Source organism: Eumetopias jubatus, unplaced genomic scaffold (genome assembly GCF_037043125.1).
Source record: "Eumetopias jubatus isolate StellerSeaLion01/CBP00866 unplaced genomic scaffold, mEumJub1_p1.0 scaffold_4, whole genome shotgun sequence".
In the NCBI taxonomy this organism is placed as follows: domain Eukaryota; kingdom Metazoa; phylum Chordata; class Mammalia; order Carnivora; family Otariidae; genus Eumetopias; species Eumetopias jubatus.
In genome coordinates, this window is record NW_028274810.1 from 31,748,416 (window position 1) to 31,890,767 (window position 142,352).

At 40.0% G+C, this 142,352-nt stretch overlaps 1 protein-coding gene and 2 pseudogenes across 5 annotated transcripts; 2 read left to right on the plus strand and 1 right to left on the minus strand.

The window, feature by feature from the left end:
* Positions 1 to 61,176: 61,176 nt before the first annotated feature.
* On the minus strand, positions 61,177 to 96,230 carry ZNF326 (zinc finger protein 326). 5 transcript variants are annotated; one of them, XM_028087671.1, is made up of 12 exons: positions 96,090 to 96,230; positions 93,674 to 93,718; positions 85,346 to 85,381; positions 85,139 to 85,250; positions 82,591 to 82,732; positions 80,006 to 80,204; positions 77,789 to 77,900; positions 72,526 to 72,673; positions 70,718 to 70,817; positions 68,678 to 68,808; positions 66,946 to 67,041; positions 61,177 to 62,050 (listed from the first exon to the last, which is right to left on the minus strand). In XM_028087671.1, the coding sequence occupies exons 1-12, from the start codon at positions 96,103 to 96,105 to the stop codon at positions 61,712 to 61,714; spliced, it is 1,476 nt and encodes a 491-aa protein (XP_027943472.1). In that variant the 5' UTR covers positions 96,106 to 96,230; the 3' UTR covers positions 61,177 to 61,711. The 5 variants fall into 5 exon arrangements, with proteins under 5 accessions (XP_027943472.1, XP_027943471.1, XP_087878488.1 ...); XM_028087670.1 differs by having other exon boundaries at positions 82,591 to 82,996; XM_088022362.1 differs by lacking the exons at positions 93,674 to 93,718; positions 96,090 to 96,230 and adding an exon at positions 89,207 to 89,217 and having other exon boundaries at positions 82,591 to 82,996.
* On the plus strand, positions 96,104 to 121,599 carry LOC114196867 (small ribosomal subunit protein uS5-like; annotated as a pseudogene).
* A 9,123-nt stretch (positions 121,600 to 130,722) lies between these two features.
* On the plus strand, positions 130,723 to 130,951 carry LOC114196882 (small nucleolar RNA U3; annotated as a pseudogene).
* The last annotated feature ends 11,401 nt before the right edge of the window (positions 130,952 to 142,352 follow it).

The following is a 142,352-nucleotide window of genomic DNA, read 5'->3' on the forward strand; positions in this document are numbered from 1 at the left end:
CAGCGCTTTGCCAGATCGCACTCCACTAGTGGACTTTCTAAGACAGACTTAAGGTCTGTATTTACTTTTTGAGTAACAAACATAATGAAGATGGGAGCATTAGGTAAAAGTTGATAATGTATTCAAGCATTAAAGCTACCTATTGCGGTATTCACTGCATTCTGTGATAATTTTAATTGGCTTAATTGAGATGCGCAAGCCTGATTAATGTTTAATTCCTTTATATTAAAAAAAAGAGTCAAGTAGTTCGACATTTCTTCAATTATGTTAGATCTTTCTAGACTTCAAAGGAATGTTACATTAGACAGCCAGATACGGGGCGAACTGATTAAAGAATAAAGACTGCTCATTATAATCTAAGAGTACAAAATTGGTTTGTGTAGCCTTTGAAAGTCAAAATTATGAGCTAAAACTTGAGCTACAGTAATTAACCCAATTTATAGTCATTCTTGCTTATCTATTTGCTTATGATTAGTAATTTAAAATGATCCATGGGATTGATTTACAGATCTAAAACCCATTCAGGGACCCAAAACGTGTTGTTCATGAATCTTAAAAATGTTAGAAGAATAGATTTAGTAGCATTAGTAAACATCTATCAGTGAGTGAAAAACACCAGCATGAAAAGACTTGATGGTCAACTTCATTATTACAAATGCAAAAAATACTAACATATTTGTATGATGTAATCTACTTGCCAAAACAAATTAGCTTAACTGCACTTTTTGTGGCTCTCTGGAAAAACAAAGACAATGTAATGATTGTGGATTTCTTAAGGTGATCAACTCAGTTTCTCTGATAAATGTGTTTTTTTAAAAGGAATATAGATGAAATTCAAAAATGCAGTGGCATTGGTTTAATGATGTGTGCCACGACTACTTCTATGGAAGTCACCCCTCTCTCTCATGTGCATTTTCCAAAATGTTCTAAATTCACCTCAGGACATGGGATCACAGCAGGCTTTGGGAGAAGTTGGGGCAGGAACCCTTAAGGAATCAGGAGATAACAGGTATGTATCTACCAGAAATAAACATTTGCTAAATTCTAACCATCTCTACCACCTCACTGATATAGGGATATGAAAACCCAAGGCCTTCCACTTGATCAGGAACACATAGCAATTTGGGGCAGAGAGGAAATGGAACTCACACATTTTTGGGGGGCTTCTTTTATCTACAGAAAATACAACCACTTCACTATGACTGAGTCCAGGGACTCCGAGCAAATCACACTTTCTGGGACTTTTATGATATTATGACTCTATGTGTAAGTGAATGAGTGTGTAACAGCATTCCCCGAAGTAGATTTCAATGGGACAGAAATTTACCAAGATGCTCCATGAAAAGGATATTCTGCAGACAAATTAGTTTGGGAAATCTTGCACTATATCCTTTTCTTGTAATCACAATGCCTGTTAGCATATTAAATGCTCTACGTATTTCATTAAAGAACATTTTTAATTGAATATCAATTAATATTAACCAACATTCTCAGCCCACAGTGGTGTAATAATATGTATCTAAATGGAATACTGATGCTTGCTTTTCCCAGAGTAGTGTTGATCACATATGTCCAAATAAACTTTTCCCATCCCACATGCCTCACTGAGGGAACAAGACCACACGCCACATTAAAAAGCAGGAAGGTTTTATTCTCCCATTGTTTCTGGCCACTTACTTTGATTTATATTTGGTATTCTATGTAGCACATGTGCTAGACCTCACAAATTTAAGATAGATGTGTGAAATGTGTCGCAGGAATTTGGGAGGAAAGGGGGACTCGTTTTTAAACTTGGTGAAAATATGACTCCTAGACATTTTTTTAAGGGCTAACCACGCACACAATAGTAATTCCATTCCCATTGCCCTGTGAACTGAATAAGCAAAAGCTAAGGCCCTACAGATAGAAAGAGAAATGATATAGGGGTATATGTGCATACGTGCCCTAGCTATATCTGCTGACAGAGCTTAGAAGAAATGGCATCTCAATGTTAATGAACACCCCTAGCACCCAGATCTTGGTTTCTAAGTGCCATTCCTCACCAAAGGAAATTAGGGCTCCATGAAGAAACAATCAGTTCCAGGGCTGGGATAGGATATGTACAAGGTGAGCCTAGAACATCTTGCTATACCAAGGAGTGAGGAGCATTCAAAGACTAGTAAGGACAGGTTGGAAGGACACAGAAGTCAGCTTCCAAGTACTCCCTTTTAGCTAAATCTAGGTTGATTTAAACATCAAAATAAATAGAGTAACAAATTATAACCCATAGAATGTAAGAGGACGTGAAACCATACAAATATCAATCAGAAGGGAAAGCTTTTCTTTCTTATTTTGGGGGGGGCGGGGAAGGGGGAAAGCTTTTCTTTCAAGTAAAATGCCAACTAATGAACATAAAAGGAATAATGAAATCAAAGTCACCATTTGACAACTACCATGGCAATACTTGTTTCAGGAAAGAATCATTAATGAATACTAATTAGTGGGCTCTACTTAGATGAGAAAAAAGATATCTGCATAGTCTCAAAGTATTTCCCTATAAGATACTTACTTATTAACAAAGGAGAAATAGTAACTTTATGGTGGAGAAATCTGACCAAGTGATCAAAATGGACATTAATTAATGAGACATTACCGTCACTGTATCTGACATCAAGTGCCTCCCAATATGATGTACTGAGAGGGGGACAACATTATTTTGGTCATTTTCCTGTCCAAAATGTATAATCAGAATCCACATGAGGAAATTCCAAACAAACTCAAAATGAGGAACGTTCCAAAACAAAACAAAAAGACTAGCTTGTACTCTTCAAAAATATCAAAGTCATGGGGCACCTGGGTGGCTCAGATGGTTAAGCATCTGCCTTCAGCTCAGGTAACAATCCCAGCGTCCTGGGATTGAGCCCCACATCAGGATCCCTGCTTGGTGGGGAGCCTGCTTCTCCCTCTCCCTCTAACATTCCCCCTGCCTGTGCTCTCTCGCTCTGTCAAATAAATAAAATATTAAAAAAAAATAAAAAACAAAACAAAAAATTTCAAGCTCATGACAAAGAAAAACTATTCCAGGTTAAAGAAAACTAAAAAGTCATGACAACTAAATGCAGGTAGTAATCTTGGATCGGATCTTGAACCAGATTTTTTTTTTCTTTCTGCCATAAAGGACGTTAATAGGATAACTGACAAAATTTGAATAGGGTTTCTTGATTTATGTAATAATATTCTATTGATGTTAATTTCCTGATTTTGAATTACAGGATAGTTAAGATAGTAGCATTGTTTTTAGGAAATACATGCTGAAATACATAGGAGTAAAGCTGCATGCCTGTGACTTTCTTTCCATGATTCAGAAAAATGTGTGTGTGTGTGTGTGTGCGCGTGTGTGCATGGAAAGATAATGAAGAAATATACAGTAAAAATGTTAACATTTGAAGAATCTGGATAAAGGATGTGTAAAAATGTACTGTTTAACAATTTTTCTATAAATCTGAAATTATTTCAAAACTCAAAATGAAATGAAGGGGGAAAAAGTTATGGCCCTGACAAGGGAATGCTGGGAAAGAAGCCCTGAGATTTGTATGCTCAGCCAGCTACATGCAAGGCTGTTCAGTTAGATTCTCCAGGGATGTGTCCCCTGCTACTTGAAGGTTGTCCTAGCTGCTGACCTCTAAAGCCATCTTCCCATCCGCCCTCCCAACCTCACCGCTACCCAAGCCCAGGTCCAAGTGACTGCTAAGGACCTCAACCAACCCCAAAAATAACTCTGCACTTTGTTCAAAAAATACTTATTTATAGGTATGTACACCCAGGGCCACATAGCAATCCCAATTGCTACTTGTGAAACAAGGAAAACGAGGGCAGTATAAAACTGCGGGTGAGCAAAGAACAAAGGTCTTAGACTAATGGCTAGAAGAAAAAGGAAGTCTTTGAGACTACCCCAAAACCAAAAAATTACTCTCTCCCTTTCAAAAGGTCACTGTGTTTTATAATGTGTCTTATTACAGCAACAGCAGGCTGGGAAAACATGTAAACAAAAAGAACCTGCATGAAGGATACAAGATGGTGGTTGCATGGAGAAGCTAAGAAAATGGACACACACAAAAAATAGGCACCAAAAAAATTGGAAATAGCAAAGTTTTGCCATTGTGATCCTAGAGTGCTCAGCGCAACAAGCTAACAATATCAGGGAATTAATGATGGAGACCTCTGCTCAAAGCACAGATAACACAGACCTCTGGGATTGAATAATCTCCAGCTCCCTCCCCTTCCCACGTGTGTCTTCACAGACTGAGTTACACACACACACACACACACACACACACACCACTGAGAATACAGATTTTTTTGAGGTATTAAGCCTTTATAAGTACTCTGCAATTTTAAAGTTTATTATATATTTTCCTGGCAGTGAAATCTCTTTCTCTGACTACAAATGGTTACTGGGTAAGGGCAGAATGTTGCTTATTAAGCAGATATCCCCAGAATCGCAAGGAAGGAGTAACGGTATGATTCCTAAGACTTGTGCCAAGACCTAAGGAAAAGTACAGCTGGAATGAGAATAACATCGTTATGTTAAGAAATCAGAATCAAATTGAATTTAACCAGGGAAATTTTGGGGCTATAGAGCAGCTAGAAGAAGAAAATTTTCCCTTAAAAGTGGTTTCTCGTTCTGGTTTTGCTACTAAACCTTTGTAAGGTCTTGAATGGGTCATCAAAACACTCTGAACTTCAACTCCTCTGGCCACTTAATGAAGAACTGTATACGGAAGGACAGGAGAGGGAGGGGGCCGGTTAGGAGTCTGTTGTTCTCATCCAGGCGAGGACTAACAGCAGCTTGGGCCAGAGTGGTGACGGCGCAGGTGTCAGGTGAGGGAGCTGAACCAAAGTCTGTTCCCTCCGGAGAGTCTATGCATGTATTTGTAGCACCTTCTTCAACTAAAGGCAAGAGGAAAATGAAGCCTATGCCTTAGGCTCTCTAAGCTGTTAATATCAACTGATTCATTCACTCAGCATCCGGCAATAGGATTTATTATACTAGGGGCCAAGACCTGTGGTAGCTGGTAGGACCTATACGTGGTGAATAAGAGAGAGGTCATCTCTGCACCCAAGGAGTTCACAGCCCAGCTGTGCACAGAGACAAGCAAATGAGCAACTACAGCGTAGTGAGAAAAAGCTGTGGCGGGGGAGTTCAGGACTTGGGATCACAAATGAGGTCCAAGCAATTTGATCTTGGGAGAATCAGAGAAGATGTGCTGGAAGAGGTGACATGTAGGCTGAGATCTAAAGAATGGAAATGAGTTGCCCAGTAAAGAGAAGTGGGCAGGAGAGGGGAAGGGAAGATTTGTGGGTGGACAGAAGAGCAGGTGTAAAGGCTCCAAGAAGAGACAGAGATGGCAAAGTGCAGGAGCTGAAGATAGTCTGGGGTGGAGAGGAGCGTGGAAAGGAGGGATTGGGAGGCAGGGGTCTTATAACTCAAGTTCAGGAGTTGGGTCTGTATCCTGAAGGCAAGAAGGAAGGCCTGAAAAGTTTTAGCAGGAAAGGAACAGTTACTTGTTCATCTAACAAATAACTGAGCATCTACCATGGGCCAAAGAGTGTTCTAAATGCTGGGGAATTCGCAGCTACACATGATCAGATTAATGTAGAGAATAATTACTCTGACTACCAAACGGAGAACTGGGTATAGAAGGGCAAGAAGAGAGGAAGGGGTGGCATTTAAGAGCTTATTTCTGTTTATTAGATGAGGACCAACACAGGCATCCCTCATTTCATTGTGCTTTGCATTATTGTGCTTTACAGATACTTTTTAACAAATGGGAGGTTTGTGGCAATTCTGTTTCAAGCAAGTCTAGCCTCCCTATTTTCCCAACAGCATTTGCTCACTTCATGTCTCTATGTCACATTTTAGTATTTCCTGCAATATTTCAAACTTTTTATCATTATCATATTTGCTGTGGTGATCTGTGATCAGTGATTATAACTTGCTGATAGCTCAGATGATGGTTAGCATTTTCTAAACAAGAGAGGATGTTTTGATTAAGGTATGTACTTTTTTTTTAGACATAAAGCTACTGCACACTTAATGGAGAGTAATGTAGTGTAAACATAACTTATATGCACTGGGAAACCAAAAAAAAAAAAAAAAAAAAGCATTTGACTCACTTGACTGCAATATCGGCTTTATTGCAGTGGTCTGGGCCCAAACCAGCAAGATCTCCGAGGCGTGCCTGTAGTAACTTGGGCCAGGGTGGCAACAGTGTAGGTGACCATGTGGAAAACTTGAACTTCAAGAGGGAGAGGCTCCCCTAGCCAGGAGTTTTGACTGCTGTGCCTAACAACAGGATAAGAAAGTTTGGTGATAAATAGCATTTAGCATGCTACACACTTCATCTTTGAGGAGCACAGATGCTTCAAGCCTCCTCGGGAAGCATTAAATTATTGCTTTGACATGGAGCACTTCATCAGGTACTTTACTAGATTCATCCACCCTTACCCAGACAAACCATTATTAAAAGTACATGAAATCAGAAAGAAAATCAGTCTGCCAGCATAACCAGTCTCCCCCACCATGTACAAAAGTAAATACAACTCAGAAAAATATCCGCTAAACATAACCTTTTTCTAAGTCACCAGAAATATCGTTGGCAGCTGCTGGTGACAACTTACTTCATTACATTCTAATGATGTAAACTGCTCCCTCAGGATGATTTAGCTTGCTGCAGACCAAATGCTTATTGCCTCTTTACTCGTGTAGAACACAAATGATTGCTGAGGAACTCGAGCCCAGTAGTCAGGATTTCAAGCCAACCTCACAGACATTCTAGGGAGAACAGAGGCGGTTTAACAGGAACGCCTTTCAAAGTCCAGATCACTGCCGAATTGCATTCTACACGTGCAGGCTATTAATCCGGGTCTCCTTCTGAAGCCTGGGACTTGGGAAGCCCGGGGAATTTCCTGGCATGGTTCCAACCCTTCCCCAGCAAGAACTGGGTAATCAATACATTCATTAGCTAGGGCTGCTGTAGGTAGCTTGTGGGAGTAAATGCCCGCATAAAGCCCGCATACTGCCTCCAGCTGGTGGGTAGCTTCAAGGTAGTGATTTCTAAAGATCTGCCAGGGGACCAGGCGCTTCAGAATTTTCTGAGATGATTGTTAAAAACATGGATTTGTTGGACCTACCTGAGACCAACAGAGTACCTCTGGGAGTATGACCCGGGCATCTGTACATTTAACAAGATCCCGGGGGGATGCGAGGTGCAGCCAGGTTTGTCAGCATCTTTAAGGGACCACCTGAGTGAGACCAGGTACATCGAGCTAGTCCGTGTAGCCTACAGAAACAAAAGCATCCTGCTCAGGGGTGTTCACCAGACACCCTGTTTAAGCACCTCTTAGGACTCTGGTTCCAGCTTGGGCCCTGCGCTCCAGACCTGCTCTCCTCTTGGTTCCATCTGTGAGACACCAGGCAACTTACTTAACCTTTCTCGGCCTCCATTTTCTTAACTACAAAAGAGGGATAATATCACAACTGACTGGATCGTTATAGGAATTTTATTTATTTTTTTAAAGATTTTATTTATTTGAGAGCGAGCGAGAGAGGGAACACAAGCAGGGGGAGCAGGAAAGGGAGAAGCAGGCTTCCCGCTGAGCAGGGAACCTGATGCGGGGCTCGATCCCAGGACCCCAGGATCATGACCTGAGCTGAAGGCAGACGCTTAATAACTGAGCCACCCAGGTGCCCCATGGATTGTTACAGGAATTTTAAAAGTTAATACACATAAGTACCTGACACATACTAAGCAATAAATATCTATTAGCTATTTTTTGTTTTTTTCTGGCTTTCTTCGGATCTCACCTCTCCTTTCCTACTGGACACCTGATCTTTGGTTTCTCCTCTAAACCCCATACATCTTCCTCCATCCCACCCTCAAATTTGCAAACCTCCAGATTCTGAATGGGAGCTTGCCTGCAGGCTCCAGTCCTACCCAGTCTGCCCTCCTTAGAGCCACAAAACACTATCTGACACCTGTGAGGCAGGATTCTTCCCCTGAGTGTCACCTTGCAGCAGGGAGCCAGAATGGTCTGGCACTGCAGACAAGTGGAAATGCAAGGTGACACTCTTTACCTGCCCTGGTACATGGGAACCTGGGAGTCTGTCCTGTTGCCAGCCCAGAAGTGAACTGACTGCTAACATGAGGGGGAACGCCATGGGATTAATAAGTACCACTGATGAATAACCCCATCTGGGCCAGGCTCTATGCTAAGGGCTTCACACGAAAGCACCTGTGAGATAGGTGCTACATTACTACTCTTCCCATTTTATTTTTTGAAAAAAAATGAGGCTTGGGGCACCTGGGTGACTCAGTCAAATATCTGCCTTCTTTCTGCTCAGTGGGGAGCCTCCTTCTCCCTCTCCCTCTCCCCCTCCCCCTGCTTGTGCGCTCACTCGCTCGCTCTCTCTCTCGCTGTCAAATAAATAAAATCTTTAAAAATAAATAAACAAAAAGAAAAAAACTGAGGCTTGGAGAGGTTATGAAATTTGCCCAAGTTCATAGAGGTAGCAGCCAGGATCCTAATATATGTGGCCAGATTCCAGCGTTTTTGTTTTTGTTTTTTAACCATTACACTAGGAATCTCCCAGAAAGCTTGGAATATATATATATTTTTTTAATCAGAAAGTATTTGGCATTCCACATGGAAACCTTGCTGCCTCAGACCAGCATTAGCCCAAGTCATATCTCCTTACCCGTGAGAGAAAATGCGCTATAAGATAAATACCAGGAAGGTGAGATATAGGTGGGTGATTTGGGGTAAAGTTACTTAAACTCTCTGAACCCCATTTTTCTTCATTAATAAAACAGGGAAAATAATACCTACCTCTCATGGTTGTAGATGAAGATTAAATTAGATAATAAATGTAGAAATGCTTTAATGTGATATATTACAACTGTTAGCAGCTACAATGATTCATTCCACTAATATTTATTTATTCAACTATGTTCAACTATTATTCAAATAAATATTTATTTATATAGATAATAAATATTTATTCAATTATTATTCAACTATGTTCTAACCTATAGAGATGAAACTGTGAAGTAGACACAGCTGTGCCTATCAATGTGGCATTTAGTCTAATAAAAAGACAATCAGAAAATAAAGTAGTGGGGCACCTGGGTGGCTCAGTCGGTTAAGCATCTGCCTCTTGATTTCCACCCAGGTCATGGTGTCAGGGTCATGAGATTGAGCCCCTTGTCGGGATCTGCGCTGGGTATGGAGTCTGCTTGAGTCTGTCCATCTGTCTCTCTCTCTCTCTCTCTATTGCTTTTCCCCTCCCCCCACCCCCATTCTCTCTGTCTCTGTACTCTAAAAGAAAAGAAAAGAAAGTAGGAAGTGCCAAAACAGAGGATATATATGCCGCAACAAGGACATGCATGTAGAATGCCTACTCCTGACCTATAGGGGTGAGGAGGGCTTCTTGGAAAAGGGGAAACCTATATCAGGACCTGGAATGCACTAGGGAAAGAAAGTGGGAAGAGATGATGGGAAGGTAAAAGACAGAGATGTCTACTAGCATTTTGGTTGGATGTTGGTGCCTTTTCCTGGTGTAGGAAACGTTGAAAGAAATCATATTTGGAAGAAATGATAGTAAGTTGTTTTAGCTATTAAGGACCTGAGGTCCCTGTGGCTAGAGAGAGCTGCCCACTAGGCAGCTGGATAAAAGGATCTGGAGCTCAAGAGACTGATTTTGCAGGAAGCTATAGATTTGGAAGTCATTAGCATGTACATAATACTTGAAAGCATAAAGGTAATACAGAGTAAGAAGAAACAAGATGGTCTAGTTCAGGTAGAAAAAGAAGCTATGAAAGGCTTTGGATTCTCCTTTCTCCTGCTTTCACATGGACCTTACTCCATCAAGTGTCTTATCCTCTTTCACTTGTTTTCTTAACCTCTCCCTTGCCAATTATTCCTCCCAAGGGCAATTAAATATACTAAGTCTCTATTACCAAAAACACAAATAGCGTCTTTTCTGCCCCCTAATTCTCTCTAGTTTTGGTCCCGTTTACCCCCTCTCCTTCAGAGCTGAACTTCTCTCAAGGGAAATCTACAATGGGGACTCTCCTGTTCCCCCCTTGCCATTCACTTCTCAACCCACTCCAGCCTGTCTGCTGCCCCTGTCTCTCTAGTGAAGCACTCTTACCCAGGCCCCTGAGAGCCTCTTTGTGGCCAAATCCAAAAGACACATCTTTACCTTTATCTTACTTGACTTCTCCATTGTTGTAGAGGTTGGAAACGTCCATTCACCCTCTTGTTTGGAATGCACTTGTGCCCTGGCTCCCTTAACATGACCCTTCCTTGCTTGTCCTCTCCCCTCCTCTGACTGTTCACCACCCCCTGCATCCCTGTGATGGCCTCTTCCTCCTCCATGCCTCTCAGACCTTGCCATTCCTCAGGATGCTTTCCTGGGCCCTTTTCTTATTGCCCAAACACATTCCCTCCCTTTCCCCAAACCTGATATTTATAATCCACGCCCATGTTACTAGCTAGGATAGACAGAAGCTCAACTTTTTTAACAGACAAGAAAGAAAGGATAACAGAAGCCATGAGTAATTTTTTACATTGGGTTGCAAAAAGTTACACCTATGCGATGGTTTATATTTTCTCTGAAAAGTAACAGGCACAGGCATCTGCTGAACATGTGGGAGAAAGTGGTAGGGTCCGAGAATATTAGGAAAGAAGTCTTGGAATAGTTGTTGTGAAGGACTGGAAAGAAGATTAAGTAGAGAAACATAAATGGATAACTGAGAAATGCTGAGGTTCTAGTTACAGCTGGAAAGGATGGTTTTTTAAAGGTCTCCAATCTGCTTACGACTTCCTCTAGCAATCTAAATACAAGCATGGAGAGAGCCACAAGTGGTTTGATCCAAGGCGGAATTTTCCAGGTGGGCTCTATAGAACCTACAAAAGGATAATAAAGGAGTTAAAGATAACAAGAAAGCGGCCAAGTGTTGATCTATGGAGGTCTAAGCTGAGAAAAGAGAAAAGTTTAAATAGGAGGGATCAGAGAATGAAAATCTTGGTAAGTTTTGGGGTGCCTGGCTGGCTCAGTCAGAAGATCATGCAACTCTTGATCTTGGGGTCATGAGTTTGAACCCCACATTGGGTATAGAGAGTACTTAAATAAATAAAACTTAAAGAAAAAAAAGAAAATCTTAAGCTTGAAGGAACAGCTGTAACTGACCATAACTGAACAAGCAAACTGGGAAGACTGGTGAGTCTGGTCGGAGAGTTGGATCATGAATCTTATTGTATCAGAGTTGGGACAGTTCTAGATGATGACAAAGCCCAGAATATGGCCATGGTAGTGGCTGAAGATGAGTACAGAGGATGGTCATTGGAGATGAAAGGTAAGTTCATACCTGTGTTAGGTGCCCAATTAAAATGATGCTTCTGCAAATTCATCATTGCCCAACTCAGAAGTATTGCAGGTTTCTTCTGTGCTCTTTCCTGAAGCATTTCTATTATTGCCCTTATTCCACTGTGTCTACTTAGTATGGTCTCTGTTTATCCTCTACTTGTCTGTGAGCTCTTCAAGGAAAGGTGTCAGATTGTCTTCTTCCCACGCACCACAGTACACAAGGTCAATTAGTAAACAATACTGAATGCATAATTAGTTAAAATTGTTTCGCTGTGACTTCAAGCATGGGCCTCTTTCTCTAATTCCTGGCATATTTCACTGTTTTTATCCATAAATAAAGATAACTGTGCATTTCTTGTGTATTCATTGCTCTTTTTTACTGATAAAATATTTTTTTCTCAATAACTTATTTTCTAAAGCTTTAGAGATGGAACCATGATCTTTATTTTTCCCTCAATATTCCTTTATCACTTTTCCTCACATCAGAACCATGCCAAGCGTTTGGCTACTGTGGAAATGCAATCTTCAGATAGATCCTTCATAATACAGAATCATCATTTCATTCTATGAATGATTTATTAGTTGCCTACCATATGTCAGGCAGGCCAGTAACAAGGCTCCGGGGATGGAATAGTGAACAAGATGAGTATTTCCCTCAGTAAGATGTAGAGACAGGTGAGGAGGCAGGATGATGGCCCAGCAATGGCTGTATCAGTCAACTTACATTGCAGTAACCAACAGGCCCCAAAAATCTTAGTAGCTAAAAGGCTACAAAGGTTTATCTCTCCATCATGTGTCCCCATGGCAGATGTCATCCACATCGTGCTTCACCACTATACCTCCGTTATCAACACGTGCTTTCAGAATTGCCACGGCCGAGGGAAAGAGAGAAGGATGTGAGCACAGGATAACTGTCAGTCTGCTCACAAATCAACCAAATCAAACCATATGGCCACACCTAACTTCAAGAAGGTGAGAAGGTGCGATTCTCTCAGATGCTCAGAAGTCAAGAAACAGTTACATTAAACAGTGGAAGCAGTATGGCCACAGTGGCAATGCGGAAAGACAGAGGCCATGGCAGGTACGAGGGTATTATCAGAGTCCTCGAAGATCTCGAGGAGTCATGGAAGACTTAATGGGGGACATAACATTTAAGCCGACATGCAGAAGATAAATAAGAATTTAATAAGTTGAACCGACAGCAAAGGGAGGCAGAAGGAACCATTTATATAAAGAAAGCATGGGAAATCTGTCCCCCTCGCCTGGTCCTGCTCATGCTACAAAAGTGGCAACCAATGACATGGATGTAAATGGTGAGGTAAGAAGAATCAGGGCTGGAGGAATCCGTAACGAACCCTAGACACATATACACATACAATCATATATAAAAAATGGAGAGGTGTAGAATGGCTAATATCAAAAATACAAGAATCAACTGTTGGTGAGGATGTGGAGAGAAAAAAAGGAACCCTCGTGCACTTTTAGTGAGAATGCACACTGGTACAGCTACTGTGGAAAACAGTATGAAGTTTCCTCAGAAAGTCAAAAATAGAACTACCCTGGGGCACCTGACTGGCTTAATCAGTAGAGCATGCGACCCTTGATCTTGGGGTTGTGAGTTCAAACCCCACACTGGGTGTAAAGTTTACTTAAAAAATAGAATTACCCTATGATCCAGTAATCACATTCCTGGGTATTTACCCAAAGAATACAAAAACACTAATTCAAAGGGAGGCATGATATGGAAGTAACCCAAGGGTCCAGAGATTGATGAATGGATAGAGAAGATGTGGTATGTGTACACACACACACCCCCTATTCAGCCATACAAAAGAATGAAATCTCGCCACTTGCAATGACATGCATGGATCTAGAGAGTGTAATGCTAAGCGAAATGTCAGAGAAAGACAAATACCATGCGATTCTACTCACATGTAGAATTTAAGAAACAAAACAAATGAACAAATAAAAGAGACACACCAAAAAAACAGACTCTTAGCTATAGAGAACAAACTCATGGTTACCAGAGGGGAGGTGGGTGGTGGGATGGATGAAAAAGGCGAAGGGGGTTAAGAGCACACTTATGATGCGCACTGAGTCAAGTATAGAACAGCTGAATCCCTTTATTGCACATCTGAAACTAATACAACATGTATTAGTATGATTATTGGAATTAAAATTTTTTTAAAAATTTAATAGGTGCCCCTGAAGTTTTGATGATAATGCCTTCCCTCACTACCCTCTAGGGACAAAAACACCATAATGTACAAAGGAATTCCAAAGTTTCAAAACAAAGCTCCATGGAGTCCACTGACAGGGACAAAACTACTGCCCTAGCAACTGGGTCCAAGATAGAGAAGTAACGAACTGATGATATATCCCAACCTATGTCCCCCACCCTCAGAGCATCTGCTCTCCTGACCTCTGGGGCCAACCTCAAATGGTTACTCTGAGGATCCAATAGCTCGAAGCTCACAGTTGCTTAGCACATAGTAAGACCTCAATTAAGTGAGCCCTTACTCTGTGGCCCACACTGAATTAGGCACTCTTCGTAAGCTATATACTTTTCAAACCTCCCCAGTTGGTAAGAACTACCATCTCCATTTTACAGATGAGAAAACTGTGAATGATGGTATAATATCCCCAAGGGTAATAGTGACAGGAGCCAAGAATTAAAGCTAGGATGGGCTTAATTTAAATGCTGCTTAAATGGTGTTTAAATTACTACCAACAGAAGTAGAACTGCAGAGTTCATTTAAAATGAGGATACTATATTTGACTGAAATTTTCTTTATACAGGTATATACGCATAAAGCAGTAAGCAAGTATAAACCATGAGCCAATCATAAAGCCCAATCAACACTGTGTGTAGTGATGGTGACCCTCTGGCATAGACATCAAAGAGACATGGTTCAAGTCTTCCAGTTTAATTTTTAAGTGTCCTTCTCATAATTCCATGACCCCTCCAAATTTGTATAGTTGGCTGGAAGCAACTCGGCTCTCAGAATCACATATCTCTTTCACTCATCTGAACACACTTGTTAGAGCAGATTAGAACTTGTTAAAGATTAATTCTTAAAGCATCCTCAAGCTTCTTTTCCAACAAAGGAAACATCAATTATAGGCTCACACATAAACTTTGCCCCTTTCTTGAATACTCGCTGCCCTTTATAAATCTTAGATTTCTTCCCCTTGAGTATTCGTTCAAAGGAGAGATTTTATTGCCTCCAGGGGTTGTTAAACTGATTGCAGTACTGCCTACTTAGAGCAGTTCAGTGGGAATTATGCTGGTTCGATGCTGTCAGACCTAGAATATAGCTGTCAAATAGCATTACAAGCAAAACACCCTTGATAAGAAATAATGACCAAATGTCAATCTGCTTTTCACTACCCTTACTACAGACTTGTGCCACACACACACACACACACACACACACAAAAGCAATGTTTTACACATTATAGTAATAGCACATTTCTGATATTTCAGTTAAAATTCTAGCAGTGTTTTCAAGGACAAAAAAAAAATAGTTCCAAACACAATCTGGGCTCAAAAATTGATGGAGGCCTTTTTTTTTTCCTTTTAATGAAGTATTCGGCCATCTGTTTCAAAACTAACAAACTTTATTAAATGCAAGTTAATGTGACCGTCTTAAACCATTTTTATATGTCAACTACATTTCAATTTAAAAAAAATTTAAGTTTCATCATTCATTCATTCATCCCACTGACATCTGTTGAATTTCTAGGAGTGTGGCATTGTGCTGGATGGTTATCAGGGTACACACATAACGTTCCTTAAAAACCACTTTAATGGGTCTAGATTTAATCCTGCCAGCAACTGGGAGTAAATGATCAGATCTCATCTTCAGAAAGACTAATTTGGTTATAGTATCATTCTCTCTCTTCTCTGTTCTTTTTCTTTATAGCACTGATCATAATTCATAATCACATACAGGTTTATACCCATCTTCCAACTAAATTATAAATCTATGATATCCAGGATCATGTCTATTTTATTCATTATTGTATATACAGAGCCCAGTACAGTTACTGGTATAGAAGCCACTTGGTAATTATTTGCAAGATAAAGTGAATAAACACATGTACTGCAAGGGTTTGACACCGTATTTTAAAAGATCAGTAAGACTGTTGTAGTTTATGGACAGTTCATGGGAACCTAAAATAAGGTAGTGATATTGTGGCAAAATAAGACTTGAATATATGTTTAATACTATATGAGGATGACATAGAAAAGTGTCTAGAATAACTCAGAAATGTCTAATTTGACCTAATGAATATTGCTATGTCCAAGTCAAAAAAGAAGTATGTAAGAGTAAATGACCATTTATCAGCTATGCCCTGATGAAATATTTCTAAATTTTAGGTATTGAACAAGATTCAGTAGATACAAATAAAACATAGTATGTGGCCCCATAAAAATGTGTTTATTATATCATTTTAAAATAATTTTGGGGGGGCACCTGGGTGGCTCAGTCGTTAAGCATCTGCCTTCAGCTCAGGTCATGATCCCACCGTCCTGGGATCGAGCTGTGCATCGGGCTCCCTGCTCAGCCAGGAGCCTGCTTCTCCCTCTCCCACTCCCCCTGCTTGTGTTCCCTTTCTCGCTGTATCTCTCCCTGTCAAATAAATAAAAATCTTTTTAAAATTAAATAAAATAAAATAATTTTGGGGGCACCTGGGTGGCTCAGTCGGTTAAGTGACTTTGGCTCAGATCATGATCTCAGGGTCCTGGGATCAAGCCCTGCATCGGGCTCCCCACTCAGTGGGGAGTCTACTTGTCCTCTCCCTCGGCCCCTCCCCCTGCTTGTGCCCTCTCTCTCAAATAAATAAAATCTTTTTAAAAAAATAAAATAAAATAATTTTTAAATTACAAATAATGATTTAATTAGTGATTTAATCCATTTAATCAATTAATGATTCAGTATCACATTGATAAACAATCCTTTCCCCTTTGACTGCACCTCCAGTTCCATCCTCACCATCAAGGAAAATTATTTTTAATCTGAAAGAATAGAGTACAAGTTCACTAGTAAATTTCCAAATCATTTCCTTTACTGAAAAAAGTTATTGTCAGTACAATATCATAAGGTCCTAGATCTCAGAAAGATACTTGATTTGGTTTCCCAAACATTATTCACTTCCCCTTCATTCCTTCTTTACTGTACATGTCATTCCACTGCTCAGAAACCTTTAACGGATTCCCCACTGAATTTAAAATTACATTCAAATTCAGTAGCTTTTCAATCCCAGCTTTGAATCCTACCTGCCTTTCTAATTTATTTCACATATGACCAGTTATCACCCTAGGAGCCAGTTTTGGTTTCTTCCCCATCACAAGAAAATTAGTCTCATCATACTGTGACCATGTTTTTTGGTCTTTGACCAAAGAATAGACTGGTTGCTGTTTCACCAGACCTATTTCTCAGAGGCCTTTGCTATTTCTAAAAGCCAAACTGACACCCCCACACTCCCGCCCAAGAGGAAAATTTTTCCATTACTGAAAAATGTCACTGTGATGGTTCATTTTATGTATCAACTTGAGTAATATAATTACCAACAACAAAAAGTGCAACAGGCTCCAGAGGAAATTCTAAAGGAGGTGTTCTATAAATAACGTTAAGGATAATCTCATTAGAACAGGGGTTACATTTCCAAGATGACCACTTTGAAGGGACTTACATGTACTGAAGTTTCCTTTACAGCGGCTACAACACTGGTTTCTTTTCTTCAGAGTTCCCACTGGATTCTTAAAGTCTTTATTTTCCTTTTTAACAAGGCTTTTTTTTTTTTTAAGGTTTTATTTATTCATTTGACAGAAACAGAGATGGCGAGGGCAGGAACACAAGCAGGAGCGGGAGAGAGAGAAGAAGGCTTCCCCCTGAGGAGGGAGCCCGATGTGGGACTCGATCCCAAGACCCTGGAATCACGACCTGAGCTGAAGGCAGACGCTTAATGACTGAGCCACCCAGGCGCCCTAACAAGGCTTTTATTAAACATAGATGGTTGGCTCCAGTTTGACACATTCTTCTTTTTCTCATTTCAATTAATATTTATATTATTTAAAGTACTTTTCAAATAGTTGAAATAGAAATAACAAAAATCAATATATTAAGCAAAAGATTTTAATGTGTTCAGTCTTCCCTATAAACAAACCAGAATGGAACAAAAAATTTAATGAGTTTTACAGAGTTTTTTCAACAGGACATTAAGAAATAAAATTTTTTTTTAAGATTTTATTTATTTACTTGTGAAAGAGATTGCACGCACAGAGGAAGAGGGAGAAGCAGACCCCCCACTGAGCAGGGAGCCCGACACACAGGACCCTGGGATCATGACCTGAGCTGAAGGCAGATGCTTAACTGACTGAGCCACCCAGGTGCCCCAAATTGTTTTTAACTCTGATGTCACTGCTGAATTTATTTTCCAAAGTTAAAACTCTAAAATAATTAAGTATTCCTACTTTTGTTTTATGACTTTTAATCTGAAGACAAAAATATTACCAAATAAGAAAAATATTTTTAACTGCAAAATAAGGCGTAAAATATAGAAGACTTTGCTGTATGTTAATGGAAATGCTATTCTCTTGAAGAAAAAATAATATACGTCAACCTTCCGTCATGTTTCCTAGCCTCTCTTGAACATTCTACATAACAGAATAAAAAGAATACAGAACTGAAATAAGGAGGGCATGAGACATAAAAATCTCAAAGGTTTTTAAAAATAAAAGGTTTTAAACATAATTTAGACAAAGAATGTTATTGTTGATTAAAGCAAACTACTTTCATCTTCACAGGAAATGAAATGCATAGCTTTAAAAAAAAAAAAAAAGTTCCAGATCAGGCTCTTCAACAGCACTCCTGAGTTCCACTCACAGTTGCTCTCAGCTGTATGTCTCTTATCTCACTCTGAGTGTGCTGGGTCCATTACAATTGAATGGTTTGGGGTTTTTAAAGTTTATTTAAGTCATCTCTACACCAAACATGGAGCTGGAACTCATGACCCAGAGATCAAGAGTCACCTGCTCTACTGACTGCGCCAGCCAGGTGCCCCACAACTAAATGGTTTCTGACCACCAGATCCCCAAGATCTGCTCTACAATCTTTTTCTAATCTCTGGTCAACAACCTTCCCAACCTCCACACCTTTATACTTTTAATCAGAAAGCCTGTAAATGACCCCTGCCCCAACATTCTTGGAAGATGGGGGAGTGGGGGTGAAAGGTAGGGAAGGAAACCACCAGATGTTGAAAACCCTTGTTTCCTCTCTCCCCTAGTTTATATAAATTTGAGCCCATCCTCCCCATCAACTCTGAGGTTGATTCCTCCATGTTCTCCCTTTCATTCCATCCTACCTTGTCTGGGACCTCATGGCATCAATTACCCTCCCTACTCTACCAACCTCTCCCCCAACCTTGCCCTTTCCACCAGATCCTTTGCCTTGGCTTATGCAGACATTCAGGTTTTCCTTCTTGATCCTATTACTCCCTTTACTGCCCGAGAAATAGTCTACTTAGCTGTTAGTCCTCAACTGGATTCACTTTTCAGTTCATCACAATTGAGCTTCTGCCTCCACCTTTTGTCCTAATACAGCACCTCTCCAACATCACTACTGTAAAGGAGCCAGATCTAGTGTCTCCTTTGCAGTCTCCATCTCGTCTGACCTCTCTTTAACATGTGACCCATAGAAGATTCCTTTTCTCTCAATTTCTGGACTTTATTTTTGTGCCCCTCTGACAGTCTGTTGAAGTCTATGGACTACTCAGAATATCGTCCCTAAAGATATAAAATGAAAGAGTTGGAATTACAAAGGAAACCAACTTATTGACATACAGCTATAAAAATGTTTTCATTTGTGACAGAGTAATATGTGTACTGCTTCATTAAAGCATTAAATGAGAAGTCAGTGGATCCAATAACCACCCAGATTTCAAAGTAGTGCTGAGACATCTGCAACAACTTAATATGGCACAAAGACACCTGTAATTCCTATTAATAAAATTCACAGGTACTATAAATACCTGTGATATAAATGGTTTGTTACCAATATTTATAATAAATTCTATTTGATTTATAGCTCTACATTTCATATTTAGGTCTGTAATCCATCTTGAGTTCAATTTGTATTTGATGTGAAATAGAGATTCAACTATACTGGAGATAACAGTTGGTGAGAAAGCGAGCCAGGGCTTCAATGTTGCTAAATACACTGTAGTAAACAATCTATCCTCTCCCATCCAATTTGTGATGCTATCATATATCTGTGGATCTACCTGCCCTGTTTTGTTGTTGTTGTTGTTGTTTTCCATTGGTCTGTTCTTACGTGTGAACCACAAGATTATAAAACAGCGTTGTACATGTCCCTTCTCTTTGTTATTCTTTTTCAAAAACTGGTAATTATTCATGACTTCCATGTAAATTTTAAATGTTTGAGTTCTTTAAAAAATCCTATTAGAATTCTTATCAGAATTACACACATTTATGAATAGAATTAATGAATTAATAGAGAGGGAATTTGGTAGCTTTATAATGTCATCCCAACCTTGAACATGGTTAATTACTCCATATGTTGATTTTTTTTATGTTCCTTAATAGAGTTTAAATCTTTTCTCTTTAAAGGGCCTATGTATTATTTAATTCCTAGATACTTTATAGTTCTAGTTGATATTGTGAATAATATCTTCAATCATATTTTCTAGTTAGTGATTATTGGCACAGAGGAGCACTTTTGTTTTTTAAATTGATCTTGTATCCAATAACACTGTTGAACTCTCTCATCAGTTCTTATGTTTGGCTACTAAAATGCTGCTAGATTTTCTCTGTTGACAATTATATAATAGGTCCTTTCAATTTCTTTACCTCACTTCTTTTCCTTATCTTAGTCTATTGGTTAAGAATCTCCAGTACAATGTTGAATAGTATAAGGGACATCTTGTATTTTCCTGAATTAAAAAATTCGTCTTTGTTAAGTATAATATTTGTTGAAGATTTCTGAAATATGGTCTTTATTGTATCACATCCATTCTGTTGACAGTTTTCTGGGACCTTTCTTAAAGTTTTATTTATTTATTTGAGAGAGAGAGTGCACGTGCACAAGCTGGGGGGGTGGGGCAGGGGGAGAACAGGCTCCCTGCCAAGCAGGGAGCCTGACCCGGGCTCAGTCCCAGGACCCTGAGATCATGACCTGAACCGAAGGCAGATGCTTAACCAACTGAGCAACCCAGGCACCCCACAGTTTTCTGGGACTTTTTTAAAGAATAGATGTTTAGGGGCACCTGGGTGGCTCAGTCTTGATTTCAGCTCAGATCATGATCTCAGGGTTATGAGATGGAGCCCCACGTCAGGTTCTACACTGGGCATAGGGTCTGCTTAAGGATCTCTCTCACCCTCTCCCTCTATTCCTCCCCCCGTCCCCACTCTAAAAAAAAGAGATGTTTAAATGGTATCAAAATTTTTCTGCATGGATTTAAATTACCATGTAATTTTTCTCCCTTAGTCTCTTAATGTAGTGAATTACTCCAATAGATTTTCAGATATTAAGCTATCTTTGCATTCCATAGATAAATCCTATTTGATCATGATGTATTATTTTGTAGTATAAGGTCAGATTTTGTCAGCTCATATTCATCTAGGATGTTCTTCATAGTTTTGAAACATGTCTGTAAGTCAAATGGAGTTACCCTTTTCTTCTTCTCTTGCACTATCTTTATCTAGTTTTCAAATCAATGTTAACCTCATAAAATAATTTGAGCACTTTAAAATGATTAATTTTGTATTTTGTGAAATTCACCTCAATTTGTAAAAAATTATTTGGGCAGTTGTCTTTTTTTATTTCCTTGCATAACTTGTATACCATAGAGAAGTTCTCTCCTTGAAAAACAGAACTCATTTATAAAACCTCCTGGGCCTGGGTCTTTTTTTCTGGGGGAAAGAGGGAAAGATCTTTTACTGTCATTTCCAATTCCTTAGTGGTCTCTGGCTTATTCAAATTTTCTATTTGTCATTCTATATTATTCTGGAAATTGTTTGGTTTTTTCCTTGGTTTTCAACTTTTTGGTGGATATGGGTCATAATATTCTTTAACAGTTTTTTAATATCTTTAGTTTCTGCAAGTTTCTCCTTTTACACCCTGTATTTTGCAAACTTTAGTTAACCTTTTCTGTTTTATTGCCTCATCTATAAAATGGAGATAATAGTACCTGCCTCATAGGGTTGTTGAGAGGATAAAATGCATTAATAGGCATGAAAGTTTAGAACAATATGCAAGCACTAACAAGTGTAACAATATAGTAAACACTGTTAGCATTAGCTGCTGTCTAGTTTACTGATATTTTCAAAGAATTTTGGATTTATTTTCTCTAGTTTGGTGAGAATCTATTATTTATTAATTTTATCCCCCAGTTTTGTGTTTTTTTTTTTTTTAAGTATCTTTTTTTCTTAAGATTGTGTTTAAATTCAAATTAGGTAACATACAATATATGATGTTTCAGGGGTAGAATTTAGTGATTCATCAATTGCATATATAACACCCAGGGCTCATTACATCACGTGCCCTCCTTAACACCCACCACCCAGTTACCCATCACCCCCCCTCCAGCAACCCTCCGTTTGTTCCCTGTAGTTAAGAGTGTCTTATGGTTTGCCTCCTCTGTTTGTATCCTATTTTATTTTTCCTTCCCTTCCCCTATGTTCATCGGCTTTGTTTCTTAAATTCTCCAATTGTGATTCTTAATTTATCCTTTTTTCTCCAGTTTGTCAACTCTTTTTTATATCCTTTGGATCTATTGTTCTTTTTTACCAGTATACAATGCCCCTCTCTGACTCTAATGACATTTTTCACCTTAAATTCTATTCTTTAAATAGTGCTTTCATCAAGGTCTTTTAAAAAAATTTCAACTTCGTGTGTCTTCTGTTTCCCATGAAGACCCTGATACACTAATATAGAGATTTGTATGTCAGTCCTCCACCTCTTAACATTTATACTTTCTTTTTATCTTTCTTTTTAAGATTTTATTTGAGAGAGAGAGACACAGCACAGGGTGGGGGGGTGGAGGGTCAGAGGGAGAGGGAGAAGCAGACTCCCTGCTGAGCAGGGAGCCCGATGCGGGGCTCGATCCCAGGACCCTGGGATCATGACCTGAGCCGAAGGCAGATGCTTAACCAACTGAGCCACCCAGGGACCCCACGTGCCTCTTTTTATCTTTCTTAATGTGTACCAAAAGAGTTCTTGGTCATAATCTACTAATTGACTAATTCATCCTTTGGCTATAACCATTATGCGAATCAGTTTATTGAATTCTTGTTTTTGACAATTATAATTTTACAACCAGTGTTTACACTTTCTTTTCCACTTCTTCTGACAGCTTTGTAGCTTGGATACATTCCCTATCTATTTGAGAGTATTTATTATGCTTATTTTAAACTCTTATCCTATTGGATAAGAGGTTTCTTATTAGGTTTAAGAATGATGAAGTATTAATTCTGCTTCATCAGACAGAGGCTATTTTTTTTTTATCATCATGGTTTTACTCCTTCAATACTTTCTTCCAGCAGTTCATGTTCCCGTAGGCAGCCAACTCACTGGTCAGCACCGTGCACCTTAAAGAGAGGAGATAAAGGCCAAGCCCCAACTCACTCTCCTTCTGTGAGAATTGGAATGCGAAAACGGTCTTCCACTGCACAGTGGCTGCCGTTAACATCTAGGTTTGGCCACTTCCCACTGGTGTTTGTTGTGTCAGATAACCATGTCTCACAGGAACCTCCACTCTGGTCTTTCTTATTACCTAGACTTTGTGGTTTGGATGGGTAGGGGGCAATATAGAGACTTCTGGCTTTTGTTACCTGCTCTCATGCCTTGAGTGGCCCAAGTACAACTATGATATTATTTCCCTACTCCTACCAATAGCTGATCGGTGATGCAATTTTCTTTCGATGACAGGGATGGTCATGACCCACTCAGGGCAATGGGAGGAGAAAACAAAACAAAACAAAACAAAACGGCACAACTGAAAAGTTTTCCTCTGCCTATTCCCGGTCTTTGGCATACAGCCCTCTTATGCGCTGGGCCACCACTGCTTTGCTATAAAGGGGCTCAACCACATTCTCTCTCTGCAGAGATTTCTCACAATTTTTATGTTGTTCTCTCAGATCCAACAACCCTCTTCCTGCTCTGTCAACAGCTTCCATATTGAGTTCAGGAGAGGGAGAAATAGTTCATGTTACCTTACCACTACTTTCTCTTAAAGTATAATCACCCCTAAAAAAATAAAAAGGAGGAAGAGAATACATAACCATAGGATCCACATACAACATTATTCAGAGCCACTGGCCTTGCAACTGAAGTCCATTCCACTTATATAGAAAGCTGGAAAGAGCATCAGTACCACCTAAGAAAAATCGAGATAAAGGACAAAATCCTAACTTTTCTTAAACCTACTAGAACTAAAATCACATGGCAACCAAGTAGCCTGAAATATAAGGAAAGACAGGCCTCAGGATAAAAACACAAATGCTGGCTCACTTGTGGCAAAGCACAGGAGAAAATCAAGGCACCATATAAGAATATAAGTAGAATTCAACTAAAATTTTTAACAAATTGTTAGGCTGAGCATACACTAGTATGAGTGCATAGAATTACTGACCTCTGAGACACAGAGTTCACACTGCTCTTCTCCTCTGATATCTATTATGTGCATACAACAGGTTAAGGGCAGGGCAGAAGGCCAGGAAAAGCTTCATTAAGTGATGCAGGCTAGGAACACACACACATACACACTCATACATACAAACACAGGTACACAATTCTAAGCACATCATATTCCAACTGCTAAAATGCAAAGAAAAAGAAAACAGAAGGCAAGAGAAAGCTGCAGAAAAAAAGATAAAAATCATACTAAGGAGAAAAGATATGAATTATAGCAGACTGTTTGTCATAAACTATATAATTCAGAAGACAATACAGTGATATCTTTAAAATACTGAAAAAGAAAAAAACAAAACACCCTATACCCAGTGGAAAGATCTTTCTAACAACAGCTGAGAGATTTCATTGGCAGCAGACTTGCTCTATAAGAAATGCTTAAAAAAGTTCCTCAGTAATAAATAGGACATCAGAAACTTGAATCTACACAATGGAACTACATCTCCAGAAATGATTAAGATAAATGTAAAAGATTTTTCTCATTTTAATAGTGCTAAAAATTGACTAAATTTAAAATAGTAATAATGAATTGAGGGTTTATACTACAGTATGCATAAAAGTAAAACATAAGACAATGATTGCACAGAAGATTGGAAGGAAAGAGGGACAGATCAGGAGTATATTATTGTAAGGTTCTCATGCAATAGGTGAAGCAGGATGAAATTATTTGAAGGTAGACTGATAAAACATATACATTGTAAACACTTGGACTCCAACAAAGAAATCTTTAAAAGAAGTATAAATAGTAAGTCCAACAATGGAGTCAAAGTGGATTTTTTAAAAATACTCAATGCAAAGGCAGACAGTAAAAAAAAGAGGAGCAAAGATAATGGGATCAAAAAAAATCCACCAGCAAAATGGTATGTATAATTTTAACCACATAAATTATTACATTAAATGTAAATTACATAAGTACATCATTTTAAAAACAGATTACCTAACAGTATAAAAAAAGAAAACCCAACTACATACTGTCTACAAGAAACTCACTTTAAACCTAAAAATTCAAACAGGTTAGGGGTACCTGGGTGGCTCAGTCGGTTCAGTATCCAGCTCTTGATTTCAGCTCAGGTCATGATCTCGGGATCCTAGGATTGAGCCCCATGTTGGGCTCCAAGCTTGGTGGGAAGTCTGCTTGAAGATTTTCTCTCTACCCGCCCATCCCCCTGCCTTGCCCCTCCTCCTGCTCATGCACACGCACACAGGCGTGCTCTACCTACCTCTCTCTAAAATAAATATTTTTTAAAAAATGCAAACAGATTAAAAGTATAGAATGAAACTACATATATCTTGCAAAATAATGATTAAAAGAAGGCTGGAGTGGCTATACTAAGACCAGACAGAATGCAAGACAAGAAATATTACAAGGAATAAACAAGGACATCACACGATAAAAGAGTCAATTTATTAAGAAAAAAATAATTCTAAATGTTTTCATACCTAACAGCTGAGTTTTAAAACACATAAGCAAAAACTTATAGAGGTGAAAGGACAGACAGATACATCCACAATTATAGATGATGATTTCAATGCTATGGACTTGAATAATAATTAAAAAAACAAAGAACAGAAACTCAGTAAGTATACAGGAGAGCTGAAAAACACTATTAACCAACTTTACATAATTGACACCCAACACCAGCAGAATACACGTTCTTTTAAGTGCACATGGATCATTCATCAAGAAATATTCCAGGCCATGAATCACACTCCCTAAATTTAAAATAATTGGAATGACATGAAGAATGTTTATTGGCAGAGACAGAATTAAATTAGAACTCTAAACCAGAAATATATTTTTAAAATTTCCCTAGGGGCGCCTGGGTGGCTCAGTCGCTTAAGCGTCTGCCTTTTGCTCAGGTCATGGTCTCAGGGTCCTGGGATCGAGCCCCACATCGGGTTCCCTGCTTGGCAGGAAGCCTGCTTCTCCCTCTCCCACTCCCGCTGCTTGTGTTCCCTCTCTCGCTGTCTCTCTCTCTGTCAAATAAATTAAAAAATCTTAAAAAAAAAATTTCCCTAAATATTTGGAAATTAAATAATGCACTTCCAAATAACCCAGTGGTCAAAGAGAAAGTCAAAAGGGTAATTAGAAAATATTCTTAACAGAATGAAAATAAAAACACAACATAAGCAAAATTTGTAAGATGTAGCTAATACAATGCATAAAGAGAAAAGTATGGCATTAAATGCCTTTATTAAGAAAACAATGGGTCTCAAGTCAATTATCTAAGTTTCCATCTTAAGAAACAAGGAAAAGAAGTGCAAACTAAACCCAAAGCAAACAGGAGAAAAGAAATAAGGATAAGAGCAGAAACCAATAAATTTGAAAACAGAAAAAAAGAAAAAAAACAATGAGGCAAAAAGCTAATTCTTTGAAAGGATCAATAAAATTGGTAACACTACAGCCATACTGATTCAGAAAAAAATTAGGTAAGATGCAAATTACCAATATCAGAAATAGAAGAGGGGATATCACTACAGATCATACAGTCATAGGGTAATAAGTAAATATTACAAACAACCTTATGGCCATTTATTTGACAAAAAAGATGAAATGGATGGAGTCCTTAAAAGACACAAACCAGCAAAACTTAAGAAGAAATAAATAATTTGAACTTTCCTAACATCTACCAAAGGAAATAAGTTTGTAGTTTAAAACTTCCTACAAAGAAAACCACAGGCCCAGATGGTTTTACTGGCAAAAAAATTTCAAACTTTTAAGAAAGAAACAATATCAAAAATGTCAATTCTACACAAACTCTTCCCAAAAATAGAAGAGAAACGAGCACTTCCTGTCTCATTTTAAAAGCTACCCATTATCCTGATACCCAAACCAGGCAAAGACATTACAACAAACCATTATCCTTCCTGAACATAGCCACAAAGATCTTCACTAAATATTAGCTAACTAAATCCAGCAGTACATTTTTAAAATTACTATACCCTGACCAAATAGAGTTTATCCCGGGAATGGAAGGCTAAATATTTGAAAAATCAAATAATGTAATTCATCCTATCAAAAGACAAAAGAAGAAACTTGTGATCATCTCAGTAGCAGCAGGGGTAAAAAAAATCGATAAAAGTCAACGTCGTTGGCGGGGTGGGGGGATGGGTTAGCCTGGTGATGGATATTAAAGAGGGCACATACTGAACGGAGCACTGGGTGTTATACGCAAACAATGAATCATGGAACACTACATCAAAAACTAATGATGATTAACATAACAATAAAAAAGTCAATGTCCATTCACCATAAAGCCCTTCAGCAAACCAGAAACAGAAGAGAAATTCCTCACTCTACTAAAGGGCATCTACAAAACACCTGTAGCCTACGTCATCCATTAAGGTCAAAGACCAAACGTTTTCACCAGCGCACCGGGCGGCCCCGTGGGGCCCCGTGGGGCCCCGTGGATCTGTGTCTTGCTTCAACAGTGCTTGGACAGGAGAGTCCCAGGACCCCGTCTTCCAGCCTCCCACCACCCTGCAACCTCTTTTCCAGTCCCAACCTTGGGAACCATCTTCTCGGCCACCCTCTGCCCCCGGGACCAGCCAACACGGTGTTTTGCGCTTCGCTCCTGGTAGTGGATCGACCACGAGCCCCCAGACTGGTCAGAGTGACTCCCCCCCAACCCCTGGGGTGGAGGCCACCCAGCCGTCCACCGCCGGGTCAACACGCTCCCGGGGCTCCCGCACCCACTTCTCTCCGGGCTTCTCTCTCCACCGCCAGGACGAGGCTCCGCAGGGCGGCCCGCTTCTCCAGGGCTGGCCGACGCGAAGCCAGTCGACTTCTCTCGAAGATGCGAAACCAGCGCGGCGGCCGTCCTCTTTCCGGCCGTGCAGCAGAAGCCGTCTCAAGTCGAGGGGCGCAGAGCCCCGGACGCCACGCAAGCCACCAGCGGCCTGGAGCGGCCCCTGAAGCCGGCCCTTTATCTGCCCGCCTGGGTTCGGCCCGCGCAGGCGCCCATCTCTCAGGCTGCCCGCAGAACCGCCGCCTGGGGCCGCAGGTGAAGCTCATCCAGAAGGTGGCGACCACCTGACTCACCTGGCAGGCTGGTGGCCCCAGGCTGGACCCGGGCGGGCGTCTCTTCCAAACGCCCATCCTCCAGCACGGTTAGGAGCCTCCAAAGCCCAGCAGGCTTTGAGGGACCTTCTGACACCGCCCCCCCCCCCCCCCCGCCCCCGGTGTCAGGGCCTGTGGCTGAGGGTCTCCCTGCAGTGGCTAGGCAGCTTTTTGACCACCCCAAGCCCTCTCCCAAGCCTGGACCGAGCAGAAACAATAAAGCTTTTTGACAGCAAAAAATATATATATATTTTTTAAAGAATGAAACTAAACCACTATCATACACCATATACAAAAATTAATTCAAAATGGATTAAAGACTTGAACATAAAAACTGAACCCATAAAACTCCTAGAAGAAAAATGGGCGGTAAGCTCTTTGACATCAGTCTTGGCTATGATTTTTTGGATTTGACACCAAAAGCAAAATTAACAAAAGCAAAAATAAACAAGTGGGACTACATCAAACTAAAAAGCCTCTGCACAGCAAAGGAAACTATCAACAAAATGAAAAGGCAACCTACTGAAAGGGAGAAAACAATTTGCTAATCATATACCTGACAAAAGGTTAATATCCAAAATATATTTCAAAATGCATACATTTCAATAGCAATTTCCCTAAGATTACTAAACTACAATTTTCCTAAGTCCTTTCCAACTGTATGATTCCAGTTGTAAAATAGAAAAAAAAAAAACCCAAACAATCCGATTTTTTTAAATGGTCAGAATATTTTAATAGATAAGAAGATATACAGGGCACCTGGGTGGCTCATTCGTTAAGTGTCTGCCTCCAGCTCAGATCATGATCCCAGGGTCCTGGGATCAAGCCTGGCATCGGGCTCCCCACTCAGCAGGAAGCCTGCTTCTCCCTCTCCCACTCCCCCTGCTTGTGTTCCCTCTCTCGCTGTGTCTCACTCTGTCAAATAAATAAGTAAAATCTTTAAAAAACAAACAAACAGGGGTGCCTGGGTGGCTCAGTTGGTTAAGCATCTGCCTTCGGCTCAGGTTGTGATCCCAGGATCCTGGGATCGAGCCCCACATCGGGCTCCCTGCTCAGTGGGAAGCCTGCTTCTCCCTCTCCCGCTCCCCCTGCTTGTGTTCCCTCTCTTGCTGTCTCTCTCTCTCTGTCAAATAAATAAAATATTTAAAGAAAAATAAAAAATAGAAAACAAACAAACAAAAAACCTTCTCTTTTGAGGCACCTGGGTGGCTCAGTTGTTAAGCATCTGCCTTCAGCTCAGGTCATGATCCCAGGGTCCTGGGATCGAGCCCCTCATTGGGCTCCCTGCTCAGTAGGAAGCCTGCTTCTCCCTCTCCCACTCGCCCTGCTTGTGTTCTGTCTCTCACTGTGCCTTTCTCTGTCAAATAAATAAAATCTTTAAAAAAAAAGATATACAGATGGCCTACAGGTACACAAAAAGGTACTCAACATCATTAATCACCAGGGAAATGCAAATCAGAATGACAATATCAGCTCACACCTGTTAGAATGGCTATTATTAAAAAGACAAGAAATAACAAATGTTGGCAAGGATGTGGAGAAAGGGAAACTTTGTGTGCTGCTGGTGGGAATGTAAATTGGTGCAGCCACTATAGAAAATGGTATGGAGGCTCCTCAAAAAATTAAAAGTAGAACTACTATGATCCAGCAATTTCACTTCTGTATATATCCAAAGGAAATGAAATCACTAACTTGAAAGATATCTGCATCTGCATGTTCACTGCAGCATTATTTACAATAGCCAAGACATGGAAACCACCTAAATGTCCACAGATGGATAAATGAAAAAAGAAAATCTGAAATATATATACAATGGAATATTACTCAGCCACAATAAAGATGGTAATCCTTCTATTTGCAACGACATGGATGGACCTCGAGGGCATTATGCTAAGTGAAATAAATCAGATGAAGAAAGACAAATACTGTATGTTTTCACTTATTGTGGAATCTATAACCAAAAAAAGGAACAAAAACTAAAAAACAAAATGAGAAAAAACAAGCTCACAGAGCAGATTGGTGGTTGTCAGAGAGGGGGGAGGTTAGGCAAAACAGGTGAAGGGGGTGACAAATTACAAGCTTCCAGTTATAAAGTAAAACCATCAGGGGAATGTGGTATACAGCATGGCAGCTATAGTTAATACTCTGTTGCATATTTGAAAGTTACTAAAAGAGTAAAACTTAGAATTTACCATCACAAAAAAAGTGTGTAACTGTGTGGCGATGGATGTTAACTATATTTCCTGTGGTGATCATTTCACAATATATGCATATATTGAATCATTATATTGCATACCTGAAAGTAATGTAATGTTATATATCAATTATACCTCAATTTAAAAAAAGAAGCACCTGTCTATCCATACGCCTTCTGCCAAAGTTCTTAGTTTTTAGATCTGATTCTACCATTTGACCTTACGTTACCCTCTCTATGCCTCTGTTTCTTCATTTTTAAAATAGGATAATAATAGTGTCTACTTCATAGGGTTGCTGAGGGAATGAAATGAGTCAAGAAATGTAAAGAGCTATCAATTACACCTGGACTATCATAAGCAGTCAATAAATGTTGTATATTATTGGCACATTAGCAAATGAAATAGCTAGAACAGCAAAAGAGCACCAGGTTGGAGTCAGAAGACCTGGGTTCTAAACCCAGCTCCAGCATTAACTCACTGTGTGACCTTAGGCAAGTCACTTCATTTCTCTTCATCTTGATTTCCTCATGTATAAAATGAGATTGTTAAACTACAATTTCCCTAAGTCCTTTCCAACTGTATGATTCCAGCTGTATCATGTTCTGAATTCTGCATTAAAAGGAAGTTAAAATAGACATATATTAAGTGGGAATCAAGTTTTTTGTTCCATGAGCATTTACCAAAGCAGTGTGCAAAGATAAATAAAGACACATTTCACCGCAGAGGAATTCACAAGATGGTGCACAGACTAAGTGTTGTGAGTAGTGCCGGACCTGGGGTTTACCTCAGAAGAATAAAATCTGGGAGCTTATTCTGTGGGCATTTGTTTCCAATATAATGCATACTGTACCACTCTTGGTGAAATAAGATAAGTGCCAGTTAGACAATTAGCCTATATTTACTCCGTCCAGAGGCATGAGAATGTAGATACCATGCGCACTTATAACAGAAAGAGCACCCTTCTTCCAAGTATGTAGAGTAGGGATAAAGGAAGAGTTATGACATATTTTTGGACAGGATGAAATAGTCACCCTGCCCTTAGTACTCAACTTCCATATTGAGAGCTTTCTTCCTTTAGCTAGAGCATTGAACACCTATTAAAATGCAATGGACCCTGAGAGGGGCTGCAGTCATTTATTTCTTAATATGAATGGGTTTAGTCAGGGGGTGCCTGGGTGGTGCGGCTGATTAAACCTCAGACTCCTGGTTTTGGCTTGGGTCATGATCTCAGCGTCCTGAGATCGGGCTCCACACTCAGCATGGAGTGTGCTAAAGACTCTCTTTCCCTCTCCCTCTGCTCCCCCAATGCCCTCTCTCTCTTTGTCTCTAAAATAAATAAATAATAAATCTTTAGAAAAATATATAAATGAGTTTTGTCAGTTCCTTCTCCTAAAAAAAGGAAGAGAAGAAAGCATGAAGACAGAGTTTCTCCCTCCAAGTGGAGGGGAAAGGAAAGGTGGGGAGATAACTGGAAGAGTGCTCTAATCTTTCCCATTCATAGTTCATTTAAATATTTAATTAAATTATGTAATTATAATTACAAATAAGCAGACTTAGGGACAAGAATAGGGACCCACTGGAATCACACACCTTACAAGAGAAGCAGGTGCCCGTGGGAACCCTGGAGAGCAGCCAGATGACAGGAGGGCTCAGCCAGCTGTGGGCATCAGACGGCAAGAGCTGGTTTGGTCAAGAGCTTCAGTCGTACTTCACAATTTGCTTAGGGCTGGGTCTGTCCACCATTATCAAACTCCACCTCTGCTAATTCGGAATTCATTGTAGCACCAAACCCAAATAAGTCAACATCATCATATTGTTGAGCCACATGCTATGGCAAGTATGTTCACTGTGTGCTAAATGCTAGGTATTGTTAGTTGCTCTTATATTTATTTTCTTCTTTGGTCCACAGTACAACACAATCTTATGATGGAGGCTTTATTATTCCATTCTACAAATGAGGGGCATAGACAGGTTAAGTAATTTTCCCGAAGACTGAACAGCTATGAAGAACCAGGATTCAAACCCATGTCCAATGGTTCCAAAGCCTAAGCTCCTAGTTACGATATTTTGCTGAACTTTGTATGCATTACTGTGAAATACCACCACCAACATCTATGCACCTTTCATTCGTTGGAACTTTTGTGGAGCACTAAAGGCCAGGCCCTGGGCTGTGTGTGGGGAATAAGGACAGGAGCACAGCCCTATTCCTGAGGAAACTGGAATCTAGTAAAAAACACGGTATGGTCAGATCACCTGGGTTCAAATGCCAACTCTACCTCTACCTGGTATGTAAACTTCAGGGAAGTTAATGTCTTTCAACTTCAGATCCCCTGCGTGTGGAAGACCATAAGAGCTTCTACCACCCAGGGTTGTTGGATGGAACCTTGAGACAAATACCTTAATAGCCCAGTGCCCAGAAAACACAGTGGACACACAAAAAACATCAGCTAGTATGATTACTGGTGCGACACTGAACAGGCAGTGCTCCTGGGAGGTCATCACAAAGCATGATCCCACCAGTCATTCACAACTTAAGCTGAAGGGGGAGTACTTCTGCTGACCCTGGACAAAATCGCGGACATCATCACAACATTCTGAAGATGCCTAGGTAATAAGAAGATTATTCAGGTCACTTGAAGGCATACAAACTATTAATCCAGCCATGAGAATGTCTAGTCCTATGAAAGAAATACAACTCGAAGCTGGTTTAATGTTCAGTATCTCTGGAGGGTTTTGCTGAGGGCTGACAGCGTTCCTAGTGAGACAGACAGACTCGCCCTCTCCGTCTTCCCCGAGGTGCCTCCCAGACCTCAGCATTTCCTCCCTCCCCCGGCTTGTCACTAGGTTTCTCACCCTGCCAGAGGCAAAGAAAGTGAGATGGAGGAGCAGAAAAGAGGGGCTGGAAAGTTCTAATTTGGAGGATTCTCTTTGGGGCCAGTTTCATGCATTTGGACACTTCTTTGCTGTAGGCGTTTAAAGATGACGCTTTCTAAGAATTTGACGGATTGAGCGGAGCAAGATGGCAGAGGAGTAGGAGACCTGGATTTCGTCTGGTCTCAGGAATTCAGCTGAATAGGGATCAAACCATTCTGAACACCTACGAACTCAACAGGAGATCGAAGAGGAGAGTAGCAACAACTCTCTGAACAGAGAAGCGACCACTTACTGGAAGGTAGGATGTGCGGAGAAGTGAATCCGAGGCGATATTCGGGAGGATAGACGGCGGGGGAGGGGGCCTCCGTCGGCCGCTTCTGGCAAGTGCTAGAGCCGCGGAGCACAAAATCGGAACTTTTAGAAGTCGGCTCCGCGGAGGGACGTCGCTCCAGTGGCTACGCGGGGTGTGGAACCCTCGCGGGACAGTGTGGTCTCAGGACCCTCGGGGTCACAAGAAAGACCGGGGGTGCCTGAGTGCGGCAGAGCTCCCAGGTATCGGAGCGGGGAAGCCGGCTGCAGAGACGGAGCCGAGGCGCGGGCTCTCAGCTCGGGGTTGCCATAAACTGTGATCCGCGGCCCAGTCGGGCCACTGCTCCTCCAGCAGGGACCCAACAAGCGGCAGATCCAGGGAGACTCCCCTTCCTCCCCCGGGAGGAGCGGCGCAGGAGTGCACCGCAGGGATCTGCTGGGTTTGGAGACTCCACACGGGGTCGGGTGCCAGAGATAGAAACACTCGGTCACAGCCCAGGTGAGCACGGAGTGCGGCCGGAGACCGGGGACACGGGAGTGACTGACTGCTTTTCTCTGGGGGCGCACTGAGGAGCGGGGTCCCGAGTTCTTGCCTCCTCTGGGGTGGAGATTGGGAGGCCGCCATTTTCACTGTCATCCTCCAAAGCCATACGGAAAGCTTGCAGAGAACAAAAGCTCCTGAGAGCAAACCCGAGCAGCTTGCTTAGCCCGGACTGGCAAGGGCGGGGCAATTCCGCCTCCGGCAAAGACATTCGGGAACCATGGCAACAGGCCCCTCCCCCAGAAGATCAGCACGAACAGCCAGCAAGCCAAGACCAAGTTTACCGATCAAGGAGAACGAGAGAACTCCAGCGCTAGGGGAATACTGCACATAGAATTCATGGCTTTTTTTTTTACCATGATTCATTACTTTTTCAAAGTTAATTTTTTTAACTGTTTTTTTAATTTCTCTTTTTCCCTTTTTCAACCAACATCTTATCAATCCCTTTTTTAAAAAAAACATTTTTTATCTTTCATTTTTAGAGTCATATTTTATCCCTTCATAGTAGTTACCCTTATTTTTGGCATATATATATATAAGTTGTTATCTCTTTAAAATTTTGAGATACAGTTTCTTCTAACAGATCAAAATATACCCTAAATCACTAGTGTATGGCTTTGTTCTAGTCTCCTGCCTGATTACATTCTCTCCCCTTTTTTTTTTCAATCTTCTTCTTTCTTTTTTCAAACAACTTCTTATTGTATCAATTCCTTTTATAAAATCTTTTATAATTTTCATCTTTACAGTCATCTTCCATCCCTTCATTGTATCAACCCTTATTTTGTACATATATAAGTCTTTCTTCCTTTAAAATTTTAGGAGGCACTTTTATCTAACAGACCAAAATACACCCAAAATCTCGTGTGCGGAACTGATCTATGCACTAGCCTGATCATATTTGATCATATTCGGGTTTTTTTGTATTGTTCTTTTTTTGTTTTTAATCCTTTTCTTTTTTTTTTTTCTTTCTTTCTTTTCTCTTTCTTTTTTCTTTCTTTCCCTTTCTTTTCCCCTGGTTTCAGGTCTTTTCTGATTTGTATAGAGTATATTTGTTGGGGACGTTGTTAACCTGTTAGCATTTTGTTCTCTCATTCATCTGTTCTCCTCTGGACAAAATGACAAGACGAAAAAAATCACCTCAGCAAAAAGAACAAGAGATAGTACCGTCAGCCAGGGACCTACTCAATATGGACATTAGTACGATGTCGGACCTAGAGTTCAGAATCATGACTTTAAAGATACTAGCTGGGCTTGAAAAAAGCATGGAAGTTATTAGAGAAAACCTTCCTGGAGAAATAAAAGAACTAAAATCTAACCAAGTCAAAATCAAAAAGGCTATTAATGAGGTGCAATCAAAAATGGGGGCACTAACTGCTAGGATAAATGAGGCAGAAGAGAGAATCAGCGACATAGAAGACCAAATGATGGAAAATAAAGAGGCTGAGAAAAAGAGAGAGAAACAACTACAGGATCACGAGGGCAGAATTCGAGAGATAAGCGATATGATAAGACGAAACAACATTAGAATAATTGGGATCCCAGAGGAAGAAGAAACAGAGAGAGGGGCAGAAGGTATATTGGAGCAAATAATAGCAGAGAACTTCCCTAATGTGAGGAAGGAAACAGGCATCAAAATCCAGGAGGCACAGAGAACCCCTCTCAAAATCAATAAAAATAGGTCAACACCCCAACATCTAATAGTAAAACTTACGAGTCTCAGAGACAAAGAGAAAATCCTGAAAGCAGCTTGGGAGAAGAGATATGTAACCTACAATGGTAGAAATATTAGATTGGCAACAGACCTATCCACAGAGACCTGGCAGGCCAGAAAGGACTGGCATGATATCTTCAGAGCACTAAACGAGAAAAATATGCAGCCAAGAATACTATATCCAGCTAGGCTCTTGTTGAAAATTGAAGGAGAGATAAAACGCTTCCAGGACAAACAAAAACTAAAGGAATTTGCAAACACGAAACCAGCCCTCCAAGAAATATTGAAAGGGGTCCTCTAAGCAAAGAGAGAGACAAAAAGCACAGATCAGAAAGGAACCGAGACAATATACAGTAACAGTCACCTTACAGGCAATACAATGGCACTAAATTCATACCTTTCAATAGTTACCCTGAATGTAAATGGGCTAAATGCCCCAATCAAAAGACACAGGCTATCAGATTGGATTAAAAAACAAGACCCATCCATATGCTGTCTGCAAGAGACTCATTTTAGACCCAAAGACACCCCCAGATTGAAAGTGAGGGGGTGGAAAAGCATTTACCATGCTAATGGACACCAAAAGAAAGCTGGGGTGGCAATCCTTATATCAGACAAATTAGATTTTAAACCAAAGACTGTAATAAGAGATGAGGAAGGACACTCTATCCTACTTAAGGGGTCTATCCAACAAGAATATCTAACAATTATAAATATCTATGCCCCGAACATGGGAGCAGCCAATTATATAAGGCAATTAATAACAAAAGCGAAGAAACACATTGACAGCAATACAATAATAGTGGGGGACTTTAACACCCCCCTGACTGAAATGGACAGATCATCTAAACAAAAGATCAACAAGGAAATAAAGACTTTAAATGACACACTGGACCAAATGGACCGCACAGACATATTCAGAACATTCCATCCCAAAGCAACGGAATACACATTCTTCTCTAGTGCCCATGGAACATTCTCCAGAATTGATCACATCCTGGGTCACAAATCAGGTCTCAACTGGTACCAAAAGATTGGGATCATTCCCTGCATATGTTCAGACCACAATGCTTTGAAACTAGAACTCAATCACAAGAGGAAAGTTGGAAAGAACTCAAATACATGGAGGCTAAAGAGCATCCTACTAATGGGTAGGGTCAACCAGGAAATTTGGGTCAACCAGGAAATTAAAGAAGAATTAAAAAAATTCATGGAAACCATCCTACTAATGGGTAGGGTCAACCAGGAATGAATGGGTCAACCAGGAAATTAAAGAAGAATTAAAAAAATTCATGGAAACCAATGAAAATGAAAACACAACTGTTCAAAATCTTTGGGATGCAGCAAAGGCAGTCCTGAGAGGAAAGTATATAGCAATACAAGCCTTTCTCAAGAAACAAGAAAGGTCTCAAATACACAACCTAACCCTACACCTAAAGGAGCTGGAGAAAGAACAGCAAATAAAGCCTAAACCCAGCAGGAGAAGAGAAATAATAAAGATCAGAGCAGAAATCAATGAAATAGAAACCAAAAGAACAGTAGAACAGATCAACGAAACTTGGAGCTTGTTCTTTGAAAGAATTAACAAGATTGATAAACCCCTGGCCAGTCTTATCAAAAAGAAAAGAGAAATGACCCAAATCAACAAAATCATGAATGAAAGAGGAGAGATCACAACCAACACCAAAGACATACAAACAATTATAAGAACATATTATGAGCAACTCTATGCCAGCAAATTAGATAACCTGGAAGAAATGGGTGCATTCCTAGAGATGTATCAACTACCAAAAGTGAACCAGGAAGAAATAGAAAACCTGAACAGACCTATAACCACTAAGGAAATTGAAGCAGTCATCAAAAATCTCCCAACAAACAAAAGCCCAGGGCCAGATGGCTTCCCAGGGGAATTCTATCAGACATTTAAAGAAGAATTAATACCTATTCTCCTGAAACTGTTCCAAAAAATAGAAATGGAAGGAAAACTTCCAAACTCATTTTATGAGGCCAGCATTACCTTGATCCCAAAACCAGACAAAGACCCCATCAAAAAGGAGAACTACAGACCAATATCCTTGATGAACATGGATGCAAAAATTCTCACCAAAATACTAGCCAATAGGGTCCAACAGTACATTAAAAGGATTATTCACCATGACCAAGTGGGATTTATCCCTGGGCTTCAAGGCTGGTTCAACATCCGCAGATCAATCAATGTGCTACAATACATTAACAAAAGAAAGAACAAGAATCATATGATCCTCTCAATAGATACAGAAAAAGCATTTGACAAAGTACTGCATCGTTTCTTGATCAAAACTCTTCAGAGTATAGGGATAGAGGGTACATACCTCAATATCATAAAAGCCATCTATGAAAAACCCACAGCGAATATCATTCTCAATGGGGAAAAGCTGAGAGCTTTTCCCCTAAGGTCAGGAATGTGGCATGGATGTCCACTCTCACCACTGCTATTCAACATAGTATCAGAAGTCCTAGCCACAGCAATCAGACCACAAAAAGAAATCAAAGGCATCCAAATCGACAAAGAGGAAGTCAACTCTCACTCTTCGCAGACGATATGATACTGTATGTGGAAAACCCAAAAGACTCCACCCCAAAACTGCTAGAACTCATACAGGAATTCAGTCAAGTAGCAGGCTATAAAATCAATGCACAGAAATCAGTGGCATTCCTATACACCAACAACGAGACAGAAGAGAGAGAAATTAAGGAGTCGATCCCATTTACAATTGCACCCAAAACCATAAGATACCTAGGAATAAATCTAACCAAAGAGGCAAAGGATCTGTACTCAGAAAACTATAAAATACTCATGAAAGAAATTGAGGAAGACACAAAGAAATGGAAAAACGTTCCATGCTCATGGATTGGAAGAACAAACATTGTAAAGATGTCAATGCTACCTAGAGCAATCTACACATTCAATGCAATCCCCATCAAAATACCATCCACTTTTTTCAAAGAAATGGAACAAATAATCCTAAAATTTGTATGGAACCAGAAGAGACCCCGAATAGCCAGAGGAATATTGAAAAAGAAAAGCAAAGCTGGCGGCATCACAATTCCAGACTTCCAGCTCTATTGCTGGAAGCTCTATTGGAAGCTATAAAGCTGTCATCATCAAGACAGTATAGTACTGGCACAAAAACAGACACATAGATCAATGGAACAGAATTGAGAGCCCAGAAATGGACCCTCAACTCTATGGTCAACTCATCTTTGACAAAGCGGGAAAGAACGTCCAATGGAAAAAAGACAGTCTCTTCAACAAATGGTGTTGGGAAAATTGGACAGCCACATGCAGAAGAATGAAACTGGACCATTTCCTTACACCACACACAAAAATAGACTCCAAATGGTTGAAAGACCTAAACGTGAGACAGGAGTCCATCAAAATCCTAAAGGAGAACACAGGCAGCAACCTCTTCAACCTCAGCCGCAGCAACTTCTTCCTAGAAACATCGCCAAAAGCAAGGGAAGCCAGGGCAAAAATGAACTATTGGGATTTCATCAAGATAAAAAGCTTTTGCACAGCAAAAGAAACAGTCCACAAAACCAAAAGACAACCGACAGAATGGGAGAAAATATTTGCAAATGACATATCAGATAAAGGGCTGGTATCCAAAATCTATAAAGAACTTATCAAACTCAACACCCAAAGAACACATAATCCAAACAAGAAATGGGCAGAAGACATGAACAGACATTTTTCCACAGAAGACATCCAAATGGCCAACAGACACATGAAAAAGTGCTCAACATCGCTCGGCATCAGAGAAATCCAAATCAAAACCTCCATGAGCTACCACCTCACACCAGTCAGAATGGCTAAAATTAACAAGTCAGGAAACGACACATGTTGGCAGGGATGCGGAGAAAGGGGAACCCTCCTACACTGTTGTTGGGAATGCAAGCTGGTGCAGCCACTCTGGAAAACAGTATGGAGGTTCCTCAAACAGTTGAAAATAGAGCTACCATATGATCCAGCCATTGCACTAGTGGGTATTTACCCCAAAAATACAAATGTAGGGATCCGAAGGGGTACGTGCACCCCCATGTTTATAGCAGCCATGTCCACAATAGCCAAACTGTGGAAAGAGCCAAGATGTCCATCAACAGATGAATGGATAAAGAAGAGGTGGTATATATACACAATGGAATATTATGCACCCATCAAAAGGAATGAGATCTTGCCATTTGCAACGACGTGGTTGGAACTGGAGGGTGTTATGCTGAGTGAAATAAGTCAATCAGAGAAAGACATGTATCATATGACCTCACTGATATGAGGAATTCTTAATCTCAGGAAACAAACTGAGTGTTGCTGAGTGGTGGGGGGTGGGAGGGATGGGGTGGCTGGGTGATAGACATTGGGTAGGGTATGTGCTATGGTGAGCGCTGTGAATTGTGCAAGACTGTTGAATCACAGATCTGTACTTCTGAAACAAATAATGCAAGATATGTTAAGAAAAAAGAAAAAGTAGAAGATAGCAGGAGGGGAAGAATGAAGGGGAGTAAGTCGGAGGGGGAGAGGAACCATGAGAGACGATGGACTCTGGAAAACAAACTGAGGGTTCTAGAGGGGAGGGGGGTGGGGGAATGGGTTAGCCTGGTGATGGGTATTAAGGAGGGCACGTTCTGCGTGGAGCACTGGGTGTTATGCACAAACAATGAATCATGGAACACTACATCAAGAACTAATGATGTAATGTATGGTGATAACATAACAATAAAAAATTTTTTTAAAAATGAAAAAAAAAGAATTTCACGGATTATTCAAAGCCTCCCCCGCAAAAGAATTTTTTGAGTCGTATCGGACTACTTTCCTTTGTCAGAGGTAATGCATTTTGCTGTGGCTGGCCCCCTTCTTTCTCCCCAGGTGTCCTGGAGGGGAACTTCCAGGCAGCAATCGTGGGGAAGATTGAAAATGACCCCGGACTGCTTCAAGTCTCTCACGTCTCACCCAAACTTGTTCCTGCCATCAGAGCAGCTCACTGACCCGTCTTTACCTTTTACCATTTCTAGGCGAGACTTGAAAGGAGTCATGTCTCCCTAACTGCCAGAGACCCACTATCTCCATATAGTCCTTGCGACGCCCTTCCTTGACTCGAGGTGAAGATGAAGCACCCTCCCTGCTCCTCCTGCTGAGCACAGAGGACTCACAGTGGAGCTCTTTCAAAAGAAATCCTCCTCACCAAAACTTTCTTCCTCTGCACTCTCTTGATCCTTCAATATCCTCAATGTGAGCAGGGTTTTTGTTTTTTGTTTTTTTCCCCGAGTCAAGAAACTCGTGGAAATTTCCATCTTTGGATGACACCTCAGTTTGAAATTTTGTATGTATTACATCTTGGTGCCTCAATCAAAACTTTCAACTTAAAATTCTGTTACATTATTTTTGTTATCTTTATCGAAATATAAAAAGCAGCTATCATACAGTGGGGTAAGTGCTATAATACAAATGTAAATACAAAATGCTACAGTAAAATGGAGGACGGATAAGTGAATTTTATCTAGGATTGGGAGACGTCAGACATGGAAAGCTTCGCGGAGGTGATGACATATAAGTCGAGCTTTCAAGGATCCGCTTGTTCATGTAACAAATATTTATTGAGTTGCTAATATGTTCTAAACAGTACTCTGGGTGCTTGGGATCTATCAGTGAGGCAAACAAAGATCCCTGCTCTCACAGAGCTTATATTCTAGCAGGATGGGGGGACAGACAACACACATAATAAATAAACTACAGAACTTGATAAAAAGAGATAACTTCTATGAAGGGCAAAAGAAAGAGTAAGGCAGGAAAAAGAAGTTCATGAAACAGCAAAGAGGAAGGATGTTCCGAGGGAGAAAACAGTATGAACAAAGGCCCGGAGGTTTAAAGGACATGGCGTAATCAGAGAACTGAGGACAGTGTGGCGTGACCGGGGTTTGGAGCAATATGACAGCACGCGTGCCAGTCCCTGCCGCAGGCTCATCGCCGCTCAGCCCCTGGCACTGAGCACCGGCTATCTGCACACCGTCGCCACCTGACTCCTGGAGCCCAGGAGAGCTTGTACTTTCGGACTTATTCCCATGGTCAATGCCTGACACCTAGAGAAAGAAGTATAAGTAAAAAGCCTGGGTGGGGGGGCTGTATTTTAAGAGAAATTTTATTAAAAATTCCATATGGCATCAAAGTGAAAAGACTTTGGTGCCTATTCAGTAGCAACAACAAAACGATCAAGCACCCGTTCCATCGCCGGCATAGCGCTGGTGCTACAGACACGGCGGTCTACGGTAGCCGCGTGTCCGTGTCACAAAGCGGACCACAGGGAAGCAAGCCCGGCCGCTCTGCACAGTGCCCGGCAGGACCCGCACACCGAAGGCCCGCAGTAGGACTCACTGCTCAGGGATCAGCGGGTCCACCTGCTGGAAGACAGCCCAGCCCAGCACTAGAAAGAGAAATGAGAGGCTTCTATGCCCCTGCTTCACGGTGGAGACAGTAGGTGGAGGCTGAGAGGTACAGTGACAGAGACTGGAAAGTGCTCGGCGGTACAGCAGTCGTGCGATAGGTCAGAAACCAAAGAAGGATGAGTTACGTTTGTGAATGTGCCTTCATTTCCCACCCTTATCCCGCAACCTGACTAGAGGAAGCCAGCCAACAGCAGCAACAAGGACTGGGGACTATACTTAGCAGGACTCTAACGGTAACAGTAAATGGATCTTAAAAGAATGCTATGGCTGTGGGCCTAATTTCTTTTCTTTCAATTCCCTGTTGCAAGTCCAACACCAAGCCTTCCACTGAGATCGCATCAGACCGTCACCAGTATAGAAGTTCTTAACTCCTTTCTTTTAAAAGAAGTTGATACAATCAGGAATGCTTGAGTGGCTCAGTCCTTAAGCGTCTGCCTGTGGCTCAGGTCATGGTCCCAGGGTCCTGGGCTCGAGCCCCGCATCGGGCTCCCTGCTTGGTGGGAAGCCTGCCTCTCCCTCTCCCAACCCCTCTGCTTGTGTTCCCTCTCCCGCTGTGTCTCTCTCCATGGAAAAAAAAAAAAGTTGATATAATCAGCTTGGAGGCACACTCCCCCGAAGTCAGGCTTCAGATCCGTATGTTGAACCCAAAGACAGCAATTTTGGAATCAAATTACATTCTCCAACTTTTATTTATTTTTTTAAGATTTTATTTATTTACTTGAGAGAGAGAGAATGAGAGAGCGAGCACATGAGAGAGGGTAGGGTCAGAGGGAGAAGCAGACTCCCTGCCGAGCAGGGAGCCGACGCGGGACTCGGTTCAGGGACTCCAGAATCATGACCTGAGCCGAAGGCAGTCGCCCAACCAACTGCGCCACCCAGGCGCCCACGTTCTCCAATTTTTAAAAAGGGGATATGGTTTCATCAACAAAAAAGGTACAAGTCGGGGAGGTGAAAACTATCTTTCTTCTGAAGTTATGGCCAGACTTTCCTTTGAAAAATGGGACTCTGCTGCCCCCTGCCTTCCACTGTAAAAATTGCTTAGGATAAAATTGGAAATAACTAAATCATTGAAGGACATATCTTTGTGTCTCACACACATACACGCGTGCACACGCACATGAACGCACACGTGCACAACACCCCAAAACTTAAGGGTTCCAAAAACATCCTCTGTCATCTCAGCCCCACTATTATCTAAACACTGGTCCCCTAGACACAGTGACACAGTGAGGCCCTGCATGAATCTGCCCTTCTGTGCTCGTCCTGGAATAATCTGACTCCAGCCATCACGTCCACGCTAAAGGAGAATCACCAACTCATACCACCCAAGCTTTACTCATACCTGGATATCCCACAATGCCTCTCAACTCAAAAATGACCGGAACCAAACAGCATTTTCCCTCATAAACCAGCCAATACGAGGATTTCCTTCAGTGAGCTTGATTTCTTTTAATGGCACCACTAATCTCCAGTCACCCAAGTCAAAAAATCTTATTCCATCGCTGATTCCCCCCCTCACAGGACTCCCCACATCAAATGAACTGCAGGTACTGTCCTTCCCTATTAACACCTTTCAAACCCACATCGTCCTCTTCGTTGTCACCCTGGGTTTGGCGCTAATTGGGCCGCGGCTATTTCTATCTGGAATGTTCCACTAACCTAACTGCAGGCTCCAACTCATACCAGCTTTTCTTCACTCCAATACAACTTAAAATTGCTGGCAGATTTATCTTCCTGAAGTCCAGGTCTGCTCATGTCACTCTACCATCTCCTGCTTGCCTCAGAATAAAATCCAAACCCTTTAGTCTGTCATGGTCTGTGCCATCTGCCACCAACGGCTTCTGCTGCCATGTTCAAGTGCCTTACACGGCAGCCACACGGACGCACAGCCCTAGAGACGGCTGTGGTTTCCTTCTGCCTTGCTCCTGATACTGCCTCCTTGACTGTCTTTCCTCCACCACCTCCACTATCCCTAGTTCTTTCCATCCAAGTCATTTGCACCTCTCAAGTCCTAGGTCAAATGCCACTTTTCCCACAAAATTTTCCCTAATTCCTTCAACTGGAGTAAATCTTTGTCTGAAGTCCAATCATCTTCCATCTGTTCCTATCTTCAGTTCATACGAGCAAACATTTATCCTCTTATGTACAGGAATATACTAGGTCTTGGTACATTGGGGCAAACAAAAACAGACATGACATGCCCCCTGTGTATCTTATATTCTAATATTTACCACTTTCCAACTTGTGTTCTTTCTGTGCATCTTACTTTCCCTCCTAGACTGAAAATCTTGTAAGTACAGCATCCATGTTTCCGTGTTCCATTTGCTTTCTTTTTTTTTAAAAGATCTTATTTATTCATTTGAGTGAGAAAGAGAACACAAAAGGGGGGTCAGAGGGAGAAGCAGATGCCCCACTGAGCAGGGAGCCCGATGTGGGACTCAATCCCAGGACTCCAGGAGCATGACCTGAGCCGAAGGCAGACGCTCAACCGACTGAGCCACCCAGGCACCCGTTCCATTCACTTCTTATGCCTCTTTCACACATAGTATCTAACAGACTGTCTTGTATGTGTTTATTATTCAATACGTATTTGAATAAGTTAATAAAAGTATTAAATGTTCCTAGATGGCTGAATTTCAGGGTCATTACTCACTTTCCAAGTTCAAGAAATGGATTAACTCAAACTCTGAGTCTAACAACTTCTATGGATTCCCTGATTTAAAAATTATTCATTTATACTGTACTCAGAACAGATTTAAGTTACAAGCTTTGGAATCAGAGAGAACTAGACATGAATTACAAGTCTGCTCTTTACCTGTTTAGCTGTGTGAACTGGGGTGTGATGGGTCCAGGGGCATTACTTAACTGCTCTGGGCCTCAGCAGACTTATCCGAGGTTGGGTGAGGATTAACTAATATAATAAAAGCAAGCCAACTAGCACAATCTCTGATATGTCAATATTGTCAATATGTCGACAAATTGAGGTTATTACTGCTATTTATCATGACTGCTTTCCTCTAAATCATAGCATATCAAAACTATTCCCCAGAGTTTGTTGGAAAACTGACTCAATAGTCTTTACCAACACTCTTCTTCCTTGCCATCTTCCACTACAGACAACTGTGGATGGCCAAGTAACCCAGTTCTGACCAGAGAGATAGAAGCAGAAGCCCGCTGGAGAATTTCCAGGAAAATACTTTCTTTCCCAATAACAGAGACAGATATGCCTGGGGACTGCCTGCCTCTCCATCCCTCTTGCTGCCTTAAATGTGGATACATTACTTGGAGCTGCAACAGCATCTTGAGATGACAAGGGAAAGACCAAAAGAACCAAGATGCTAACTCAGATGACACTGACAGCTGAGCCAATATCAGCAGTTATCTGACTCCAGAATCCTTGTTATATGAGAAAAGTAAACCTATTTTTTTAAGCCAACATAAATTGACTTTTGTTACTTGCAGCCAAACACATCTAAAACCTAGTCAGCCTCCTAAAACAGTTTAGGGTATATGTAAGAGAATATTATAAAAGGTAAATTAATAATAGTTACGTTCTTCAAAGAATCTTCAATGCCTAAAAGTCAAATAATTTATCAAACTTTGTATAGGAGGGATTCTACCTTGAAGTCTAAAAGGGATTCAAATTAAACTAAGCATCATCCTGAAACAAACTAATCCCGAGGGAAGAAGACACAAGAACTCATTAAGAAAATCTTGTCAAGGAAGATTTCTGTATGTTTATCACTCAGCTATGTCTCCTGCTCTAGTCTCTGTTGGTTCTACCTAAATCAAGAACTGTTGAGTGTAAATGGAAAGATCTGTATAATCATTTGGATTACCAGTCAGCAAATATTCAATCCCCTTCACCTCCGCCGTAGGTGGTAGATTTCCCTGCCCTTTGACTTTGGTCTTGGCCACGTGTCTTGCCTCAGTCAGTATGTTTGAGAACATAACAAAGCAGAAGTTTGAAATATGCTAGCATTATTGGGCTGGCCTTTTTGCACATCTGCTTTTCATGGTGAACATGAGTCAGGGAGCCACTGATCCAGAGAGAATGAGAAATTGAAACAGACCTGATCACATCTGCAATTTGACATCAAACCTAGCCGAGCCCAACCAAGACCAACACAATCCCAGCCAAACTGCAGGCACATGAGAAGAAACAAATGAATATATGTATATAGCTATGTGTCACTGAGTTTCAGAGTATGCAGCATTAGGATAAAAATAACAAAAAAAAAATGTATCTCTAATAAAACTGTAAGAAACAGGTGCACAAGTCTCCCTGTTTGGATCTCTTTAAAAAGTAGTTTTCAAGTGGAAGTGATTTTGCCCTTAAGCAAACATTTGGCAACATCTAGAGACATTTTGGGTTGTCTTAAATTGGGGAGGGGTGTCACTGGCATCTGGTGGGCAGAGGCCAGGGATGCTGTAAACATCCTACAATTCACAGGACAGCCCCCACAACAATGAATTATCCCATCCAAAATGCCAGTGGTGTCAAAGTTAAGAAACCTCGTCCTAATATAGTATGATACAAATAAGGATGAGGTATCTTCTCCCATTTTGCCACATACCTCTGCTCAGCCATTTATGGCATTATTGGATTAACTAACTAGGTTAGTAAGTATTTACTGAGTGCCCACCATCATTCTATGTGCCAAGGATCCAGTGCTGAATTAAAAGAAAATATTCCTGTTCTCATGGGGTTTACATTTTAATAAAGGAGTGATGAACAGATAAATACAATGATTTTCCATAGGGGTGGGTAGTCAAAGGGTAATGTATGTAAGAGAATGACTGCATGGAAAGTCATGTCTGAGAAAGTTGCAGTTTAACATAGCTGAATGATGGAAGAGCCAGTCATGCAGTGGTTTGGGAAAAGAACATTCTGGGCAGAGAAAGAAACAAACACCATGGCCATGAGACAGAAGCAAGTGTGCTGTATCAGAGAAGGCCAGTATCAAAAAGGCCAGTGTACCTGTGGCATAATGAGTAAGGCAGGAGATGAGGTCGAAAGATATTTGCAGGATCACGTATGGTATTGCTGGCGTGGTACCAACTGCAGATTCCAATGAAGTTTTTAGAGATGTCATGCAGAGGGGGACCTTGGTGTCTGGCAGGGACCGTATGCAGTGTGAGCAAATATTCATGAACATGTGGGACACTCCTTGGTGCATGTGGAAAGCTGGAGTGGGGAGGGTGGGAACTTTACAGGGAAACAAGAAGAGTAAGTTAGCGAGCAGACAGGGGTGAGAGCAGGAGAATCTGAACTATTTTTGTTACTATATCCCATCAGCATCCACAGAAAGCTGATGGACCCTAAATCAAACTCAGGGATACATCTGTAACTAGAGGAGAAAGCAAGCTATTCAACGTTTTTTTTCCCAAGCAAAATCTCGGGCTTTCTTGGAATGCTGCCTCTCTAGGTTCCTGCAGGCCCTGTGTTGTGAAGTGACCCTTAAAAGCAGCACTGCCTCCTCATTACTTCCTAATGATAATCCCACTACTGTTGACCCCAAATTTCCTCCTCTGGTGTTCTAGAGCATGGCAAAACCTGTAAGAAAGAATTTAGGCTCTCTGAAGCAGAAGGCAAAGCCTGGATGTCTACAGGCCATGATTCTACTGTGCCATGTATCTATAGGAGGTTTCTAGACCCTACATAATTTTGATTTACTTGGAAACCAGTGATGTCAGACATGAGTGCACAGGCCATCCCTGGATCATAACTGTCTTATTCATTTGCAAAATTCCTAAGGACAAGGATTATGTCTGTTTTGTTCGTAACTGTGTCCTCAGCTCCCAGTATTAGCGTCTGGCACGTAGTAAGCACCCAATAAATATTAGGTGAATGAATAATGATTTATGAGTAAAGTCTCACAGGCTTGTAACAATTAGAGATAACACAAAGCAAAATAAGAGCTGCACACATCTATTTTTTAAAAGGTCATTTTATAAACTTCCAAGAGAAAAGTAACTGTAATGTCCATTCATACATCCAGTTCAAAAGAGCCATCCACTGTGCCAGACACGGGACATAGAAAAAAGAGGAAGATACAGACCTTTCTGGGAAGCAGAGGCCTACCACATAGAGTGGAGAAAGAAACATCTCCAGCATGGCTTACTGGTGGAGAGGGAGAAAAGGTCGAGAAAGCCCAGGAGTACTTCCTAGAAGAGCTGAATCTAAGGTGACTTTTTTTTAATCCTAATATTATCAAGTAGATCATTTAGAGTTCAATTTCACACCCAACTGCCTTTAATGTATCTAGACCAGTGGTTCTCAACTGGGGGAGATTTTGCCTCCCAGGGACCTTGCTAATGTCTAGAAACATTCTGAGAGAATTAGGAAGTGCCCTGCAAATAAAAACATGAGTACAGCTGACCCGTGAACAACACAGGGGTTAGGACTGCCAATCCCTCATGCAGTCAAAAATCTATGTATAACTTTTGATTCCCCCAAATTTAACTACGATAGCCTATGGCTGACCAGAAGCCTTACTGGTAACATAGTCAATTAACACCTATTTTGTATGCTATATTATATACCCTATTCTTACAATAAAGTAAGGCAGAGAAAAGAAAATGTTAACAGTCATAGGGAAAAAATACATTTACAATATTGTACTATATTTATTTTAAAAATCTGTGTGTAGGGGTGCCTGGGTGGCTCAGTCATTAAGCGTCTGCCTTTGGCTCAGGTCATGATCCTGGGGTCCTGGGATCAAGCCCCGCGTCAGGCTCCCTGCTCCGCGGGAAGCCTGCTTCTCCCTCTCCCACTCCCCCTGCTTGTGTTCCCTCTCTCACTGTGTCTCTGCCAAATAAATAAAAAAAAAAATATTTAAAAAAAATAAAAATAAAAATCTGCGTGTAAGTGGACCTGCCAATATTGCTAAAGGGTCAATTGTGTATCATTTATTCAAGGTTTTTCCAATGCAATTAATATAATAGGAATCATTTAATAGCTGACTCAACTGTAAGTCAATACAGTACGAACAGTAAAACAGTGAATTAGGGGCACCTGGGTGGCTCAGTCAGTTGAGTGTCCAACTCTTGATTTTGGCTCAGGTCACGATCTCAGGGTCCCGGGACTGAGGCCCGTGTCAGCTCCTCGATCAGCGTGGAGTCTCCTTGAGGATCGTCCCCTCCCCACCTCCCCTCCCCCTGCTTGCTCTAATAAAAATCTTTAATAATAAAAATTAAATTTTTGTGATGACTATCAATAAAACACTTAAGTTTCATGTACAATTCAAATATTTATATTAATCAGTCATATTCTCAATATTACACATCAAATGCAGGGTCTCAGGAACACACTACCTCATTAGAATTCCAAATTGAAGAATGTCACACTTACGAAGAAATTTGGATTTTTTTATAGCTTTTAGTTCTAGGAATGAAAAGGCTTAGCCCATTCCTTTTGAGTTTAAAATTAGTCATATGATCGGCAGCCATCCTTTAGCTGGATACGTTTGTTCCCTGTAGGAAGTTTATAACTAGTAAAAGGAGTTTTATGCAGAATACAAATTGGGAGTATTACATGACAACCTCTTGAGGACACTGAGTTGTGCAAACAACATCACTTTATCTGACGTAGTAGCTTTGGATTGGTCTGTGTTCACCCTAGGGTTGTCTAGAATTATAGATCAGGGACATCACTGTCATACCCCAGCTGCTGCAGAAAGCTACTGGAAGAAAAGGAGATTTATTAGTATTTTGGTTGTACTGAACCAAGGATACAAGAGCTATACAACTGGGAGCCTGGTGGCTCTAAATTGTAGGCATTATGCAAAAAGAAAATGCAGAGTTGGGTGTCAAGGGAGTCCTCCAGGAGCAATAGGACATCTTTGTAAAATCTCTAAAGAATAAATTTAACAGTTATTAAAGAACACCACCCTGTTGTTGCAGGCACTGAACTTTATATTACAAGAAGAGATACAAGGGATTTTCAGGAAAACATCTGTCATTTAACAGTGATAGTGACCTCAGCACTTACAAGCAATCCAAATCCCAGTTGAGGAGAGTTATTTACCTCTTTGCGGTGGCTGAGTTTGGAGTTCTAACATTAGCAGGTTATTTAATATCCTGGTGAGGTGAGAACCTCTGATGCTGAAGGAAAAAGTTGTTTGGAATAATTACAATTAATTAGTTCTGTTATATGAGACATTCATGAATTATTTCCCTTTCATTACATTAAATTACCAGGTTGTGACTTTGTTAATTTTGACCAAAGGCCTGTGCAAACCTTATGGAGAAGAGTAGACGTAATGTAATCTTTAAAACACATCATGAAAGATCAAGACTTATGTTAAAATGAATGTGGAAAAAAAAACTAAATTTCTGTATTAATTTTACCAAGGACTTACCAAGTCAGTACTCCCATTTCTCTTTTATCTCTACTTAAAAAGAAACAAATACATGTGCACTGATATATTTAGGTAACAGTAAAAAAACTAATATTTAAATGTTGAGAGCAAAGCACTCCAGACAGTGCTACATATTTAATTTTGGCAACAATAGTGCAAGGCAGGTAACATTACCTTCATTTTGTAGATAGGAAAATTGAGGCTTTTTTTCATTTAAATGTTTTTCCCAAGATGGACAGATGGACGGGACTAGAAAATGATACACGAGGGTAGGGGGTAGGGAACAGCAGGGAAGGAAGAGTTGCTGAATTCCAGGGCTAATATGTCATGTTACACTATGCTGCCACAAGAAATGACATTTTTATTTGTGTCAGACACATGAATATTAAAATCCATCACCTGAAAGGGAAAGCATTAATACTCTAAGTTGATCATGAGCTCCCCCTATGCTCCGTGACCATATATCCAATTGCTTACTTGACATCACCATTTCAGTGCCCCACAGGCAATGCCAACTTAACATGCCCCCAATATGATTTCTCGTCTTCCTCACCTACACCTGCTCTTCCTGCTTCCTCCTACCTCAAAGAACAGTGTCAACATCTACCCAGTTGCAAAGAAAAATGGATTAGAAAGAAATACACAAAAACTGTTAATGGTGCTATTTATCTGGGTGATTGTACTCTGGGTGTTTATTTTATTCTTTATATTTCTCTGTATTTTCCAGATTCTTTTGAAACATTTACATTATAAACATGACACGACTATATCCTTATTATTTAAAAAAGAAAAAAACAGAAATAAGCAGTTAAGAAAAAAACATTTTCACAATGCAACTTTCCTCCTCACAAGTAAACACTATGTACCGTTTCCAATTTCTCCTCTATGTAAATACATTACTTTTATTTTTGTGCATTTCTATACAAGTACATAGTTTGGAGTTTATACATATATATCTCTTCCAAGTAAAACTCTAATACATATATTAGAACTCCTTTTTTCTTCTGAACAGTATGTCTCGGAGATTTTTCCACGTCAAAATATTTAGGTTCCCAGTTTCTCATTATTACAAATGATGCTGCAAAGACCATTCTTTTATACTCTTGTTTCAGCAGTTCTTAGACACACTCAGCCCCCCATTTTATTATCCATCAGGCTGGAATACATCTTAAAATTGATGGCATCTCACCATTGCTATCAGCCAGGTGGTATTTGTTGTGTTAAAAACCTTTTTTGACACCTTCTGGTAAAAGTAAAGGAGTATTAGGCTCAATACATTTTAGATGAGGTGAAATAAGTAATCTTTGTATTCATGCACATTTCAGGCATTTGTGATCTCAAGCAAATGAATAGCTATTTATAGGCGGGATGGCTGGATCAAATAGTCCGTACATTTAAAATTTTGTTAGTTACTTCCAAATTGCCCTCCAAATAAGGTGAAACGATTTATTCACCCATCAACTATGCAGAAGAGGGACTTTTTCACCAAAAGTGGCTATTATAAATCTTTGAATGTTTATTAACATAATGGTTGAAAAATGGAAGCTCTTTATTGACTTAATCTTTGGTCTCTTGTACTGCAAATATTCTTCCCTTTTACTACTCTCTTTCAACTTTGTTTAGAGTGTCTTACACCCCGCAGTCATTTCTTTTATGTACCATATTTGTCAGTATTTTTCCCTATGTCTGCTGGATCTTAGATCTTACTGAGAAAAACACAAAATTATAAATAAGCTTCTTACATTTTAATACTTGTGTAGGGGTTCGTACCTTTATCTCTTTAATCCACCTGAAATTTATTTTTGTGCAAAGTATGACATAGGTAGGTCTTTTCCCAGTGTGACTCCTCTGTCTCCAAACCATTTTTAGGGTACTTTATATTTTATCCATGATTCAAAATTATACCTTCATCATATACTATATATATATTTAAATAATATTGACTCTTTAATGTTTCACTTATCTATTTACCTACTTGTATTTGACATATTGTTTTACATTTCTAGTAAGAAACATAAACTAAATTTTCATGTTTTTTTTTTGTTTTTATTTGCATATGAACTTCTGAATCAGTTTAAATGGCATACACTGCTATGTATATCCATTTTCCCCTTTCCTAAAATAGAACCCCTGCTTTTTAGCTGGAAAGATGTCCTATCGAATAAATACAATTCCCCGCCTTCTTGGCAGGTGCATTCATGTGGCTGTTATAAGCAATGGAAATAATGTACAAACACAGGTGCAATTTCTGGGACCTGTTCCTACTGTGAAGGTGTGTTACTTTCTTCTCTTCTTCCTCTCCACTGACAGAAACAGAGACAGGATGACTAGAGATTAGGGTTTTGAAGATGGCAGAACAATACAGAGTGAGCCTCAGTTTACAACACCTGGAAAGGCACCACCACCCTGGCATTGCCTACCTGAACTTTCATATGAAAGACTGCAATCTTAAGCCACTATTATTTTTAACCTTGTCTTACAAACAACACAAATTCTAAGTAACAAAATTGTAACTAATTTATGAATTCATTTGAGGATAATTAACATTTGGACAATATTAAGTTTTTACAAACAGGAACAGAATGTTTACTAATCATTCAGGCATTTTATACCCTTTATTAAATTTGTAGTTTTGGGGGCACCTGGGTGGCTCAGTCAGTTAAGCGTCTGCCTTTGGCTCAGGTCATGATCTCCGGGTCCCGGGATCAAGCCTTGCATCAGGCTTCCTGCTCAGCAGGGAGTCTGCCTCTCTCTCTCTCTCTCTCTGCCCCTCCCCACTGCTTGTTCTCTCTCTCAAATAAATAAAATCTTCTAAAAAAATGTGTAGCTTTCCTCATATGGATCTTGCATTTTTCCCATAAAGTTTATAACTAAATAATAGTTTAGATTTTTATTGCAAGTAAGATTTTTTTAAGTTAATTTCTAATTGGCCATACTGGTCTACAGAAAGCTACAGATTTTCATATGTTGAACTATTAAACAAAAGTACCTTTTATTATTTCTAACAGTTTTTTTTTTCTTGAGAAAGAGTACACACAAGTGCATGCATGCCCCATGGGGGGTGGGGGGGATGGCAGGCAGAGGAAGAGGGAGAGAATCTTAAGCAGGTTCCATGTGCAGTGCAGACTTCCCTGAAGCAAGGTTCCATCTCACAACCCTAAGATCATGACCTGAGCCAAAATCGAGTCAGGTGCTTAACCCACTGAGCCACCCAGGCACCCCTATCTCCAATAGTTTGTCAATTAATTCTCTTAGATGTACTATCTTCACATCACACTGCCTGAAATAATGGCTGTTCTCTCTCCTAATATTTCTATTTCTCGTCATTAAGTGATTCTATAGACAACAGGCTTGTTCCTATCTCAAATGTGGTTGTTTGCTGAATGTTTCCGTTAAGACATCCTCAGCAAAGTTAAACAGCTTTCTTTCTATTCCAAGCCTGACAAGATTTAAATCTGGATTGAGTGTTAAATTTTAGGAAATGTTTTTCCAGCATCTGTTGAGATTATCATGTGATTTTTTTTAATTCATCTGCCTTTTTTTAATTACAGTAATAGATTTCCTAATGTATTGAGTTATAGTAGGATTATGCTCTATGCTCAGGATAAACCCCATTTTATCATGACATACTCTCAGATTTAATTTGCTAATGTTTTTTCAATAATTACATTTGTTCCTAAGTGAGATGGGCCTATAGTTGTCTTTGATGGGCAACATTACAGAATAAGGGTTCTGCTAGTCTCAGAGACCAAACTGAGAGGTATTTCAAATTTCTGTATAATCTGGAAGAGCTTAAATAAAATAGGAATTCTTCCTTAAATTTTCATAAGTTGTTGTTTCATTTTAAATGTAAGCATTACAAGGACCATGTTTTCTTTTATATCTGACTAGATTTTGTTAATTGATTGCTACCCACTTGTTAATTTCTAACTTATTGCATTGTGATAACAGGAAGGAGCCTGTATGTAATTTCTTTGTGGCCTGCTTTTGGTCATTTTTCATGGCATTTGAAAAGAAATACTCTATAATTCTTAAAGTTTTTGAATTACATGGTTCAAAACCAGTGTCCTCAATTTCTTCAGCCAATAATTTCTGATAAAGAGCTGTGTTCAAATACTTAGCTCTGATTGCAAATATGCCAGTTCCTCGTCAAGTTTTTCATTATAATTTGATTAACATGTTGTGCAGTTTTGTGACAGTTAATTTCTGAATCCATGTTCTTGAATTTCTAAAATGTCTCTATTGTGCCCTCTTTCTTAAAATGACAGTTTAGGGGCACCTGCGTGGCTCAGACGGTTAAGAGTCTGCCTTCGGCTCAGGTCATGATCACAGGGTCCTGGGATCGAGCCCCACATCGGAAGCCTGCTTCTCCCTCTCCTGCTCCCCGTTTGTACTCCTGCTCTTGCTATCTCTCTGTCAAAAATAAAATAAAATCTTTAAAAAAAAATAAAAACAACAGTTTAACTCTATAGAATTCTAAATTCAAAATAATTTTCCCACTTTATAAAAATAACAGTACCTTCTAGCATCCCAACGTACAGATGACAAATCTGAGACCAATGTGATTCTTTCCCCTTATAGGTAAATTGTTTTTCTTTAGAAATTTTGAGATTGTTTTCATTATCCTGGGATTACAGAAATTTTGTCAGGATATATTTTAAGTGCTTGTCTCCTTTTTCATTATTTTTACTCAGTACTTCAGACTTTTAGTATGTGGTCAGTCTTTCATCAGAAAAAAAAATTTTTCCTGTCTATTTCTTTTCTTCACTTTTTTCTGCTCTCAACTTCTGCACCTCCTATGCATACATACATATATTCACTGATTCAAAAATATTCACTGAGCATTTACAATGCACCCAGCACTGTGATAGATGTAGGACTTTCAATGCTAAATTCTCTATACATATGGCTCCTAACCTCAAGAAGTTTCATTTTAAATGGATGGTATTTACCTGGATCTTCTGTCTCAACTTTTCTCATAATTTCTACCTTCTGACCTTTTCTTACACGATTCTGGAAGTGCCCCTCAGCTTAAAATTCTAGCTCAATAATTTGATTTTCAGCCATGTTTATTCAACTCCTTGGCCTAAAATACATTTTTATTTTAGCAACTATTTTTTATTTCCGAGATATTTTTCTTATTACAGTTCGTGTTTTTTTTTAAATTAGTGCAAAAACCTCTAAAATTCTTCGGAGATTATAATATAATGATACATAATACTATATCTAAGGATTACATATAAAAATACTTTGTATAATTATTGCTAATTATTATTACATAAAATACTAAATTTACTTTAGTATTTACTAAAACACTTTAAAGTTTAAAGGGTTTTGTTTTTGTTTAACCTGCATTATATCCCCAGGATTATCTCTGCTTGTTAAGTTTACTATCTAGCCTTCGTGCTGCTCTTTTCCTTAAGTATCTGTTGCTACCGCACAGACTATCATGGCTAAATAAGAACTGAACCTAGGTGGTCAGCAAACTTTTTCAGTAAAGGGCCAGTTAATAAATATTTTAGGCTTTGGAAGACACATTAGGTATCTGTCACATTTTATTTTTGTTCTCTACAACCTTTAAAAATTTTTAAATCCATATGGAAACAGGCAGTGGGAGGCTTGCCGTTGGTGATTTGCAAAACTACTAGATTTTTTGGTGTTGTTACCTGGTGTTTATTTTCTCAATTTGAGTGAAACTCCCTGGCAGATTTTGATTACAAAGAACCTGGCATTTCAATTGTGTGAGGGAGGAGGGGGGTGGAATCAGTTGGAAAAATGGAAAATGGACAGTCACCAGGTTTTTCGGATTGCCTGTTTTCTAAATATGAGGAATCAAAACCCCTTGTGGTATCCACAAAACACCTAAGGCATTACCATACTTTGATGGCTGCTATATATATGTTCTGTGAGTCTACTACATCAGAAGTTTCACTCTAATTGGCAAACAGTAAGCTGTGTTATGGCTTTAAACTGGAGGAATATCATGGACCAAGATTCCCAAGCCAGGGACTAGCATAACTATTCAGTCTTTCAATAACATGGCTTACCATACTAAAGCCACCCACTCTGACAGTTGCCTCTAAAAATGGAGGTGTGGGCATCTGGGTGGCTCAGTCAGTTAAGCATCCAAGTCTTGATTTAGGCTCAGGTCATGATCTCGGCTCAGGTCATGATCTCAGGGGCTTTGAGATCCAGCCCCGCGTCAGGCTCCATGCCCAAGTTCCCTCTCTCCCTCTCCCTTTGCCCCTCCCCACCTCTACTCTCTCTCTCTCATAAATAAATAAATAAATAAATAAATAAATAAATAAATAAATAAATAAATAAGGAGGTGCTTCCTTAACTTCCATCTCTATGTGGACTGTGGCTCTCTGTTTCACCAAGATCTGGTTCCTTGTTTTGTATCTTCTAGAAATGCTTCACAGCAACCTTGGTATCTTTCTAGTGTAGTTATGAATTTATTTTTATTACTGTAATTATCATTGTATAGTTTCTGTAATTTTAATAGAACTTCAGAAGATAATGACTTGAACCCAGTATGTCATTTTGATCTGGATCTCCCCCCAAATTCATAATTTCTATTCATCTAATAACTAAGCTGCTTACAGTTGTTCCCTTCTACACTCTCGGTCACCAAGAAGGCCATCTCTTATCACCAGCAACTCTGCCTCACCCCCACCTCAAACACAGTCTTTAAGAAAATTTTTAAACACAAACTAGGAAAATCAGAAGGGGAAGGGAAATGCGGGAAGAGACCAGCATAACTGCTTCCGAAGGAGGCCCAAATTGGTGGCAACAGGGACTGAATTTCCCACACCCAAAGGTCTACCCCCAGGCTTGCAGGTTCCCTGATTTTGTCGGCATAACAAAGAGAGAACCAGCCATCTGGGTAGGAACTACCAAATAAAATCACACTGTTAATTTAAATATGAACTGTTACCGTCACATGGACTAAAACACTTCTGCCTGTATGACTACTCCATTTTCTGTCCATCAGCAGAACTACCACGGATTCCAAATTGTAATCAAGTTTGTCATTAACGCCTCTGAAATGTATGCTCAAAAATGGTGAAAGTGTTAAGTTTTATGCTATGTGTATTTTACATATACATAGTTTGTATTCAAAGCAAGGACAACTTGGTAGGCAAAGTAAATGTCAAATAATGTAAGTCTGGTTAATAAGATAATCTGATACCAACTACTTGTAAATAAGAACAATCTTGCCAATAAAAAGAGAATTCTCAAACACATTTTAACATGCATTACCAAGATTTGCCCTTATAGTTTTTTTTTTCTCTATGTCCATGATTTGGGTATACAAATTGCTAAGAATTTTCACCCCATTCTTAGGATCAATGGTTTTTTAGATGTGTTACATAATACTATACCATTATAAAATATTACATTATAAAATACAAGTATATTTTATAATATGCTATAGTATAGTAATATAAAATATAATAGCTAGATTTTGTAACACAGATTATAATTAAATCTTGGCAACTCTAGGAAACATTCTGCCTCCTGAAGCATATCATCAATTCAAATGTTTACAGGCACCGGCAGTTAATATAAATATGTTCAAGACTGAGATACAAGGCTGGAGAAGCAGGCAAGGAACAGAACATACAGAACCACAGAGGGCATATCAAAAGAATCTGGATGTTACACTGATAGGTATAAAAAGCCAATAAAGGATTTCAAGTAGGGGAATGATATGAAAGAGCTTGTTATATGGGAAAACTGTTAGTTCTGTTATTAGAACTTCAACTTGTAAGAATTACATAACCTAATGGGAGAAAAAGAACAAAAACAAGAACAAGGTCCAGTTTTCTGACTCCCAGAAATTTCTAACAGGTCATTCCAATGCTTTTGTAAAACATTATGAGAATTCCCCAAACCTGTGCCTGTCGACTAAAGGGCAGAAGCTCCTGCTTTGATACAGGAGTTGTGTGCACTAGAAATTAGAGGCCACTATTAAGTGTTCTTGAAATGCAATCACTGACCACTACCATCAGAATCACCTGGGTATCTATTAAAATACATCATCTCCCAAGAATATGGTCTAGTAAATCTGGGGTACAGGGGCCCCAAACCCTCACTTTTACAAAAATTTAAGAACTACTGCTCTTATGTTTCCTTAGGAAAGCCTCATCTTAACATTTAAGGTGACCTAAAGGATAAAGAGTCCAAAAAAAGCTGACAGGTATAGATTACAGAAAGTGCAAAGGTCTGGACATAGGGAAAAGATTCATTTAAAAGCTAACAGAAGGGCGCCTGGGTGGCTCAGTTGGTTAAGCGACTGCCTTCGGCTCAGGTCATGATCCTGGAGTCCCGGGATCGAGTCCCACATCGGGCTCCCTGCTCAGCAGGGAGTCTGCTTCTCCCTCTGACCCTCTTCCCTCTCGTGCTCTCTATCTCTCATTCTCTCTCTCTCAGATGAATAAATAAAATCTTAAAAAAAAAAAAAAAAGCTAACAGAAGGCCACCACGGCCAGTGAGAAGAACAGCGTGATATAAAGCAGGAATGCTAGGCCAGGCCTGATTACCATGAGTAAGTGTAAGATACAAAAAGCAGCAGGAGACTAGTGTTATCTTTATTATATTTTTAGAAGACTAGACTTCTGTGTGGAAAACTGAATCTAGCAGGGCAAAACTAGAAACAAGATTAGTTTATAAAGTATTTTAATAGTCCAGGAAAGAGATGATGGGGACTTGAACTGCGATTGGTAGCACAAGACGTGGAAGAGGGGGAAGATAAATTTTGGAAGTGGAAAACACGGACTTTCTGATAGACTGGAGGTGGGAGGTGATAAAAAGGGAATACAGGATGGTCCTTAGGCATCTAGCTTAAACAACTGTGTAAGTTGTAAATAAATTTCTTTGGTTATTAAAACTACATGTTTAGATGTTTAATAAACAAGTAATACTTGGATAACAGAAGCTGAAAGGTTATTAAGGATATCATATAAATTCTTAGCACAAAAGTATTGAAAATATAAACTCAAAGGATCACAAAAATTAATCTGCCTGCAAATTAAACTGCCTATCTACAAATTATCTAATAGGATATACATAAATTTGAATATCTGAAGTAAGTACAATAACAAAATGCCTTTATTAATAATAATACCTTGCAAATAAGCTAGTCTGAATAAAGGTTTTTACATGTTTCCCACCAAAATTACTACTTAGATGTCGTCTCTTATTCTAAAACATTTATGGAGCACCTGGCTGGCTCACTCAGTGAAGTGTCAGAATCTTGACCTTGGAATTTTGAGTTCGAGCCCCATGCTGGGTATAGAGATTACTTAAAATATTTTTAAAAATCAAATAAATAAATAAAATGCTTACTTAGAAGTTGTTCTACAGATTGTTACAGGATTCTTTCCAAAAGTTTCAAATCTCAAATTACTAGGGACATTCTTTTTAAAAAAAAAAACACCCTACTTAGTACCAAAAGAACCCACTAATTATAATCCAAAAGGATCTGTTCTCCTTTGACCTTACCCCTACATAAACATTTTCAAATAAAGGAGAAACTAAATAAATAAATAAATAAGTGAGAATCAAGACCGCTGATCAAGTCCTATTACCCTTAACTCCTAAGCACAAAGGCTTTCTGAAGCCTATTTAAGTAAATACAGACTCTTAGCTAGGATCCAAATTTCTCCAGTCTTCAACTAACCTTCTTATTTGGCTCTAAATTCCTATAAGTGGATACAAAGGACTTAAAGCTTAAAGATAAGCAAATCTAGCCCCAAACAATGAACCCATATTGGCCCCCAAAAATGTATTTTTAAAAGCTCTGTTGTATGCAAAAAGAGAAATTACCTGTGAAATGCTACAAATGCCTATACACTCATGTACTTAATGCTTTAAAATTACTTAATATTCCCGTATGTATACTCATCCATTCAATGCCTCAAAATTTTGGGAAGTTAGTTTATTTCACTAAGAGTCCCTCTCTCAAAAGAGGCCAGAGTGAAGATTCAAAGAAATAAGAGCACTACTTTTCAGTGACATAGATGGTCATTTGAAAATAGACTGTCAATCTCATCTTCTCTTTTTCAGTATGTAAGCCTATAAACTACAAAAAGTTAAAAAATATATATATATTCAAGAGAGAAATACTTCTTTTTTAGAAAAGTGATAGTTTGCTTCTTGGTTCTTCAGCTAAAAACAGACATGACAAAAGAACTAACACAACTATAAAAAATCATTTGTATCCAAATGTATTTTCAAGAAGATTTCAAGAACTGACATAGGCATAAAGAAAAGGAAGGAACTGAAACAAGTATAAACAAGTCAGTTATAGACTGACCTCAATGTGAAGTATGTTAAAAAATATTTTAGTAGTACTTTTAAAAAATGACTGAAGTTTTTTTCTTTAATTCAACTCTTCTCAATCATCTTGATATATCTGTGAGCTAAATTCCTACATTAAGGCAAAAAGCTCATTTTAAATATTCATTTAATTAATGAATTCTGTTTCATTTAAAATTGCTAATCCAGGGAAAGAGTTTTTGTAAAAATCGTTTTATTGCTACAAAGGGAAACATGGTCACAAAAAGCCTTTAAGCGTATCTTAACGCAAATTACTATTCAATGTCCAATGCCGTAAAAAAATACACAGTCAGAGCACAAAATACTTGCCCAATTTATCTCTTCCAGGGTAAGTATTCAAAACATTAACGCACACTTGAATATATACTCCCAACAGCAGCATTTAAGTTCAAATGATTAGAGTAGATATACTAACAATACATATCTGTTATCCTTAACACCAATAAAGTAATAAAAATTAAGCTTAAAAATTATACAAACAATTTATCTAATCTAAGTTTGGTAGCTATAAAAACTAAACTAAAATAGTCTTACCTTCATTTTATTAAACAAATGCCGAACATTTAGAAATTATATAAAACAAATCTGAATGTGTGGAATGCATGCAACATGGGTGTTAATTCTCATATTTTAAACTATTAAAATTCTTACCCTTTTCCATATTAGGAGAGAAATTTAAAGCTTCTTTTAAATCTGACTAATACCTTATATTTAATTTTCTTCAGGTTGGTCAACAGGGAAGTCGACAGGCTCTTCCTTTGCTTCTTCCCCCGCTGCCTCTCCTTCCCCCGCTGCCTCTCCTTCCCCCGCTGCCTCTATGTCCCCTGCTTCCTCTGGGTCTCCTACGCCCTCTACTCCTCCTCCTTCTCCCACTTCCTCTGCTTCCTCCACTTCTTCTACTTCCTCTACTTCCCCCACTTCCTCCTCTTCTTCCTCCTCCTCCTCCTCCTCCTCTTCTTCAATAGGTTCATCAATCTTTTCTTCCTCTTCCTCATCTCCTTCTATTTGTTGATCTTGAGAATGGTCTTGAATTTCAAAAGGATTCTCACCCTAAAAAGCATGAGGAAAAATAGCTTTTAAAATCAGTACATTCATTTTTGTTATCAGTGAAATTTTTATTTGCTATAACATTAAAAATACAATTTGAAGCTTTTTAACTCATGACAAATTCACTAATTGTTCAGTACCTATTTCCTACCAATTGTGGGTATATAGATTACTAAAGTCACTACTTAACATCCCATAAACTGGAATGCTTAAAGGCCACATTTTCCTAACTGAATTTCTAAAATCATATGTATATGACAAAAGCAATATGGGCTTGGTAGAAATAAAGTAGATAAAGCAAAGATTTATGTTCTACTAAATTACACCAGGATTCAATGTACTACTATGGTAGGATCTCTTTAGAACACTCAAATGAAAATCAAGTCTTTTTTAAAATTCAAATGAATGAAAATCAGGTACCTATTAGATATGCCTTACTTTTACTTTAAAAAAGTAGATAAATCTTTAATTCACTATGGGTGCCTGGGTGATTCAGTCAGTTAAGCGTCTGCCTTTGGCTCAGGTCATGATCTTGGGGTCCTGGGATGGAGCCCTGCGCATCAGGCTCCCTGATCAGCAGGGGGTCTGCTTCTCCCTCTCCCGCTGTCTCTGCCCCTGCTCATGCTGTCTCTCAAATAAATAAATCTTAAAAAAAAAAATCTGTAATTCACAGATACAACTTTATTATTTTAAGGTACATAAATACTTGATTATGTGTCTGGATTAAGTCTCATAAACTAGACCATATCAGAAGGCTATATTAATATAGTAAGAAATGAAGAGGCAATGAAGGTTATTAAACAGCAAAGTTAAGCCTGGTGCTATACTTCACGACCCATCAGGTAGGAATGCACAGGATGAACTGAAGTCATAAGAGAAGAAATACCAGTGAGGTGGTTACTCTACTAAGCCAGGAAAGGAGTGTAAAAGATGCAGCGGCACCATTAACAGAATATGTAAATTAGGATGGGGAAAGTGGAAGAAGCAGATGTATGCTACATAGTTAGAATTTAAGATGTCTAAATGTCTAAGAGGCAGCTTTAAATTCACAACTCAAAAGAGAAGAGAGTTCAAAGTAAGACATTGAGATTTGTCAATTGTTTGCACAGAGTGAATAGTGAGGCCAGGGAAGTAAGCAGGATAAAAGGGCTGATGATAAAAACCCACTGAAAGTGCCTATACTACAGGGACAGAAGTTAGGAAAAAAAGAAAAAAAAATACTCGGTGCAGGAGGAAACCGCAGATAGTAAAATATTATCTGACAAAACAAAGTTTCAAGAATAAGTGACATATTAACAGTATCAAATGATGCAAAGAGGTAATACTAGAAAAGAATTGAAAAAGGTCACTAGAGTTGATAATTATTAAAGTTGAATGAGGGTACTTGGGGGATTTATTACACTATCCCCTTAACTTTCATATGTTTAAAATAGTAAATAAAAAATGTTAAAAAAATTTATTTGAAAATTAAGTCACCAGTTATCTTAGAGCAGTTCCAAAAGTATGATGTAAGTGTAAGCCGGACAGCAACGACTGCCCAAGAATGAATCGTCGTAATTTCCTCTAAGCTCTCAAAACCCACAGGCCCAAGTCCCACACTCTGAGACTTTAATTTAGTCAAGTACTAGAGCTCTTGCTAAAAACACAAGTTCCTGAACCAATTTCAGACATCCTGAATGAAAATTTTCCAGGGGAGAGATGTGGTAACCTGCACACTTCAGAAGCATTTCACGAGATATTAATGAGAAGTTTGGAAAACTCTAACTCAGAAGCTCTTAAAGAGGGCCTAGGCAGCTTTTTGTTTGATTTCAGCTTCACAAGGAATTCTAATTACATGTCTCCAGTTGAGAACTACCAAGTTAAAGAGCGGAAGTAAAGAGCACAATGCAAGGTAAACTACCTTCCTAAGGATGGTGATAAAAGAGAAAAGGTAAGATGGGAAGGGGCAGAGTAGGAAAAGTGTGTCATTTTTAGTTTAGGGAACTTAGAAGCATGTCTGTTTGTAGAAGAATAAAATAATAAACAGGGAACAAGTAAGATACAAGCAAGGAGAGAGAAAACTGATGCAAACAAGAATACAGGTCAAGGGCAAAAAGGGGGTATCTTTCTTCACAGATAACAATAAAGGTGAGAGTAAGGTACATAAATCTAATGCAGGAAGGAGAAAACTTACAGTTCACATCTAACAGTCTCAATCTCCCTAAAGCAAGAGAAGTGATAACATGGGAAGTAAAGAGAGTAAGGATGACATCTAGATATGTTAAGAGTGGAAAAGCTTTGAAACAGTCACTGTAGGAAGCACATTACATTGAATGATAATAGGCAAAGTTAGTGTGAACTGCAGTGAAAATCTAGCAAACACAGTATTGGCACAATTCCATGACATCTACGGCAAGACAGTTAATAAAGCTGACCAGAAGGGCGCCTGGGTGGCACCTTTGCCACCCTTAACTTTGTTAAGTGTCTGCCTTCGGCTCAGGTCATGATCTCCAGGTCCTGGGATCAAGCCCCGGCATTGGGCTCCCTGCTCAGTGGGGAGCCTGCTTCTCCCTCACCCTCTCGCTCCCCTTGCTTGTGCTCTCAATCTCTCTCTCTCTCAAATAAATAAAATCTTTAAAAAATAAAAAAAAAAAACCTAACCATGGCATAGTGCTGGGAACTGCTAAGTGGCAGAACAAGTAAGTGAGGAATTTTAGAATGGCAGCACTGCATTGTTATAAGGACTGACCATGAGTATCCAGGCCAGAGCGTGAAGGTAAAACAAGGTGATACAGTTGGAGAATTAGGGGAAATTGACGAACTGATTATTTTCATGGGACAAAGATTAAAAAAGATATTTTGTCAGACGGAGAACACTTAAAGATTAAAGAGTTTTAAGTGATGAACAGAGCTGACCATGGGCAGAGGATGTTCTGGGGAGTAATAGCAGGGAACAGAGCAGATAGGAAAGCTGAACAAAGGGATATCACTGAGTAATGTGACACCAGTGCTTCTTGAAATTTAACATGTCTCAATGCTTGTTGAATTTTAACATGTCTATGAATCAACTGGGATCTTGTTCAAATGAAACTGCATTTCTAATGAACTCCCAGGAGATGCCAATATTGCTGGTCCATGGATCACATTCATAGTAAAAAAATTCTAGAAGAGTTCTCCTCAGTTCAGGTACTTTCTCCACAATATGCACATGAGAAAGACACTCCCACCAGTGATGTCTCTCATTCCATGAAGTGACTCTCAAGTGTAGCTTGAAAAGTCTACATAGAAACTCACATTTGTATTCTTCCCTCATTAACTATTACTTTCATACATCAATAGAAACCATTATTAACTTCTCAAAAGTTTGTGATATAGCAAGGATAAAAATCTCATTTTTCCTCATTTAGCAATGGTGCTCTTACCTTTTTGATGCCATATCTCCCAAAAAATTGAATTTCAATTAGGGCTGCAGTCACTATTTTTTTGTTGTTGTTGTTGGACTGCATTACTCTGTTACAATTTCTGCATTCACCTTTTAAAAATGGTGCCAAGAATGTAGTAAAAGTGACAAATATGACAAATCAGAAAATAGGACCCTCAGGAACAAGATGAAAGAACTGAGATTTATTCAGCTTGTAAGTCACTTGGTTGAGGTATAAGTTAATGGTCAATCAGGCTTCTTCACAAAGTACCTGTTAATCACTACAACAGCCAAAATAAACTTCTCTAATCCACAAAATCAAGATTTAGTTACAAATGTAAATAACAGACTTACAAATTTTCAACATAACAGCTCTCTTCAATGTAGAATGATTTTAAATGAGGTATTATTTTACAAAGACTCAAAAGCTAACCTCTAAAATGCATTTCTGTTAATTTCCTGAATAATAGTAAATTCTTATTTGTACACTAAGTATATATAATATGTAAAGAATTTTATGTAAAGAAGGATTACCACAAGAGCATATGGCTAAAAATCCCAAGAAGCAGTGTGCCAGGTCTACCTAACTGTTCACATCTGCGTTTACTAACATTCAGGGCAAACCTCCTCCTGGCCTCCTGATTCCATGAGGGAGCTTTTTCTGAAGCAGCATACCTGACTTCCCACTTTTGCTCCAACTTTTATCCAAGGAAGAACAACTTAACCAATTAATATGCTTGGAAGAAGAAACTGGGCATGTACAACTTAGTCCTTTCTGGGTCCCCTCTTTTGGGTCTTCCTAGCAACAGACAGGGTGCGTTCTAGTCTACTGTAGGCCAGGCCACGTGGTAAACCAGGGGAAGCCTACTGCTGTCTAGATGAACCAGTAACAGGGGCTGGGGAGAGGTAAGTTCATCTAACTTAGAAGTGAAATAAAAAAGGTCCACAGTAACCACACACGTAAGACATATCCCCAAGTTGTCCTTTCTTTAAAAATCAAGAATAGGGGTACCTGGGTAACTCAGTCAGTTAAGCATCTGCCTTCCGCTCAGGTCATGACCCTGGGGTCCTGAGATGGGGGCCCGTGTTGGGCTCCCTGCTCAGCATGGAGTCTGCTTCTCCCTCTCCATCTGCCCCCTGCTCATGCTCTCTCTCTCGCTATCTCAAATAATAAAATCTTTTAAAAAATAAAATAAAATAAAAAATAAATAAATAAAAATCAAGAATAAAGCTGACATTTTGATCTTCTATCAGACTCCTTCCCGCATATCTCTCAAATGATCCAGAGTGAGAAAGGGATAAGAGAGGAATGGCTTCTTGTTCCCTCACCCAAAAAAATCCCAACAATTAGGAAAAAGGATGTTTTACCTATATGCAAGATATTAAGTAAAAGTCCTCCTAATGTTGCACTATATTTAGACATCATAGTTACTATGTCACCATTCAATTATAAAGATACTACGATACAACCTAAAAAGGTTTTGCCGTAAAATCTTACCTTAACAAAACGTTCGTATCGTGCCTTCACTATTGGATTATTTAAAATGCTTGTTGCAGTCAAGACACTTTCTCTTTTTATTTGCTCCTTATACGCCTATGAAAAATAGAACACACTGAGGTACTTGAAAACCATACCATGAAAATATTTCTATAATTAAAACAACATTGTATGCTCAAATTCTTAGATTTAAATGATTTACGTTCTGGCAAATTAAGCTATAAAGCAACAACAGCTACTGTGATACAATCTAAATCATCCATGGATTAAAACAATGAAGATTCAATAAGCCAATCAGACTCATTAAAAAACACTGTCACCAAATATGATACATCTAGATCTACTAGATAGCTGCTTTCTCTCCTTCCTACTCCACATGCGCGTCCCCCTGCCCCAACTCTTCCAACTACTAATTTTCATGCTATCAAAAAAGAAAGAGAAATTTTCCATACTGCTAGAGTAATTAGTCTTCCTCTGGACTGTAGTTAGCGTAAGACTACATTATATAAAGGAGGAAAGGTAATAATATGGAATGTCTAGTTGCCAAAAAAGTGTCAAGGGAATATCAAAAGAGAAGAGAAAGTACAAAGATTTTTAAAAGATTATACGTGCTCAAAGTGTCTAACAAAGTCTGAGTTAAGTGAGGATCAGATCAATACAAAATATGAATTTAAGACTCGGGTATGTTCTATTTAAAACTTAAGTCTTTGGGGGCACCTGGGTGGCTCAGTCTGTTAAGTGGCCGACTCCTGATTTCAGCTGAGGTCATGATCTTGGGGTCCTGGGATTGAGCCCGGGGTTGGGCTCCACACTCAGCGTAGAGTCTGCTTCAGGATCCTCTTCCCCCCACCCCTCCCGCCCCTGCTCACTTGTGCGCAGGCGCGCACATGTGCATGCATTCTCTCGCTCTCTAAATAAATCTTAAAAACATAAATAAAACTTAAGTCCCTATTATTTGAATTTTTAAATTTGCTTCTCAAATGAGCTAGTTTCCCACAATATAAACACTTCTTATTTTAAATAAACTGGACTAAATAAAATCAACCAATACAAATGCAGAAATATGCCAATCAAAAAGAAAACAGTACATTTTTCCTAGAATTTCTGAGTAAATTCTATTCAGAAACGTAACAACAGACAATAACTGATAATACTAGTTTATTTTTCCCAGCCGTCAGAAAAACTTGTTATAATCAAATCTTTCTTTTTTGATCTAAAACACACATACACACACTGTCTCTCCTCATAAAACTATTTTGTACAAACTTAAAAAAGTGTTCATGAGAAGAACAATTCAACAGCTATGATTTCCTGAAGGCTTACACTATCTAAGCTTACACTACGTAAGGCTTATACTAGGCAGGCACCATTTTAAGTGTTGTTTATACTTCAACTAACTTTATCTTTAAACAGTTATGCAAGAGTAGAATGATTATCCATCTCCATTTTACAGATAAGGAAACTTAGACAAAGAAAAGTTAATTTCCTTGCTTACCACATGTTATATACTGAACCAGAATTCAAACCCAGGAATTCTTGCTCCACAGCCCAATCTCAACCACCATGCTTAACTACGATGCTACGCTGCCCCTCTAGGTAATCTTTATAGTTTTTTACACAGGAGATTAATAGGCTGTATGGAAGCAGGTTAGGTGTGAAACAATGGCCTTTAAAGGACAATAAAGGATTGATGAATAATTCAATGACTTAATTAAGATAGATCAAAACTTACCTGCTTCCCTTTGATATGATCAGGAGATTTTAGGTGCTGCTGCACAGAGCTATGTAAAGCAGGGATATACACACTGCATGCACTGCAGTGAACAGTCTCTACTTTCATCATGTGATCATCTGCAGTAACACCTACAAAAGAAAGCCAGTTATTAATAAAAGTAATGATTTACATATTCTTATTTCTGACAAAACGAGTTTTTATAATTTTGTTTCCATGGTTATTTATAACCCCTTCTTCCCAAAAAAGGATCGAAGTATGTAAGTTAAGTTTTTCTACCACATCTCATAAATCTACACATAAAGATTAAAAATATGGATAACAGATAAAATTAGAAAGTATAATGACATTATATTTCCTAATCATGTTATACAATCATGTTCTGAGGCCTAAAAGTCCATCCCCTAAAAATATAACATAAAAGAAGACAAATGTTGATTTTTTAGTAAGAAAAGAATTTCCATAATAAATGTGGGTGGGCAGGGATAGGAAAAAAGATGTCAAGATTGGATTGACAAGAAACAAAATACATGCTGGATCCTGAAAACTGTGATCAAGATTTATTATAGGTAAAGATATAAATATATGCAAGGGAAAGGTGTGAGAGAAAATGGCACTTTATGGGAATTGCAAGTAATTCAGTATGGCTGGGGCACTAAGAATAAAGAAAGGACAAAAGAGAAAAAAAGACCAGGGCCTATACCATGGAAATCTTTGCATGCCAGGCATAGGAATTTGAAATTTATCCTGTAGAGGATGGAGAACGAGCTAAAATTCTTGAAGTAATATAAATCATGCAGTAGAATTAGAGATAAGAAAGACCGGAAGTATGGAAACTAGTTAAGAAAATAATAACTGCCAAGAGAACAGATAGAGATTTGAACAAATGTAATATTTAAAGAGGTAAAGAAGCAGACCTGAAAGATATTTAAAAGACAGAAGTGATAAGATACAATGTTACAGATATAGTAAAATAAAATTACTTAGGGCTAACTTCATACTTCTAGAAGGCTTTGATCATGGGGCCACCTTCCAAGGTAGATAAAAGACAGGTCAACAGGGTTTTTGTTATTTTTCTGTATGGGGTGGAGGATGCTCAAAGAGTATACAAATTTTTTTGATACACGGATTTTGTGAGACTGCTAAAGAGAGAAGGCAGTGGGCAGTTGGATGTTCGACACTAGGGTTCAGAGGAGAGATCTGTGCTAGGGATATAAATGTATAAGTAATCAACATATAGGTGTCAGTTTGATCTCTGCAAATCGATGAATCATGAGGAAGGAATACAAAAAGAGAAGATAATGGAACTAAGGAAGAGCAATAGGAAATACCAACTTGTAAAACCCTCATGGAGAAAGAAAAGCACAAGTAAACAACAGCAAGGGAATAAAGAACATCAGGACAGTGATATACCACAGAATCCAAGGGAGGAAGCACATTCACGAAGAGGAGTAAAAAATGCTGCTGCAGAAGTAAGATCATGATTCAGAAGAACCTACTGAAGCTAGTGTCAGAAATCTCCATCAGAGCAGTTTCAGGAGACCACTGGTAGCAGAAAGTGTTCTACTGTGGAACAGTAGTGACGGGTAGTGAACAAACAGATCAGTGTGGACTATGCTTAAAGAAGCACGGTTGTTCAAGGAGAAAAGCAAGTTCAAGGAGTTAGGGAAACTAGTGTCTGTTTTTCTTTTCTTTTCCTTTGTTTCTTTGGAGAGTTTTTTTTCTTTATTAAAGATGAAAGCGTAGGCTTCAGAAACAGAATCAAAAAAGAAAGAAAGACTAAAAAACAGAAGAGTTCACTATTTGCGCAGAAGAGATGAGAAGGAATAAAACAGAAGACAGATGGAAGAATTCACTTCCATCTAGAGTAAAAGCTGGTTTTTCTTGTAACTGAAGTGAGAGACATAATGGTAGATAGTGATAAGCTTATAAGCATGAGAAGAGGAAGTCAAAGTTCATTTCTAATAACCTACTCACGGCTACCACATTTGACTATGAACTCAATCTAAATTATCTAAAATAATTTGTTTAAATACTTACCTTCCATAACATCTTTTTCAATTATTTTAACTACTTCTGTTTGATTATTTGTCTGTTGCTTACGAATAGACGTTTTCTTGAATTTATTCACCATACATTCCTATAAAACAAATAGGAAGAAAGCCAAAAAGTTTTCAGTGAGCACTTAGAATGTGCTTAGCAGCAAACTCAGCCTATGGAAGATAACATGTGTTATAGAAGAACTAATATCTGTTCTCAAGGAGCTTACAATTCAGTTGAAAAAGACGATCATAAAATACAAAGAAATTACTAAAACACTTATAAAAAGTATTTGCTTTCAAAATGTATTTTATATCAATAATAGCCAACTTATGGAAAGAGCCCAAATGTCCACTGACTGATGAATGGATAAAGATGTGGTGTATACACACACACACACACACACACACACACACACACACACACACAGTGGAATGTTACTCAGCCATCAAAAAGAATGAAACTGTGCCATTTGCCATGACATGGATGGAGCTAGAGTGTATTATGCTAAGCGAAATAAGCCAGTCAGAAAAGACAAATACCATGGGATTTCTTTCACTCATATGTGGAATTAAATTAAATTTGGAAACAAAACAGATGAACATAGAAAAAGGGGGGCGGGGAGAGAGGGAAACAAATCAAAAGAGACTCAACAATAGAGAACAACCTGAGGGTTGATGGAAGGAGGTGGGTGGGGGATGGGCTAGATGGGGGATGGGCATTAAGGAGGGCACTTGTCATGATGAGCACTGGGTGTTGTATGTAAGTGATGAATCACTGAATTCTACTCCTGAAACCAATATTGCACTATATGTTAACTAACTAGAATTTAAATAAAAATTTAAAAAGAAAAAAATGTACTTTAGGCATAAAGAACAAGAGAAATCAAGGAGAGTCAAGAGGTCTTCTCAAGGCAGTTGAGTACTTAAGTCCTAAATGACAACTAGGAACCGGTTAAGGAATGAAATTACAGAAAGAAATGTCTGTAAAGGTACACAATTCTGCAAGGATGTGGAGGAATGAATGATCATTGTATTTCTAATCCCATAAAAATTCCATGCTTTTGTCCAAATTAACTGTATGTACAATTAGCAGTCTAGCTCTAGTCCCCTCCTTAAGCATCCCTGGCCCCAACTATCCTCCCCTTCTTCAAACCCCCCTGCCTACATACTCACTCCTGGCCCTTCAACTTAACTGTGCCATCTGTGGATATACGAGAGTGTTCTCTTTCCAATTACTGTTAGTTCACAGAGGGTGGTATCTGTGTCTTCGGTCCCTGCACAGCACCTTTTGTTAAGTATTCAGGAAGAACTGTTGAACTGGTGACCACACACTGATAATATAAAGGACACCAAACAGGCACCAACTCTCTGGCTCTGAATTCAGACTGCCACTTAACTGAGTCACTACACTGCTCTGAGTATGATCTTTCATGATAAAAAGGAGTTGTGCTGAGGCTCAAATGAAACGATGAATGAAAGTACCCAGCACAGCACAAGGTACAGAGTAGACTCTCAGTGAATGATGGCTGATTCTGCATCAATAAACAGTTGTTAAAGGAATCCTTTTCCTGACACCTCTGCTAGAAACTAATGTGAAAAACATAAAATCATCCCTCAAATTACAAATCTAAAATCTATCACAGAGGAATTCACATCTAAGTCCGAGCTAATATTTTTTAAGAACTCTTTAAGTAAACAGTAAACTAAATTTTTAAAAAGTTAAAATGGGAGAGAGATGGGAAACTGAAAAAGTAAAACATTAAGATATCAGATAAAGTGCTTCTCATTTTAAAAACAGCTACTTACATGCAAAAACTCCATAACTACTTTATCAAATTTGGTTTGTTTCTGAATATGATCTAGTGTTTCCTGGTGTGAGGAACTTTCCAGATGTAGTTCAATATCTTTTTCTTCAAACGTTCGGAATTTACAAAATGAACATGTGAATGCCATTCTATAAGGAAAAAAAAAGTTTTTCTTTAAATATTACCTTATTTACCTAGAGTTCATAAGACCATACCAATAAAACTAATTTTACCAGCATAAATGATTTCCTTTATTCCATTTTATGGTTGATCTAAATTTAGCTGAAGTCTTAAAAACCAGTATTTCTTCAAATACCTATTTGGACAAAACTGTTATTATACCACTCTGCATTTCTGGCCCACCCTGGAGCTTCTGGGTACAAATGATGGAATCAGTGGATCTACTTAATCTAGTCCTAAGCTATCCACTTCAAGCCTAGACTAATGAGAAAGCCAAAGCAAACGTCAAAAAAATATCAAGTTCCAAAAGTTCCCCTACTTATTTTATTTTCTGTTCCATTCTTAAGCTTGCAATCCACCAAGGCAGTATCAACAAAGCCAGGTGGAACACCAGACAGCCATAATTCACTCCCCTGGAGCTCGTGGGTGAGCAAAAGCCTGCCCTCTAGGGACCACTTCAGGATGACTGATCAGCCTGGACTAGGAGCCACTCCAATATGAATTTCCCTCTTTCCTCCCATAAAGTGTTCCTGCCTTATATATTCTTGTTATTTCCTTTTCCTTGAATCATGACAACCGTTTCTTAGCTGGTTTGTCTCCAGTCTCCATTTCCCAGTGAATTCTTTATACCACTGTTCTATTTATTTTCCTGGTTCAGATTATAGGATAGGATTTAGAGCCTACTCCTGGGTTTATAACCCAGCCCTCTCGTGTGGTGTTGGGCAGACTACTTAACTTCTCTGGGCCTTAGTTTTCTGATCTTAATGAGGTGAGAACCCTTGCAGAAGCACTGTGAGGAATAAAAAAAACCTAACATATAGAAAGCCCTTCGGACAGTTCATGGCACATAGTAATAATTCAATTAATAACTGTCATTTCCTAAAGGAGGCAACAGCACTTCAAGGCTCAAAATGCCAGCTTCACGGACTTAAGCCTCAAAAAACAAAGTCGAAACCCTGTTAGTTGCCATTTAAGAAAGTTTTTAATCTCCCCTCTATCTTTTTAGCTTTAACCACTAAATACCTTCAGCGGTGTCTGGCACACGGTATGTCTTCCTTATTTCAGTTAGATGACACTTTTCAACCCCCACTAGATTCATTTTCAATCTACACAGCTTTCCATTTCCTGAATGTCAACGAAACATCCCTGTTTCTTTGCTTTGGCCTCGAGCCATGCCCTCTTCCTGGGCTGCCCAACAGCTCCTACTGCACTCCTACCCTCCCTGAGTCAGCTGAAATGCCACCTCCATCCAGTTCCCTGATCTTCCTGCACTCCTACTGAGCAGTCATCCCTGGAAGCCACGTTGTACTTCTCTTGGGGCCCTCTCCCCACACACTGCTGTTCGTCTGCACCCCTCACACCCCGTCCTCTTCGCCCCAGGCCCCCTTCCTATTACACTCAAAGCACTCAAATATCCCAAAAGAACACATCCTAAGAGTAGCTATTTACCGTCACTCTCGCATCTTCCTAACTCAAAATAAAACTGCTCTGATAAATTAAAATAATTTTAGATTATTTTAAATGGCTCTTATCCTAAAAATGACAATTTAATTGAACTGACATTCTTTGGCTTATGTCCTCAGATTTATATTTAGACTTATGGAGAAAACAGCTAAATAAAAGTTCAGTTCTTTCATTTTCTCCAAGTCAACGTACTTATTACATAACATAGATATATCCTATCCAAAGCTACAATTTTTAAAGGGGGAAGTATTCACAGGGTAAATAGAGAAATTAATCTTATAATGTAAAACATCTCCAGATTCCTACACACCTGAAACAGAGTTCATTTCAATTTGTTTCCATCCCTGTCAAAAGAAGGAATTCTAGCAACAGTGGCAGAGATACTCACAAGGACCAAAACTAGCTGCCTCTTAAATACCAGAACTTCTTTTCATGAGTTAATTCTTAAATTAGCTTAATCCTATTGTTCACAGGGGCGCCTGGGTGGCTCAGTCGTTAAGTGTCTGCCTTTGGCTCAGGTCATGATCCCAGGGTCCTGGGATCGAGCGGAGCCCCGCATTGGGCTCTCTGCTCGGCGGGAGGCCTGCTTCTCCCTCTGCCCCTCCCCCTGCTTGTGTTCCCTCTCTCGCTGTGTCTCTCTCTGTCAAATAAATAAATAAAATCTTTAAAACAAAAAAATCCTATTGTTTACAAATTATGAGTAACAAATCAGAAAGAACATAGGAAAAAGTTATTGAAGCTGGACACAAAGATTATACAAATACAGCTGACCCTTGAACAACAGTGTTTTGAAATGCAGAGGTTCCCTGTGTGCAGATTTTCTACAGCACAATTCTGTAAATGTATTTTCTCTTCCTTAGGATTTTCTTAATATTTTCTTTTCTCTAGCTTACTTTATTGTAATAGAGTATATAATACATGTAACATCCAAAATGTGTGTTAAATCAACTGTTTATGTTATCAGTAAGACTTCTAGTCAACAGGTGGCTATTAGCAGTTTTGCAGGAATCCAAAGTTACACATGGATTTGTGACTGTGTGGAGGGATGGCACCCCTAACCCCCATGCTGTTTAAGGGCCAAGTGTAATACCGAGCTCACTAAAATCAAAGAGTCTAAGCAAACAAAAAAATCTGGGAATTCAGATGCCAGTGAATTTTCTTTTACTACATTTTACATGAATAAAATCAACGTATATATTAAAACCAAGTAGTAACCAAGAATATCCTGTTTAATGTGGAAGAAAACACAATTTAAAAAATATCTCCATGGAAAGGTCTGCAGATGCTTGTCTTTTAAAAATGTTACATTCTGAACTAACATAAAGTTTTAGACATCTAGAAAATTCACTAATGTGTAATATTTCATTCCCCTCATGCTACCCAAAACAAATTAACTTTTAAAGAGCAAAACTAGGGGCAGCTGGGTGGCTGTCAGTTAAGCATCTGCCTTCAGCTCAGGTCATGATCCCAGGGTCCTGGGATCGAGTCCCGTATCAGGCTCCCTGCTCAAAGGTGAGCCTTCTTCTCCCTCTGCCCCTTGCCCCTCCCTCCTTGCACACGCGCGCGCACGCACACACACACACACACTCTCTCTCTCTCTCTCTCTCACTCGATCTCTATCTCAAATAAATAAAAATCTTAAAAAAAAAGAGCAAAACTATATTCTGAATAGAAAATACACTTAATTTACTTTTTAAATTTTATAATCTTTATTTTCCTAGGATAAGCAGTAATTTAAGAGAAAGATGATGGAAAAAATATTAATTACTGTCCTTAAAAAATTTTTTCTTTTAGACTTTCTCATGATTATTTTACATGTTGTATATATCACTTTTTCTACTTCGCCTGCATTTTCTCCATGTTACTACAGGCTTTATAACCTTCATTTTCAACAATGGCCTACGAGCTCATAAAGGGAAGTATCAAAACTTACATACACTTGACCACTTGCTATCACTGGTATTTATTTCATGTTTGGAGCTATTACAAACAATGCTGTAATGGGCATCTTTTTAGATTAAACTCTTTTATACTTTTATATTATTTTCTTGGAGAGATCACCAACTAGAAAAAAAATTCAAGACATTTTTAAAAACTGCTAAATTGGGGCCACCCATGTGGCTCAGTCAGTTAAGCTTCCGACTCTTGTTTCGGCTCACGTCAGATCTCAGGGTTGTGAGATGGAACCCCACATTGGGCTCGGCACTGGGCGTGGAGCCTGCTTAAGATTCTCTCTCCTTCTCCCTCTGCCCTTCCCCTCTCCCTCTCAAAATAAATAAATAAATAAATAACCTGCTTAATTGCTTCCCAATAATTGTAACCATATTATTTGGTTACCAACAAATTATAACAGTGTGCTTTGACTGTTTCATTGTTAGTAAATCAATGTTTCTTTTCTCCTCACTAATAAAATGCCATGCTATGATTTAAATTTCCAGTTTATCTTACAGTGAGTTTCAACATTTTCCCGAAAATTATTAACTAGCTGGTGTTCCTTCAGCCAATCATGTACTGAGCATCATGTTTTCTTCCTTTTCAAAAAACACTGGTCGGGGGTGCCTGGGTGATTCAGTTAGTTAAGTATCCAACTCTGATTTCAGCTCAGGTCATGATATCGAGCCCCACATCGGGCTCCTTGCTGAGCATGGAATCTGCTTAAGATTCTCTCTCTGCCTCTGCCCCGCCCCCCAACTCTCTCTCTCTCTCAAAAAAAAAAAAATAATAATAATAATACTGGTTGGGTGATATTTATCTTAAGACATTAATCATTGTGTTTATAGTATTTTCCAAGTCTGTTTGCTTTCAAGTTTTAAATTTTTATTTAAAATAATGTGGTCATTATTTCCTTTGTAATTTATTCTACAATTTTTAAGCCTGGGGGGGGAGAAAAAAACTTCTGCAGTGAGTATTATAAATATTCTATTTTAGTTTCCTGTTATTTTCCATTTTGTAAGTTCTTTAATCCACCTGGACTTCATCTTCACTGGTATAAGAGGATCTAAACTATTTCTTATTATTCAGTTGTTCAAGCAATCCTTCTCCCCCCTATTTTTAAGCAATTCCCCTTTTGTTTGCAACCTCTTCTTTATTATATATTACATTCTTACATATAGCACAATGTATTTACAAGTTAATAATTCTATTATACTAATAACCTTTTTCTGGTATCACATATTTTTAACTATTATAGCTTCGTAATGTTTCAATTATCTAGAAAAGCTAGTACCTACTCATTTACTCTTCTTTTACAGGATCTTCTTTGGAATCAAGATTGACAACACCTGTTACATTTCTAAATATTTAGTTTTCCTATCCAAGAATATCACTATGTCTCCATGTACTCAAATCTCGAGAAGACTTTGTGGTTTTATTCATGTTATGACATGTATTTCTTTTTAAGAATACTGTATTTCCAGGTATTTTTTATTTTTGGATTACCATTGTGAATGGAACTCTTTTTTATATTTTCTAAGTAGTGACTGCACATAAATACCAAAAATCTTTGATCAAACCTTTTCATTTGACCCTCATGAATTTTTTCACATTCCGGTTAATGTATTTGCATTTTCTAGGAAACCATTTTTAATAAGACCAATTTTCAGACTCTACTAAGCACAAACCTGTATCCATCTCCGTATTTCTCACTGTTTTTTTCTCTTCTGCGCCTCTGTTTCTCTCGCCGAGCCTCAATTCGTCGCTTTTCTTCTTCCTCATTTTTAGGATCAGTTTTTGCTAGGATATCAGCAAAAGTCAAAACTAAAAATCATTTTTCCATTCTCCTTTTTCAGTTTCCACTTCATAAAGTATAGACATGCAAGGTTTACTTGCTGACCACAATCTAAATTAAACTCACCAGAAAAATCTGAGTTTGAGATTAATCAGTATTTCTGAAACTCCACTCATTTGAATACCATCATCATGAATTCAGTGCTTTAGATAATTTTTTCATGTTCATATGACAAACTACATGGTATTACAATTGTAGAAGTAAAACCGGTGAATCACCTAGTATAGTACTAATCAGTCATGAACATCAAAATTACCCAAAGATACGTTTTAAAAATGCACACGCCCTGGGGCGCCTGGGTGGCTCAGTTGGTTAAGCCTCCAATTCTTGGTTTCGGCTTAGGTCAGTATCTCAGAGCCTGATGCAGGCTCCATGCTAAGCGAGGAGTCTGCCTGAGATTCTCCCCTGCCCCCGCTCTACTCCTCCCCCCAGTTTGCACTCTCTCTCTCAAATAAACAAACAGATCTTTAAAAATGCACATGCCCTGGTGTACCTCTCCTTATTTAGGATGGAATCAGAACATCTATATGTTTTAAAAGGCTTCTCACATGATTTTGAGTCAGAGTTTTGTCTTGGGTGTTATATTTATTGTTGCGAGCTATTGTTGAGGGTATAGTATTGTCCCAATACACAGAATCCCCTTTAGACGACAAAGGGAAGACATTTTTCATGGTTCCTGATACTAGGAAAACGTGTGTTTCTTCTGGAAAATTAATTTGCTTTTAATCTTGTGGACATGACAACTCTTAGAGATAGTCACATTTCCAACTTTACATTGTTAAAAAATTTTTTAAAAAACCAGCTGACCGGGGCGCCTGGGTGGCTCAGTTGGTTAAGCGACTGCCTTCGGCTCAGGTCATGATCCTGGAGTCCCGGGATCGAGTCCCGCATCGGGCTCCCTGCTCAGCGAGGAGCCTGCTTCTCCCTCTAACCCTCCCCCCTCTCATGTACTCTCTCTCTCTCTCTCTCATTCTCACTCTCTCAAAATAAATAAATAAATCTTTAAAAAAAAAAAAAAACCAGCTGACCATAGTTTTATGAATTTATTTCTGGACTCTCAGTTCTGTTCTGCTGATCTATATGTCTGTCCTTGTGCCCGTACCACAAGGTCTTGATTACCGTGGCTTTGTAGCAAATTTTGAAATCATGAATGTGAGTCTTTCTATTTTGTTTTTCTTTTTAGGATTGTTTCCACTATTTTAGATGCCTTGTAATTCCCTGTGAACTTTAGAATCAACTTGTCAGTTTTTGCAGAGAAGTCAGGTGGAATTCTGACAGGGATTGTACTAAATCTATAGATCAGTTTGGGAGTATAACCACCTTAACAATGTTAAGTCTTCAGATCCATGAACCACTTACTTAAGTTTTTCCATTTATTTAGATCTTCTTTAACTTCTTTCAACATTTTGCAGTTTTTGAGGTATAAGTTCTACACTTCTTTTGTTAAATTTATTCCTGAATATCTAGTCTTGTTGATGCTAGCATGAATGAAATGGTTTTCTTAATTTCATTTTCAGATTGGCTCTTGATTTTTTTAACAATGTAAAGTTGGAAATGTGACTATCTCTAAGAGTCGTCATGTCCACAAGATTAAAAGCAAATTAATTTTCCAGAAGAAACACACACTTTCCTGGTATCAGGAACCATGAAAAATGTCTTCCTTTTGTCCTCTAAAGGGGATTCTGTGTATTGCAACAATACTATACCCTCAACAATAGCTCCCAACAATAAATATAATACCCAAGACAAAACTCTGACTCAAAATCATGTGAGAAGCCTTTTAAAACATATAGATGTTCTGATTCCATCCTAAATAAGGATTTAAGGAAGAGAGGTGGACCAGGGCATGTGCATTTTTAAGAAGTATCTCTGGGTAATTTTGATGTTCATGACCAATTAATAACTACACTAGGTGACTCACAAATCTAATTTCTACGATTATAATTACTATGCAGTCTGTCATATGAACATGAAAAAATTATCTAAAAGCACTAAATTTTTAAAAAATTGGCAGTACCCTAAGCCATAGCAATTATGTTTTCTTACTTACTGGGTGATTTGCTGAGGCTCATCTTCTCCACAGGTTTTGCTAGCTTGGGTTTCTTGATAAAGGTTCCACCAGGCTTATTAAATGGTTGCATCATTTTTCTCTTTATTCCTCTTGCGGCAGCAACTGTCACATTGGTGGGTTTGTTTTGATAGTCAACAACAATTCCAGGTCTATGAATGCTTCCAAAATCACTCATATGCTGCAAATTTGTGAAATCAAGAAATATTAGCATAGTATCCAAAGATAAAGTAGGAATTCACACAAACTTTACGTGTTATCTATCTAATAATTTTCACCTGAAAACTCCCCAGAATGTAACTAAATTTTACATGTCACTCTGAATAAACACATTGAAAAGCTTTGAATTATTACATGAACTCAAATCCAGTGAATTAGTATTTTTATTTCCAGTAGAACAAATATGGATATTTCCTACCTATTTTTTTATTTGTACCATTCAAAATTACTTGAGATCATAAACAACATATGTGCCTGTCAGAATATTACCACTTGTACAACTCTCTGACAACTCCTCTTCAGAGTTCCTAATTGATGTTTTCCCATGAAAAGACCTTAAAAGACATCTTTATTTCACTAAAACCTGGCTTAAAAACTAAGATGCATAAAGAAGACCATATTTGAAGTCTGAAGTAAAAAAGATCCAGAAATCATTTGGGATTTCTCCCTGTTGAAAAAGGGAATGAGAAGGCGAGATGGAACATTAGTATGAAATAGGAGAGTTAAAGCATAACCATGCATCAACTTCCAGGACACACTTCAGATAAAGAATTACATCTGACGTTCCATTCACATTCTTACCTAGAGAAACATATTCTGACCCAGAAGCCCAAGAAGCGAAAAGTTTACAGACGAAGAGTCATGCAACCAAACGACTCTTGTGTCCCTTCCTCTTCTCTTGTCATTAACAAAATCCACTACACCAAGAGGCCACATGTCCACAGAAATTTATTCTGCTAATCTTACTTTTAGAAGATAAAGATTGAGGAGTAATCTGAAGAGAAGGATCCAATGGGAATTGTACAAGTGAAGATTAAAAAAGAAAGTCCTGTTGGTTCATCTACTTCATTAACAGGAGGAAAGAAAGAAAAGTCCATTCAGACTAGAATGGTGAACACAAAGTACAGGAATGCCTGTTTTTCTATCGTGAAAACAAAATTAATATTTGAAGTCTCATTAAGAAAAAAATCATTTGCCTAAAGTAATACACAGCATGGAAAATGTTAAGCATTTTTCAAATTTTCAAACTGGAATTGATTTTCAACTTCAAAACCCAAAGCCTACTACCCCAACAATTTTCAATTAACCTATAGTCACTAATTATGGTGGAATAGCAACATATCAGTTGCTTACATTTATGTATTATGCTTAGGAATCCCTAGCTAACCTAGTAGACTTGAACAGATTAGTGTTACCAGGTAATTTATAGAGTCACATTAGAAATACCTTCATTAATTATCCATTAAAGGTGCAATGCATTTTACATTAAGTAAAGGGTAACTGTTATAAATGCAAAATTTCTACACAAAAGTGACAAACTACACTCATGTACCAAAGGCTAATGAACAGTTAAAAACGTGTGCCCTACTACATTTTTTTTTTATCAGAAGTACTTTCCTCTGCAAAGAGAATATTAAGAGTAACTGACTTAAAAAAAGAAAAAAAAACATTTCTTACATTAAGTCAAAAGTACAGTATCCTTCATATGACCAAACTACAAAACTCCACATCTACATACACTTCCTAGGTAAAATTTCATGTCAGTCAAGTTACCTAAGAACCTAAGTCATTATCTTTATACTATGTCCTGAAATAAAACACTTGAAGACTAGTATATTTACTCATGTAAGCAATGATTTACAAAATATTACTTCCTAGGAAGGAGCGAGAGACATGTTTGTACAGGTAGGAACTTACTTCTCAATAGTAAAAACTAGTGACACGAGGGAAAACAGAACACCCAGGAATGGGACATATTGCAAGAGAGTGAGTTAGTCATTACACTGACCACAAATCATTCTACAACCTATGAAACATATCAGCTTCTTCACCATGTAATCATGGCTCAGCTACCCTCATCTATCACCAACTTTTAGTCCCTTGTGTTTAATGTGAAATATGGAGCTCTGAAGAAATTCTATGTGCTAGAGTTAGCAGCAAAGTATAAACATTTTATCATACATTGCACCTTTAACCTACTCAAAAACTCCAAAGGGTTCAATTACCTTTTACAATAATCCAAGAACTGTCCCACCAGCAAAACTGCTAGTGTTTACAAGGAAAAATGCAACTCCTTTTAACCCCTTTTAGACCAAAACCTAATATCCTCACCTTCTTAATAAAGGGAGATTTGGCAAAACTTATGAACAATCATCTCACACTGCCACTTATTTTCTGAAGTGCTGGAAAAACTTTTACAGGCAACCTAAAAATTGTGCTTATGATTGAGCTTTTGCTTCAAAATACACTGGGATGAACAGTGTTTATTCTAGATGAAAACCATGGTCTTGAAAGGGTTTAAAAGAGTGACTAGTGAAAAGAATCTGAAAAGATTCTGTTGTACTTACTCCTCGGCCTCGGCCTCTGCCTGTTGATGGTCCTCCAAAAGCATCATAGTTTCTGCTTCCAAACGTACTTTCAGGATAAGCAGGCGTTCCTCTCCCCCGAGAGCCTACAGGTGCAGGCTTCATATGGGGTGAAGAAAAACTGCTGTAGGAAGAGTAATTCTCTCTTCCTCTGTCCTCCATAAACCCAGGCCTCAATTTTGAACGGGAGTAAGGTGCTTCCCAGCTAGACCCGCCCTGGTTTCTACCTCCGAAAGAGTCAAGGCTATTCCGGTAGGAGCTCTCAAATCGACCACCATAACTACCTCCGAAGCGGCTTTGTTCGGGTTCATTAAAACCATAGCCAGATCTGTACAGATCTCGCCCACCCAGAGAAGACCTGGAGTCGTAAGACTCATAAGGTCCAAACCTGGAAAAGTTGCACAGTGAGGGAAAAAACAAAAGTAAGCTTACTAATGTTAGACAATTCAAAAGACAAATCATCAGATGACATTTATCAACTAAAATTCATTTATACCATACTGGTTTGCACAGTTCTACTTTTATTCACACCTGATTAGGGCTGGGCAGTTCAACATGAGACCAGATAGAAAGCTATCTGAGTCAGTTTTTAAATATGAATTGAGTTAAGTAAACCTTAGCTTAAAAATCTGCTTTGTAGCAGCTTTTCTATTTTATTAAAAAGATTTGTCTGTCGGTATTTAAGCCCAGCCCTAGTCTTGGAAAAAGTCATTTACTAAAGTTCACAAACTACTCAAACTTTCTTTGAATCCATCCCTAGTATTGGAAAATACCAAATATTTACAATATTTTGGCTTTCTATAGGGACAAAAATTGAAGACTACACTGATACAAGCTATTTGTGACACAAAAGAGATCCTTTTGCACCCCCAATAATCTATATCACAAAACTGCTTCATCGTGTCTATAGCAGTCAAAATTTGAAGAATTATCTCTGGTTATGAAATTTGATATCCTGCCCAACTTTGGGTAAGGTCAATAATCAATCCTCAGTCACTTTCTACTTGTAGACTAGCAAATCTAACAAATCTAGAAGGATAAGCACATAAAATAGAACATAAAAGTAAAAGACCACCAACATATACCCTCTGCACATAAATTATCAAGGCAGATGAGAAAGAATACATTTTAAGTCTTCAATTATTTAAAAAATTCTTTCCTGGCAGGAAATTATCACATAAAACTACGCTAAAAAAGGGGAGCACACAGTCTCCTCAAGGTTTTAATAGAGTCAACAGAAGAAACAAATCATCTTACTTCTCACAAATCCAAAGCATGGATTACAAAAGTTGCTTGATATCTTACAACATAGTTTTATAAAGGCCCACAATTACACATAAGATAAACAATAACATCTACATAGTTTATGCACAACACATTTACAATGCAATAGGGCAATAACGGATATATTAAAACATTTAAATGTGTTACATTATTTCAATTATTTACAGATCACTAAATAGAATGTACTATTTACTTCTGAATCCTGGTAACCTTATAAAAATTATTCCTCTTTCCAACTCTTTTTAAAAGATCTATCACATAAGCAAAATTGTTGTATCTGTTCAGTTTTTTGATTTTCCTCTACTATAAACCATAGTGGCACACTTGAAGCAGAAAGAAGGAAAGTAAGCATCATTCAGTCCATCCTTAAGGAATCCAGATCCTTCAACTTATGAAGAAGGAGGATAGTTTCAAATGTTACCTAACTAGTTATATTTAGTAGAAATATCTGTGCCTCAAAAGGTATACCCCCTTTGCCTGAAACGTGGTCACAACCCTAAAGCATACTATACTAGTTCAACTAGTGTTAAGCTTTACAAGGTATCAACAGTGAAATATAAAAACAATCTAAACTCTAGTGCATTAAAATAAACGAAGGCATAGTATTCATGGATTTGATACAATGCTCCTAGCTTAGAGCACCGTGTTTTTGGTATAAGTAGTACCTGCCAATAAATAACCTAGGCATGAACTTAAAGAACGTTTTATTATTACAATATGTTCTTACAACTTACTCTAAAATTGAAATTAAAAGAATAACTATCTTAAATGTTTCTCAGAAACTGAATGTTGCTAGACTGGTTCAGTTAAACCCATTCCAGTCAAAGACTGCTTTGCTGCTTTACAGAACTCTCCATATTAGAAAAGATACTTTTAAAACTGATAAAAAAAAAACTTCACAAATAATATTTCCAATAACATTTTTATGTCATTTGTTCAGAACATTCTGAATGATAAGGAGTTAAAAGTAAAAGACGTAAGAAAAAAAATCACTACTGAAGACAGAAAATTTACTCTATTGTATTGAAATGAAAATAGCTACTTGAAGTTTTCCTAAAATAATGTCTGTCAGTGACCCTGAGATAATTTTTAGAACCATTAATTAACACCTTTAAACATTTAAGGTGATTATTCAATACCAAATAGTGAAGTTCAAGTATCATAACATGCGTAAGGAATACTTAAATTAAAATATCCAGAATCTTATAGTCATCTAATTATTTGGCCAAGTGATTAAGCAATTTACCTGCTACCCCCACCACCACCACTGTGATTGTCCATGCCATATGACTGGTTTAGGTAGGAGTCCATGGATCTTTGACCCCCATAGGATCCATGGCCATAGTCACGGTCCATCCCTATAAAGAGTTTAAAAAGAAAAAAATTAAATGATGCTCACCTTTACTGGTACCCAAAAGAAGAATTTTTAGATAAATATCCTTGAATGTCAGACCTCCATAAGATCCGGGGCCATAATCACGATCCATTCCTAAAACAGAGTCAATAACAAAGGGTCAGTAAGATATACCATTCTCTTTGGGAATCTTAGCATAAAACATGAGATACTCACATCAGTTATCTGAGATAACAATCCAACAATAACATTTAAGCTAAACTCACACTAGACATGGACAGAAAAAACTCACAGAATAATCTACTGAAAAATCAGATTTGCTAAGAAAACTTAATTTTTCAAAAAAAAAAACTATCAACTAAAAAGTTCTATGTTAGAATTTTTTTCACTTTAGCCAATATTTATTTGATTAGGGTACTCCTTTAAGGTTCTGTATTAGGAATGACATAGTATGTAATCAATAATAAATAACTCCTACTCTCAAGAAAAGTCAGTATTTAATAATGTCAAAAAGAAAAATTTTTGTTTTAAGTATAGTTTTTGCATCTAACTGTCCTCAAAATGTCTAAAAACCCAGAAGCAGCCACATTTTCAACTAGTATAATTTCAATTTGTTCATATATTAACTGAAATAGACATTTTTATTTTATTTTATTTTTTTTAAAGATTTTATTTATTCATTCATGAGAGACAGAGAGAGAGAGAGAGAGAGAAGCAGAGGGAGAAGCAGGCTCCCAAGGAGCAGGGAGCCCGATGTGGGACTCGATCCCAGGACCCTGGGATCATGACCTGAGCTGAAGGCAGACGCCCAACCATCTGAGCCACCCAGGTGCCCTGAAATAGACATTTTTAAAAAAGTAAAATCATGGAGTAGGGGGCCAATCTGTGGTACTACGCCTGTAATTAATAACAACTCAACAAACATTTAAATCCTCAAATACTCTGAATAAAGGGAATGAATGTGAACTCTAGCAATGCAAAACACTAAAAAAAATTCTAATACATTAAGGGTACTGAGTATATTTTATTACACTGCAATTCCACCTATATCCCAACCTCTGACATGAAAAATACAACAAGAGGTGCTAAAAGGAATTTACTGATTTTAAAAATGAAAAAATTTAAAAACCATTTAGAATGTGTCCTATAAAGTCCTTTAAAATCCTTTATTACCATCCTCCCCAAATTTTATGCACTAATATATACAATAGTATACATAGAGCAAATACCTTAATTTGTATTTTTTTAAACACTAAATTTTAATTACAATCACTTACATATTGCTGGTCCTAACAACAACAATAATGACAACAGCAACAACTTCACAAAAATACCACGCAGAATCTTGCAACTTTAAAGCTGGAAGCAATCTTATTTTATAGATTTAAAGAAAAAATTCAATCTTATTTTATAGATTAGGGTGCTAAAATCCAAACAGATGAAATGATTTTCCCAAAGTTCAGTAAGCATCCACCCCTCCAGCTTTATCCTGTTGCTTTTACGTGAAACACTCTCCTCTAAAACCCCAAATATCTGCTTCTTGAAATCTCTTTTAAAGTCCGTTTCAAATACTAACCCTTTCAAGAACACTTTTAGTGATACTGTCTCAGTTGACTATCATATCTTTCTTCTAACTATCTACAAGTCTGTAGCTCTTATATGGTGCTTATGATACTCTGCCTTACATTCTGAGACTTGTGGCCTCATCTTAAATATACACTAGTCTTGTGGTCAGGGTCTGATTTTTATTAATTCTGTTACACCCCAGAGCCACAGTTCTCAAGGAATAGTCTGTTCACCACTGGGAGGTGCCAGGACCCTTTCAGGGATCCACAAGATCAAACTATTTTCATTAATAATACTACAACATTATGTGCCTTTTTCACAGGGTGACATTTGCACTGAACATGCAAACGCACTGGTACGTAAAACTGCTAGTGCCACAGCACAAATCAAGGCAGTGGCACCGAACTGTACTAGCAGCCAATGCAGTCCTCAACACGGCACACCTGCAGTAAAAAATAATAAAAGAGAACTGCCATCTCCACTTATAGAAGTCCTTGATGAAGCAGTCAGAATTATCAGTTTTATTAAATCGTCACCTTTGAGTACACTTTCTTTCTGATATTCTCTAGTAAAACAGAAAGTACACAGAAAGAAAGCAATTTTGCTGCATACCAAAGTAGCACAGTTATCTCCAGGAAAAGCCAGTGTGCAAGTGCTTCGTTAACTGAATTAGCCACTTTTACAAGGAAGACTATTTTTACTAGAAAGACAGACCAACATTCAAAAACTAAGGTTGTCAGACTTGAGCATATGGCAGACATTTTCTCAAAAATGAACAAAGTAAAACTGTCAGTTCAAGGAAAACAAGTAACAGTACGTGCTGCCAATAATAAAATTTGATCTTTCAAGTGAAATTTAGAATTTTATAAAACTTGTACGTACCAATATGCATAACAGAGCACAAAAAGTTTATCAATATGCAAAAAGTACTCGGGGCGCCTGGGTGGCTCAGTTGGTTGGGCAACTGCCTTCGGCTCAGGTCATGATCCTGAAGTCCCGGGATCGAGTCCCGCATCGGGCTCCCTGCTCAGCAGGGAGTCTGCTTCTCCCTCTGACCCTCTTCCCTCTCGTGCTCTCTATCTCTCATTCTCTCTCTCTCTCAAATAAATAAAAAAATCTTAAAAAAAAAAAAATATGCAAAAAGTACTAGTGAGCTCTTTTACATTGTTTTTTTTTTTTTATACTAAGACTTCCTATGAGGTATGTAATTTACATTTACGACACATCTCAATTTCAACTGTCCACATTGTAAGTGCTCGATGCAGATAATGGACCATATTAGACAACACAGTTCTAGACTAATAGAATAGTCAATTATTTGTCTTTAAAGTTGGTAACTTATGCTCATACTATCACAGATAGAGGGCAATTTTGAAATTAAAATAAAAATTTCAAAATTAAAAGCCTTCTTCTAAGCCTCATATTAAAAATAATCTTAAGGGGCAGCTCAGGTGGCCCAGTAGGTTAAGCATCCAACTCTTGGTTTCACCACCAGTCATGATCTCAAGATCATGAGACTGAGCCCCACCTTGGGCTCTGCACTCAGCACAGTCTGCTTGGGATTCTCTCTCTCTACCCCTTGCCCCTCCCATTGTTCGCGTGCTCTCTCTCTAAACAAATAAATAAATAAAATCTTTTTAAAATATAAATAATAATCTTAAGAGTTAGGTTCAGTTAGGTACACAAAGTAAAAAGTCTTGCATTTTGTTATTTCTGCCAATTCCAATTTTGAGCTCACAGAGGCTGTATTTGGACACTAAATCCTTTGTTTTTTATTCTGTGTGTTTTTATTTCACTACGGAGTCATAAATTACTAATATTTCTTGAACACCCACCTTTTGCCAGGCATTGTGGAATACACAAAAATTAAGAGAACAACCTTTACATGGCAATGATTTTGGCTTATTGTTCATAGTACTGCTATTATTCAGTTAATTAAAAAGGAAAGAAGGAACAGTCTTTATACTATATGTAATCAGTGTGATTAAAGGGATATAGAGTCTATAAGATGACTGCTTATATATAAACAATATTCTTCCAGGTTACCAAATGAACTTAAAAATCACTTTAAAAATAAAACTGTAAGAATATAACATTATACCTTTACTATTAATATTAAATGAAACTAATTCACTCAAAAATAAAACTGACCTAATGTTTTAAATCAAATCTATTGTTTTGATCACTCTATCATACAAATAAGCTCAACAAATATTAAAACTTTGTTACAATTAAATCACAAGGAAGGAGCTGAGGAGTATAACAGGAAAAAACAACTGACTTAGGATCAAAATAATTAATGAGTTGTGTGACACTAAGTCTTGAATGGGACCACTTTTCACCATATCCACACTCCCAGCATCCTGCTACAGGCCACCAGCATCTCTCACTTACGTTACTTCAACAGCCTCCTAACTGGTTTTCCTGCTTCCACTTTTGCTCCCTTTGTTTATTCTGAAGAAAATAGCCAAAATAATTCTGTTAAAGTTTAAGTTTAAATCACATTCAATGCTTAGTAACTTCCAATGGCTTCCCATCTTACTGAAAGTAAAAGCCAAAGCCTTAAATAATTTGTAAGGCCCTATACAGTGGCTCTGAACCAACGACAATTTTGCCTTCCAGGGGACATTTGACAATGTCTGAAAGCACTTTCGGTTGTCAAAACCGAAGGGCAGGTGCTGCTCACATCTAGTGCAAAAGCAAAGGATGCAGATAACCAGTCTAAAATGCACAAAACATCCCCCACAACAGAGAATTATCTAGTCTAAAATGTCAATACTGCTGAATTTGAGAAATCCTGCCCTACATAATTCACCCCATCACTTCTTAACTTCATCATCTACTATTCCCCCTTATCACTCCAGGTACACCAGGCCCCTTGCTGTCCCTAGAATACAATAAGTATACACCCATTTTGGCATCTGCTGCTGCCTCTGCCTGGAATGCTCTTCTTCTGTATCTGTACCTCAGTCCCTCCACTCTTTCAGGTCTTTATTTCCTATTCTCTCTCTTAGATATAAACAAAGTATCTTTGATTTTCAGTGCCTCTGGCTACAACTCTTACCACTCTAACCTTGTCTTAAGACTGTTCAGGGGCGCCTGGGTGGTTCAGTCGTTGGGTGTCTGCCTTCGGCTCAGGTCATGATCCCCGGGGTCCTGGGATGGAGCCCTGCATCAGGCTCCCTGCTCGGCAGGGGATCTGCTTCTCCCTCTCCCACTCCCCCTGCTTGTGCTCCTGCTCTTGCTATCTCTCTCAGTCAAGTAAGTAAATAAAATATTTAAAAAGAAAAAAAAAAGTCTGTTTAGCAAAAATCATCTGCTCTAGTCAAAACATTCTTCTTAAGTCTAGGAGAACCTGAGTGGCTCATTTAGTTAAGCGTCCAGGTCTTGATCTCAGGATCATGAGTTCAAGCCCCGTGTTGGGCTCCATGCTGGGCATGGAGCCTATTTACAAAGAAAAAAAAAAAACCCCAAAAAACAAAAAACCATTCTTCATGAGTCTCTGAACCACAATGCACTCAACCCTATCTTTATTCCTGCTTTCCCTCTATCTGGAATGCTCTCCCACTTTTGTCTGCTATTTATATAAGAAGTTATTATGAAGCAGGAAGGAAACATGGAAACACTGGAAATACAACTTCCTTCCAAGAAATGGTATGAAGGGAATTTGGAACTTGACAGGTTTTCCAGTATCTTTTACTTCATCTCAGTCACTGAAAAATACAACGCTAACAATGAATTGTATTGATGGCTTCATTTGGTAACTACACATCTTTTATATTCTAAAGCCTACAGCATTCTTCCTCTAGATAGCCCCATAGCTTGCATCTTCACCTAGTCCAATCTGTGCTCAAATGTCACCTCCTTAATAAGTCCTTCCCCAACAAACACACACATACTACCAACATCACCACTACTAGCACCACCACCCCTTCCCTCTGTCGTTTTTCTCCTAAGCAATTATTACCATCTAACATACAATATATATTACTTCTTTATCTTGTTTACTTTCCATTTCATCCCACTAGATTGTATGCTCCCCCCAAGGGCAAGAATATGGGCTGCTATACTGCCAGCTCCTAGAATAGTATCTGATATACAGCATTCACTCAAGAAATATTTGTTAAATGAAGTCAAATTATATCTCTGAAATTAAGCTCCTCATTTACAAAATGTAGATAATCTACACCTCAAAATAATGTCAAATAATGATCTTTAACCAGCAGCACATTCCAAAATCATTCAGAGTACTTTTTCATAACATGCACAACTAGGGACCACTTGTCTAAAATTAAGATTCAAGAGGACTAGAGTATGACCTGAACAGATACACTTTGAAAAAGCTCTCCAGGGGAATTTAACAATCACAATGTTGAAACTTACATTAAGAGAAAAAAATGAAAGTCATAACATTAGTAAAACATTAATCCAAAAAAATATATACATCCCCATGTTCATTACAGCTTTATTTACAATAATTAAGTTATGGAAACAACCTAAGTGCCCACTGAAGAACGAATAAAGAAGATGGGGTATAGATATACAATGGAATAGGACTCAGCCATAAAAAGGAATCGAATCTTACCATTTGCAACACTGATGGACCCTGAAGGCATTATGCTAAGTGAAATAAGTTACAAAGAAAAACAAATACTGTATGATTTCACATGTATATGGAATCTAAACAAACCAAAAAACAAAAACAAAAACCAAGCTTATTGATACAGAGAACAGATTGGTGGTTACTAGAGGAGAGGGTAGAGGTGGGCAAAAGGAATCAAGAAGTACAAATATTCAGTTATAAAAAAATAAGTCATGGGGATATAATGTATAGCATGATGACCGTACATTAAGACAAACTTCTGGACTGGTATGATTCTGCATTTCGAGGTCCTACATTTAGACATTAAGTCCAACTCTCTGTTAAACACTACTAGAAACTGAAGCCTTCCATCATTCCAAATCTCTTTGGTGAAAGTTTTAGTCCTACTCATTCCAGTTTAAAATCTTGGACCCATTTTTATTCATCCTTCTCAATTTTCTACTCAATACTAGTTAGCTTGCAAGTTCTGCTAATTTTCTCTAGAAACTTCTTAATATTTTAAAAATTATTATTGTCAGGTGCCTGGGTGGCTCAGTCGGTTAAGCATCTGCCTTTGGCTCAGGTCACTGTCCTGGGGTCCTGGGATCGAGTCCCACGTGGGCTCCCTGCTCAGCAGGGAATCTGCTCCTCCCTCTCCTCTGCCCCTCTCCCCCACTTGTGGTCTCTCTCTTGCTCTCTCTCTCAAGTAAATGAATAAAATCTTTAAAAAAAAAATTAATTTTGTCATCTCCCAAGTTCAGGGTCTTTAAGTCCTAACACCTAAATTTATGAAATGGTTTTTTAGCTAATTTTCCAGTTTTCTTTTTTTTTTCTTTAAGATTTTATTTTTAAGTAATCTCTACACCAAATGTGGGGCTTGAACCTACAACCCCAAGAGCAAGAGTTGCATGCTCTACCGACTGAGCCAGCCAGGCACTCCTAACTTTCCAGTTTTCAATCTACCTGTGTGGATACAAATCAAACTTCCTTTGCTAATTTTATTATGTCACTCTCCTGTTCAAAACGGTATTCTTGGCACCTGGGTGGCTCAGTGGGTTAAGCACCTGCCTTCGACTTGGGTCCTGATCCCCAGGTCCTGGGATGGAGCCCCGCATCCACTGGGTTCCCAGCTCGGCGTGCAGTGTGCTTCTCCCTCTCCTTTTACCTCTCCCCCTCATCTTGTGCTCTCTTTCTCTCAAATGAATAAATTCTTTAAAAAAAAAACTGCATTCTTCAGGGGGGCCTGGCCAGCTCAGTTGGTAGAGCGTGCAACTCCTTGATCTCAGGGTTGCAGGTTCCAGCCCCAGGCTGGGTGTAGAGATTACTTAAAAATAAAAGCTTAAAAGAAAAAAAACAAAAAAACAACTATATTCTTCAGCATTCAATATATACTGACCACTTCCTATATCTTGAGCCTTTTTAGCCCATATCAAGTACAAAATTTCTCTAAACTCTTAGAGATGATACAAAGAAATTAACTAGATAGTAATTATTCTCATAAAATGGCACAGCTTTACTTAGTAGTACATTTGCTTCAGTTTTATTTTACGAATATATTATATTCTGTTCCATTTCTCGGGCAATCAGGATATTTACTTCCACTATGGGGTCCTTTTTTTAACCTCATTGAATTGTTCCACATTCTTTTTTATGTTATCATCCTGCCTGGCAGAATCTTAACTTTAATAAAATAACATCCAATTGTATTCCGCATACCTCCTATGATTTTATCTAGCTCTGTAGTCACAACTCTAACGTCACACTTAAGTCAGTAAATAATCAGGCTTCTTCATGTGCTCCTCTAGACAGCTCTTTATATACTAACACCTTTCGACACATTAAAGCAAATGACCTCAGAAACAAAGTCAAAATGCATTACATTAGAAGGAATATAAAACCAAGCCAATAAGCCACTTAATCTACATTATTCAATACCAAAGCTTCTCATTCAGCAAAAATAACTCAGCTAGTTTCTCGTAACTCATCACTCAGAATGTAGTCAAGGCCTTTTGGAATAAATTAAAGGGATCATAATTCAAATAAAACAAAGAGTCAAACTAATCTGAATAGCCCTAACTTTTTCTGATCCCAAATTCCCTAATTCAAATACTATACACAGTATGACAACATTAACACGGAGCAGTGATACATCAAGAGACAACACAATGACTGAAACAAGGTAGAACTGGCTTTTTACATTGTTACTTTATGTGCATGTGGAGAAAAATTGAAATGCATTCCCTTAACACATTTAAGAACAAATGAAAGAGGATACTCACCATTAAAGCCCTGATAAGTATTTCTGCAAGCAGAGTGTGTGTAATCTATGAAGACACATTTAACAGAAAGAAATTAGTACAACATTAGCGAAAATCTGAAATTACATACTCATCTATTCAAATGAAACACAATTTTTAAAAATACCATTAACTCACTTATCTGCAAAATTGGGGTATAAATAATTACAAATATTTCATATGGGAAAACACAGATCTCTTCCTCTTCTTCACTATCTCCCCAAGAGGCAGGTTTATCATCCAAATTATGATAATGTAAAAATTAGCTTATAACACCTGATATATAATTGCCAAAAGAGGAATCCAGTACTGATTTATACAGGGTAACAAAGGGAAAGCAGATAGATTAAATTATGTATCAAATATTGCAAAAAGGGCCATCTGAGAATTGATTCTATGTAACATGTAATTTTTTCAAGGTTAATATAGTTCTTTTACCTATTTGCTCTCTAAGGTTTTCAAGATTTTATTGGAGAATGCATATGCACATATGTATGTGTATGCCTGTGCTGTATCTACCCAGGATATGGCATCACCAAAAACCATATTGGCAATTTCCAAGTCAAAACTGACTTGGCAATCGTTAAATCATTTAATTAATTTTACTAATAAATACTAAAAGAAAGGAAGTTAATATAGTGATCACTCGGATACAAAGAGTCCAGCTACACTACATAGGATTAGATTCAGACATATTGTTAGTCAAATTCCACTCCCAAATACAGCAGTATAGGCTAAGAGGAAGCAAGAGAGAGGGGGAGTATTTTCTCACTGACAACTGTTTATAATTTTATTACTGACACTGTTTGGAATTGTAGGCACATGGTGACAATAAAAGCAAACATACCAAGTTTTATTATTGTTTTTCAATTCTCTACAGAAAATGGATTCTCCTGCGGGGGCGAGGGGCGGGGGCAGAGACACCACTCCCATTGTTCCCTCCCCCCACCTAGGGAGCTCCCGCTGTACCTTGGGTGTTGATACTGTCATCAAACTTTGGCATGAAAATACGATAATGTATTTTTTTTTAAGTTTCATTCCTAGCTTTGGCACTTCAAATATTCATAGTTTAAAGGTATCTATGCCAAAATGAGTCAAAGTCCAACCAAAACAAACAAAAACACCAGTGTGCTAGTCTTAAGAGCTGAACTTCCTATTTCAAAGTAATTTAAAAGGATCCACAAAAGGGTTATTCTAGTACCCTTTCACATACTTAGATCTGGGAGCTTTAATTCTTTGTGGCATGAGATCAAATCAAAGATCAAAAGATCATCTAGTCAGACTCACATGCTAACCTCACACTACATACAATGTTAAAGAAAACCAGGTTTTGGTTGGGTTTCGGACTTACAACTAGTTAGTGAATCTGTTTTATTAGAAACGTCTGGCTACTCAGGATTAAGTCCAGTTTAATCATTCAAACCCTTCTTCACCTCTCCCTAATGCTGTCATTACCGACGCATTTTATCTTGACACCAATTCCTATAAAAGTTAGGCAAGATTTGAAGACAAGGTGAAGACGAAATTAATTTTACTTTGTGAGCCCGTGAAAATGGTTTAAAGAACTAGTGTTAGAGACAACTGAAAGGTATTGCTGAAATACAGTTTATTTAAACGATAAGTCCAACCCAAGCGGCTGTGCACAGACCTGAATTTGAAGGGCATGTGATGCTGTGCCAGAATTCTAACTTAAGTCCCATCCATACACAATCCAGACGAAAAATGCTTTGGTTCACAGAAGTATTTCAAATTAGGGATTAACGACCAGGTCACTTTGGCGGATAAACATCCTAGTTTGCTAGCCGGTAATATCTTAGTTTCCATTCTGTACAGATATCTACACCTACCTATGCTTGTCACTTACAGACGCCCTTTAAACTCAGCTTAAACTAAGACAAGAGACATCCACTGTGAACGAGCCTCTGAAAATTGGTCTGGTAAGAAGCAACCTGGTAGAGGATTTACTAAACGGACGAGCGGGGTCGCCGCCCTGTGGGGCGAACGCGAGACGAGGCGGGGGAGGCCCCACTCACCCCTCTGTCCGACCCCGGGGAGCTGGAGGCGTCGGGGCAATTTCCACGCACGGCGGCCGGGGCGAGTCCGGAGCGCGAGTCCGGGGCCCGAGTCCGGAGGCCGTGGTGCTCTGGGCGCGCCCTTCCCCGCACCGAGGCCGGTACGGAACTCCCAGGTCCCCGGCGGCACCCGGCGCCGGGCGGGCGCGACAGGGCGCCGCGGGTCCCCACACAGGCCGATTCCGGGCACTGGGCCCGCGGCGGGCGGGCGGCCTCCGGGCCCGCAGAACAAAGCCCACACGGCCATCTTGAGACCGTAAACAGACCCCCGGGGCGGCCACCCTGCCTCCCGCCCGCCGCGGCGACCAGCCAAAGGCTCTGCTTACCGTCCTCGAAGTCCATGGCGGAGGCTCGGGGCTCACAGGCTCGGCGGCGCTGGGCTGAGCTGTGGCCGGCGGCGAACACCCGGGACCCGCGATTCCACACCACCAGTCCGCGCGACCGAAAGCGGCGCTACCGGCCCGGGAGCCGCAGGCCACAGTGAGGCTGAGGGGCGGGGCCGGCCGGCGCTGCCAGCCGGCGCAACGCGGCCTGCGATTGGTTAGCGCTGGCTGGTGGGCGGGCCCTCGGGTGGGGGCGGGAAGCAGGTCCGCTGTCACGCTCCGGGGTGCTGACCCTCTTGGAGCCGCAGAGGAGGAAGGAAGGTGGAAAAAGGAGCGCCAAAGACTGACTAGGGTCACGGGAAAGCGAACTGGGTGTTCGGGAAATTCTGGGTGAGGCCCGCCATGTTTGATCCTGGCAAGAGCGGAAAGGATCGGGTGGGAATACCTTCCTCCTGCCCAAACTAATAAACCACGTGCCGACCTTTTGCTTCTTATTGGCTGGTTACGACTGTACAGAAAATGTTAAAAGTACTTATGGACTGTTTTGCTGTGGAGACGCAGAAGTCCCGGACGATTTTTACAACTGTGTGAGCCGAGGAGAACAGATTGCTGAATAGGAAATAATCATGGGAATGATCCAAGACAAGCTATTACTAATTTCTGAATTTTAAGGTGCAAAATAAAGGGGCTGTAAAAGTTCAAAGACAGAGAAGATCTGTGGCAGAAGTCGTCCAGAACTTGAAAAATGACCGTACGCAAACCCCCACACATATTGGTACTGTATTCTTGCCACTTGGGAAGTAGTATTGGGGAAGTGGGCAAAATTATTCACCCCACAGGGCAATATGGAAAAAGACAATTGTTCGTTCTGACCCTGCCGCAGCTTAACTCCAGGTTATTGTTATTATTATTATTTTAGTAGAGCAAATAGTGTCAACAATGGGTTGATCACAGGATAGGAAACCATGAATCAAAACCATTTTCTCTTTTCTGGGGTCCGCTCAGTTGCTGGAACCAAGTTCCAAGACGGCAGCCTGTGGAGATAGGACTAGAGGAAAAATTCACGGATACACCATGTGTATTACCGTAGCCCCAAACCCTGACAGGGCATTGTTTCTTCCTCATCGCCTTCCTTCTCCACCCCTATTGATTCACCCGGTTCTCCACTCTTGTTTTCTTCTTCCTTTTTTCCCCCCTTCCTATACATGTTTTCTATTCACCTGAGCTGAACATGTTGAAAACTGAACTCATGATTTCCCTCCTCAAACCTGCTCATCCTTATTCTTTCATCTCTTTTAGTGGTGTCATGAGCAACCACCCACTAATCCTAGCTGGAAGCCTGCACGATTCATCTAGTCAAGACACAGGCTTCTCCTCCCTCCCCTGTCCACACTGAAGTCTTTCATCGGCTTATTACCTCTTAAAACATCTTAAACTTGTTCCCTTTTCTCCATTCCCACTGCACTACCTGCGGTACCTGCACTACTCTCATTCTCTCTCTCCTACACTATTGCTGTGGCTTCCTAAATAATTTCTCTGCCCTTTGGCCTTGACCTTCTCAGGCTTCTCAGGGCTGCAGTGTTCTAAACACGAATCTGAACATGTCATCACGGGTCTCTCTTATGGATTGGGTCAGGGCAAAGCTCCGTAACCTAGAGCATGTGCAGCAGGATCTGGCCACTGCCTAACCTGCCATCTTCCTCCATTTCTCCCTCCTCTCCCATGCTCTCTCCCTTTTGGTGAGCAGTTTTAAGTCCCCAAACATCCCTCCGCTTCTTCATGCCACTGAACTTTTACTTACACTGTTCTGTCTGTTTCTTAAACCACCCAAGTGAATCCTAGTCATTCTCAAAACATAGCTCAGGATTTACTTCCTTAAGAAACACTCCCACATCCCATCCCCGCACCCTAGGCCAGTACTTCTCAAATATTAATGTGCATATGATTCACCTAGCAATCTCGTTAAAGCCCAGATTCACATTCAGTCAGTCTGGGTTGGAGAGAGAGAGTCTGCATTTCCCACAGGTTTTTCCAGGACATGCTGCTGCAGCTGGTCAAACCATACTTGCAGTAGCAAGGCCCTGAGCTAACCTCTGTTAGAGCACTATCTCCCTTGCACTAAATACTCTGTTTGGCTTTTATGTCCACCCATATTGAAAGCCCTTTGAGATTAGAACCAAGTCTTCTTTGTATCCTAAGTGCTGAGCACATACGTTTACCAAATCAAACTGAGCTCTCTTGACGTTTTTAACTTTTTTTTTTCTTGGCATCCTGGCAAAGGAATAGTTTGTAACCTGTGGTAGTCAGGTCTTGTCATGAGTTAAGGAAATAAATAATTGGGTCACTATTTGTATTTCTGTATTATGTGCATGTGTGCGCACATGCATGCGTACACACACACACACACACACACACACACACTTCTTTCTCTGCTGAAAGAGAAAACTACCAGTCAAGGTAGTTTTCTCCTAACTCCAGAAGAAATCTGGCCTCAGCACAAATGCATGGAGAGCCAGAATACACAGATATCTTCTTCCTTCCTTCCTCTTTCCCAAATAGGAAGTTTCTGACAGAGGTGGCAATACCTCAGTTACCCCACAAGACCTGAGACACCTTGCAATACCTGACAGTCCATCAAGTCATCCCTTAATTCCTGTATCAAACAAATATTGATTGAGCACCAGCTATGTGCCAAACATCATTTTCTTCCTTCATTGTTATCTCTTTCCTATTCCCCAGAAACTAGCCATGCTCCTGGGCCTGTTCCCACTTGCTTAGGCTTAGATTTTTATCCTGAGGGGCCAGTGTTTTGTACAAAGTCTCAGGCCATTCCATCCTCCATTCATTTCGCAATAGGCAGCAGGTTAGTCAACGCCACACCAGCAAAGCCTATTGGAAAAGAGAGGAGAACAATGGCTTTCTAAGTGCAGAGGTTAAAAGGATATATGGGCTGAGGCCAAGAGAAGCCTGCAGGGAGAAGGAGGAAATGGGGGGGCTATACCTAAGACCCGATCCTGAGAGAGCTGTCAGAGAAGCCCCATCATCCCCTTCCCCAGAACCTGAGAAGAGCTGGATGAGTGGACCCCGTGAAGAACCAGGGCCCCCTCTTCCTCATCTCCTAAGCCCCCACCTACACACCTCCCACTCCAACAACATGGGACCATCTGCTGCTCCCCAGACAAGCCATGCATTTTTACGAGCCCCTGCTCACCTTGTTCTCTCTGCTTCTATTGCATTCCCTCTCCTCCTTTGCCATTCTTCAAGGTTCAATAATCATGTGGCCTCTTTTTAAACCTCTCCCTAAGCTCTCAGAAGACCCTTCCCTCTGTGTCACCTTAATAGCGGTTAGCACAGGCGGATTCTTGTTGTAGTGAGTTAGTTAGTTATAGCCTTGTCTAGCTCTTTGTTCAGACTCTTTGGAGACCTTCTTTGTACCCCATTTATGTGGCCTGTAGGTAGCACATTGGCACTGTGTATTAAAGAGGGGGAACAAAATCACCACTGAAGAAAAGACCTAATGAGACTGAAACTAAATGTCCAGGGCTTCATCTGGAAAAAACCACAGCATCCTATGATTATTTTGGAGAGTAAGTGACAGGAGGGTTACAAAGGGGAGTCCTAATTTCACAGTGCTTGCCTAATTTGCTGCAAATAACTCTTTGTTCCTCCCCATGTTCTTTAGGGAATTCATAAATACTTAGGGAGGTCAAGAACTAAAAATGACTATCATAAAGCAAAGCAGCCAAACTTAACATAAACAAAGTAATTCCTACCGCGGACTCTGAGGACTTACCAAAGGAGAGCTGGTTACAAAACCATAACAATAGAAAGCTGCTGAAAACAGTTGGTGTTGACAGCACTGAACGGTTGTGTTTTATGCATAGGAGAAGATGTCTGTCTCTGACTTTAATATGCAACTTCAAAAAGATGCAGGTGTCTCTCAAAGCTAAAATGAATAGCAATTAAAATAATAATTAACTTTTAGGGGCACCTGGGTGGCTCAGTCGTTAAGTGTCTGCCTTCGGCTCGGGTCATGATCCCAGGGTCCTGGGATGGAGCCCTGCACTGGGCTCCCTGCTCCGCAGGAAGCCTGCTTCTCCCTCTCCCACTCCCCCTGCTTGTGTTCCCTCTCTCGCTGTGTCTCTCTCTGTCAAATAAATAAATAAAATCTTTAAAATAAAATAATAATTAAATTCTAGTAAGTCCTATATATTAATAAATGGTCCAAAGCACTTTACATGTATTAACTCATTTTATCTGCCTAAGAGGACTATGATGTAGGCAGTACTGTTGCCCCCACTTTACCGATAAGGAAACTGAGGCCCAGAAAGTCAAAGTTACTTGCCCAAGGTCACACCACTGAAAAAGAGAGTAGAGCCAAGATTCAAACCCAAGCAGCCTGGCTCCAGAGCCCACAATGCATCTCAATCATGCTCTGCTGAGCAGCTATTGTGTGCTAAGTATTTTGATGGATGTTTTTACATGCCTTAGTTCTCCTCCTTACAATGAGCTAGGCTATATCCTTTCCAAATGAGGGAAATTAAAGAGAAAAATTAAGTTACCTGTCTAAGACTGCACAATGAACAATTGTTGGTTCCATATTTGTGACAAATATTATATAGTCATGCTTAGGTCTGTTGCCGTATGGAGCCAACCTTGTAGACTCAATGTCATCATCAAGGTGCTCAGGTTAAAAAAGAGAGATTTGCCAGTCTACAGATCATCTTGCATAATCGTACATAATGTAGAGAGAGCAAGGTGCTCTCTTTATGTATGTAGCAAGGAAGTGATCATGAATACTTTAGAGATAGCCCCACTTTGTCCTGTGCTTCAGGCCTTCCTCAGATTAGAAGAACTCAGTTAGTTTCATATGCATTTCCTCCCCCAAAAAGCAAAGTAAAATTCCAAATGCAAAAGTGCTTTCAAAATGTATGGGATGACTGGGTGGCTCGGTCAGTTAAGTGATGCACTCTTGATTTCGGCTCAGGTCTGATCTCAGGGTCATGAGATCCAGCCCCATGTTGGGCTCCACTCTGGGTATGGAGCCTGCTTACGATTCTCTCCCTCCCTCTTCCTCTGCTCTTTCCCCCACCTCTCTCTTTTCCGCCCTCTATTAAAAAAAAAAAAAAAACCCTGCAAAATGTAAGAGTTACCTTCCTTCGTTAGGTATGTATTATATAAAGTATACATTCTAGAAAATGATGTTTATTCCTTTCTAGGGGCTCAATTAAACCTCTGAATTATTGTCACTCATTTTATCTTCTTAATGTGTTTAGTCCACCATAAATTTCAATTTTCTAAATAAATTGAGAACAAGCTATGACATCTGTCAACCCCACTGATTGCCAGAATTGATTTGGTAGATCTGCCCTGCTAGGAAGGTGTCCCCTTTCTTCCTGGCTCTGCTACACGTGTCTCTGCATGCTTAATTGAAGAGGATGATTTTCCTAGAGAGAGGAGAACAAGCATCTACATGGAATCAAGTTCTCCCGCTGGACGGTCCAGGACTCAGTAAGTAGGTTATCCCACCTGGCTGTGACACTCCCACTAGCTAATGAGCCACTTGAAGGTGAAGATCTCATCTTTGCGTCCCCAGCCTGGTAGCACCGTACCTGGCACATGGTAGACTCTAAAATGTTGCTGGATGAATAAGAAAGAAACAGACCCACAGTCAGCTCCTGTATTTAAATAGCTTCAATTCTATATTAGGGAAACAGATGTAAATAAAAATACAAACAACAAGGACAAACAAAATTCAGACATGTACACATGCAATCTAACCACCTTCTTTAGGGTCCATACCAATACCTATAGTTTACAAACAGAAAGAGGGCACAGTCCCAGGATAACCAGTAGAGGGCACCACACACCAAATATAGTCAAGGTTTGACTACAGAAATGGAGCATGTCTTTCAATCTAGTTCCTGCTGGTCTGAAGTGTTCTAAAGGGACATGGGGTAGAGAATATACATGGGGACCTCTTGTCTGAAAGTACCTGAATTTCTATTTTGGGTCAATTGTGGATATAAATTTCCCTGTTTGCCTCATTTCAGTAGATTTTGTTTTTAGAGATGATCTTTTGAATCACAGAACAGTGGAAAATCCTTATTATAATGGTAAACTTGAGAAACAAGATACAAAATTGTTTATGGAATCTGATAACAGCGATGCCAGTAATTTTTTTAAAAGACAAAACATAAAGATAAAATGGAAAGAAAAATTGTGAAACATCAACAGTGATTCTTTTTGTGATAACTTTTTATATACTCAGAGGCATACATACTTACTCTTCTATATTCCCCAAATTTCTTTAGCACTTTTTTTTAAAGATTTGTTTATTTATTTGGGTGAGGAGGGGCAGAGGGAGAGGGAGAAAGAGAGACTTCTAAGCAGACTGCACTGAGCACAGAGCCCAATGCAGGGCTTGATCTCACGACCCTGAGATCACAACCTGAGCCAAAACCAAGAGTCGGACACTTACCAACTGAGTCACCCAGGCACCCCTTTAGCATTTTTATAATGTAAAATATGTATTTGATACAAAACAAGATGTAACATCTATTAACAATAGTTCTGCTTAGCCAAATGTTGTATTTCATTTTCTTTGTAGATATAAATATTGTTGGGGATAAGGGAAGGCGCTTTGATTGGCCATTTAAGTCAGTGGTTTTCTCAAGCCTGGCTCTACTCTAGAATTATCCAGGGCACTATTAATAAGTGCCAGTATTTAGGCTTCACTTTGGAGATTCTTATTTAAAGATAAACCTAAAACTATTACCACTTTTGATTTTCAAGACACTTACAAGAGATGCTATTGGGATAAGTTCACTTCTGATTCAGTAACTTGTGCTTATTGAGATGTCAAGTTTAAAAAAGGAACTTTAGAGATTGAGTAACCACGCATTAACCAATCAATCCCTGTGTGGGAAACGGTGTAACAACTACAGCTGAAATGGGGCCGGTAGAGACACTTGTACATCTTACAGCTCTAAAACCTGGCTTGGTTCCGGTATTCCCTGCAACTACCCTGCAGCCCTTGGGAGGTAATTAACTAATGACAGTAAAGGGCTTTTAAACTGAAACATGTTGTATAAATGCTAAACACAGTAAACACACAGAGGATTTCCACTGACTGCCAATACTTTTCAACAAGAAACAGTTGATGCATCTTTCAGCCAATTTCCCTTTCGCAACTGAAATCTTCCTAATCCTTATTTCAAGGGAAACAAAAGGAGTTTTGTTTTTTGTTTTGTTTTCTTTTGTTTTGTTTGTAATGCTTTTCCTACAAATCAAAGACCTAAGATTACCCTCTTACTTTCTCAGAAGTAACGTTCCTGCCTCAACAAAACACCTCGTGGTAGCGTGGTTTGTGTGAATGGCTGGTTGGTTTGGATCACCGAAGATGGGTTAGCAAAAGGGGTCATATTAGGTGGTCTACTATGAGTCCTGGCACCACCCTACACATCATCTCTGGTTTTAAAGCAAACAATTTGTGCACATGGTAGCAAATGCAATAGTATAAAAGAACTTCCAATGAAAAGCAACAGTCTTTCCTCTTCTCCTTGCTTAACTCCAGTCCCCTCTACAGGTGAAAACTCTGGTTTCATCCAGGGTGAGATCATTTGGTGTTTCCTTCCACTGCACTCTATTATCTCTCTTCTTAGATTACCAACTTTAGTGAATATCAGTTGATTCCACAGTTTGAAAATAAGCATGTATCTCATACTATCCTTCTCTTCCAAATTTCAATAGCAATGATAGCTTTTTATTTCCTCTATTAGAACTAAACTTTTATGTTTTCAAATAAGGACTCTAATTTCTATTTCTTTTAATAGAGTATCTGTGCGTTTCCTCTTCTATAAAATGAAGGTATTGCCCCCCTTCCCATTGCTCCACTTTTCCTCTGCCTTTCATTGTTGTCCACACCACTTTACCACCAACAAAGTTGCCAATATTTACATTCTGTACTGCAACCAAAAAATATTCTTTTCTAGTTTGACTGCAGGTTGACTTTAAAAGTTAAAAGCCTTGGGGCGCCTGGATGGCTCAGTCGGTTAAGTGTCTGACTTCAGCTCAGGTCATGATCCCAGGGTCCTGGGATCGAGCCCCACGTCAGGCTCCCTGCTCAGCGGGGAGCCTGCTTCTCCCTCTGCCTGCCGCTCCCACTGCTTGTGCTCTCTCTCTCTCTCTCTCTCTGACAAATAAATAAATAAAACCTTAAAAAAAAAGAAGAAGAAGTTAAAAAGCCTATATACTTTCTTCCAAAGAGTACAGTGTGAATGGGGGAGCGGGTAACTTTACATTGGAGATACCTGGCAAACACTACCTCAGCCAGGTTATCAAGGTCAGTAAGAGTGATAAGTCGATAAGTCATGTTGATAGTATGTACCCTTGGTTTGATGTGACAAAAATGGCTGATCTTTGTGGTGTTCCCTGCAAAACCCATAACCCTAATCTAATCATAAGGAAAACATTAGACAAATCCCCAGTGAGGGACATTCTACAAAACACCTGACCAGTACTCCTCAAGCCTATCAAGGTCATCAGAAACAAGGAGAGCCTGAAAAACTGTTATGGTCAAGTGGAGTCTAGGGAGACAGGATGACTAAATGTAATTGGAATAGAAGACATTAGGAAAAAAGTAAAGAAATCTAATAAAACATGAACTTTAGTTAATGATAATGTATCAACATTCATTCATTATAACACATGGATAATACATAAGATGCTAATAATAGGGGAACTCTCTACTATCTTTACATTTTTCTGTAAATCTAAAACTGTTTTAAAAAATATATTTATTAAAATACAAAATGGAAACAAGCCAATATGCTGCATATATTTTATGATCGATATGAACATTGTTTAATATTAATATGCTAGGATGACATTTTCCATGAACCCAGTGTTATAACCCCTGGGTCTCTCAAATTAGGCTATTTCTAGCATCAAGGTCAAATGGATTGCCTTTTCTTCCACTCTGTTAACTGCTTATATTCATGCCTGGATGTAGTTTGCTTCATGTGTGGCCTATGACTTCATTGTTCAGAATCTGCTTTTTCTCAAGTTTCTAATTGCCATTTTATCTCGTATATTCTAGCCTGTGGTACTTTCTGCCTAATCCAACCATAATCTTCCCCTTTTACCTTTCTTTCAGACTTTTTTTTTTTTAATCTCCACTCCATTGGCTTCTATCCTTTCCCCTCACACACTTTTTTTTGTACTTGTTTATTTTTAATCCAGGGGAATCTTAGCAGGGAGGTAAGTGCACATAGCCTCACTCTCCTGACTTGAAAGAGAAGCTTACTTCACCTTTCGTATAGTTTCATCCACAGTCCTGATGAAGAGTGAACTACCTGGGATCAGGCTTAAAGAAAGGAAAGTAGCTTCTTCTCCAAGAAAACACCAAATGGATGACATCTGGTGCTGGGGGAGGGCCCTGGAGGGGCTGGGGAACCTGGAATGGGTGGCAGCAGCATCCCGGCTGAGGTCTCCACCATAGTGGGGGGGCCCTGGCAGGGCCGAGGCTGGGACTGCAGAGCTGGCAGAGGCAAGACTGAGGACAAGGAGTGGATCCCTGTCACCAAGCGGGGCCACCTGCTCAAGGACATGAAGATCAAGTCCCTGGAGGAGATCCGTCTCCTCTTCTTCCCCATCAAGGAATCTGAGGTCACTGACTTTTTTCCTGGGGGCATCCCTTGAGGACGAGGTTTTGAAGAGGATGCCTGTGCAAAAGCAGCCCTGTGCTGGCCAGCAGACCGGGTTCAAGACATTTGTTGCCACTGGAGATCACAATGGATACCTCAGGGTGTTAGTGCTCCAGGCAGGTAGCCACTGCCATCCGTGGGGCCATCCTCCTGGCCAAGCTTTCCATCATCCCCGTGCAGCGAGGCTACTGGGGGAATAAGGTTGGCAAGCACCACACTGTCCCAACCAAGGTGACCCGCTGCTGTGGCTCTGTGCTGGTGCGCCTCATCCCTGCCCCCAGGGGGGTTGCCTCAGAACCTGTGACCAAGGAGCTTCTGATGATGGCCAGTAGTGGCCAGTGCTACACCTAGGCCAGGGGCTGAACTGCCACCCTGGGAAACTTTGCCAAGGCCACTTTTGATGCCATTTCCAAGACCTACAGCTATCTTACCCCTGACCTCTGGAAAGAGACTGTTCACCAAGTCTCCCTATCAGGAATTCACTGACCATCTTGTGCAGAGGACCCTGGCTCCAGCTGTGGCCGCCACAGTTTTATGCAAGAAAAATAAAGTGGGGCGCCTGGGTGGCTCAGTCGGTTAAGCATCTGCCTTTGGCTCAGGTCACGATCCCAGGGTCCTGGGATGGAGTCCTGCACCAGGCTCCCAGCTCAGCGGGGAATCTGTTTCTCCCTCTACCCCTCCCCCCTGCTTGTGATCTCTCACTCTCTCTCTCAAATAAATAAAATCTTGAAAGAAAAAGAATGTGAATTAAATCCTGTTAAAAAGAAACAAAGGAGGCAAGGAAGGAAGGAAAGCATATGGAGTCATACTCTGGCCAATATGTAGTCCTTAAGGAGAAAGAAGTAATGCATCTGATCAATCGGTGGCCTTCTGCCACCAGATATTTCTAGAAGCACATTATTCTGACCAACTAGTCTCATAACTATTTTTAAAGAATGCTATGAATGTAGGAAAGAGAGTTGTTTTAAAAGGAAGGTGCCTGGATATTTTTCAACAGACCCGTACGAAAAACACACACCACTTTGCATTGTCTTGGATGAAGCAAGTGCAAAGCTGTACCAGAGAATTACAAAAGACAGTCCCGGTTGTCGGGTCTTAAAAGGCATTCAAAGACCATCTAGCTCTAATCCCAACCTTTGACTTTGCAGATGAGGACAAGGGGGTACTTCTCCAAGGTCACTTAACTGACAAGCGAAGCAGTAAGACTAGAAAATGGGTAAGGTTAATCCAAGGAGCTTTCTGACCCACACCTCGTGCTGAGTGTTGAATCGCTGTTTTCCACTCACTTCTCTACAATTTCCTCCCTCCACTCCCTCTCCTACTCCAAACCTGCCTGGGAGAGGTAGGTTAGGCTCTAGTTATTTTGACAAAATATGTGCCCTGGCCCTAGAAATGAATGATGCTCTTACAGAAGGTAGTAGATGTCCTATTTACATAGGACACCATTCTCCCCAAAGTCGTTTTACGACCTAAGTATTCCCACTGATACAAATTATTAAGGGAAGAAAGGTCATAATTTTGTGATTTCAGTTCAGTAATTAATGTAAAACAAAGGAATTTTTTTTTCCAAACCGCTTAATTTCTTTGTTGTTTTTTGCTTCAGGAAACTGAAGAGGAGAAAGAAAAATGTTTACTTGACTTTATTTAATTTTTAAAGCACAAAGTAACGAGGAAGAGGTCCTACTGCATGTCCTATAATTGTCTTCTGCAACTCTACTCAGACATTTTCCCGCGGGACAACCATTAGAATACCTGTGGAGGATGTAGCTGCAGACCTAGTAACAAAGCCATATTCAGTCGTCAGTGCTCATGGTGCTAATGTGCCATACCACCCTTCCGAACCCCATGCTGAAAATGCATCACCCCTTCCTAGAAGTCAGCTCTGTGAGGTACGGAGATCTCATGTCTGCATGGTTCCACTAATTCTCATTATTTTTTCTGAAAACGCAGAAGGACAGCTGTGACTCAGCAAAATTCCTTATTTATGAGGGATAGCCTTTGTCTCCCTTAGCAACTTCTCTCCAGCCTTCCAGATTCTTGTCCTTTGAGCTATACCTTGCCAGAGAGTTAGAAGGTTCAATACCAGAATCTTCTAATTTTTTACCTAAGAACATTGGCAAGTGTGAGTTTAAAAATGAAGTCTCCTCATTGGAAAAATTCATTTTGAGGTTGAAATGAAATAGTCAAAACTCTCAAAAAGTTTCACCCTCAAAACCAACAAATGCCTAAATAAGGATGTTGAGACAGCCCTAGAAAAGCTATTTAAAAATAAAAATATATGGTTGACATGTAATAGCTGGGTATTATAGGCCTACTAATAGCATCAAATGTGCTATTAATAGGGATTAAATATTGGTGTTAAAATATATTGGGGGACATGTTGGGAAATCAGAATACAGATTGGGTAGTAAATAATCTTAGAGTACAACAATTTAGTTACATTGCTACATTGTGATCGACACATAATACATCTCTTCTAATGCACCAAAGAAAACTCACAGAATGAGTAAAGGGTGGGTGGTAGTTAAAGCATATAGGCACAGGGGCACCTGGGTGGTACAGTCCATTAAGCATCTGACTCTTGGTTTCAGCTCAGCTCCTGATCTCAGGGTTGTGGGATCAAGCCCCAAGTCAGTCTCCATGCTCAGTGTGGAGTCTGCTTAAGACTTTCTCTCCCACTGCCCTTCTCGCCATCTCTAAAATAAATAAATAAGTCTTTTTTTTTTAAAAAAAAATAAAGCATATAGGCACATATATAGCTGGAGTTTAGATCCTAGCTCTCCATTCAGTTCAGTGAACTTGAAAAGTTTCTTTATCTATAAAGGGGAAACAACAATGGTGACCAATTCACAGAGTCATTGTTGTAAGAACTAAATGAAAGAATCCATTTAGCACATGGTGCCTGATAGTAGTAAGTACTCCATATATGCTTTCATTATAACTCTTGACAGACTTTTATAGATCACTCATTTAGGGAAAAGGTATTCTGGTATAAATGGTCAGCAGAAATCTGACGTATTCTTTTTTCTCTACATTTCCCAATTAAGTTTCTTTAAAAGGGGAAAAGGGTTTAAGATGACTTTCAGAGTCACTGCATGAGGACACATAAATATAGCAAATTCTGTCATCCAAGGCAATAAGAAAAAGGAGTGCTTTGTTTAATCCAATACTCTAATGAAACACACAGTTGACAATTTCCAAGGAATTGAAATATTGTAGGCACTTGGTACAAAAACTGCACTAACCACTGTTTAATCTCATTCTTTTTTGTGGGGTTTTTTTTGACATTTCAAAAAATAATTCATGGACTTTATTAAAATTTAAATATTTTGCTCTTTGGAAAATACCATTAAGAAAAGAAAAAGGCAAGCCACAGATCGGGAGAAAATATTTGCAATGAACACATCTGACAAAGGAGTTGTGTCTAGAATATCAAGAACTCTTATAATGCAGTAATAAGAAGACAACCTGATTTTTTAAATGTGGGGAACATATTTCAAAAGGTGCCTCCTAAAATAAGATATACAATGGCCAAAAGCTTATGAAAAGATGCTCCACACCATGTATCACCAGGAAAATAGAAATTAAAGTGATAATGATGTACTATTGTGCATCCAATACAATGGCTCTACTTAGAAAGACCAATGAGTCAAATATTGAGAAAAATGTAGAGTAGCTAGAACTTGGCCACACTGCTGGTACGAATGGAAAATGGTACAAACAACTTCAGAAAACAGTTTGGTGGTTGCTTATAAAGTTCATACCCAAGAGAAATAAAAATATATGTCTACACGAAGACTTCTACACAAATGTTCATGGCAACTCTATTCATAACAGCCCCCAATTGGAAAGAATCCACATTTTCATCAGCAGTTGAATAGCTAAACAAATTGTGGTATACCCTTAAAATGGAATAGGACTCAGCAACACACAGAAACAAACTACTGATGCAGGCAACTCTGTGGATGAATTTCAAAAACATTATGTGATGTGGAAGAAGCCAGACTCAAAAAAGTACATACTATCTAATTCCACTTGCATGAAATTATAGAAAATGTAACCTAGTCTACAGTAGCAGAAAGCAGAACAACAGTTGCCTGGGGCCAGTAGGTTGGTGAACCGGAAAGGGATATGAGGAAATTGTGGAAGTGATGGAAACACTGTATACCTTAGCAGTGGTATCAGTTACATGAGGGGATACTTTTGTCAAAATCCATGGAACTGTACACTTTCAATGAGTTCAGTTTTTTTTTTTATTAAACTGTATTTCAATTAAGTTAATTTTAAACAGAAGTACAAATACAGTTTATCTTTAAAAAATGGTCAGAGGGGCACCGGGGTGGTGAAGTTGGCTAAGCCTCTGACTCCTGGTTTCGGCTCAGGTCGTGATCTCAGCGCCATGAAATCGGGCCTGCGTCAGGCTCTATGCTCAGCATTGAGTCTGCTTGAGATTCTCTCTCCCTCTCTCTCTGCCCATCCTGCTTGCTCTCTCTCTCTCTCTCTCTCTAAAATAAACAAACCTTTAAAAAAATAATCAGAGCATTGCTAAAATGACATTGCAGAATTAGTTATAATAGCAAAGAATAGGAAGCAACCTAAGTATTCATTAACAGATATGTAGTAAAATCAGTTATGATGATGGGGTGCCTGGGTGGCTCTGTCAGTTTAGCGTCCGACTCTTGATTTCAGTTCAGGTCATGATCTCAGGGTCGTGAGATCAAGCACCACATCAGATTCCACACTGGGCGTGGAGACTGCTTGATTCCCCTTCCGCCCCCCTCTAAAAAAATTGAAGTAGTTCTATATGTTTAATATAGTTGTTTATGACATATAAACTAAGAAGGTAGGTTACTCAACAGTATGCATAATAGGATCTCACTTGCATAAATATATTCTATATACATGTATATATTTATAAGCATGACAATTTCCAAGGGACCTATACTAGTCTACTGAGTGTTTACCTGGGGGATTAACCATGGGGGTGAGACATTTACAAAGGGGATTTCCACTTTCCCGTTTTTCAATGTTGAATCTTTACAATAAGCCAGTTTTACATGCATAATCAGCAGAAACAGTAATGTTACTTCCCTCCGGAAAAATAAAAGACAGCTGGAGATGGTCAGGAACCTTCCAGGCATCATTAGAACACCAATCATTTTGTGCTCTCCAAGTGGGGAAATGCTGAGTAATGGGGATTTCTAACTAGATACCAATAAGCACGGATATACTGTATGTTGGGAAGGAAAACATTCCGTTCCATTCTTCCACCAACCAGCTAAAGAAAGTGTGTCATTGAATTTGTGGAAGGGAAAATATGATTATCGAACATGGCAAGGTGGGAAGTTTCCATCCTCATGACTTGACCTCTCTTTCCAAGAGAATCAGTCAACATCTGCTAGTCTGGGCAACAAACTGAGAGCATCTGCCTCGCCACCCCTTACGACGATACTCTCTGAGGGTAAAACTGATAAAGATCAGAGCACTACAGCACAGCTTCCTTTGCAGATCCTTGGAATCTTCTTGAGGAAATGAAAATTTTGACAACCCTAAATGCTCAGACGAAACATCCAAGATTCCCTTTACATAACGGGCAACGTCAGGGCAAGCCCAAGAAATACGTCTCAGTGCAGCTTTGTTCTCAGAAGCGACTTTCAAAATACTGTCGTCTACCTGTGTCTTCTCAACTCTGCAATTAAATATTCACTTACTGCTTCCCATGGTTCCCCAAGTCTAGACACTATAATTATCATGACAATTTCTCCAATGTCCTAATTAACAGAGAACAGGAAGCCCTGGGAGAAGAAAACAAGGACCCCAGGACTTCGATTCAGCAGTCAGATCTGCCAATGCCAATGAGGGAATTAGCCAAGTATAGAGGAGAATGATTCATCTCTTCCCTCACTTCCCTATCTCCCCTTGTTTGCCCTTCCTGTATGCTTCTCAAAGGAACATATCCAAACTTAGCTTCTACTTCTCCTGCTCCCCTGTTTAACCTTCCTGCCCCATGAGGCCCTGTACAGGCCCACCTCAGAGGGCAGAATTAAGTAGATAGCCTGCTATACCAAGACATTCCAGCTTGCAGTGTGTTTTGGAAAGCTTTGTTTTTATAAATAAATTTTGAATTTTTCCCATATACTTCGGTACATTTTTATGTGACAGCCTGAATGTGAGCAACCTGAGCCTACTCGAACAGGGCCTAAATTTCCAGTCCAGGACAGGAGGTCTGCTAAAGAAGCATCTTGGTAAGCGGTTCTCCTTACCTTCCCTCCTGTGCTTTAAGGAGAGATCCAGTGAGCTCAGCAAGTAAACCCACTGGACTTGGCAGGACCACGCCCTCATTCAGCTACCTCTGCAGTGAGTCAGGGAGTTCCGGGGGGCCCAGATGCAGCTCTGGCCAGGGTTAGGGCCACTTTTCATACAAAGGGCTTGATACTTACTGGCATCTACAGGATGTTTGCTCATGAGCCAAAATTCCCCAGTTCTGTGGGCTGAACCTCCCAGCCCTTCTGGGGAACTCACACCCAATATCATATGACTTCTGTCTATTCACTGTCACCTCTCTCTTTTCAGCTTTGATATTTTAATTTCCTGTTTACTTTATTCCTGGTATTTAAAGAAATTTGGAGAGGTTAGTGGCAAAAAAGGGACCATCAGGAGGTGCCTGGCCAGCTCAATTGGTGGAATGTGCGACTCTTGTGGGTTGGAGCCCCACGTTGGGTGTAGAAATGACTTAAAAATAAAATATTCCTTAAAAAGGGAGGGGGACCTTCAGTAAAGGGGAAGAAAGGCTCTGAAGAAATAGAAGAGGGTTCTTTAGGGGTACATGAGTGGCTCAGTTTGTTAAGTGTCTGCTTTCAGCTCAGGTCATGATCCAGGAGTCCTGCGATCAAGCCCCACGATGAGCTCCCTGCTCCGCGGGGAGCCCGCTTCTCCCTCTCCCCTTGCTCCCCTTGCTTGTGCTCTCTCTCTTTCTCAAGTAAATAAATTTTTAAAAAAATCTTAAAAAAAGAGGGTTCTCTATTCTCTGTCAATCATTTTATACACACACACACACACAGACACACACACAGACACACACACACACAGACACACACACACAGACACACACACACAGACACACACAGACACACACACAGACACAGACACACACAGACACACACACAGACACAGACACACACACACAGACACACACAGACACACAGACACACAGACACACACACACCCCAAGCATCCAGAGCCTTGTGAAACCCTGAGGACCAGGACTGTGGCTAGCTACCCCCGGACACCCCTTAACTCAGGGTAGCGGGGCATTCCTGCCCACTCCTGCCCCGCACTCCCCACTCCTTACACGCTTCCCGTCACTGTTCTCTTTATAGATGAACCATTAGCCTTTCTGAGAAGCCAAAATGGGTCACAATGGCTTGAGGTTGTCTCTTTCTGATAATAATGTCATGAGTGTAATATTTAACAATTTACCCAGCCATTTCACCTATACGCTATCCCGCTCAAGCTTCACCACAATCCTGTGAAATAGGTTTCATTTTTATCCCCTATTTACAGAAAAGGAAATCTGAGTGCAAATCTGGTCCAGCGAAGTGGGCATGAGATGGCACTGGGACTTGGTCTAGATGCAAGTCCCAGAGACCGTGTTATCTGACACTTGCTTCTAGCATACACTGCCCTGCCCACAGCCCCCTGGATCAGGGAAGTCAGATTAGGCTGACGTCTGTGCATCAGTGATCACTGAGGGGGATAGAGGTGGGCACCTGGCCTGGGGCCACCTGTCCATCAGCAGGCTAATGGCTCATGAAGCTGCCTTGGGCCAAGAGCACTACCCAAAGGGACAATGTGATTAAGCAAAGTCATTTGGACTAGCTCTTTCTGGCATTTGGATTGAAGAATTGGCCCATTAATACACACAGAGAAAGAGAGCAGACATATCTTAGAAGAAAGGCAGAGAGATCACAAGAGGGAGAAAACCCACAGCATGGGAGCGACAAACAGAACAACCAGTCCCTCGCGCCGCCTGGACCCGCTGATCAGCTTTCTGGCTCCAGTTTTCTATCCGTGATAGATTCTCTTTCCTAGATAGGCTCAGTATTTCTCTGCTCCTTAAAACCAAGGGAGACTTTTCACTTTCCACCTTATAGTGTTCCTTGCCCACTCTCCTAAAGCAGTGGCCCCTGTTAGGTCCCCCAAAGGAGGAGGAGGGGTGGGACAAATAGGTCTCTCAAATCCCACTGTGACAGGTGGATGTTCTTATTTCCAGACCCTCTGCTGCTCTCCTTTCCCTCTGCCCACAGGCAATGATCTGGCCAAGTCAATAAACACAGTTCACTGCAATCTCTCTAGTTCAACTGGTGAGGCAGACAACACACAGCACACACCACTGAATCCAGGTGGCTAGTCTTGTTCTTTGAAGATCGACTTCACAAAGATCGAAACTTCTGAATCAGAGAAAGTAATCTATGATAAGGTAAACATGTAGTTTTGATTTACGACTCTGAGGCTGTGTTCCAAGGGGAAAGATTCTTATAAACAAAAGGGCAAATTTTTTTCAGTAAGAAAATACTTTTGAAATTATACTGCAGAGCAATGGGATTGCCTTAGAAAATCTGTCTTGTAAATACCTCCCTGTAACTAAAAGATGTAATATTTGGAGGAAGGGAGATGTCTGGAGGAATTTTCTACCTCAAGGAAAGACTTCCCTTGGGAGAATATATTTCCACTCATCTAGATCTTACAAAAGGGAAGATAATCTGATACACTACCCGAAACTAGTCTTTGTACTCTTGCTTTTTTTCTCTCTCTCTTCAAGTTTTCCTTTTCTATTTTTTCTTCAGCGAAAACTTTTTTTAAAGTTAATGTGCATCATTTTTATTGTGTTTAGACTTTAGGGAGGAGCCACTCCCTGACTACTTTGTACCCGTTTTAACACGAAGCACTAGAATATAAGTGCCCCAGGGGTTTAAATCAGGGCACTTCAAGCTGGCTCTGCAGTCCGGAGTACAATTGTCTAAACGAATATGATTCAGCTTGCATTTGTGGTAAGACCTAGAACTTCCCAACCAGGTATACCCTGACATGAACCGATAGTAGAGAACATCTACAATCTTTCAAAACTAAGGTAGAAATGTTCAAGCCCCTATTTTTGGTTACCGGAGATAGGGCAATGGATAAATCAGGGATGTGTCTAGTAGCAAATAAGAACAACAGCGGGGCGTGGTGGGGTCACCTAAAACATCGAAGAATGAAAGATTCAGTAGCCTTTCAAACAGTTAAGTCAGGGCATAAGCAAGGCCGACAGAAGCCATGAGAGAAGCAGGCCCTTTCTTTACATTCAACATCCTTAGCAAGTCGCCTTCCTCTCCGTGATCACAAGATGGCTACTGCACTTCCAGTTCGCACGTTTAGATTCAAGGCAAGAAGAAGAAAACAGGCATGAATGAGGACAAAGGAAAAAACAAGTGCCAGGTGAATCTGTCCTTTTAAAAAAAGTTCTTCCCCCTAGGGTGCCTGGGTGGCTCAGTCGGTGAAGCATCTGACTCTTGCTCTTAGCTTAGGTCGTGATCTCAGCTCAGGTCTCGATCTCAGGATCGGGAGTTCAAGTCCCGCATTCGGCTCCACACTGGGCGAGGAGCCAACTTAAAAAAAAAAAAAAATTCTTCCCTTGGGGCGCCTGGCTGGCTCAGCCAGGGGAGCGTGCATGTGACTCTTGATCTTCGGGTTGTAAGTTCAAGGCCCATGTTGGGAAGATTACTTAAAAATAAAATCTTTTAAAAAAGAAAAAATAATAAAAAATAATTAAAAAGTTCTTCCCAAAACTTACCCAGTAATTTCTGTTTATTGGCCAGAACTGGGGGCCACATGACCGAACATTCCAGCAAGAGAATCTGGTTAAATAAATATGTTGTTTTCTGGCTTGTATAGCAGAGGGCACTAGGAAAAAGGCTTTCTGTAAGCCAATCCCCAGTGTCTGCCACAGAAGGAATAGTAGAGGAAAGGAAGGGCCCTAAAGTCACCCACTGAGATGGGAATTTCCTAGGCTTACCCCTTAAGGTCAATGTCCCTTTCAAGACAAGACTTTGAAAATAGTTCTCTGGTTAGTGCCCAGTGTTCTATCTGAACACCTCGTGTATGACCAGGCAGAGAAAAAAGGCCTACTCAGAAAGTCTATGGGGAGAAAGGTACTATCTGAGCTGGAGATCGTATGACTGAAGAAAGTTTTGCACAACTCTGCTTGGCCAACTGCTACCTGATTCTTCAATTTCCAGCAAGTTTAGCAATTCCTCCGGAAGGCCTACCTTGATTTCTTAGACCAAATGATACACTTTGCTAAATGCCCCCAGATAACCTTGAAGTCATCGCTCATAACACCTCTCTCTCTCCTTTGTAAGGCTTGTTTGATGTCTTCTTTCCCCACTAGCTATGGAAATTCTAAGAGGAGAGAATCCATATCTGTCATGTTCATTGATACTTCCCAAGCATTTAGCACATCTAGCATATGATAGATATTCGGTAAATTTTTATTGCATGGAATTAAACTGATCTGGCTCTCCTAATAATATGTTGTGCTCCTCTGTAAGTTATCACATTTATAATGATATAGTTATTTGTGTGATTATTTAAGTAAACTCAACCCCTAACATGGGGCTCAAACTCACAACCCTGAGATCAAGAGTCACATTCTCTACCGACTGAGCCAGCCAGCTACCCCATGTGATTATTTGTTTAAAATCTGTTTGCCCACTAATCTATTAGCCCTGCGAGAACAAGGAGTAAGTCAGTTTGATTCACTGATGTATCTCCAGCATCTTTCATATTGCCTGGTATATAGGTATGGGTATATTTGTTCCATAAATACTTGTTGAATGAATGAATGAATGATTACTTTAGTTAAGATATGCAACCTCCCTGACCCTCAGTTTCCTAATCTGTAGCAATAACTCCTCATAAGTTACCATGATGATTAAGTATCCGGCATGTATAGAACCCAAAAATATTAATTCCTTTCCTCCCCGTTGTGAACCCATCGCCTGAATCTCCAGGGTTTGCCACAAGGATGAATAAAGAATAGGGAATTCAAGGAACTTATCTGGGATTTGGCCCCAGGAAATTTAATCTGCAAAAGGTCTGTGATGGGAGGAAGAGAGGGTGAAAGTCTGCTAGGGCTGCCTACCACAGATTGCGTGTCTTAGAGAGATTTGTTTCCTTATAGGTCTATTGGCTAGAAGTCCCAGAACAAGGTGTCAGCAGCACCGCTTTCTGCTAAGGTCTCTCTCCTTGCTTGTAGCTGGCTACCTTCTCTCTGTGCCTTCACGTGGTCTTTCTCTGTGCGTGTCTGTGTCCTAACCTCCTCTTCTTATAAGGACACCTGTCCTATTGGATTAAGGTCCATCCCAATAACATCATCCTACTTTAATTACCAGTTCGAGGACCCTCTCTACAAATACAGTCACCTTCTGAGGTGCTGGGGGTTAGGGCTTCAGCATACGAACTCAGGGAGGACACAGTTCAGCCCACAACAGGGAGCAATGGAAAATCTGCTTCTACTCTTCTCTCAATTCTAAAAATATCTCATACACAATCCTCCGGCGGAGGTAAATAAGTTTTAAAATGCAGGAAACCTTAACCTTAACATAAATTGCGTCACGGAGCACAATGCTTTCTGTGTTCCATCAGTGACACAGGTGGGAGAGGAGGTACAAGAATGAGAAATAAGTAATTTCGCTCACAAGTCGCTACTGGGAAGGGCAGAGGTACGTAGGCCAAGGGATAATGATAAATACAATTTATGAGACATGTACTATGTGTCATGCTAAGAATGAGTGACATTAGTTCTTTTCTTCTATTTATTCCTAAAATTAACTCAGTGAGCAGATATATTATCATTACCCTCATTTTACAGTGAAGGGAGTGTAAACACAGAATCATTAGGTCAGAGCAGGGGTCTGAATCAAAGCTGGTCACACTGCTTCCGTCTGGGGACAGTTTTCAACATGAAGACATAGAGAGCGCAAGAACAGGAGTGTCAAAAAGAAGTAGGAGGGCAGCAAAAACAAAATTGTCCTGCTCTATGATTTTGCAAGAATAAAAATTATAATTGTGTGCATTCATTTGGACATGTGGGCTGGAGGCTGCCATACTAGGAATAGAGATGTCAAATGTCCTGGGATTTACTCTCCCACCCCCAACACACCAGCCCAGTTTCGGAGGTGCGACTCTTATCTATGCAGGGAGGGCTGGACTCAGCCCTGGGTGTTCCCCATTCTGGACAGCCTGTGGAGACAGATCCTGTACTTAAACTCCTCCATGACTCAGGGCTTTCTCTAGGGCATGGTTCTCCACCCCACCAGACCTAATACTCCTTTCTTACAACAAATCTTTTCTGTATCGTTCCAATTTTAGTATATGTGCTGCTGAAGCGAGCACAACAAATCTTTTGTAACCCTTCCTTTGCTCTCATGGAGTTAAATTCTTAGATAATATAACCTACCCACACACAATTTCAGGAAAAAAATAATAATAACACTATCTAGGGTGACCAACAGTTCTGGTTTACTTGGGACTGGGGAACTTTCTGGGACACTGGATTTTTGGCACTAACTCTTGATTATAATATAGAAGCGATATAAAGTAATTAAAAATAAATTAACATGCATTAGAAGCCTTTGCTCGGGCCATGTTTGGGGGGGCCATTAGAATACCCATCGAATAGTTATTTGCTTACACTTACTTATAACGAATGAGTTAAGAAATAAGAGAATGCTTTTTATGCATCTTTGCTAACAGAGAAGTTGGATTTTCATTCTTAGAAAGGCTTAATTTTAATTTAATTGCAAAGTATCAGATCTCCTATGTTACCTATTTGCACGTTACAGTTACAAATGCAGCCTGATACAGTTGTGTCATTCTGGTGACTCAAATCCCATGAGTAGCATTGCGGTGGGTATTGCGATTTTCTGAAATGGTGAGCATTTCTTGATAAAGTTCAAAATAAATTAAGTAGGATCTTCCCTTCGTTTAGTTGGTGATTGAATTCCCAAATGCTTCTCCCACACCAACCAATTCTTCAACACCACCTGGTTATCCTGTACTTCCATTCCATTCCGACACTGAGTGAAGTTAGCACAGACCTCACAGGTGAAGGGCTCAGTCCCACAACATCCCTCCCCTCCTGGAGATGCTAATCACAGGTAGTACGTCCCCAGGTTATCCATTCTTCTGTCTGAGTTGGCTCCAAATCAGAGTTTCACCAGGAACCCCTCCTTGGATTAATTTTCCAGAACAGCTCACAGAACTCAGAGAAACACTTCCTTATGTTTACTAGTTTATTATGTAATTAAGGGCATGATAAAGGGTATCAATGAACAGCCAGATGAAGAGATGGGAAGGGGTGTGGAGCTTCCATGTGCTCTTAGGACAGACCACTCTACACAGCACCTCCATGTGTTCACCAACCTGGAAGCTCTCTGAACGCTGTACTTGGGGGGATATTTACGTACACTTCAGCACGTAAGCATGAGCAATCATTAACTCATCCTCTAGGCCCTCTCCCCTTCCCAGAAGACAGAGAATGTAGCTAAAAGTCCCAAGCTTCTAATCATGTGTGACCAGCCCCCATCCTAAAGCTATCCAGGAATCCACCAAGAGTCACCCCATTAGAACAAAAGGCACTCCTATCACCTAAGAAATCCCAAGGAATTTGGGAGTTCTGTGTGAGAAACCAAGGTCAAAGACCAAATATTAGAACAAAAGATGTTCCTAGTGCTTTCACCACTTAGGAAATTACAAGGGTTTTACGAGCTGTGTGCAAGGAATAAGGGACTGAGACATATATATAATAAATATATATATATTTCTATTATTTTACATTTCATTTGTGTGTGTAAAATGGAATTAGAACCTAGGTTTGAAGTTTATAAACAGGTTTTTCACGTACGTCAACCTTGAGCTGGTGTTATATTTGAGAATGCTGTGTGATGAGGGACAATTCTTTGTTGCGTGGGACATCCCACTTATTGAAACATGTCTCTCCTCCCTGGTCCCCACCTACTAAATTCTAGTAGAGCTCATTCATAAAGTTCCAAATTGCCACAATTGAGACTCACTTCTCTAGGATGCCATCATAGAGGTGAGGGAACCCCAAGTGCTAACAGAACGAATGATCTACCTGGAGATCATAGCTACCTTGTGGGGATTGTAATTAATTAAAATGAGATACTATATAGACGTGCATAGCACAATGCCTGGTCCATAGTAACCACTCAGTGAGTGGTAATTATCCCAAATTTATCTTCTTTCTTTCTTTTCTTTTCTTTTCTTTTTTTTTTTGTGTGTGCATTAGCTTTCTCTTTTTTAAAGATTTTATTTATGTATTTGACAGAGAGAGACACAGCGAGAGAGGGAACACAAGCAGAGGGAGTGGGAGAGGGAGAAGCAGGCTCCCCACTGAGCAGGGAGCCCGATGCGGGGCTCGATCCCAGGACCCTGGGATCATAACGTGAGCCGAAGGCAGATGCTCAACGACTGAGCCACCCAGGCACCCCAACTTTATCTTATTTCATAAACAACCCAAACCTACTCCAGTCTGAGAGCCTTAGAATTTCTACTCCCTCTGCCTGGAATGCTCTTTCCCAGTCTGGCTCCTAATCATTTACATCTTAACTCAGAAGGTCCCTTATCAGAGAACCTTTCATAGCCACCTAACCTAAAGTAATAAATTTACATCCCTTCTCATAGCCTATCACATGACCTTGTTTATTTCACTCACAGCCATGGTCATGGTCTGAAATTACCAGGTTCACTTGTCCACTTGTTTATTGACTCTTTCTTCCCAGGGGCCTTGTCTGTCTCACTCACTGGTCTGTCACCAGCCTCTAGAGGAGGGCCAGGCACAGAGTAAGGCCCCCAGTAAACACTGACGGAGTGACTACTGTGATTCTTAAACCAACATAGATGTGGCTTCAACTTAAAACTCATCTAGTTGAATAGATCTGAGAACTAGAAGGCCGCTTGTGAGCTCTTCCAGCCTAACCTCTGGCATTTCCCCTTGCTACAGGTAAGGCAGGGGAAGGAGAACCCTTCATAGCATGGACAAGTTAAGACCTGACCACAACAAATCAATCACCAGGCAGCTGAGGATAAGAGGTGGGGTAAATTAACTGCTCACATACTTAGCCTCAAATACCCAGGAACATTATGTCTTTTCATTCCCCAGAGGGATCTGAGCCACTAATTTACAAAGAAGTGAAATAGGAGTAGAGCTGGAGCCAAGGGCTAAGAAGGTGGTTACCTTCTTAGTCCATGGCGGTGCAAAGAAGTGTTAAAAGGACTGCCAGGAAAATGCAGAGTCCAGAAATGCCCATCTGGAGGACCAGTCAACTACACAAACCTGCGTTAAAGCCAGAAACTATGGAGACCTTGTTTGTCTACCATAGACTTTGAGAAGCCCCTTAAGAACTCAAATTTATGAATAAATACATACGGGGCCCTTTCTATACAGAAATCAAAGGATGGAAATTAAACGACCATTTCCAGCTGATCTTGTTCCTGGATTTTTCTCTGAGGAGATTGGAGGGACCAGTTTTTTCATGATGATTGGATCACTGGATCTTTGCAGACTCTGGGTTACCAAAGGGCTACTGCTTGAGAGAAAAGTCCAATCAAACAGGCCGCAGAGTGTCTTAATCCTCTCCAACTTTGTTTTTTCCCCCCATAAGGATTTAGATGCAGAGAATATCATTGTGGGAATAGGCACTGGAAAGAGCAAGAAGTTTGGTGTCAGGTGGACACAGGTTTGAGATCCACCCACCAATGATTATTAACAAAGACCTTAGGGGCGCCTGGGTGGCTCAGTCCGTCAAGCTTCTGCCTTCAGCTCAGGTCATGATCCCAGGGTCCTGGGATGGAGTCCTGCCTCGGGCTCTCTGCTCAGCGGGGGCCCAGCTTCTCCCTCTGCCTGCTGCTCCCCCTGCTTGTGCTCTCTCTCTCTCTATGTCAAATAAATAAATAAAATCTTAAAAAAAACACACAACAAAACAAAGACCTTACGTAATTTACATAACTTGCCTGCACTTCAGTTTCCCCCCTTTTAAAATGAAGTTAATAATACTTTTGTTACAGGGCTCATATATGGACTAAGTAAAATTGCAATGTATATAAAATATTTAGCACACCTTTCAGGGGCTGTATGCCAAGTATTTATTTCCTCACCCTTAAGAGGGAGGGTGACAATTACCTCAAAGTGGGGGAACATTATGCGGGTTCCTGTAGAAAATAGCAAAGCAGAGACAGGAAGGAGGATACAAAAGTGACTAATGTAGGAAGAGGTCACAGCTGAGTTGCCAAGTAGGCTAAAATTACCTCGGTTCATAATCGGTAATGCGGGGCCCCGGTACAGCTCGGTGACTCGGCTTGGGTTTTATATTCAGAAAACCTGGCTTCTTGTCCCAGCTCTGCTGCTTGCCAGTGAGCTGGGGCAAGTCACTTCACTTCTCAGCCTCCTTACAGGCAAAATGGCATTAATAGTATCTGGTTTATTGTGAAAATATACTGAGATATAGGATGGAAGGCACCTGGCTCCCAGCAAGACTCTTATACTCTTAGTGGCTCCCCTTAACCCGTGGAGAGCTGCTGACCCAGTGTCTGAACAGGCAGGACCAATGATGATGAACTTCACTTATTTATTAGCATTTCAGCCAGGATAGGCTAGATTATGCTATGGTTAGAAGTAATCCTAAAATTCCAGTGACTTAAATATGAAGATTTCTTTCTTTCTTAAGTAGGCTCCACACTCAACATGGGGCTCGAACTCACGACTGAGATCAAGAGTCACACGCTCTATGGACTGAGCCAGCCAGGCACCCTGAAGATTTATTTCTTTTCTTTTCTTTTTTTTTTTTAAGATTTTATTTATTTATTAGAGAGAGAGCAAGAGCTAGAGAGAACACAAGCTGGGGGACTGGCAGGCAGAGGGAGAAGCAGGCTCCCCGCTAAGCAAGGAGCCCGATGCGGGGCTCGATCCCAGGACCTGTGATCATGACCTGAGCCGAAGGCAGAGGCTCAATCGACTGAGCCATCCAGGCGCCCCTGAAGATTTATTTCTTATTCACCCTACTTTCTAGTGTGGTCAGGTGGGGGTCCTATTCCACACCATTGTCATCTTCACTCCAGGCCCCAGGCTGACAAAACAGTCACTAGTAGGAACATTGCTGGTTGCCATGACAAGAAAAAGATAAGACGGGGAAGCATCCTGACTTTCAAAGTTTCCACTCACATTTCACTGGCCAAAGCAAGGCACACGGTGATACCTTCGAGTGGGTGGGAAAGTACAACCCACCATATGTCAGGAAGGAAGAACAAGAGTATTTGTGAACAGCTTTAATGACTCTGTAGTTAGGGAGCAAAGACTTCAGAACGATTTAATTATCTCTTTTCCCAGAGAAAGACTTGCCATGAATTAGCTTGTTGAGAACTGGCACGTTTCCAAGGATATGTTTTTCTTTTCTTGAGAAAAATAAATTATTAGCAAATAATCTTGCTGAGTTGTTGTACTTTTTGCAGTATTTTTGGTTGCTATGCCCACTGCTGGGGTTAACTACACTAAGTTAATTTCTGATCTTCTTGACTGTAGTCAAGAAGATGGCCTTTTCGTCACCCATGGATCTCTTCCTCTCTCCCATGTAATAAAGGTGTAGCTCCTTTATATTCTTCCTAATGATATTTTGAAACCCCAAATTTCTGACAGCATCAAAAACATTGAACACTCTGTCAGAAACCATGAATTTGAAATGGCCTGTGTTTGTATGTGTATTTCCCGCTAAGAGTTGGTTCTCTTGCGACCCAGAAGCATGGGAAAATAATTCTTCCTTCCCTATTTATAATACGCAGGTGTTTCTCAGATCCTTCTTCTCTAAGAAGCCTTCCTAAAACACAGGAGGTGTCTTGGTTCTCTACTGCTGCATGACAAGTGACCCTGATACTTAGTGGTGTAAAAGAACAATAAACATTCATATTTCCCACAGTTTTTGTGAGTCATAAATTCTGAAGCAGCAGAGCTGGAAGTTTTGAATCGAGGTCTGCCAGGAAGTTGGAGTTAAGACGTCAGCCAGGGCTGCGGTCATCTGAAGACTTGTCTGAGGCTAAAGGTCTGCTTCTAAGACACATCCAAAGATCCACTTCCAAGTGACTTCCAAGACTCACTGAGATGGCTGGAAAGTTGGTGTTGGCTATTGACAGGAGGTCTCAATTCTTCCCTGTACATGGCCTCTCCACAAAGCTGTTTGGGGTCCTTTCCCCTGAGTAAGTGAGCCAAGAGAGGCAAAGATCAAAGCTGCAATATTTTTTATGACTGAAACTCAAACTCACACACTGTCACTTCCACAGTGTTCTAGCCCACATACAGGGTAACATGGGAGGGCATTATACAGGAATATGTGAATACCAGGAGGCAAGGATTATCGGAGGCTGTCTTGGAGGCTGGCCATCACAGGAAGTATGCAAGAATTCTTTCAATTCCCTTGAAGTCCACTCCAAATATAAAAATAAAAATTACAAGATGAGTTCTATGAAGGCAAAGACTTTTTTCCTGTTGGTTGTGCTTACCTCTTTGGACATGACTGTTAAGTAACAGATTCTCAATAAATGTTGGTGTAATGAATAGAGAGGATGAAAAATTAGGAAAACGTTTTTTAAAAGTCTCTCAGTAAAACATTATAAGTATTATATGTTTTTTAGTTTCAAGTAAGGGATACAAATGCCTGGGATATGTGATACACAATGCCTTATCACAATGTAGATACCAAGTAAACACTGAGAAAACAAGATCCGCCAAGTCCACTCCAAGTTGGTCCAAACTCATCAACTCTTAGAAGCATGAGTTCATCAGGAAGGCAATGTAGCACGTGTAATAGACTTGGAATTAAAATCAGGAGAAGTCAGATGAGAACCAGTCCTTTTACCTCCCTGGGCCTCAGTCTCCCTACTTACAACAGCAGAGGTTTGGACTAAATGATATCAAAGGCACTTCTAGCATGAACATTCTGACATTGCTTGACCTCAATTTACATTTTACTATACATTTAAAGTGAGGCCTGTAAGAAACTATTTCTGATCAACTTTATTGATTAGATAGTTCTTCCATATGTACTTGGTTTGAGGCTAAAATGTGTACATAGGTCTGGGTTTGTTTAAGGTTTGCTTCAGGTTTATTACTAAATCTATTTGTATAAAAACTCCAGAAGCTTCCTGGGAAAGAATTTACTCTAATGGAAGTGAGAGTTTCGTTCAAAAAACAATTTCTTAAAATCTGGAAGGAAAAGGTGATTTTAGAAGCAGCCCCCTGTCTACCTAGCAAATTATCTAATTTTGTAGCGTGTATTCACTCATGTCCATGTACCTAACAGACAGGCTGCAATTAAAACAGATGCGTTAAAATCTGCAGCAGATTTTTCATGTATCACCTAAAGCTGAACACAGTACTCTAAGAGTGGTTGGACCACAAAGGAAGAGAATGCAGACATTCCCTTACCTGGGGCTTTAGAAAGTTAGAATTTTATTTGGGGGTATACATTTTGTCACCTCTTGATTCACAGTGAGTCAACAATAATCAAAACTTCACATAATGTTGTAGTCACCGTCTTCACCTGGACTTTGTATTAAACATCTTCTTGTTAGAATCATCCCATAGTTCTTAGTCCAGGTGTCCTTGCACCCTGCTTTCTGCCGCTTAGGCATGGTGGGGTTTCAGCTAACGTCCCTAAACTCCTTCTCCTCCCTCCTGTTTGATCTCTTGCTGGATTGACCATAAGCCACAGGAGCCCACTGGCATAGTTTGCGACCATAAGCCACAGGAGCCCACTGGCATAGTTCGCACAGGTCAGCCTCCACAGAGAGCAGGGTGGATGGTGGAGAATGGATCTGGAGGAACAAGAGCAAGATATTCAGCACAAGTGGTCTTTTTTGGGTCATTAATAGAAATGTAGGAACATCCAGGACCATGAATGGAAATCTTTTGCACAGCCAGTAGAAATGTTTCATTTGATATTGATCTATTAATCTGAAACACACAGTCCATATCGTGTAATATCACAAGGAATGTTCTTTTTTTTGGTGTATTTTTTAATTTTAATTTTTATTTTAAGTAGGCTCCACACCCAACATGGGGCTTGAACTCATGAGCCCAAGATCAAGAGTCGCGTGCTCCACCCGTTGAGCCAGCCAGGAATCCCTAACAAGGAATATTCTTAACATACCAATACCTACTTCTCCTAGTACTGTTTTTTTTATAAGTTTTATTAAGATATAATTCACCAATTCATTGTATAAATCAATGGATTTTGGTCTATTCACAGTGATGCAACCATCACAACAATCAATTTTAGAACATTTTCATCTCCCCAAAAGAAACTGCATATTCATCATCATTCACCCTTCATTCCTCCTCAAACACCCCAGCCCTGGCAACCACTAATCTCCTTTCTGTCTTTACAGATTTGCCTATTCTGGACATTTCACATAAATAGAATTATACAAAATGTGGTCTTTTTATGTTTGGCTTCTTTCACTAAGCATACTGTTTTCAAGTCTATCCATGTTGCAGCATATATCAGGGATTCATTTCTTTTTATTGCCAAATGATAGCTATGAATGTCCATGTGCAAGTTTTTGTGTGGTCATACATTTTCATTCCTTTGGGTATATGCCTAGAAGTAGAATTGCTCTACTCATATGGGTCATGTGGTAACTCCGTGTTTAACTTTTTCAGGAACTGCCAGACTGCTTTTAAAAGTGGCTGCCCCATTTTACATTTCTACAAGCAGTGTATAGTATTTCCATTTCTCCATATCCTTGCCAACACCTATTATTTGTCATTTTCATGATAGCCATCCTAGTGTATGTGTAGTCTCTCCTTGTAGTTGTAGTTCGCATCTCTCTGATTGATAAAGATGTCAAGCATCTTCATGTGCTTACTTTTGTTGGCATATCTTCTTTAAAGAAATGTCCATTTGGGGCACATGGCTGGCTCAGTTGGAGGAACATGAGACTCTTGATTTTGGGGTCATGAGTTCAAGCCCCAGGTTGGTGTAGAGATTGTTTAAATAAATCAAGATTAAAAAAAAAGAAATGTCCATTGAGGTCTGCTGTCTATTTTTAAAAAATTAGGTTATGTGATTTTTATTATTGAATTGTAAGCGTTCTTTACATATTTTAGATATATGTCTCTTATTATATATATGGTTTGCAAAACATTTCTCCCACAGTCTGGGTTCTCATTTCACTTTGTTGATGGTGTCCTTTGAAGCACAAAGTTTTTAATTTTGATGATGTCCAATCTATCTATTTTTTTTCTTTTCTGCGTGTGCTTTTGGAGTTATATTCTAGTGCTGCTTTGAAAGCTACTTTTTCTTAGCCTCCTGTTCAGGTTTAGAAAAATACTTCTGATCTCCCTTTCCTGCTCTGAGTTACTTAGAATAGTAGAAGCTAATATTTACTAAGCACTTACTATGTGCCAGGTTTTTCCTAAGAGTTCAGACAGCTTGGGTAACCAGCCAGTCTGATTCTGGAGCTTATACTTCACTGTCCTACAGAACGCATCTTCCTCATCTTGACATTTGTTTCATTTTTGTAGGAGGCAAACAGTGTATCTGCTGTTGGTGTTGGATAGGTTACTCTGTCCATGTTCTTTGTTCCCATCCCTTCCCTGAGGTGAGTCCTCCGCCCCACCCTTCCTAGGACTGCCAGAATCTACAAAGTCTCCAACACACATACATACTTGTCCAAAAAGGCAAAACAACACCCTCGTTCATGACACAGAATAGCAAGGCCCTGATGCCACAGCGTAGCTGCCCCTACCCTTTTCTTTGGTTGTGATAGTGTCTAGGGCCTGACATCCAGGAGCAGCTCTGACACTCCTGGGAAGTGAATTCCACTTGGGGTTGCTTTAGAACTCACACTGAAAGCCCCCAAGTTTAAAACAGGTCAACTCTCAACGCAATCACATCTCATCATGTGGGGCAATAAATGACAGAAGCAAGTCAGAGGAGCCTCTCAGTTCTTCCTTTCACTTAGACAATACTGATGTTTTGACTTCCACTTTCGGTTTTCTAAATAAACGAGGTCAGAAGTATATAACAGGAGACCACAGGCTTCTTCCCCCACACGCTGCACCCTGTCCCACTGTATCCAATTGCCTGTGGAAGCCATTTGAAACTTCAGAATGTCTCTCAGACTCAGCCTCACTCTCCTCTTCAGCCTTCTTGCCACTGCACCTGTTCAGGTCATTCCGGTCTCTTAGGTGAACTAAATGGAATTCTTTCAAAGTTCCTTCTTCAATCTAATTGAGTTGAAATAAATTATCTCTTCATGGTTGTCTTCCTCAGTAGATTATGAGATCTTTAAGGTCAGAGACCAAAAGAATTAATTTCCTCAGAAATAAGTCTAGGGTCTACCGTCTAAAGGTATTTAATTAGGGGCGCCTGGGTGGCTCAGTTGGTTAAGAGTCTGCCTTCGGCTCAGGTTATGATCCCAGGGTCCTGGGATCGAGTCCCACATCGGGCTCTCTGCTCAGCGGGAAGCCTGCTTCTCCCTCTCCCTCTGCTTCTACCCTGCTTGTGCTGTGTGTGTGTGTGTGTGTGTGTGTGTGTGTGTGTGTGTGTGTGTCAAATAAATACATACATACATAAAATCTTTTTTAAAAAGTCATTTAATTAGCATTTATAGAAGGAATACTCAGTGCCATAATGTGCCCAGCACCTATAGTCACGATTAAATGTCACATGAACCAGGTGTTTCAGGAACCCCTTCCTGCCCTGCTATGAAGTACATGGGCTTTGCTAACATTTGAGGGGGGACACCAAGCCAAAGTAGGCATCTTGTCTCAGATAATTTGGGGGGTGTCATCTACTGGCTTGTAAACTCCCCTTTATCCTAGTTATGGGTAGAGTCTGGACTGTGTCCCTGTTAGACCCATCTCTATCCAGGCCCACCAAGTGCCCAGGAAGTTTGTTGTTTCCTAAACACATCCACACCCAATTTCCTGAGCCTAAACACCCTTGAATACAGACGAAGGAGTAACCAAAAAAGTTAGGTAAGCACTGCAAAATCATTCCTAGTGGGAGAACCAATAGTGATATCCTGTCTTAGTAACCTGCTTGCCATGACCTTGTGGGGAAAGGTGGAGATGAGCAGATAAGACAAGGGCCCACACTGAGCCTTCAGGACCTATGCCACATGGATGCTGCATCTCCCCAAGCCTCTGTCATCCTCCTCACATCCTCTGTCTAAGTTGCCTAGGTAACACTCCCATCCCTTTGCCACAGAAAACTGCCCCATTCTTATAAGAGGAAGAGGTCCCAAGTTGCTGCTATCTCTTCTTAAGTGGAAAATTAGTGCCTTGGGCTTCAGCTGGATGTTTAATGAAAGACTTCTTCTACCCAGCCTACGGCTAGCTCTTAAGTAGGACGAACGTGGCCTGGTCCTGTAGTGAAACACACTGGAGGAACCTTCGATGCCTCTCACTCTTAGGCAGCAAAGGCTGCAGGCAGAGGCAAGTTTCATCCTGAATTGCCTAAGGACAGATGTCTCTCCGTGGTCAGTATTACTCATCTTCCAAAGATAATGCAGGCCAGGAACACTGGAGAAAAATATTTTCAGCCACTAACATGTTTTTCACCTGGCCCTATGATGAAAACTTTGGCATTATTGTGGTAAAGTAGGCTTTGTTTCCTTCCTGGATTTATTTCATCACAAAGGTCCCTTGTTAGTTGAGGATGTTTGTTTACTTCCTATGATAGAATTTGTTGATCCCCAAATCTCTGCCCAGACGGAACGGGGGCGGGGAGGATCACTCCTTATCCTGCCACAGCAATAAATAAAAACTTAAAAGTTCGCCTGTAGAAGTAGCAAGATAATTGCGAAGGGAATGTTTTTGGATTCAGGGCCTTGAACTATAAAGCATCCTTAAGAAACTGACATCTTCAATTTCAAAGGAAATTGTGAGATTCCTAACCAACATGTGTCTTTTTGCCTAGGGGCTAGACTTGTCCCCCTCCATTTCCAGCTCACTATCTGCAAGATGAAAGGAACCAATCTAAGATTTCTAGAAGATTCTTTGAATTCCAAGTAATTCAATTAACATTAACGTCTACTGAGTATCTGCTATGTGCAGTATTGGGTGGTAAAAATTCAATTTTGTACATTCAGGTAGAAATTCCCATATTCAATAACCTGCTTTGAGAAATTGTGCTAGAACAAAGGTTGACACAAACAGTATTATTTCTTTTGCCTTGTCAACCTAGCAGCAAAGGAAGAAAACATTTTCCCAAAATGATTTATCCTAAAAACCCTGAGCCCTACAGGGGATTCTCATGGGATAGGTCACTGGGGTTTATGGAAGAGCATTCCAAATTCCTTCTATGCTTTCCTTCAATAGTGACTTCACTTAACCTTGACAGTGACAAAGAAACTTCTTCAAGGAAAAATAACTTTAAAAGGAAAAAAAAAAGGATTTGAACAATAATTCAATCTTAACATTCTTCCAGCAGGAAATATGAGTATAATAATGGTACCAGAAAAAAATGTGTTAAAAGAGGCTCAACTGGAAAAAGAAAACATAACTTTTTCTTAAACTCTTTCAAATGACAGGAATTATTCACGGGAATCCAAAAGGGAGCAATCTCTGAGGGTAAAACACTGCTATTTTACTGGTGGGTCTTTAGAAATACCCTAAATTTCCATCCATCCCTGTTCTAAGAAATCGACTTCCATTGGAAAATTCCAGGCTTAGGCAAAAGAGTCTATTTAACTTACATTATAATGCAAAACACTGTTTGCCAGACAACTTCCATCACCTATCAGGGTAGCTGCTTCTTCTCTCTCTTTCTTTAAAATGACACATTACCAAATGATTCTAAATTCTCAGATGCAAGACTATACTTTCAGGCATCATTTCTATAGTTTGTTACTAAAAGAAGTTTCTCTGAACATGTAGAGCACTGGAAACCATGGGGAAGAGAGGCAGTGTTCTCTCCTGAGGGTGAAATTGGCTCTTAGTGTTGCCTCTGCCACTGCCATGTGTCATCGATGATCTTTCTTCTCTTCCTTTGTGAGAGGGAGGAGGAGAGTGGCTTTGTGAGAGAGAGCCCACTGAGTGGCTAAGAAAGAAAGGAAGAAAGAAAGGAAGGAAGGAAGGAAGGAAGGAAGGAAGGAAGGAAGAAAGAAAGAAAGAAAGAAAGAAAGAAAGAAAGAAAGAAAGAAAGAAAGAAAGAAAGAAAGAAAGAAAGAAAGAGAAAGAAAGAAAGAAAGAAAGAAAGAAAGAAAGAAAGAAAGGGAAAGAAGAAAGAAAAAGAAAGAAAGAAAGAAAGAAAAGAAAGAAAGAAAGAAAGAAAGAAAGAAAGAAAGAAAGAAAGAAAGAAAGAAAGAAAGAAAGAGAAAGAAAGAAAAAGAAAGAAAAAGAAAGAAAGGAAGGAAGGAAGGAAGAAAGAAGAGAGAGAGGGGGAAGAAGGAAGGGAGGGAGGGAAAGAGGGAGGGAGAGAAGGAATTCTCAGTTGCATCTGCCCTTCCACCTTGATTCTAATGTCAGATTCTAAATGAAATTTGTACCAGTACACATAGAAACAGAGACTTTAGAAGTAAGAATCATTCTAGATGATTTTCCCTTTTCCATTTACCAAAAATACAAGTTTTGATTTTTTTTTTTTGTTATTGCTTTGGTTTTACATCTCAGGGCATGGTGTCACCTGCTTTATTGATCAGAACATAAATCCAGCTGACATCCTTAATTCCCTTTCCCATTTCCCTACATCCAATTCATGCACTTGTCATGTCGGCTCTGCCACTATATCACCATCATCACCATCTGCTGCTCCCGATGTCCATTGCTGCTGTCCTGGTCCAAGCCACCAATATCTCACACAAGGAGTACCACTCTGATTTCCTAAAACCTCTTCTCCTTCCACTCTTTCTCCCCTAAAATTCATCATTCCCATAGTCATCAGGTTAATCTTCAAGAGCTTAAATCTGATCACGTTACTTGATGTGGGAAACAAAGGCAGAAGGAAAATTATTAAGCTTCCTTACTACCTACAGCCCATTGACAAGTCCTTGAAACAGGAGGAGTGACATTCCTCTAGGGACTCAACTGCCTTGATGTTGATACTTTGCTAAGGGCAAAAGGCAATCTTAGTCCAACCCCCATGATCCTGTAAGTCTATTTTAACATACGAAAATTCCTTCAGAAACTCCCTTATCTCTACCCCCCCCATACACACACACCAAGATAACGTGTTGGCAATCATCCCCCAAGCATATGACCCACCAATATACATCTGAAGGGTCTCATGACTCAGGTTTTATTAGACAGGAATAAATGACCTTTTCCCATCAATAGTTAGCCCCCTCAAGGTCCTGGAAACCTTACTTCCAATTTCTTAGAGACTTATGCTCTCCTTAACACCCCTCCCAAACGGAAAATATGGAATGGGCCACTCCTCATGACCCTGGTACAGCTCTTTCTGCCCACGGGTCCTGTGCCCAAGCTTTCATGAAACCAAAAGACGTCTTGCACCAAAGATGTCTCAAGAATTCTTTCTTGGCCTTCAGCTTCTAACCCTAACGTCTTTCCTACATCATTACTTTTCACCCCCTTGACATCTTCTTGTCTTCCATCCCATTAAAATAAAATGAAACTCCGGCCCAGAAGGCCCTGCATGATTTGGTCCACTTCTTTGACCTTCTTGCATATTCCTCATCCCTTACTCACTGTCCCTAGCCTCTATCAAACAGTATTTCTCTAACCCAAACATCAAAACTTTTTCTCACCTCAGCACCTACCCCACAAGTGCTTCATGGACTAGCACCATAGGGATCACTTGGGACCTTATAAGAAATGTAGAATCCCAGGCACAACCCCTCACCTACTAAATTATAATCTGCACTTATACCAGATCACCACTTGATTCATATGCAAATTATAGTTTGAGAAGGTCTAGTTTAGGTCTCAATGCAATCATTACCTCCTCTGAAAGGCTTAGCTGACCCTCAATCTAAATTGGCTTCCCAAATCACTCTCTATTATGCCGTTTGTTTTTTTCTGATGGCAGTTAATTTTATTTTTTTTAAAGATATATTTATTTATTTTGGACAGGGGAGGGGCAGAGGGAGAGAAAGAGAGAATCCCAAGCAGACTCCTGGCTGAGCACAGAGCACAATGTGGGGCTCAATCCCATGACCCTGAGACCATGACCTAGCTGAAACCAAGAGTCAGATGCTTAGCTGACTGAGTCACCCAGGCACTCCAGCAGTTACCTTTAGAAGAAAATATCTATTAACTAATATCTTTATTGGTTTTTCCCCACCAGAGTGTAAGCTCTGTGAAAGCAGGGGCCATGAATATGTTGTCCCTTACTGTTTTCCCACTTAGCCTATCTCATCAATACATATTTGATAGATAAATGAATATTCAAATACAACTTTAATCTTAATGATTAAAGAGATGGTGAAATAGAACAAGTTTTTGATTTGCGTTTAGCTGGCTTTTTCTGACATAATTACCAGCTAGAAAAAAATTTTGAATTGAATCAATTGTTTTGGCACAAATCACTTGCAGTACCCTAATGGAATTTAAGGAAGGAAGGAGGGAAGGAAGGAGGGAAGGAGGGAAGGAAGGAGGGAAGGAAGGAGGGAAGGAAGGAGGGAAGGAGGGAAGGAAGGAGGGAAGGAGAGAGAGATGATTGGGTCTTGGAAGATGACAGGGTAATAAATGAAATGGATCGCAAAGGCCTGCAGAGGATGGGACCACAGAGGTAACTAAGAGAAGATCGCGGCGGGCTCCCCAGCGTGGTGCAAATTATGCTATTTTTATTATTTCTCACCTTCTAGAGTTTGTAGACCAGTGAAGAGGGTCTATATTTCCTATTGTACCGCCAGGAATATATCACCGATTAGGAGTCACTAAGAGGGAAAAGGTATGTTAACAACATGTGTGTAGTGAAAAGCCTCAGTCCCGTGTTTCTCCTTTATTCTCACACGACTACAGTGCTCATGACGCCTCGGATACCAGATGTATGCGTTGTTTTTTTTTCCACATCAAGCAATTCTGTGACACCAGCTGGGTGTCCCACAAATTAACTCAATTCTGACATCTACCTGGAGATGGTATTGGGTCAGGTGAAGGGCTCAGTCCCATGAGACTGCCCCCCATTTCAAATGCCAATTTTAAGTAGTAGGTCCCCAGGTTACCCACAACTTCTGTTTGACGCGGCTAAAATCAGAGGTTCCCATGACCTCCACCCCGTGGATTTGATTATTTGCTAGAACAGTTTACTGTCAGATTATTAGAAGATGTGATAAAGGATACACATGAACAGCCAGATGAAGATATACATAGGATAAGGTCGGGGAGGGCTCCACGTGCTTCATCCTCCCAATAGGTGAAGGTGTGCATCAACATGGAAGCTTCCCAGAGCCCATACTATTGAGACTTTATGGAGACTTCCTCATGATCACTTGTTAACTCCATTTCTATTGAGAGTCAAATTGGGTAATTAAACATCAGAAGTTTGTGCCTTGCAAAGAGTAGGCAATCAATACCTATGTACTGAATGAATTAAGAAAAGAATGGTTTCTTTTCCTCATCTCTTTCAGGATGGGTAACTCCATAAACAAATGTTAACACTCTTCTGGCCAAAGATGGAGACTATGTGGGGAGAACAATGGGGAGCACAGTGGGAAGGGAGTGTGTTACCGCTCCTCAAGCAAACCATCCTTCCCCTTGGTGTGCAGAGCAAGGAGCAAGGAAGGCCTGCTTTAAGAGTGCAAGAGCTGGGGCTGCCCTGCTGATTCAGTCAGTAGAGCATGTGCCTCTTCATCTTGGGGTTCTAAGTTCGGGCCCCATGTTGAGTGTAGAGGTTACTTAAAACCAAAGTCTTTTAAAAAGGCGGGGGGGGGGGCGCCTGGGTGGCTCAGTCATTAAGCATCTGCCTTTGGCTCAGGTCCTGATCCCAGGGTCCTGGGATCAAGCCCCACATCGGGCTCCCTGCTCCGCAGGAAGCCTGCTTCTCCCTCTCCCACTCCCCCTACTTGTGTTCCCTCTCTCGCCGTGTCCCTCTCTCTGTCAAATAAATAAATAAAATCTTTAAAAAAAAAGTTACATGATTAAGAAAAGAAAAAAGGACATGCATAATATAAAGATGAACGGTACACTGTATGATAATAATCCAAATTTTTAATTTCTACTTAGAATGACATTAAGTAGCAAACAAAAAACACCATCACAGGTCAAGAGAAAGAATGAGGCAAAAAGGAGAAAACTTCCTATTTCAAAAATGACTGCTTTTACTCTAACCTCTAACTTGCTTCTAGCTATGGTCTGCAAATTCTCTCTCAAGGGGCTTTCCTTAAAGACGATGAGCGTTCCTCTCTACCCCCTAAAGCACCACGAACTGTTTTGTATATACAGAGTTGAGTACTTTCTCCATCTGCTGTGACTTCCCTTTGATGTGAAGATGTACTCATTAACCAAACCTTCTCTGAATGGAATAGCAGCTCACAGCTTGGAAGGCGATTGTTTTCTGTTCCCTACAGGCTAAACCAAGGCTTGTCCAGACCAGAAGCACCTGGCAACCATTGGTTAGACACGCAGATTTAAAGTTTAACTTTACACAAACAGTGCAGTGCCGTCCGGGCAAGGTCCACGGAGACAGGTCCTGACACCCTTAACTTTTAGTGTCTCGGTGGCTCTGGGTCATTGAGGTCTCTAGGTTTTGGCCTCCATAGGGAGATTTCAAAGAGATAATGCTTCTTCTCGCTGGTAGACCTCATGGTCTGTAGCCAGTTGGGTAACCAAAACTATTTACCCTACGGGGCTCCTCAAGCACAAAGCCCCGGGGAGGGAAATATGTGAGGCAGAGGGTGCCATTTCTCAACTGCACCTGAAAGGTTGCATGATGGCTGCTGGGAAGCCTGGCACGGGAAGTTGGGAAGTCGGAAGCTCTCTTACCAGCCATGTGAGCTGGGCCAAGCCACTTGTGTTCGTCTAGGCCTCTCTCCCCTCATCTAGAAAGTGGGAGCAATGATACACTGCCTGTTTCATGAGGTTATTGTGAAAAGTAAAATGGGATACTTTTACGGGAAGGTGCTTCCTTTTTTTTTTTTTTTTTTTTTAATGGTAGAAGCATGTCCACAGTCCTAAAGCTGTTGAAGATGAAGGGCATGGAAAACATTTTCAAATGAATGTTTTCAGTGACTTAAATAATTATTAGTCACCCACCATTGGTCAGGTTCCACTCTAGGTGATAGAGATACAACGGTGAACAAAAACAGGCAAATATCTCTCTTTGTGTCACATTTGTCATTTGTTCAGCAGGGAGAATAACTGAAAAAAACAGTTAAGAGTGGAGTGGCAACTTATCATAGGAGCATGAGGCAGATTGTTCCGGTCATGACACCTGACCAATCCTACTGTTACGCATCGCCACCCTCCTGCCATGGGCCATGCTGTTCATCAGGAACCCAGGCCTGCGGAAGCCTCAGAGCCTTCATTCTGGACCTTAGTCCAACATTCGTGCTGGACCAGATGGCAAAAGAATGAGATTTCCCTGAAGAGAGAGGCCCTGTACCAGCAGGACTGGGGCCCGGGCAGGAGGGGAAGGCAATGGCACACCCCTTGGGCTCAGCCAGATGACGCAGCTCTTCGATGACCCCAGCGAACCCAGCTGACCCACAGAATTGTGAGAAATAATACAGCTGTGTTTTAAGGGGGCCAGAGAAGGCCTCTCTGAGGAGGTGATGCATAAACAAGAGTAGACGCAGGAGGTTGTTACAGATGGCTGTTTGTGTCTTCCCCAGATTCCTATGGTGAAGCCCTATCCTCCACTGTGGCTGTGTTTGCAGATGGGGCCTCTAAGGAAGTCAGTGAGGCTCACTGGGGTGGTGAGCACGTACCAAGGGAAGGCCACGCGAGGACACGGCAAGAAGGCGGTTGTCTGTGGGCCAGGAAGAGAGTTCTCACTGGAAACCAAATTGGCTAGAACTTTGATCTTGCACTGAGATCCTCCAGAGCTGTGAGAAAATACATTTCTGCTGTTTAAGTCACCCAGGCTATGGTATTTTGTATGGCAGCCCAAGCTGACTAAGACAGAAGGCACACAGATATCTGGGGGAGAACATTGCAAACAGGCAACAGCTAGCATAAAGGTGCTGAAACGCAGGCAAGCTGAATGCTGTCATGATGGAGCATAGGAAATAGGGCCCGAACTGGAGACCCCCCCGGGGCCAGGGGGAAGGGTGTGCAAATCAGTAGGCCCTTGACAGGCTTTGTCTTTTACTTGAAGTTAAGAGGAAAGTCTGCAGAGTTTGGAGGGATGGAGTGATATATTTTCAAAGGACATGCATTTCTGTAATATTTGACTTTTATGTAACAATGAACATGTGTTACTTTTATAATCAGAAAAAAAAAAAAAGACACCAGACCATTTAGAAGGCTCCATGAGAATGAGCTAACAAGTACAAGCTGTGTCCTTTAATGCCAACACGTGAGTACAGAGGAAAGCAAGGAGAGGCAGAGAGGAATAGAAGGGTGGTGGTGGGGTGGGGTAGATTGCAGCTGATGTCTCGTCAGGCCACTGACCTTGGATTCTTTGAGGATTTGTCCTCTTCTCTGACTGTTCTCCCACTGGGAACTGCACCTCTCTGGAATGGTGCAGGGCAAAAGACGGGGGGCAGGGAGCAGAGGGTGGGGCAAGAACAGAGACTGAAGCATGGACTGAATTCTTTCTTGATAGGGATCAAGTTCATCTGATTTACCCCAGCACTTAGCACATTGCCCCACTTCTATAGCGTAAGAGCTAGATGATTTCTTGAAGAAATGAATGAACTGACCTGAGCAGTTATTCTGCACCCCACTCTCCTATTCTTACCGCCTCTTCTTTGTTAGTACAACTGAATTCTAAAGGGGATCTTTAAGTCAGAGTGGGCATAGTGGAGGGTGGATCACTGACATAATAAAATGAAGGCTTAAGCCCCGTGTCTAGTTTGAAAAATCTAACAAATTGAGCTGAACCTTCAAGTAAGGTTGAGATCTCACAGGTTCTCAGAAAACACTTTACATCGCACCGTTGTTTGTATCTAAGTGTGGACTGGGACTGGCAGAGTTAAAAAGTGCAATGGAAAGACTGTATGAGTTGTGTTATCTTGCAAGACCTCCATTCACTTTTTTTTCTTCTTTGGCTGGCAGAGGGATAGATGAATAGATAAAGATGCTTAATGCAAGCCTGGACAGAGAGTACTTTTTAAATGAGCATTCTGTTTAAAGTGCAAATGTGCTTTGCTATAAGCAACAGATGCATTTCCTAAACATTACATATAACCCACTTCTTTTTCTGAGTTCCAGAGGAGCTAACTCTGCTGAACAGAAGGAAACATTCTTTGTGTTTTGTGAATGATCACCCCCTTAGTCATCTGTTCTATAAATTTGGCATTTCATGGATCAGGTATTTTATAAAAATTATTTGAAGGAAGCAATGACCAATTATTTCTGATCACAGAGATAATTTTTTATCTTCTTGAATAGATTAGAAAAATTTGAACATGTTCAGCCCCAATGACCAGTCTTAGTGCAAGTTTCAAGTTAATGAAAAAGAAATACAAAATACTGATCAGACCAACGAAGGGTGGGGACCAGAATATGCCATCCCAAAATATGCCACTTTGGCATAAGGATTATTTTGAGCTGAAGGCAATTGAGAAGAAGCAGATTTAAAAAAAGCTTTCTGCCCACGCCTATTTGCCTAAAAGTAGGATGTAAATTTGCAAAGGTACCCCGTCTCTTCTCTCTACCAGGAAGGGTAGAAGTTAATCACTGGAGACACCTCTAGACCCTTGTCAGCGCAGAGATAGCATCAGAGAAATCTACAAAACAATCTTTGCTAAAACTACCCCTTATCTACCATTAATTTCCCCATATATTTGCCTTTCCACAATTTGCCACCCCTAGAAGGTCAAAGTCCTTTTGTTTCTTTGACACTTGACTAAAAATGTATTGTTCTGTTGTTAAAATGCTATACAATAAGCAAAACAAAAAGACAACATACTGTGTGGGAGAGGACATTTGCAAATGACATATATGATAAAAGGGTTAATATCCAAAATATATAAAGAACTTATATAACTCACACCAAAGAAACCCAAATAATATAATTAAAAAATGGGCAGAAGACACGAGCAGACTTTTCTCCAAAGACACACAGATGGCCAATAGACACATGAAAAGATGCTCTATATCACTCGTCATCAGGGAAATGCAAATCAAAACCACAATGAGATAACACCTCACACCTGTCAGAATGGCTAAAATCAAACACTCAAGAAATGGTAAGTATTGGAGAGGATATGGGAGAAAAAGGAACCCTTGTGTACTGTTGGTGGGAATGCAAACAGGTGCAGCCACTATGAAAAACAGTATGGAGGTTTCTCAAAAAATTAAAGATAGAATTACCATATGATCAGTAATTCCACTACTGGGTATTTACCCAAAGAATATGAAAACACTAATTTGAAAAGATATATGTGCCCCTATTTTTATGGCAGCATTATTTACAATAGCCAAATTATGGAAGCAACTCAAGTGTCCATCAACAGATGAATGGATAAAGAAGAGGTGGTATACATATACAATGGAATATTACTCAGCCATAAAAAAGAATGAAACCTTGCCATTTGCAACAACATGGATGGACCTAGAGGGTATAATGCTAAGTGAAATAAGTCAGTCAGAGAAAGATAAATACCATGTGATTTTAGCCATATGTGGAATTTAGGAAACAAAACAAATGAACAAAAGAGACAAACAAAGGGGTGGTTGGCTGGCTCAGTCTGTAGAGCATGCGACTCTTGATCTTGGGATCATGAGTTCAAGCCCCACACTCGGTGTATAGCTTACTTTTAAAAAGAGAGAGAGAGATGGGGCACCTGGGTGGCTCAGTCGGTTGAGCATCTGACTTCTGGTTTCGGCTCAGGTCATGATCTCGAGGTTGTGGGATTGAGCCCTGAGTTGGGCTCCCTGCTCAGCAGGGAATGTGCTTGAGATTCTCTCCTTCTCCCTCTGTCCCCCACCCCGCTCACATGCTCTCCCTCTCTCAAATAAACAAATAAAGCTTTAAAAAAAGAGAGAGACAAATCAACAACAACAACAACAAAACCAGACTAAAATATAGAGAACAAACTGGTGGTTACCAGATAGGAGGTGGGGGGTATGGGTGAAATACATGAAGGGGATTAAGAGTACACAGATCATGATGAGCACTGAGTAATGTATGGAATTGTTGAATCACTATTGTATACCTGAAACTAATCTAACACTGTATGTTAATTACACAGGAATTTTTATTTATTTATTTTTTCTTTTTTTTTAAAGATTTTATTTATTTATTTGAGAGAGAGAGAATGAGAGATAGCACGAGAGAGAAGAGGGTCAGAGGGAGAAGCAGACTCCCTGCCGAGCAGGGAGCCCCATGCGGCACTCGATCCCGGGACTCCAGGATCATGACCTGAGCCGAGGGCCGTCGCTTAACCAACTGAGCCATCCAGGTGCGCACACAGGAATTTTTAAACAATGCAATACCAACCCAATTCTATCCCTTTGAGTTACTCATCTCTGGGTACTCCTGTGTATATGCATGATGCATTTGTTAATAAACATCTGTTTGACTTCCTCTTGTTAATGTCTTTTATCAGTCTAACTTTCAGGGCCAGCTCAATGAACCTAAGATGGGTAGAGGGAAAACAATTTTTTGTCCTCCCCTATATCAGCAACCAATTCCTTATCCTTTACGCAATTAAAATAGTCAACATTCCTTTTTGAGGATCCAATAAATTAGCCCAAGACACAGTTCCTTGCAGCTATTCTTCAGAAATCTGTCTTCAGGCCTTTGGCCAGATGGGTCATTGGGTCTGACCCAAGTTTAGAGAACTACTTAGAAACATTCATAACCAACCAAAGAGGGTTCCTAATAATACATAGTCTGGTTACTCTGATTTGCTGAGCAAAATAAACAAGTTAATGAATGTGTGAAAGGCTGCTTGTGAGACATTAAGTCCCCAATGACTTGCCTTTGCTGACTTTTGAAAGGAGAGAAAGGCACAATCCGTTCCTACTTGGGCAGTGTCCATTTCCTTAGCTCTAGCATAATACTACATCTGAAGAGCTTTATTTTCCAATTTTTTTTTTTTTTTTGCTTATGGACATATCCTCCAAATATTTTAGAAACTTCATTAATGAAAACCATTAAAATGTATTAAGCACTCAGCATGCAAGCTACCGTCCTAAGTCCATCGTAAGTGCTTCATATGTGCTAACTCACTGAATCCACACAATGCCATGAGGTGAACACTATCATTAACCCCATTCCACAGATGAGGAAGCAAAAGCACACCCATGTGAAGTAACTTGCTTCCAAGGCAGTTCCAGTAGCTGGAGCTCTCACCACCGTACTCTGCAGCTTCTTAGTCTCAGTGTCAAAGTTGAACACTGGCAGAAGGCTCTATTTATAAACAGGGAATTAAGCCTGAGGCCAAAAATTAATTTAACTTCATACAGTTAGGAAAGTAAGTTCTAGCACCTAAGGACTCAGTATGACTAGTTAACGGACTACCTCTTGCAATCTTCCCAAAAGCAAATGCACGGGGCCTGATTCACTGTCACTGAGCACACGTGTCATTTCCCATGTCCTTAGCTCTGGCTGTTGGAGGAACTAAGGCCATACTTAGAATGTGTCACTGGGCTAATTTCATTCTGTAAATAATAGAATAACTGTTTACAATATTTTTCAAACATCCCCACCTTTTTCTAGGCCTCCTCTGAGCTCCTTCTGATTGCTCCATCTGCATACTTTCTTGGTCACCACTGACTCTAATTTTAGTCCTGGTGAATGAGAAGATTCTTCTGCTTATATTGTCTGCATATTAGCTGTTTCATCCTGTAAGAGCTCTATTCACTTTTACAAGGGTTCAAAGATACAGAACACATGTGTGTTTTTCAAATGACAATTCATGTTTTGGTTAAAATGTACTCCCGGCAAACCGAGCTCACATTAGGTAAGATATTAGAATAAATTACAATGGAGTAGGAACAATTACAAAGGATAAGAAAGGCCAAGGGAAAACAACCAGAACAGTCTGGAGGCTTTGAAATGTAAATCTAAGGGGGGGCAGGATGGGTTACAGGGGTACCAGCAGGGGTGGGAATGTTAGTTTCCTCAACTCAGATACATTCTTTCTTTCTTCTAAGCGATTTCTTCCAGTAAAACTGGTTCTTTCTCCCCAGGGACCACAAATATCTGATTCTTGTCCTAGCCCAGATGGTAGAGTACAGTGACCATCAACAGAAGAAAGAGATCCAGTAAAAAATAAAGGTCAGGAGATGCAGGCGGCAGGTGCTGCCTGGGTTGGTAACAGCTTGAGAATCTGTCTGAAATGCCATGCTGGAAAGAAAAGTCACATCTGCCCGGAGGGCCTGGCAAATGTTACAGTGTTTTCCTGCACCCATCTTTCTGGACCTGTT

Coding starts and splice junctions, on each gene's coding strand:
- ZNF326 (XM_028087670.1), bottom strand. Junction 72,674..77,788: donor AAATACGGAGATGGATACAG/GTTTGTGCTTAG, acceptor TTTTCCTTATAG/AATGGCATTCACATGTTCAT. Junction 62,051..66,945: donor GATACGAACGTTTTGTTAAG/GTAAGATTTTAC, acceptor CATGCTTTTTAG/GGTGAGAATCCTTTTGAAAT.